The sequence below is a fragment of the Meles meles genome, chromosome 3 (genome assembly GCF_922984935.1).
Source record: "Meles meles chromosome 3, mMelMel3.1 paternal haplotype, whole genome shotgun sequence".
NCBI lineage: Eukaryota > Metazoa > Chordata > Mammalia > Carnivora > Mustelidae > Meles > Meles meles.
In genome coordinates, this window is record NC_060068.1 from 58096840 (window position 1) to 58241018 (window position 144179).

At 35.9% G+C, this 144179-nt stretch overlaps 1 protein-coding gene and 1 non-coding gene across 2 annotated transcripts; one reads left to right on the forward strand and one right to left on the reverse strand.

Annotated features, from left to right (window-relative positions):
* The first annotated feature begins 21800 nt into the window (after nucleotides 1-21800).
* On the forward strand, nucleotides 21801-115028 carry SLCO6A1 (solute carrier organic anion transporter family member 6A1). The gene is made up of 13 exons (XM_046000931.1): nucleotides 21801-22119; nucleotides 37621-37881; nucleotides 40898-41086; nucleotides 43126-43222; nucleotides 51839-51960; nucleotides 52769-52878; nucleotides 65961-66105; nucleotides 72995-73190; nucleotides 90731-90884; nucleotides 97880-98067; nucleotides 110228-110292; nucleotides 113091-113228; nucleotides 114892-115028. The coding sequence occupies exons 1-13, from the start codon at nucleotides 21801-21803 to the stop codon at nucleotides 115026-115028; spliced, it is 2121 nt and encodes a 706-aa protein (XP_045856887.1).
* Nucleotides 115029-127132: 12104 nt separating this feature from the next.
* Nucleotides 127133-127205, reverse strand: TRNAK-UUU. The gene has a single exon. It is a non-coding gene; the product is annotated as a tRNA-Lys (tRNA).
* Nucleotides 127206-144179: the final 16974 nt, after the last annotated feature.

The window sequence follows — 144179 nt, forward strand, 5'->3', positions numbered from 1 at the left end:
GATCAAGGCTTAATTGCAGTGGACTAATATCTGTTTATTTACTGAACTTGGTGAGTAGCTCCTTTCCTGTCATTGATTTTACTATTGAGAATTGGGCAAGGCCTTGCCAAGTCATTTTTCCATGTCAGAGTTCACTATGGAAGGACCAATGTAATTACCTCCACCGACTTCTGGCTCTTAATTGAATTAGTGGTTCCTATAGTCTGCCTTAAATTAAGTTCTTAGGAAGCAATTTAGTTGTCAAACGACTTAGATTAAGTATGCACATTTGGATGTTAATTTTTTGAATACCTCAGTAACTAAAAAACGTACACAAAACAGGTAATAATTGAAAGAGTCAGAAACAGAGTTACAGAAACTTCATTAATCCAAAATTCACCTTTTAGCAGAAATGTTAGTGAACACATTAATTTGATGAAGCTTATTCTTTCTATTCATGTATTTAATAAAAATGTATTGCAGTTCTATACCACAACTTAAAAATAGCATCATCTTTTTTGTAAACATTATATGTTTATTATATGCCCAGCCCTGCTCTAAGACTCTTACAAATACTAACCTATTTAATCTTTATAATAGCCTTATGAGAAAGGAATGATTATTTTTTTGTTTTTTTAGAGAGAGAAAGAGAAGGGGGAGGGGCAGAGGGAGAGGGACTCTCAGGCAGACTCCCCATTGAGCATGGACCCACAGGGCTTGATCTCACAGCCCTGAGATCATGACCTGAGCTGAAATTGAGTTGGCGGCTTAACTGACTGAGCCACCCAGGTGCCTTGAGATAGGAAGGATTATACCCATTTTATGAAAGGAAACTGAAGCACAAAGACGTTAGGTGACTTGGTGAAGGTCACATAGCTAGGAAGTGGCAAAACTAGAGTTCTTACTGAGTTTACTAAGCACAGGTGATTCCAGTTAGGGATGGGGCTTTTTGTTTGTTGATTCTCCCAAGACCCTTTTAAGTACACATGTATAGTAGAACTTGTTATTGAAATGTTTAACAAGATACATGAGGTGGACTACTACAAATAAAATGCTGAGATGCCTGAGTTTCTTCTAGTTTGTCTGTTCGGTTGTCCTGATCGAAATTTTCATATTCTAGATCATCTATGTCATCTTTGGGTTGCTAAGGTCAGAAGTTCCATTAAGTTGGCTTAACAAGAAAATGAAATTTATTGGCAACTTTAACTGATAATTCTGATGGTTAGTGCTGGTTTAGGACTTGATTCTATATAGGACATCATTTTCTTTTTCTTTCTCCATCTCTTGGCTCTGTTCTTGTTTATTTTTCCCTTCAGTCAGGCTTTCTTTTTCTTTCTTTCTTTTTTTTAAAAAAAGATTTTATTTGTTTATTTGAGAGAGAGACAGAAGGAGTGAGAGAGAGACTGTACATGAGTAGGTAAGGTGTAGAGGGAGAAGCAGACTCCCTGCTGACCAGGAAGGCTGATGCAGGGCTGGATCCTGGGACTCTAGGATCATGACCTGAGTTGAAGGCAAATGCTTAACTGACTGAGCCACCCATGCACCCGAGGCAGGCTTTTTATTCATTTTTATTTTTTATAATTTTTTATTTTTTAAGATTTTATTTATTTATTTGACAGAGATCACAAGTAGGCAGAGAGGCAGGTTGGGGGTGGGGGGTGGTGGGAAGCAGGCTCCCTGCCAACAAGAGAGCCCGATGTAGGGCTTCATCCCGGGGACCCTGAGATAATGACCTGAGCTGAAGGCAGAGGCTTTAACCCGCTGAGCCACCCAGGTGCCCCCAGGCAGGCTTTTCATATGTGGTGTCAATGTTGATTCTGGAGACACCAAAGGTATATAATCAGAACGAGAGCTCCTACCATCCAGAGTTCATATTAATTTCCAGAAAAGCACTGATTGGCTCTGCTTGGGTTGAGTGTCTTCTGCAATAATCATTACTTCCAGAGGCATGTAGCATTTACTTGACCAGTCTGGGTTGGTTGGGCTTGACACATTGTTAGAATCATATCAAATACATGACATGCAATTCCCCAAAGAAACAGGATTTAGTTGCCAGAGGAGGAAAACTATCTGTGTAGATCATAAGTCACAGTTGTTTGAGATTCCAAAATCTTCAGGTCCTTTCAAGATATTTAGTGACAAGGACGACTGTAATGGACATTGTGGGACCCTGTTTTCTTATTTTCCCAGAAAGCAAAGATAGTGAAGAGGAACAATAATACCCTTCCCGTTATTTATCATCTTCATTAAATGGACAAAATAAAAACCTTTTTAAAAAATTATTTATGATGGGTCTTAATTTGCTTCAGGTGATCAATGAAAGTAAGCGACTTCAAGTTAAAATAGTATAAAGCTCTGTCTTTGTGTACTGGCATATGTTTATGTGCTGCTCTCTCATTACAATGCCAGTCCTTATCTGCCAAACATATTCTTTTTTTTTTTTTTAAGATTTTATTTTATTTATTTGACAGACAGAGATTACAAGTAGGCAGAGAGGCAGGCAGAGAGAGAGAAGGAAGCAGGTTCCCTGCTGAGCAGAGAGCCCAATATGGGGCTCGATCCCAGGACCCTGAGATCATGACTCAAGCTGAAGGCAGAGGCCCAAACCACTGAGCCACCCAGGCACCCCGTGCCAAACATACTCTTGATTCTCAGGTGATCTACCCAGGCCACAGCCCCTGCAGCCTTGCACTGACCTAAGTCCTATTCTTAGCCCCTCCCCAACTGCCCCAGCAATAGCTTTTTAGACTAGGGAGAATGCATGTCTCTAATACAGCAACCTCTCTGTGAGTCAGTAGTGTTGTTATCCTTAATTTACATTTGAGGAAACCAAGGCCCGAAACATTGCAGAGGTGGTTAATGATAGCGTCAAAATTCAAATTCAGGGAGATTAGTGTCCAAACCCGTATTTTTAATCACTATATTGCCTCTCATTCAGAATGCTTATTGAGTAAATGGATTAACGGTTATTGAAAACCAGCCCTAATACAATGCCATGACTGACTGGAAAAATTAAGAGTCACAATTTTTTTAAAAAGGAAGAAAAACAAAACTGCTATTAGGTTCACTTAAAAAGGAAACAGAGAAGCCAATCCTCCTATATTTTGTGAATGCAGTGTTGATTGGTCAAAGCTTTTAGATTAATGTAAGGTATTTTTATAGAGTTTCTGGGAGAAAGTTTTGATCTATAAGAACCAAAGCATTTGATTTAAAACACACACACACACACACACACACACACACACACACACACACACACACACACCGCCCTTCTAGTATGACCTATAAATTCAATATATACATTTAATGTTTCATTTTTCCCTTGAGGGAAGAGTCAAGCTTATGGTAATATACATATGTTTACTTTTTCTTTCACAAGATGTCAGTTAATGTCCTTTGACATTCCAGGAGCAAAGGCAGTTCTCTGACAGTGCTGCTGAATCAGGGACTGCTTTGGTTGGAAATTCTGTGTTCAGTGGGATGTGATACCTACCTAAATGCTGAAAACTGGCAGCATGTGGTTACTTTTGGCTGGAGAGCAAAAGACAAATGCTTTTAATGTATTGGAAAATAGTAAGATAGGGAATGGAAGTAAAGAAGGGTTGATAGATTCGTGCAAAACCAAACTAAACCTATAAAACCAAACAACTCTTAAAAGCAATCATATAGTCTCTGCAGGAGCAGAATACCTTTACAAAAAAATTAATGAGTTTCAATCCCAAGTAGCAGAATAGTCTTACCATATTCCATATCCAGGAGAACCTTTTTGGATACCCATTTAACAAGGATCTTTATAGAATACCAAATTTAATCCCCTCATTTAAAAGATCATTATTCATCCTAATTTATCGGTCTTTCCCTAGATAATACTAAATGTTCCTATTTTTATCTGAACTCTGCCAATTACCTGATGAATCTTTGATTGTCACTTTAATTCTGTTATTTGCTGCCAAGAATTTCATTGCCTTTTCTTCATTCTTTAAGTAAATCACTGTTTTTGACTTTTCATAATATATATTTGGGGATCAATTGCAAATAAGTAGCCATAGAAAAATAATTTGACTTTATTTTAAAATTAGGTACTTTTTAAACCATCTACGTAAAATAGTTAGCATCAGGTCTCTAGAATCATGTTTCTAAATCCTTAACATGTTAAAACTCCTTAACCTTTAAACTCTTCAATTTGTTCACTTCACAGAAAATATAGAGTAATGAGAAAGACCCACGGAGGATTGTCTCCCAACCCTTGGGTCTCTTTTCTCCAGGGAATCCCCTATTATTTTGACTAGTTCACCACACTGAAAAAATAAACCAGTACAGGCTGTCTGCAGTATACTCACACACATATTCCTACTTTAGTGGACTTTCACTCCTTCTCTGTAACGGCATGGGTTTGTCTAGGAGACTATAGTAATAAGTGATAATTACAGGGATCCCGTTAAGGGTTGAATTTTATGTCCTCAAAATTTATATGTTGAAGTCCTAATGCTTGGTGCCGTAGAATGTAACCTTAGAGAGAATAGAGTCATCGTGGCTGTAATTAGTTCTGATGAGGTCATATTGCCATAGTGTGGTCCCTAATTGAATATGATTGCAGCCATTATGAAAATGGGACATTTAGACACAGACATGCTCACAAGGACAATGCTGTGTTAAAATGAAGGCAGAGGTTGGGTGGAGGCTTCCATACAAGGTGGAAAAAGCCAGAGATTGTCAGCAAACCACCAGAAGCTAAGGGAGAGTGGTAGGATCAATTCTTTTCTATAACCTTCAGAAGGAACTAAGTCCGCTGACAGACTTTTAGTTCTTGGATTTCTAGTCTCCAGCACTGTGAGACAATCATCTCTGTTGCTTAATCCATCCAGTTTGTGCTACTTTGTTACAACAGCCTTAGAAAACTAACACAGACTCACAAAGACTTGGAAGACCTGATCCTGATGAGCACTGACATTTGATCAGAATCTTCTAGTCCTTCTCCAACCTGAGCTCATATCAACCCCTCTGAGTGACAGTATTACCATTTGGTAAATTCTCCAAACTCAGCAGAGCCTGTACTAGAAGCCAGTAGCCAGAAGAAATATCACTAATTTCAAATGGTATTTTTTAAAAAGATTTTATTTATTTATTTGACCGACAGAAATCACAAGTAGGCAGAGAGGCAGGCAGAGAGATAGAGGGAAGCAGGCTCCCTGCTGAGCAGAGAGCCCCATGTGGGGCTCGATCCAAGGACCCTGGGATCATGACCTGAGCCGAAGGCAGGGGCTTAACCCGCTGAGCCACCCAGGCGCCGCTCAGATGGTATTTTTAATTCTAGGATTTTAGAGCCAAAGAAACCCTTTAGATCTGAAGTGTTGATACTACTGATATGCCTCTCCTGAACTCCCAACCAAGTTTCCTTTGTTTCCTTTGCTTTCAGGTCTTGTAAAACTCAGTCTGTTACAATTCTTCCCTCTACCTACTATTCCTGGATTTGATTTACTGAAGTACTCCTAAACGTTGCCTTAATCATGCCATCATTCCGATCTTTATAGTCAGGGAGGTCGCCCTGGTTCTGAGGATCTGTGCATGCACAAGAATGCATGTAGTGGAGAATTGGCAAGGTGGGAGAGTAGAACTACCTTTTTTCCCTTCACAAAAGAACAACGCTTACCTGCACATGGGCTTGTGTGTGATATAGCTTATGAATAACTTGAACAAGGAGTACTCTGCCCCTGGGATAATAACACATTATGAATTTCAACTTTGTGTGTTATGGACTCAATGAGGTTCTTTGCCTATAAATTCCAAGTTGACCTTAACAATGACCATCATTTTCATCATTTACCAAGTGTGTTTGCACCTACAGTGTGTTTGCACTGCAGTAGGATTTAATACATTTAATTTTAATTTATACCTAGGACAGAATTAAGGATTATTCTCCACGTTGTACAAATAAAGGAAGGGAGGTTCAGAGATGTTAAATATTTACGTTAGGAGGGCAGGAATTTTGACTGACAAGATTAATACTGTAACAATCTAGGACAAAGTTATAAACATAAAAAGACCAAAAAAAAAGAAATGTAATAAAGAAAAGTTTCTCTTTACATTGTCTGCAGTCAGAGAGACTTATTGCTCTTTTGGACATGTTAGTGAGCAAACATACCTCAAATCTGAAAGTAACACAATAACGAGCCGAATTCTTTCTACATGTAACTCACTCAATTTTAACAACATTTCCCCACTTCCAGCTCAAAATGTTCCACTCTTTCCCACCTTCCCTCCTTCCCTCCCTTTGTCCAAGCATGGATATGGCCTGAAATGTCCTGAGAACAGGCAGAATGTACAGCAGTACCTCCTAGTCTGTGGCTCATGCCATTAGTATACATTTTTTCCCCATCATTTCAGACAAGTGGGTCTTTATTGGAACTCTAAGTGAGAACTGATTTCTAACAAATTTTTGCAATCGCCTGTTGAATCACTATTGAAATGCAATAGACTGTGGCTAAATCAACTGTCCTCGAGACTGTTGAAAATTCAGTTTTCTGAAGCTCAAGGTTAATATTACTTGCAGTAAGAAGATTTCCCCAGAGGTGTTTTTTTTTTTTCTTTCTTTCTTTTCTTTTCTTTTTTTTTTTTTTTTTGCTGTGGAATACTGTAGATTTATGGCATGGTTTCAGGCAAGGTTCTGGTTTCTTTCGATCAACATCCTCTTAAAAATTCATGAATCAAAACACAGATTCAGAAATTAATGGAAGCATGAAACTGAAGATCACAATTCCAAAAGCCAGCTTGTCTTTTATTGTCATGCAGGAAAAAAAAAATACGCTCCCTGGGAACTTAGTTTAATTAACTACTCAAATATTCTATTCTAAGGATTATTGACAACTTAAATGGATTCTTTCTGAAGTAGCTAACAAAAACTTTTGTTGGGAGATTGTTAAGAAAAAGCAATAAATTAGAGCTGGTGAAATGTAAGTAAAATGGTTTTTCTTTATTTGAGAGAGACAAATGGCAAGGAGCCGATCTATTCCTTTTCTTGTGAGCAGAAGAGGGGAAAAAAAAAAATCTTCCAAGATCTGCAGTAACATTGATTCAGGGATTCATATCTCCCAAAGACACTAACTGCACATTTTCTTTATTTCTGCTCTCGAGACAGTAGGACAAATGAGATTTTAGAACAAGAACTAGAATAGAGAGATGCTGATTTGTGTTTATGTTTTCCTTCCTGACTGCTTCTTCCTGGTGCCATGAAGATTTTATAAGTGGATGAACTGTAGGATCTAAAAATGATTACCAAATGGTAACACTAGATGAAAAGAGAAAATGAAACCTAATGATGTAATTCTTCTATTGGTTATAAATTTCTAGCGAATTAAATAAATATTAAATACATAGTATTAAACATTTAGAACAAGTAATTTTTTAAATTAACATATAATGTATTATTAGCCCCAGGGGTACAGGTCTGTGAACAGTCAGGTTTACACACTTCACAGCACTCACTATAGCACATACCCTCCCCAATGTCCATAACCCTACCACCCTCTCTCTACCCTCCTCCCCCCGGCAACCTTCAGTTAGAACAAGTCATCTTTGAAGGTCATAAGTAATTTCCTTTATTCTCATTTAACATTTATTTTTACCTCCCTACTGTTTTTTTTCTAATATGGGACTTCAAAGCAAGATGGTGTATATATGTTTATATTTGAATTTACAGTATGTATAAGAGGTATACAGGATAGTGCCTAAGAACGTGGGCCTTAGAGATAACTTGAACATGAATTCTGATTGTGCTGGTTGGTAAGTCAACCTTGGACAAGTGATACTACATCTCTTTGTCCAAATATTCTCCTCTATAAACGGGTTAATAGTAGCTACTTCATGGTGGTGTTCTAAGAATAAAATGAGTTAATATGGTGGCCTAAGCCTGGTACATGAACATTTTAAAGGGTAGGGACAGTTTTAAGGGAATTCCTTTCTTGATCCTGAAGCCCACATGCATTATGCCTAAGAACTTGTGGCTGGGAAAGGATCATGTTGGAGACGTCATGCCTCTTTTCTTCTCTCTTTTCACAACTATGTTTTCCCACGCTTTAAAATAAGGTGCATCTCTTACCCATCCAGAGTCTTACTCTGCTGCTTTCACGGAATGTAGAAATTCTTCAGTACCAAGTAAAGGGACTATCTGAAACAGAGTTGTCAGTGTTGAAATGGTGAGTGACAGTAATGAGTTGAATTATGTTTTTCTGCAAGTCTGGTGATTTTTAATTCTTTACTTTCAACAAAATTGAAGAAGGACTTAATTGAGTTTTCAGCTGATAGATCATTAGAAATAATTAAGGATGATAAGAAGAAAGGAATCTGTCATTGCTATCTACCTCTGTATGTGAACACGTTTTTTTTAGCTTGTTATGTATCCCTGGTCACAATGTATTTTTTTAATTTTTAAAGATTTTCTTATTTATTTGACAGAGAAAGACATAGCAAGAGAGGGAACACAAGCAAGGGGAGTGGGAGAGGGAGTAGCAGGCTTCCGGCATAGCAGGGAGCCCGATGAGGAGCTCCATCCCAGGACCCTGGGATCATGACCTGAGCTGAAGACAGATGCTTGATGACTTGAGCCTCCCAGGGTGCCCCCTCCCTGGTCACAATTTAAAAATTGTTCTGTATACATATACATACATATATATATGCATACACATATACATATGCATATATGTACATATATACTGTTTGCTTTTTTTTGTTTTGGGGATGATAGGTATCAAATTATGACCTATACAAATTATGACATAATTTGTATAATACCAAGCATTATTCTGGATGTATTTCAAAGCCCACTCATGTTCAAGGGAAAGACACAAAGATCCCACCTCTTGGTGGAGAGCTGCCAATGACATATTGTGAAAGAGTTTGTTGGGTGGGATGTGTTATTGCAGCCATCTTTGAAAAACATAAAATACTATGTATTATAAGAAGGGAAAACACTACAATTTCAAATTTGCAAGCATTTTTTTGTTTCTATAAATGAAGAATCTTGAATTTGCCTTTGAGATCAACTGTTTCTTTTGTTTTGGGGAAGAAATCTAAACAGTTTAGTAGGGCTTTTCTTGTGGTAAGTCAATATTACATTATGAAATGAAGGGATATAGTATAGTGATGGGTGATGTTAGTATAGGATGAAATTACTTTGGATTATAAACAAAATTTTTTCCTACTAAGAAATGGAGCCACATCTCTGAAATTTGTTCCCTTTCAAAATGAAATACTCTCCACTTTCTCTTCTAATGGAGTCCTTGAGGGAGTTCTGGTCCTGAATTCTGAGCAGGACAGTCCTGCTGAAGGACACTCATTTGTCTAGGAGCTAAATGTAACATGGCAGGATACTGGGAACTAAGGGTAGACATGTTCACAAGCAGGTATAATAGAATGGTTTGGCCAGGGGATTCTTGGAATGGTTATGTATAACGTCCAGTTTTGAGAGGTTTTCGTTTTTGTTTTTGTTTTGGTAATTCTGTCTTCTAATATGCTGGAGAGTTCAGTAGAATTTTGGTTTACATTACATTATACTGTCATTTTTTTTTCTTTGTCAATTAAGGAATGGGATTTTGTTAGGATAACCAACTTGTCCTGGTTTGCCCAGAATTTTCTGGTTCTACTACTAAAGGTCCTATATTCCAGGAAATCTCTCCGGACCCAGGAGAACCTAGATGGTTGGTCACTACAGCTGAAATCAACACTGGAGGTGACATTTTTGGGAGAAGGGGATGACAGCTTTGGGAAAGCTGGGTTCAGGTCAGTTAGTGGCAACCTTCAGAAGAGATGGGCCATCCTTAAATCAGGAATCAGTTCAGGTTTCAAAAAAATGTTAAGAAAAGGTATCCTAATCATAGAAATAGGCACAAGAGATTACTGGGCATCATTTTAGGGTCATGCTGGGTACTGAAGTTCACAGAAATGTTATCTAATTCTCTAGAGGTGAGTACCTTTGCTTGACTTACTGTTTTTATAATGATTATGTATCTTATATCTCTGTAAATGTTGTTATTAACTTGTAGAAGCTGATGTGCATAATTATTTTTGATAGCAGTGCAAATGAATTTTGTTCAAGAGATGAAATGATTTCTGTCCCATAAAAAGAAATGAACCCCTAGGGCGCCTGGGTGGCTCAGTGGATTAAGCCTCTGCCTTTGGCTCAGGTCATGATCCCAGGGTCCTGGGATCGAGCCCCACATCAGGCTCTCTCCTCAGTGGGGAGCCTGCTTCCCCCTCTCTCTCTGCCTGCCTCTTTGCCTACTTGTGATCTCTGTCTGTCAAATAAATAAATAAAATCTTAAAAAAAAAAAAAGAAATGAACCCCAGAGGTTATAGTTTTAGTGCCCTGCAGAATATTAAAGGTTTTATCTTTTAATTAGTGTTCTTATTCTACTACCCTTTCTTTAAGCCACTATAAATACATTGATTTTTGGAACATCTTACTAGTTTCCCTCATTATTGAGGTAAATTTGATATTGCTAACTTTATTTGGGTGAGTGATATTTTCATCTTGTTGAAAATCATATTTTGACATTAGAGATTTGTGGAATGTACTAATATTCCTCAGAAACAGCCCAGGAATTCTTGGAGGGAGAGAACCTCCAAGTAAAAGTCAAATTCTGGGTTTCCTACATCCTCTCTCTCTGACAGGGCTGGAGAGATGATGAACGTGAGATTATAAATAAGAGTTTAGGTCTTCCTAGAATGAGGAAGTGTTCTTGTTTCTCCTTCATTCTCAGTGCCAGTGCCCCGAGGATTTCATCTTTTTCCCCAGCCACAATTCCCTCCTCTTAGAGGATTCTGTCAGTGATGCTGTGGTGAAGTCTGGGGTGCGGCACGTTCTTCTGGGCACTCAAACCAAAGCAACTGTAAGTCAAAACTTTCTCTTATCAATATGGACCTCTTCGTAAACTTAATTGTACCATATGACATAATGATCCTAAAAGAGTTGGTGTTGCTTTCCTCAGTCTTGCCAAAGATGCTTTCCTTGGAACATATGGGAGATGGAATCAGAATAAAACTGTATGTACACATGTAAACATACGTGTGTGTTGTGTATCTTGTCAGGGTCCTAAGAGGAAAACAGAAACCAGAGACCACTCTACGTATTTTTAAAAATGAAGTTAATACCAGAAATTGGTTAAACAGGTATTGGAAAGAAAAAACAATTAGGAAAGGGGAGGCACTCCAGAAATTAGCAAGAGCAGGAAACCGCTCCACCTCTCCTGCTGGTTGGACAGAGAAAGAGAAGGTAGTGTTCCTTAAGCTCAGTGGCTGATGTCAAATGACAGGAATTGGATCCATGGGGAAGATGGAGCTATTGTTAGAGAAGCTGCCATGGCAGGGAAAGGAGACAGAAGCACCCTGATTTCTTCCTTCTTTCTACCTTTTCTGAAAGGTCCCACTGGACAGTCCAATAGGGAGCAGTTGATTACAAAGGTAGCCCCTTTGAGAGGAGAAAAGAATAGTAGAAGGGGAAAGAAGGAGAGTGAGAGGTATGCCAAGCACACATGCATTATTTAGTGGGACACAGAGTAGATCAATAAATGTTAAATTCCCATTTCTTCCAGTTTCTAATTTCATTGGCCTTTTAGATTCTTTATCCGATTACTATGGAGTAAAAAAACTTTTTTTTTCCCAAAGATTTATTTATTTATTTGAGAAAGGGAGTGCATGCTTGCCTGCACGCTGGATTGCAGGATTGCTTGTGTGCAGGGAGAGGCAGAGGGAGAGAATCTTTAGCAAACCACCTGCTGAGCCCAAATCAACCAGGGCTTGACCTCACAACCCATGAGATCATGACCTGAGCTGAAACCAAGACTAGGGTACTTAACTGACTGAGCCACCCAAACACCCCAAAAGTGCTTTTATAGTATGCTCCAGGACCTTGAATTAGGTCAAAACTTCCTGAGAAGATGAATTCCTGCTTTGAATTTCTTGAAACTTACCCTGCTTTGAAGATAATCAACTTGGCCAGGCTAAATAAGCAGTCACTCAGTTCCTGTACTCACTTCAGTACTTTCTCAGGATCTCTCTCTTTTGCCTGGCCTCCCAGAGATCTTCTTTCCCTGTTTATGATGCATCCCTAAATCCCACAAAAAACTCCCAGATCTTTCACTGTTTATTTCTAATTCAATTGCTGTCCCATTTCACACATGCACATGCAAAATACTGGGATTCGTGGTGATACTAATTATACCCCCTTTTTGCTTTGAGCTCTTGAAAACATTTAAAAAGTAGATACAGAAGTGAGGTGAAGAGTAAAATGGTAGCTGTACTGCTAGAAAAGCTAGATTGAAGAGCACAGCTGGCACTTGAAGGTGAAATACACATTTCCTCCCACTGAATCAAATTTACCACTTTGTCAGAGGTCAAGAGAACAGATAACTTGCAGGCCCCGGTCCTGCATGCTCAATCCTGACCTAATTTCACCAATTTGATAAATTAATCCTTCTTCCTGGGGTCTTTTCAAATAATGAGGCAGACAGGGTGACGGGAAATAATCCCCATTGGATAATATAGGGGAAGGCCTTTTTCCTTGAGGAATGAGAGAAGTAGATGTCTCCCTCAGTCAAACTACTACATACATAAAATGTCATTCAATCTGCTGAAACCTACCTATGGGCCAGTTTAACCCCTTTGGTTACCAGTTTGTGTATAATTAATCCTGGCCTCAAAAATTTGCAAATTAGACATTCCTGATTCCTAACTAAGAAAATTTTCAAATCTGATTAAATGTTTAAAATTTGAAAAGTTCTGGGGCACCTGGGTGGCTCAGTGGGTTAAGCCTTTGCCTTCAGCCCAGGTCATGATCTCCGGGTCCTGGGATCAAGCCCTGCATCGGGCTCTCTGCTTAGCAGGGAGCCTGCTTCCCCCCAACTGCCAGCCTCTCTGCCTACTTGTGATCTCTGTCTCTGTGAAATAAATAAAATATTTTTAAAAAATTGAAAAGTTCTGTGTTGGAACTTGTTTTATAAATATATTATGCGCTGTTATAAAAGTTAGCACAGCATTAAAAAAATACACTATTGGACACCTAAAATAGTCGGTAATTCCAACTCTTACAGATTACTGGAAGCGTGAATAATTCTGTAGATAATAATAACTGAAAATATTTTCCTGCAAGAAAATGTAAGTAACAAATGTAACAGCATATGAATTCTATCTTAAAGAGTTTAAATCCGTTTCTTTTAGATTTAATATAAAAATGAAAGTATATGCCCACTAGATGGCGGCAAACTAAATCTTTTAAAACTACCTCTGATGAAGCAGAGGCTGGTCATTAAGTTGGTAGACAGGAATTTAGACAGACTAAACTAGGAATTTAGACAGAAACCATGACTTGCAAAATACACTGGCAAATCGTAAAAACTATCAACCAGATTGTGGTTACAGACTATCTACATTGGCTTTCTTTTTTTTTTTTTAAAAAGATTTTATTTATTTATTTGACAGAGAGAGAGATCACAAGTAGGCAGAGAGGCAGGCAGAGAGAGAGGAGGAAACAGGCTCCCCGCAGAGCAGAGAGCCCGATGCGGGGCTCGATCCCAGGACCCTGAGATCATGCCCTGAGCTGAAGGCAGCGGCTTAATCCACTGAGCCACCCAGGCACCCCTACATTGGCTTTCTAACGTCAACTCTTTCAACACCAATTCCTTTGGACCTGTATGTTCTAAGATCATACCACAGATAAACTGATTCAACAGTAACTCCTCACAGTCTGATGAGTTCTGAAAATATAATAATTGACTGTGACAGAGACTGACCTAATTTACAAATTCTGACCAGTCTTTGCCAAGCCCACCGTGTGACTCAGTCTAGAACCAAACCCTTTCAGTACCCATCCTTCCCTGACTCCCTCCTGTGGTGTTCATTCTGTCTTGCTAGAGGTGGTAGACTCATAGAGGTATTGGCCTTGTAAAAGCATTCCTAGTTGCGTTGATTGGGAGCTTTAATACACCAATGAAAAATGCTGTTTTCAAACTTATTAAGGGATTATCTTCAACATTTCCTACAATAATTAAAATGGATTTATTTTAGGGGTGCCTGAGTGGCTCTGTCAATTAAGTTTCCAACCCTTGATCTCAGCTCAAGTCTTGATCTCAAGGTTCTGAGTTGGGCTATGTTAGGCTCCACACCTAGCATGGAGCCTACTTAGAAAAAAAAATAGATTTATTTTAGGTAGTGTAAGTTGAGTGTTATCAACAGTACAGAAGCAAAGCATCAAATATCCTGACAAAGACTTTCTCCTTGACCAAAATTTGGACAGACCCCCACCACCCTCTTTTCAACTAGTCTAAAACAGTCTTGGCAAAGAATCCTGCTAAGACACCATCCCCCTACCCTCGATAATCGGATCACCTTTACTATCTGGTCAAATTCCTCGAACCCATCTTTGATCTGTAAGTCCTTGTCTTGCTTTTAGCAAGAGTCCTGTTAGCAAGAATCCCTTCATGCTTGATGTCTCCTCTTAGTAATTTTCTATCTACTGACCCCCTCAGTCTGCTCTTTAGCTGTAAATCCCCACTTGCTTTGCTGTATTTGGAGTTGAGCGCAATTTCTCACTGTTATTGCAAAGTTTTTGTTTGTTCGTTTGTTTGTTTAAATTTTTAAGATTTACTTACTTCCTGGAGAGATACAGAGAGCATGAGTGGGAGGGGCAGAAGGAGAGGGCCAGAGAATCCCAAGCAGACTCTGGCAAGCATGGAGCCTGGTGCTGGACTCTTTGTAATGACCTGAGCCAAAATCAAGAGATGGATGTCCAACCAGCTGTGCCATCCAAGTACCCACAAAGTCTTGAACAAAGTCTTCCTTTTCATTTTAATAATTTCTGTTTATTTTTGTAATGTTTTACTTGTTTTCAAAATATCAACATGTAATCTAGCAATCATTCTGAATGGCTTTAAATTTGGAGTTATTGGTTAAAGTGCATTATTTCTAACAGGAATTCATTGTTAAAGGTCTTCTTCACTATCTATCTTTATATTCAGCAGCTTATAAGTTTATTGATTGACCTAAATAATCTTCTACTGTCTCCAACCTCAATCTACTCAACCATTTTGCACACTTAATTCCTAGACTTCACTAGCTAATGAGTAAAATTACTTTATGTTCATTTCAAAATCATACATTTTTTTAAAAGATAGTGGGGTTATGGCCCATTATTGTTTTCTTCTTCTTTTTTTAAAAAAGATTTTATTTATTTATTTGTCAGAGAGAGAGAGAGAAAGAGAGGGCACAAGCACGGCCAAAGGGAGAGGAAGAAGTCGGCTCCCCAATGAGCAGGGAACCCGATGTGTGACTTGATCCCAGAACCCTGGGATCATGACCTGAGCTGAAAGCAGACACTTAATGAACTGAGCCACCCAGGCATCCTCAACATCATACATTTTTCGCTGTAGAATTCAGCTCTCCCAAATATTTCCATGTGGCCCCTATTTCCACAAAGATGTCAGTTCAACGTCCTTCCTGAGCATCTACATACATTTTTTTTTCTTCAGCTCATTCCCTTCCAGAGTCATTTGTTGTTGTAAAGCTGCTTCAGGTAGCCTTAAAACTCTTTATTACGGTTTTAAACTTTATTTCTAAGTGTCTTCAGCTTTATCTCTAATGTACCTCATAGTAAACATTGATTTTGGCTGTTATGTTTCTTATAAACTATTACTTACCCAAGTTCATTAAGGATGCTTTCACGTGTTGTCCTCTCACTTGGCCTTCTGTGAGAGCATATGCTGATCTATTTCCTCCTCAGTTAAGTCAACTTCTACCCCTTGATGAACGGTCTAACTTAGAGAAGGCTATGCATAGTAGGTACTTTTTTTTTTTTTTAAAGATTTTATTTATTTATTTGACAGACAGAGATCTCAAGTAGGCAGAGAGGCAGGCAGAGAGAGAGAGGAGGAAGCCGGCTCCCTGCTGAGCCGAGAGACCAAAGCGGGGCTCGATCCCAGGACCCTGGGATCATGACGCGAGCCGAAGGCAGAGGCCTTAACCCACTGAGCCACCCAGGCACCCCAGTAGGTACTTTTTAATATATAGGTTTATGATTATAATAATTTGATAAAAATTATCTTTGTTGAAGTACTATATATCGGGAACTGTGCTAGACACTTTTAGCATATTACTTCTAACCCACAGAATAAACTTTCAAATGAGTTACCATTATTTTAATTGTACAGATGAAGAACTAAGGGTGGGAGCGTTTAAAAGAATTTTCCAAAATCATGTAATAACTAAGCAGAAGAGCTGGATCCAAAGTCTAGGTTGAATTCTCCACACACAATGCTTCCTTCATGCCCCAATGTTTGTTTTTCTCTGAGTTTAAACATTAATTTGCATTTCAATTATCCAGCAGTTAGACCTTTAACCTCAATAAACTTGGGAGGTGAGGTATGAAAAACTCTCACTACATTCGATGAGAGAGGAATCAAGCATCATTTACCAGAGCAGCTAAGCAAACCAGGGCCATTTGCTAAAGGCACAGATAGTTGTCTATCTCTCAATAAGGAGGTCATTCCTGTTTTAAACTACATTATGGTAATTTTTGCCATCATGTTGTTTTTCAGTTTTGTTGATGCATTTGCCAAAAAGAGTTATATGAAATAGACTCAGTAGGTTAATTTAGTGACTTGTTCTTCCTACATACATGTTTAGAGGTTTTAGCTAAAATAATTATTATATGAAGGATGTTTAACAGCACCTCATAAACATTCATTGTTTAATTCAAGCTTGTTTCTTAAAATGTCTTAAGCGCTTGAATTGCCTAATTTCTCAGGGACTGCTTTAGTTGGTAGCTATATTCACTGCCCACACTGAAATTTTACTTGTTTAAATTACGACAGTTACTTGTTAACTTCTGGAAACCATGCAAAATTATTTTAATATCCATGTTTACAGGTTCAAAGACAGTTTTTTCTGCATTTAGTATTTCCAAAATTGGGTTCTGTTTTATAACTTTGTTTACATTTTCTATGAAAAGTTGTTTTATATCAGTGACTCATCTTTCAGAAGAATACTCTACATATGAAGATGTCCATTTCAGTATTGTCAAAACCAAAATTGGAAACAAGCCATACCATCAACACGGGATTGACTAAATTACAGCGAATTCATACAATGGGATTTTATGCAAAGCTTGAGCCACCAAATAAGAATAGCAAACATGGGCTGTTCAGTGTGATGTTTACTAAGGTTAAACATGCAAGGCAAACAAAGGTCTGTTATTTCTTCTTAAATACTTAGTCTACATTCCTTGTAGTTGGATGGCAGTACCCTCTATTATATAATAAAAACCTCATGGTTAGACATTTCTCCACTCAAATAAATGCTATTATTAAAAAAAAAGATACAATGAAATAATTTAGCTAGCTTTAAAATATTTATTATAAAAATGGGAAAATATCAATTTAATATGAAATAGAGTAAAAGAATTGCTATTAATTCTGTGATTTAAACACATTTTAGCCCCCAAATAACTTAAAAACTTTTTCGAAGTGAAAAGGAGCCTCTGTAATCACACTCTGCATTATGGTAGCCACTGGACCCATATGGCTATCAAGCATTTGAAATGTAGCTAATCTGAACTGAGACGTCCTGTAAGTACTAAATACTAAAGACTTACTGGAAACAAATACAAAATAGTCCATTAATAATTGGTGATTTCAAAAATATTAATTACATGTTGAAATGCTAATGTTTAGGACATATTACTCAAATTAATTTACCTGTTTCTTTTTAATTTTTTTGTGGTGGGGACTAGAAAATTTAAAATTATGTATTTGCTGACATTTTATTTCTATTGTACAGTACTGCTATATAACTTTGATTTCTTATAGACTCAGAAAATTCAAAGGTCTCGTTTTTGGCTAAAACTGAAAATAAATTAGTGAGGCACCACTTATTATTTCATTTTCACACTCCTTTGGACTTTAAAATATTTTTTCTGATCAAGACAACAACCATAAAAAAAGCCAAATTACATGGGCAGATCTTCCTCTAAGACCTCATCTTTCCATCAGCAGGCAATTATGTTAGTAAACAACACTAGAGGTGTGGTTGCCCTGACCTTCTAGCTCATACTCTCTGTTACAGTGGAAAGACCATATCTTTTTATGACTGTCACCTGCTGCTTCCAGTAGTGATTTCCAGACTTAACTTTCTTAAAGGGCTAAATCATCTTTTTCTCCATGGGTATTTTAAACATTGGCTACTGAAAATATGACTATACTTTCACACAGTTGTTTCTTGCATAAAGGATTACTCAGGTAACCCTGGAAGCAAGTCAAAGGTCAATAGGTACGATACCATTTATCAGTTTGGGGCACTTCCCTTGTATTCTTTTTTTTTTTTAAACTCTTGTTTGTAATTAATTGTTTTTTTTTTGTTGTTGTTGTTGTTTTATTTTTTTATTTTTAAAAAATTATTTATTTAATTTTTTTCCCCTTGTATTCTTAATTTCTTGTGTGTTTTTATCATGAAAAGGTGATGAGTATTTTCAAATGCTTTTTTATGCATCTACTAAAATGATCAGGTAAATTTTGTCTTTTGTTAATCTGGTGTATTTAATTAAATGATCTTCAATGTTAAACCAAATTTGTATTCTTGGAAAAAATTCCACTTGATCATGGACTATAGTTCTTTTCATATGTTGTTGGGTTTCACTTGCTAATATTTTGAGGTGTTTTTGTTTGTTTGTTTTACAGTCCTTGATATCTTTTTGAAAGATATTTTGATGGATAAAGAATTTTTGGTTGGAGACTTTTCTTTTATATTTTAAAGATACAGTTTTCCTATATTCTGGACTGCATAGTTTCTGATGGTATAATTTATTATTATTTATTTAATTTTTAACAGTTTCATTATTTATATATTTATTCTAGCATAATTTACTTTTAAAATTTGTTTCTCTATAAACTATACTTCTCTTTTCTGTGACTTCCTTCAAACTGCTCTAATTAGGCTTGATTTTTAGCAACTTGACTATAATATGTGTAAGTATATTTTTCTTTGTATTTATCTTGCTTGGGATTTTCTGAGATTATTGCTTATGTGGTTCTACATCTTTCACTAGTGTTATAAAATTTGTGACCATTATATCCTCAAATAATTTTTCTACCTCATTGTCTGTCTGTCTCTCTCTCTCATTCTCTCACTCTCCGGTACCTCAATTATACATGTGTTAGACCACTTACAACTAATTTTCAGACACTGTATAAGAATGTGTATTTCAGACTAGTGTATTTATACCTGGAAGTGATGATTCTTCTATCTGACTGTCAGTGTAGGTTTGTCAGTGTTGACACGGGTGGAGATGGATTGGGCTTTTGTTTTTGCCCTATTTATCTTTAGCGTATCACAGGCTTAAAATTCTTCCAATGGGGATTGAAACTTCCTTACTTGGTCTGGAACCTGGAATGCTTGAGAGTGTTTTGTTAGTGTTACTAACATTAACCTACTCTCAGCCTTCAGTAGGTCTAATATGCCTGCACCACAGAGGGGGCCTCCCTCTGCTCCCTTACCCACCCATATTGGTATAGTGCCACTGATTTGTGTTCATGCAAATCTCATAATGGAAGCAGGGGATAGGTTCCCCGGGACCAGCCACAGTCTTAGTCCTGAGTGTCTGAGTCTTAAGGGTTGGACTTTGCTTGTTTTGGTGCCATGTCTTGGGAAAGTATAATGTTCTTGCTCCTCCCTCTTTGTCAGATGATTTGTATTTCTACCCTTCCTTCTTGTGGTAGTCAACCTTTGGGTGAAACAGGATGTTTTCCTGCCTCTCTTTCAATGACAAATGGTTTTTCTTCTGTTCCTCTTGCTTTGCAAGTGACTAGAGGACAGGAGAGTTTCCTGCCTCAATCCCAGAGACAGAACTGCTTTGGCTTTGCTTGATAAAAGGCTCAGGAACATGAAACTTCAGAGCAGGAAGGTAAGCAATAGTCCCTGGTTCTCCCTCAGTATCAGCCTACCCCCCACCAAATGCATTCCTCACTAAGGAGGGCTCCCTTGCTCTGCCAGATGGCAGAGATCCGATAAATGGGTGTGGATTCCCCTTGCTTTTGAGGTTCCTGGGGTTTCTAAACCATTATGCTACCCCTCACTTGTTCTTTAATAATTAAGATTTCAAATGTTTCTTTTTATCATCTTTTATGGTTGCTTACCTCCTCCTTCTGTGTTCTACCAAAGGTGAGTTTGTGTATCTCATCCTTCTTCCTAGGTGTTTGCTTCCCTCTGGAAGCAATCCCTTGGTTGCTTTGCAAATGTAGCTCTCCAAAGGGCTTAAAAGTGATAATTTTTTATGTTATCCAGGTTTTTTTTTTTTTTTTCCTTTTGGTTATTATTGTTGTTAGAGTCAGGTAACAGTCTGTTTGGCTCTGTATTCTGAATAGAAGCAAAAAGTCTTAGAATAATTTCTTTTGAACAGAGCCATCTTTTCCCCTCTGCCCTCATGCAGTGCCCAGTTGGGTACCAAAGCACAAGGATGAGTCCCCCTGCTTTCCTCCTTTCTAGGCATCCTATTTCCCTTATGCTTATTAATGTCATGAAACAATGTGAGGGGATACCCTAGTTGAGAATGATGAATATGGAAAAACCAGGGCATTTTTTCTACTTATGTAGTGATTGTTTCTTTGACAAACTAGGTCTTGTACTAAAGGCAAAATAACATTTCCACCCACTGATTGACATATAGTAAGGCAAGCTGAGGATTCAGGTTGGAAGTAGGGTCTGTGGTACCCTCTTCCACAGCTCTACTCAGTGGTTTTTTTCTCCTGGTCAACCCTAGCACTTGCCAGCTGCACAATATTTTTTTGAAGACCTGGATTGTTTTAGTAACACAATGTCTAATCCATGGGAAGGAAGATCCTTTCATTTCTCCTGTAAAGTCAACCAGCCTATATATAAGGCCTGAATAACTTACATATCTGTCTGAGAAAAGAAAGCTGATAAGAAGGTGAATTTTTACCATAAAAATAACAAGTTTCATATTCTACCACTGTTCTCCTATATTCTTTTTTTTTTTTTTTCAGTGAACTTTTTATACCTGAGAAAGTAAAACACACCCTGGGTCCCATCCCCCTCTTTAGGGAGGAAAATAATAAAGCTTTCTACCCTTGGTTAAGGATAGTTTCTAGGGCAAAAATGTCTATGTGTAAAACACTTAAGAGCATTCCTTGGGGGTATTTTATGATCTTTGCTGGTTTCTCTAAATGTGGTAGAAGTGTCTTTTTCATGTCTCTCATTTCTCCTGGTCCTTTAACAATTTTCAGGTTATTTATAGTGAGATCATCCAGTTCAAAAAACATTACAATAATGTTATAGCAATAGATAAGTCTGGAGAAATCGGGGGGGGGGGGGGAGTTCCACTATTACCTCACTACACATTTCTCTTTCCTTGCTTCCTAAGAAAAAGTCTTAACTCTAGCATCTTTTGACTTCCATGAGAATTACTCTGGCACCCCCTGTTTGTGTTAGCAATGATCAGAATCTAGTAGTACTAGCTTCCTTCCCTCCCCACCCCCACTCCTCTTCCCCACGTGGAAGTACAGAAGGAAACAGCCTTGGAAGTTCTCTCTGGGCAACTGTCGGCCTTTCGGGGACGTTTGCTTTCTGCCCAAGGAGAAACGTTCTCCTCTGGAGGCTTGGGCTGCAGGCAGCTCGGGTGGCCACCAGTTCCCAGACGTCCAGGCCGGCTGGCCTTTCAGTAGAGCTGGTAGAGCAGGAAACCCCTGGAAGCAACAGCGCACACTGCGCTGGCCCAGTGCCGCCCTCTGTGAAGCCAGGCCGCAGCCTCCGCAGGATATCAAGCCGCCATGCCAGACGCCCTAGCGGAAGTGGAGCCGAAGGCTGCCCAGCTTCAGGTTGCTGAAAATCCTTTGGAGAAGAAACAGGCAAAGCGCAAGAAAAAACCCAAGCTTATGAAGATGGTTCCCACTAGCCTGATCAAGTTCCACACTTTCCCTCCAAAAGAAAACGGTCAGGCTGGGACCACATCCCCCATTACGAAGAAGCCGAAAGAAAATTTGTTGGAGGGACCCTGCGGCTTGGGCTGTATACTTATTTCCAGATGTCAGCGTTTCAACACGCTCCATTGCTTCCTGGTTTTCTACGGCCTCCTGATCATGTCTCAAGGTGAGCTTGAGTGGGGGTGGCGGGCATTCTGGGGAGGGCAGCCCGGGGGCGCCTTGGGACAGGCGTGAATGGGGGACCCTCTGTGGTGACCCAGCTTGAAGCAGCGGTAGTCTCTCAGGTTCTCAAGGTCTGTCTGGAATCACAGCAGGTTAATCGGGCCATTACCTTGGGTGTGTGCCCTGTCATAGCTTTACCTCGGAGGGTACGTGAGTGACAGTCCCCTGCGTACAGTGTAGGTGATAGGGGCCTGGCTTCCAAATACGATGGGGCTGTAGACCAAACGTTGTTTGGTCAGGGATCCTGGGAAGTACAGGGTTGAATTAACCGGGGAGATTAAATAAAATTGAATATGGTGTTTGTGAGCACCAGTTTGTTTTCTGCTTCTGCTGACCATTTTGAGACTGGATGGCCAAACTGCTGGCTGCCTGCATTTGGTATCCTCACATGTGAACTGAGGAGGTGAAGGGGGACCTCAAACAACCTATACCAGAGAACTCAGACTGGAAAGTGTTTTATCTTTGCCCACACAGTTAAACAAAGCATGTGAATTTGAATGCCCTTAGAGGAGGTGTCTGTTCTTTATTTGGCCTCAGCCCTCACCACTCCCTTTATGCTCAAGATTCTTTACTATCCTGTTAACACTGATGGCACTGAAGTTTGCTGGACGTGATCTCTCTTTTTGCTCTAAAATGTTATTTCTAAATAAGTACAATAAAAAGGCTGTGTGTGATAAGAACCACGTGAAAGGGACACATGAATAGCGATCATTTTATCTTGATTTTATTAAAGAAGTTTCTTGGGAAAGAGGTGTTTGAATTATGCCCTGATAAATAGGGTACAGTTGTGATAATGGAATGTAGTTAAGGAGTATTTATTGTATAAGGAAATGAATGTATGAATGAGTGAATGTTTGGATAAATAAACACTCAGATACAGGAAAGCCTTGTTCCAGAATGGTGAGTGATGTGTTTGGCTTGGATGAAGGCAATTATATTTGTTTTATTCATTGTGTCTCCTCAAGACCTAATTATAGTGACTAAGACAGAAAAGACACTCATTAAGTATGTATTGAATGCATAAGCGAATAAAAAAAAAGAAAAAGACTATTTTATGAAGGTCTTTAAGTGACAGACTAGAGATTTTGAGAGGACACTGAAAGTTGTTCACTTCCTGTGCTGGGTGATGAGTAAGGTGCTTTACAGGTATTCTCTCACTGATACAATCTCCTTACTAGGTTGATAATGGGGAACCATTGAAAGTTTTTGAAAAAGTAGTTTGCAGTGAAGTTTTTTAGCTCCACTACTTTTTAATTGACTTCATATAGATCATTAGCTCAGTTTGGGTATAACATTGGGTCTTCGATTTATAAAAAGGATTTATCCATGTGTATTTATCAGTAGATCTATTTATTATTTGTTGTTACCTTTTAAACAATTTTGAAATAATTTCAAACATACAAAAAGGGTGTAGAGTTGATAAAAAGAATTCCTCCGTCCCGTCACACACGTTCTCTAGTTGTTTACATTTCACCACATTTGTTCCTTCACCTCTTCTTGAACATAGACTTTTTCAGACATGGTGCCCTATTATAGCTAAAGACTCCAGTGTGCATTCTCCCAAAATGAGGACACTCTTCTTCCTAACCACTATATACCTTTCTCAGTCAGGAATATCAGTGCAACACTACCATCAAATTTGGAATTGGTGGCCCCACTTAGATATTGCCAACTGCCTAAATACTGTCTCCTTTTCCTTTCTGGTCCCAAATTCTGTCCAGGATCACACAATGGATTTACTTGTCATATTTTAGACTTCTTTAATCTGCAGCAGTTCCCCCACTTTGTCCCTGTTTCTTGTGTCCCTGCAAGTCTTAAGATCTTTCAGTCTGTATGTTAAATTTCAACCTGGGTATATTTGATCTATCTTTATGACCAGATTCAGGTCATGCCTGCCTGATTGGATCCAGGCTACTATGAAACTGATATCAGGCATAGTCCCAGAAGATATATCCCTAAAGGTGGGATTTTAGTGGGAGATGGGTAATCATTTTTGGCATGTAGTGGCATCATAATGAGTCAAGCTATCGCTTATATTTGATTGGGATGAAATATAGGTCTGAAAAGCCCAAGTGGCTCTACGATTTACCTGATAGTAGCGATAATGACTATAAGGATTCTGGTGCTGGATGGAATCTTCTGAGTGCCCTTAAGCACTTACAAAGAGAAAATGTCCAATTCCGTTCTCTTAACTCTCAGCTCTCAAGCCCTGTCTGAGAATTCTGGTACTTCCATCACAGTCCTAAAAGAAGTTCTGATTTCTTTTAGCAATAGATTTTATATTTTGGGGAATCAAACACAAAATTTAAGTGTATGGGCTGATGAGTTGTAATGGCAGTTGAATGCACAGTCAGGTTTGTCCTCTTCTGTTACATATCCAATAAGAGTTGTTGATTTCTTAGTGTGTTAAGTTTGTTACTTGTTAGGACAGAATGGTGATTACCAAGCTTCTTACATGTAGAACTGGAATGATATGTAAGTTTGTGTGAGGGCACATATTTTCATTTTTCTGGATTTTATACCCAGTATTAGAATTGCTCGGTCCTATGGTAACTTTACGATTCACTTTTAAAATATTCTGTAGGCTTATCATATATGTGTTTTATTGATTTGAGGAAGTTGTCTTCTATTCCTAGTTCATTTAGTATTTTTACTAAAAGTGTGTTGGGTTTTGTTAAATGCTTTCTCTCTCTCTCTCTCTCTCTCTCTGTGTGTGTGTGTGTGTGTTTTGCCCATTATTATATTAATGTAATGAGTTACATTGATTCACTTTAATATTTTGGTAGAAGTCCCATGGCTTTCACATTTAAATTTGGTGAAGCATTCAAAATAATCATAAATAGAAACAACTTATTTGAAGAGTTTTGTCTTATAAGGTATTTGTCAAAAATTCTCTGAATGGAGTATTTTGGCTGAAATATTTCAATAGAAAACAAAGAACTTCATACATTATTTAGTAGTGTTTTCCTTGAGCTTGCTAGACATTTATGCACCTGTAGAGAGTGTTTTCTATTAAAATATGATCTGCAGTGGAGAGTCATTTGAAGTCATTTATTAACTATTATGTTGGAGGTACCTAAGACCTCATTCAGGCTCAGTGATTCAATAGAAGAATGTGGGACTCAGAGAAAGATGTTATATTCATGGTTATGATATATTATAATAAAAGGATACAGATTAAAATCAGTAAAGAGAAAAGGTGCACAGGACAAAATCCAGAAGAAATGAGGTCCAAGCTTTCATGTATCTTTTCCCAGAGGAATTGCATGGACATGCTTAATTTTTCCCCCAACAATGTGTTGTACTACATGCAAATAGTTGCCAGACCAGCTTACGTGAGCCTTGGAGTTTTTTGGGGGGGGGCATAAATTATCTGATCAAACAGATGTTTACCTTAGATCACCTTGTTTAATATAAGCTGTTGAATCAGACTGGTTCTGTGTGGTCCAAGGCCTCAGGCAGAATATTCCAAAGGCTCAGTGTCATTTTCCAGGAACCAATGAATGGCCAGTCTTGAAGACGGGCATTTTTTGAGCAACCAAGACCTGCTGAGTTATCGCTTTACTGCAAAACTATACAAAGCAACTTGGATGAATTGCAGCTAATATCAGGGGACCGATCAGGAAAAAGGGTCATATTAAAATGTATTCTTCAGAGAAAAATATGAATAATGTTTTATTAGAGGTAAATATGGCTAAGAAATTAAAGTATGTGGAATGCATATCAAGAATCATATTCTTTTATTTTTTTCAAAGTTAAGATATCTAAAGGTGTTTGAAAAGTTTTTTTTTTAATTTTTAATTTTTTATTAACATATAATGTATTATTAGCCCCAGGGGTACAGGTCTGTGAATCGCCAGATTTACACACTTTACAGCACTCATCATATCACATACCCTCCCCAATGTCCATAACCCAACCACTGTCTCCCTCTCCACCTCCCCCCAGCAACACTCAGTTTGTTTAGTGAGGTTAAGAGTCTCTTATTGTTTCTCTCCCTCCCAATCCCATCTTGTTTCATTTTTTCTTCCCTATCCCCTAAACCCCCCACTTTGCCTCTCAACTTCCTTATATCAGGGACATCATATGATAATTGTCTTTCTCTGATTGGCTTATCTCACTCAGCATAATATCCTCTAGTTCCATCCACATCATTGCAAATGGCAAGGTACCATTACTTTTGATGGCTGCATAGTATTCTATTGTATTTATATACCACTTCTTCTTTATCCATTCATCTGTTGACGGACATCTAGGTTCTTTCCATAGTGTGGCTATTGTGGACATTGCTGCTATAAACATTTGGGTGCATGTGCCCCTTCAGATCACTACATTTGTATCTTTAGGGTAAATACCCAGTAGTGCGATTGCTGGGTCGTAGGGTAACTCTATTTTCAACTTTTTGAGGAACCTCCATGCTGTTTTCCAGAGTGACTGCACCAGCTTGCATTCCCACCAACAGTGTAGGAGGGTTCCCCTTTCTCCACATCCTCGCTAGCATCTGTCGTTTCCTGACTTGTTAATTTAGCCATTCTGACTGGTGTGAGGTGGTGTATCATTGTGGTTTTTTTTTCTAATTTATTTATTTATCTATTTATTTTACAGCGAGAGAGAGAGAGATCACAAGTAGGCAGAGAGGCAGAGAGAGAGAGAGAGAGGGAAGCAGGCTCCCCGCCCAGCAGAGAGCCTTATGCGGGACCCGATCCCAGGACCCCGAGATCTCATTGTGGTTTTGATTTGTATTTCCCTGATACCGAGTGATAAGGAGAGCTTTTTCAGTGTCTTTTGACCATCTGGATGTCTTCTTTGCAGAAATGTCCGTTCATGTCCTCTGCCCATTTCTTGATTGGATTATTTGTTCTTTGGGTGTTGTTTGGTAAGTTCTTTATAGATTTTAGATGCTAGCCCTTTATCTGATATGTCATTTGCAAATATCTTCTCTCATTATGTTGTCTTTGGTTTTGTTAACTGTTTCCTTTGCTGTGCAAAAGCTTTTGATCTTGATGAAATCCCATTAGTTCATTTTTGCCCTTCCTTCCCTTGCCTTTGGCGCTGTTTCTAGGAAGCAGTTGCTGTGGCTGAAGTCAAAGAGGTTGCTGCCTGTGTTTTCTCAAGAATTTTGATGGATTCCTTTCTCACATTGAGGTCCTTCATCCATTTTGAGTCTATTTTCATGTGTGGTATAAGGAAATGGTCCAGTTTCATTCTTCTGCATGTGGCTGTCCAATTTTCCCAACACCATTTGTTGAAAAGACTTTTTTCCATTGGACATTCTTTCCTGCTTTGTCAAAGATTAGTTGACCATAGAGTTGAGGGTCTATTTCTGGGCTCTCTATTCTGTTTCCACTAATCTATGTGTCTTTTTGTGCCAGTACACATACTGTCTTGATGATGACAGCTTTGTAATAGAGCTTGAAGACTGGAATTGTGATGCCACCAACTTTGGCTTTCTTTTCAACATTCCTCTGACTATTCAGGGTCTTTTTTGGTTCCATATAAATTTTAGGATTATTTGTCCCATTTCTTTGAAAAAAAATGGGTGGTAGTTGGATAGGGATTGGATTAAACATGTAGATTGCTTTAGGTAGCATAGATATTATCACAATATTTGTTCTTCCAATCCGTGAGCATGGAACACTTTTCCATTTCTTTGTGTCCTCCTCAATTTCTTTCATTAGTATTTTATAATTTTCTGAGTACAGATTCTTTGTCTCTTTGGTTAGGTTTTACTCCTAGGTATATTATGGTTCTGGGTGAAATTGTAAATGGGATTGAATCCTTAGATTCTCTTTCTTCTGTCTTGTGGGTGTAGAGAAATGCAGCTGATTTCTGTGCATTGATTTTATATCCTGACACTTAACTGAATTCCTGTACAAGTTCTAGCAGTTTTGGAGTGGAGTCTTTTGGGTTTTCCACATATAGTATCATATCATCTGCAAAGAGTGAGAGTTTGACTTCTTCTTTGCTGATTTGGATCCTTTAATTTCTTTTTGTTGTCTGATTGCTGAGTCTAGGACTTCTAGTAGTATGTTGAATAGCAGTGGTGATAATGGGCACCCCTACCATGTTCCTGACCTTAGCGGAAAAGCTCTCAGTTTTTCCTCCATTGAGGATGATATTTGCTGTGGGTTTTCAATAGATGGCTTTGATGATATTGAGGTATGTACCCTCTATCACTGCACTTTGAAGAGTTTTGATCAAGAAAGGATGCTATACTTTGTCAAATTCTTTTTCAGCATCTGTTGAGAGTATCCTATGGTTCTTGTTCTTTCTTTTATTAATATATTGTATCACATTGATTGATTTGCAGATGTTGAACCAACCTTGCAGTCCTGGAAGGAATCCCACTTGGTCATAGTGACTAATCCTTTTTTTTTTTTTTTTTTAATTAACATGTAATATATTATTAGCCACAGGGGGTGAATAATGCTTTTAATGTACTGTTGGTTCCTATTGGCTAGTATTTTGGTGAGAATTTTCACATCTGTGTTCATCAAGGATATTGGTCTGTAATTCTCTTTTTTGATGGAGTCTTTGTTGTGTTTTGGGATCAAGGTAATGCTGGTCTCATAAAATGAGTTTGGAAGTTTTCCTTCAATTTCTATTTTTTGGAACAGTTTCAGGAGAATAGGAATTAGTTCTTCTTTAAATGTTTGTTAGAATTCTCCTGGGAAGCCGTCTGGCCCTGGGCTTTTGCTTGTTTGGAGATTTTTGATGACTGTTTCAATCTCCTTACTGGTTATGGATCTGTTCAGGTTTTCTATTTCTTCCTGGTTCAGCTGTGGTAGTTTATATGTCTCTAGGAATGCATCCATTTCTTCCAGATTGTCAAATTTGTTGGCGTAGAGTTGCTCATCGTATGTTCTTATAATTGTTTGTATTTCTTTGGTGTTGGTTGTGATCTCTCCTCTTTCATTCATGATTTTATTTATTTGGGTCCTTTCTCTTTTCTTTTTGATAAGTCTGGCCAGGGGTTTATCAATCTTATTAATTCTTTCAAAGGACCATCTCCTAGTCTCATTGATTTGTTCTATTGTTGTTTTGGTTTCTATTTCATTGATTTCTGCTCTGATCTTTATAATTACTCTTCTCCTTCTGGGTTTAGGCTTTCTTTGTTATTCTTTCTCCAGCTCCTTTAGGTGTAGGGTTAGGTTGTGTATTTGAGACCTTTTTTGTTTCTTGAGAAAGGCTTGTATTGCTATATATTTTCTTCTCAGGACTGCCTTTGCTGTGTCCCACAGATTTTGAACCGTTGTGTTTTCATTATCATTTGTTTCCATGAATTTTTTCAATTCTCCTTTAATATCCTGTTGACTCATTCATTCTTTAGTAGGATGCTCTTTAGCCTGCATGTATTTGGGTTCTTTCCACATTTCCTCTTGTGATTGAGTTCTAGCTTCAGAGCATTGTGGTCTGAAAATATTCAGGGAATGATTGCAGTCTTTTTGTACCGGTTGAGACCTGATTTGTGACCCAGGATGTGATATATTCTGGAGAATGTTCCATGTGCACCAGAGAAGAATGTGTATTCTGTTACTTTGGGATGGAATGTTCTGAATATATCTATGATGTCCATCTGATCCAGTGTGTCATTTAAGGCCTTTATTTCCTTGTTAATCTTTTACTTGGATGATCTGTCCATTTCAGTGAGGGGGGGTGTTAAAGTCCCCTACTATTATTGTATTACTGTCAATGTGGTTTTTTTGATTTTTTTTAATTAATTGGTTTATGTAGTTGGCTGCTCCCATGTTTGGGGCATAGATATTTAAAATTGTTAGATCTTCTTGTTGGACAGACCTTTTGAGTATGATATAGTGTCCTTCCTCATCTCTTATTATTGTCTTTGGCTTAAAATCTAATTGATCTGATAGAAGGATTGCCACCCCAGCTTTCTTTTGAAGTCCATTAGCAAGGTAAATTGTTTTCCACCCCCTCACTTTAAATCTGGAGGTGTCTTTGGGTCTAAATGGAGTTTCTTGTAGACAGCATATTGATGGGTTTTGTTTTTTTATCCATTCTGATACTTTTGTCCTTTAATTGGGGGCATTTAGCCCATTTACATTCAGGGTAACTATTGAGAGATATGAATTTAGTGTCATTGTATTGCCTGTAAGATGACTGTTACTGTATATTGTCTCTGTTCCTTTCTGGTCTACTACTTTTAGGCTCTCTCTTTGCCTAGAGGACCCCTTTCAATTTTTTTTTTAGAGCTGGTTTGGTATTTACTAATTCTTTTAGTTTTTGTTCTGGAAGCTTTTTATCTCTCCTTCTATTTTAAATGACAGCCTTGCTGGGTATAGTATTTTCAGCTGCATGCTTTTCTCATTTAGTGCTCTGAGTATGTCTTGCCAGTTCTTTCAGGCCTGCCAGGTCTCTGTGGATAAGTCTGCTGCTAATCTAATATTTTTCCCATTGTATGTTACAGACTTCTTGTCCAGGGCTGCATTCAGGATTTTCTTTGTCACTAAGACTTTTATGTTTTACTATTAGATGATGGGGTGTGGACCTATTCTTATTGATTTTGAGGGGGGTTCTCTGCACCTCCTGGATTTTGATGCTTGTTCCCTTTGCCATATTAGGGAAATTCTACTATAATTCGCTCCAATATACCTTCTGTCCCCCCCTCTTCTCTTCTGGAATCCCAATTATTCTAATATTGTTTCATCTTATGGTATCACTTATCTCTTAAATTCCCCCCTCATGGTCCAGTAGTTGTTTGTCTCTCTTTTGCTCAGCTTCTTTATTCTCTGTCATTTGGTCTTTTATATCACTAATTCTCTCTTCTGCCTAATTTATCCTAGCAGTAAGAACCTCCATTTTTGATTGCACCTCATTAATAGCTTTTTTGATTTCAGCTTGTTTAGATTTTAGTTCTTTTATTTCTCCAGAAAGGGCTTTTATATCTCCAGAGAGGGTTTCTCAAATATCTTCCATGCCTTTTTTGAGCCCGGCTAGCACCTTGAGAATTGTCATTCTGAACTCTAGATCTGACATATTATCAACGTCCATATTGATTAGGTCCCTAGCCTTCAGTACAGCCTCTTGTTTTTTTCTTTTGTGTGTGTGGTGTTTTCCCACCTTGTCATTTTATCCTGATAAGAATATATGAATGAGAGAATAAAATACTAAAAGGATGGCAAAGATCCCAGAAAAATGTGCATTAACCAAATCATAAGAGACCCCAAATCGTGGGGAGAAGAAAGGGGGTAAAAAGAAGTTAAAAAAAAAAAGAAAAGAAAGAAGAAAAAATATATATTAGACTGGTGAATAGAACAGAACCACCCACTTGATTTTGGGGGTATTCTGGTCTTTTTGAAGAAAATAACCTCCCCAAATTTTAAAGAAACACACACACACACACACACAAATAAGGGTAAACATGATGAAGGGATGGAATATGACTATGAAGATGAAAAATTTTTAAAAATTCTAAAAAAGGAGTTGATAAGGTAAGTTGGTTGGGAAAGAAAGAAAAAGAAAGTGGAGAGAATTTGCTCAGGTTGGAGACTAGAACAAACCGTGTGCTAGATTTAGGGTATATTTTGATCTATTAGAAGTTGTATCCCAAAAATTTTTAGAGGAAAAAACCTTATGTGTATACAAAATATAAAGTTAGATAAAATGAAGGATAAAATATGAGTATAATAATGAAGGTTTGAAAAGATTTTTTTTAAAGAAAGGTATTGTTAAGATAAACCAGTTCAAAAAAACATTAAAAGAGGAAAAACTAAAAGTTAAAAAAATTAGAATGAGAAAAAAAATAAAATTTAAAACATTTGATTAACTTTGCAAGACTAAAGAATCATGGGGAGAAAGCCATGAAATTCCATACTTTGCTTTCTCCTCCTCTGGAATTCCACTGTTCTCCTTGATCAGTGAGCTTGGTCTTGGCTGGATTTCTTGCTGATCTTCTGGGGGAGGCGCCTGTTGTAGTGATTCTCAAGTGTCTTTGCCCAGGTGGAATTGCTCCGCCCTTGCCAGGAGGCAGGCTAAGTAATCTCCTGGGTTCGCTCTTGGGAGCTTTTTTTCCCTGAACACTTTCCATAGAGCTCTGGAGGATGGGAATGAAAATAGCGGCCTCCCAATCTCTGGCCTGGAGTAGCTAAGAGCTCAGGGCCCCACTCCTCAGTGCGCCCTCAGAGAAAAGCGCTCAATCATTCCTGTCTCCTTGGTCTCTGGCAGCAATCCGAGCTCACTGGCCTGTGACCGAGCGTCTCTGTCACACAACGTTGTCTGGAGTCTCTAAACCCAGCAGATCCCTCCCACTCTTCCACGGGGTCTCCCTGGATCTGCCACTTGTGGGGTCCTGCTCAAAGAGCAGTCATCTGACCATGCCATGGATCACAGTTTAAGTTAACCCCGAGCTGAGAGCTCACTCCTTGTCTCTGTCTCTGTGACTGTCTTCCCCGCTCTAATACCTGTGAGCTCCATGACACTCAGACACCCCTGATCCTTCTGTGACCCCGCAGAGCAATGTCTGGAGTGATGTCCCTCAGTGGAGTAGACTTATAAAAGTTCTGATTTTGTGCTCTCTTGCTCTGCCATTTGCTGGGAGCCGGCCCCTCCCTCTGTGGTCTATCTTCCCATTGCTTTGCATTCACTTCTCCGAAGGTCCTACCTTTCAGAAAGTGGTCGATTTTCTGTTTCTAGAATTGCTGCTCTTCTTCTCTTCGATCTCCTGTTGGATTTGTAGGTGTTTGGAATGGTTTGATAACTGTCTAGCTGATCTCTTGCTACCTGATGTCATCTCAGCCTGCCACTTTTCCGCCTTCTTGACTCCTCCCCCTGAAGTTTTTGAATAAACTTTCAGTTTCATCAATGTAATAAAACTAATTTGCCTATAAATGACAAAAATATTAGGATTTTTTTAAATTACTAATCCATTACCAGGCATTGAACCAGGAAAAAAACAAACTGTCAAAGATGGAATCTGAAGCTGGTTATCTGACCTGATTGGGCTTAAGAGCAATGAAAACAGCAATATTGTGCCAATATTTGTGGAAAATGATGTAGTGGGCATTTATGTCATGTAGTGTTCTTATTTAAAATGTTGCCCAAAATCAAGTTCTCAATGAAGGCAAGACTTGGGGAGATGAATGGCTTCTCTGGCTGACTCCTATGGTAGAACTTTTGACTAGAGAGATTCTGGGGTTGATCAACGGCTTCTGACTGCTCTGGAAAGTTTACAGAAAGGAAATAAGAATTAAATTATTCTAATTTAAGTAGAATTTAATTTAATTTAATTTAATTAATTCTAAATCACAATTAAGGAAATGTGTGAGCTTCTCAGATGGTTCTATGAGAATCTCATCATTTTTAGTCACACACTGCATATTTTGAACAGTTCTAACTCGGAATTACAATGTTTTAAGTTCAATGAACAGATTCACCAGATCACTTTTGTTATAGTTGAGATATTGATTGGAGAAGAGTGGACCCTTAAGAATTGGGATGAAGTCATTTGGCTAGAATTCAGTGAATCTGAGGACCATAATTCCCAAAATCCTAAACCTCCTTTCCTAGTAGGAGCAACTATACCTTTTATGTCTGAAGAAAAATCAGTCCCTTTTTTTATAGACACTGAACTTGCCTCATCCAAGTTAAGGGAGTGCTGATTGCCCCTATGATCTATCCCACTACCCCTTCTTGCTGCCAGACTCATAACTACAGTTAGATCCCAGCCTTCCCAGAATGACTGACATGAAGTCTATCCTGGGAGATACTACACACCACAAATTTGCCTGCCAGTTCAGTGATGTCTCTAGGGAACAATTGGCTTAGAGTGTGAGGGCTACCTCTTCTAAAATGAAGGTGAAGTTTCATCACTTGTTCCACTCCCTATTAAGAAACATCATCTTTAGTGAACCTGTGTGTATGTGTGTGTGTGTGTTTTAAAGGTAGAAGTATGTTATGTAGCACTATAACTCCCCTCAGGGGAGGCCCTAAAAAAATAGAGGAAAAAGGAAATCTTTCCAGTGGGCAGACCATTGAGCAATACATCTGATGATCCATACTGCCTAGATACCATGCTGCCATTGCTTAATGGTTTGACCATTTGGTGACTTGGAGAGTTGGGTAAGTGGCATGTCTCTTTGAATGAGCACAGTTATCCATTGTGGATGTTCACCAAAAGAAATCCATTGCAGAGGAAGCTTTCAATAATGGGACAGGTAGGCCATCCTTTGAAAATTCCCCAGTCATTGTAAGTCTTGTCCTATGGGTTCATATTTATAGTGACAGTTACATCAAGAATAGAGGTTATGCAAGAGCTGAATGCATGGATTTATCTTTACCAGTGCTGATGTGGTTATTGCCCTTATCGAATGCCTTACACACCACTGTGATCATCTTATTTCATATCACAATGTTTTAAATGGAGGAACTCATTTTATAGGAGAAGAAGTAGAGCAGGAAGTTCTTGTTCATGGAATTTACTAATCTTACTACGTATTACAATAACCAGAAACTCTTGGCCATATAGATAATTATAATGTCCTATGAAGACTCAGGCAAGGTCCAGCTAGGAGACAGCAATTAAAAAATTAGGGATGCCGTCCTGTAAGGTGAGAGATAAGCTTTGAGGTAGCAACCTACATATGTTATGGTGATCAAGAAGTAGAACAGAGAGTGAATAATGGAGGAGGGAAGTTATCAGCTGTGTTTGCATAGCCATTTAGAGAAATAGAAACTGCAGCAACTATGCATTTTTTCTCTTTTGTTTTATGTGTACATACACACACACAAACATATACACATTTGTGTGTGTGTGTGTGTGTGTGTGTGTGTGTATTCCATTTTTTTCTCTTTTTCCCTTATTTGATAAGAGAGTATTATGGGAGGTAATGTTACAAATTCATCTCTAGGTTACAAAGTATCTCTGAGAAGGGGAATTAATACTCCAACCCCAGAGATGGATATAGTAACTGACAGGACATTTCATTTCTTGCCTTGACCATTATCCTCCTTGGCCACATCTAAAATGAGAGTTGAGGGGCGCCTGGGTGGCTCAGTGGGTTAAGCCGCTGCCTTCGGCTCGGGTCATGATCTCAGGGTCCTGGGATCGAGTCCCGCATCGGGCTCTCTGCTCAGCGGCGAGCCTGCTTCCCTCTCTCTCTCTCTCTGCCTGCCTCTCTGTCTACTTGTGATCTCTCTCTGTCAAATAAATAAATAAAATCTTTAAAAAAAAATAAATAAAATGAGAGTTGAAGAAATACTCTTCTCTTTGATGCAACCAAGTTTTTAGTTCTTGCCTTCTGCTGGTCTTGGTCTGTTAAACTGTTGTTGCTCCAATCTGACTTAACAGTTTCTTTTTCAGTACAGTTCCCTCACAAATTTAGTTAGGTCTATGATGTGTTTGAGTAGTTATTTATTTATACCTTTCATATCTTTTTATACCATTGATACCTTTGCAATTTACTTTTTGTATTAAGAAAGTCCATTTTGGTTTATGATTGAACTAGAAGATGGAGTAATATTACCTTGTGGTAGATATGATGACTGGTTGATCTCATGACTGCTTTGTTCTTTTCTTTTCTTTCTTTCTTTTTTTTTTTTTTGAAAGAGTAAGAACATCTTTGTAAGAATGATAAATGCACAGTGTTAGGCAGAAGCATGATGACATTGCTATTAATTTGGCATGCTAGTTTAAATAGAAGAAGAAGGGTGAAAATGAATCCCGAGTGTCTAAAAGGTGAACTCTGTGAGCTACTTGTCTGTTGGCCATAGACTTCATTATTCATGGTCTGGACTCACTGCTTTTTCCAAGGGGCATAGGAGACTGTAAACTACATTTCCCAGCCTTTCTTTCTTGCTGGCTTCCACTTAGGTGTTGCCAATGAGAGGCTGTGACAGTAGATTTGGAAAAGGGGCAAAGGAAAGCCTCTTTTTTGTTTTCTCCTCCTTGTGGTGCTGTCTTTGACAATAGCAGCAATACTGGGTGAATAGGAACTCCTGGATTTATGCTCAGGCATCGCTACATCTCCATCAGCAGCACCAGTTGGAGCTTCAACAGCCAGTGCTTATGGCTCTGGCTCTGCAAATGCAAGAGCAGCAGAAGTAGTGGAAAGCTTTGAGTTGGCTCTCAGAGCATGAGCAGTAGTTTAGGTTCTGGCCTTCTGGAAAAGAGGTAGCTATTGCAGTTCCAACAGCAGCAGCAGCCCATATTCCAGCAACTTCTGCTTCATAGGTATTCATGAGTTTTGATTGGTAACTCTTTTCTGTTTTCACTCCAATAAATGTATTACTTTTGTATCCAACCTCTGTATGAATTTCTTGAAGTTTCAAATATTTAGGACAATATATTTCAAATATTTAGGACAATTGTTTTTTTCCTAGTTAGATACTAGGGGATAGAAATGCACCTCTATGATAAAATTTACTTAATGTTTCCGAACATGACAAACAATTCCCATATTGCTCAAGGATATACACATTCTGACTTTTAAAAGAGTAAGAAATTATGACCTTCAAATATAGGTTATGGGTTATGGAGAGAGAGAAGAATGCATTTGGGAGGGTGCATGCTTCGTTCCAAATACTTTGTTGTTTTATTTCCTGTTCTGGGTGATAGATAAGTATTCATTAGATTGTCATTTATTTATTTTTTTAAAATAATTTATTTATATTTATATATAAATATATAAATATAAAATTTATATAATTTTATATAATTTTATTTATATAATTTATATAATTTTATTTATATTATTTATAAAATAAAAAAATTTATTTTTTAAAAAGATTTTATTTATGCATTTGAGAGTGAGAGAGAGCAAGAGCGAGAGAGTGTGAGCAGGGGGGAGATACAGAGGAAGAGGGAGAAGCCGACTCTTCGCTGAGCAAGGAGCCTGACACAGGGCTCGATACCAGGACCCTGGGACCTGAGCCAAAGGCAGATGCTTAACTGACTGAGCCACCCAGGTGCCCCGTTATTTATTCATTTTTATAACTAAATCAGAATACATTAAAATAAAGATCAGTACTAAGTAAGATGACTGAAAAAGATAAGTATTCTCCAGTAAATCAGTACAGAATAGGTAAAATTCAATTAGCAAATATTTCACAAAGGTTAAGGCCTTTTAGTATTTTTTTAAAGATTTTATTTATTTATTTGACAGAGAGAGATCACAAGTAGGCAGAGAGGCAGGCAGAGAGAGAGGAGGAAGCAGGCTCCCTGCCGGGCAGAGAGCCCAATGTGGGGCTCGATCCCTCAACCCTGGGATCATGACCTGAGCTGAAGGCAGAGGCTTTAACCCACTCTGCCACCCAGGTGCCCCAGTATTTTAGAAAACAAATCATGTATTTATGGATCTTAAACAGTCAGAATAATGTAAAGTAAACTTAAATCAATGTAAATTGTTTTTGTTTGTAATGATTATCATGGTGTTCTATTTTGTCTCTTAAAATGCATATTACTGCTTTCTTTTTTTTTCTTGTTACAATTTAGGTATTGTGTTTGGTCTCAAAGAACTGAGCATGGACACTTTTGAGAAGGGCAATCAGCTGAACGATATGGAGAATTTATTGTTGCCTTTGACTTATGATATTTCATCTTTCCTGGTAGCAGTGTTTATAGCATACTACGGAGGGAATGGAAACATACCAAGATGGGTTACATTTGCCTCCTTTTTAGTAGGATTTGGATCACTTTTATTTGCTTACCCATACTTTACTAAGGGAGATTTTAAAGCAAATGTAGATATTGAAGGTAAGATTATAAAAGATGTCAAATTATTATTTAAATATTGGCTTTAGGAACATAAAATAGATTATAATACTTGTTTGTACATCCATCCATCTGTATCTATGTATATTACCAAGTTTATTAAGCTAATTAATTGTAGCTCCCAACTAATATATGTATGCCATTCTCTTTTCTTCTCATGATCATATATCCTTTCATGTAAGAGATAGGCATAGGAAAAAGAAGGAATTTTTGGGATAATTATTTTATGGAATTGTTTTTCTTTTGTCAGTTTTCATGTGTATTATAAATCTCTTGAGAACTTTGCTAATTCCTTATGTCTTCCACATACGCTTTCCTTAATCCTGTATTTTGACCTCAACACACATACACAAGAGCACAGATAGATACATAAATAAACACACAGAAAAAGAAAGATCAGACTCCTACCATTTCAAAATGGGAGCTGCCCTTTGGCCTAGGACTTGGAATCTAAAAATATTAGTGCCTTCTTCACTTTGTTCGTTTTTAAAAAGATTTATTCTGGGTGCCTGGGTGGCTCAGCCAGTTAAGCGCCTGCCTTCAGCTCAGGTCATGATTTCAGAGTTCTGGGATCTCATTGAGCTCCTTGCTGGGCAGGGAGCCTGCTTCGCCCTCTCCCCCTGCCTGCCGCTACCCCTGCTTGTGCTCGCTCTCCCTCTGTGTCAAATAAATAAATAAATAAATAAAATCTTAAAAAAAAGATGTATTCCACAATCTTTTTGCTATTGCCAGTAGATAAAGGCTATTTTGAAGTTTCATAGCCCTATTCCTGCCACTATTGTATTGAGCACTTTCTTGCTGTGTATAGGTCAGCAATGTTAAAATGGATTTACCCATTTTGGCAACTTTAAACTGGACTTTAGTGAGACATGGTGGAAAAAGCCAGAAGGATGTCTACATGTGGTATGTATGTGTATATACATGCTTATGATATTTAAAATTATGCTTATGATGTGTGCTCACAATTTAAATAAATAGTTCATATTAAGTGCAACTTATATAACATTTATATACTATATAATTCACATATTAATATGTTGGTATACATTCTCAACATATGAACTATATAATATTCATATATATTTATAATATTTTATTCTCTTTGTAGAAAGCATTTATTTTCAGATATTGGACAGTAGGAACCTCAGGACCATGATCCCTAGGAGAAGGGAAACAAACAAATTGAATTTTATAGGAGAAGGAAAGTGTAATAGACTATGGACATATTTGATTATCAGGAGGCTGAATGACCTCCTTGTGTTTAATAATTATGAATTCAAAGTGAGATTTACATGGTTGTGTGTTTTCCCCCAGATTCAGCTTTACAAGTATAAAAGCAGAGTAGGGAGAAGAATTTAATTTGATAAGGGTTGCAATTTTACCAAGAGGTTGCTTGATAAGAGAGCATGGGATTTAAAAGTGCTAAAATGACAATGGGAGAAGTTAAAGGACATAAGAGGATATTGGGATGGTGAAAAGGAGCTGTATCAAAATCCTAATAGGTTTTAAGGATTATTGGAATTGGGTTACTAGAAGTGAGCTGGAAAGATAGGGATATTTTGAATGTGAAATGCTTGAAATTGCAACTAAGAAAGGTTTGGGGTTATTCTTTTTGAAAGTTTAAAATTAATTAAGTGGGTGGAGAAAAATTCAAGGGACTAAGAGATAGGGGTATTTAAAATATCACATTGATACCAATGTGTCACCACAAGTTAATATATCTTTATAAAATTGAATTATCAGTATTTTGAATCACAATTCTAAAGACCTCCTCCCACTTGACATGAAGTCAACTAGCATTTGGTATGGATACTGAACCAGATAAAAATTTCCATTAGTGTACTATATTGCAATCTGCATTCTAGTCAGTTTTCTACAAAAATATTTTAAGAGCATTTGTTAAATACCAATCAAAATGGACACAATCAGAATGATCTAATGACATTGCCTGGATCTACAAATCTAATAACAAATGAAATTCCAAGAAATCTTACTTACTATTGTTTTACAACCATATGAATAAAAAAAAGTGTGAGAAATATCTAAAGGAATTTAAAATCTAGTGGTTTACCATATAATGACTAACTTTAATGGAAATAATTTTTTGTTGTATGATGCTTTCTCTTTATGAGAAGAAGTTAGTGGGTCTAAAAAGGGAAATTATTTGTTTGCTTGCTTATTTATTTATTTTTAAAGATTTTATTTATTTGAGAGCGAGTGAGAGAGAGAGAGCATGAGTAGGGGAGAAGGAGAAGTGGACTCCCCATTGAGCAGGGAGCCCGATGTGGGACTTGGTCTCAGGAACCTGGCTGGGATCATGACATGAGCCAAAGGCAGACACTTAACTGACTGAACCACCCGGGTGCCCTAAAAAGGGAAATTATTTAAACAGAGTGACACAAAGTTAATGTGAAGATTGCTGAAGAAGTGGATATAGAACTAAACTCAGAAGATAATCTGATGATACAAATAATCTAGAACATTAGAAACACCTTTTCCTAGGTGTTAAAAGTCAGGGATACCAGTTGCTAAATTTAAGAGGAATGTATGTATGTTGTGTATGTGTGTATATGTATATACACCTACGCACACATAATTGTGTGTATACATGTTATCATGCATATACATTTATATTTGGTTTATAATTATTTTTGCTCTTTTTAAAATTAATATATAGTATATTATTTGTTTCAGGGGTACAGGTCTGTGATTCATTAGCCTTACACAATTCACAGCACTCACCTAGCACATGCCATCCCCAAAGTATCCATCTTTTCCAGTATTCCCACAAAATTCCTTTTATCATTGTGTTTTTTATGAGAATATAATGACTGATTTTAGAACTGCTACATTCAGTGTAAATGAAATGTTAACTTAAGAAAAAAAGGTGTACTGGTGGAAATAACTTTGTAAAAGGTGAAATATTTCATGAGAGATACTGCATATTTGTTGTATGTTTAATTTTTGACTCATTTAACAAAAATAATTGTCTTTTCAGAAGATATTTGCCAAGAAATGAAGACTGTCCAGGCTTGCAGGAAAACTGTACCATCATTCCATGTGAAATATTTAGTTTCCTTCATCCTGGGGCAGACTGTGCAGGGAGTGGCAGCAATGATTCTTTATATCCTTGGAATAGTCTTTATTGACAACAGTGTTGCCATACACTCAGCTGGTATTTATATAGGCAAGTTTTTTTTTTCCTCTCTAATATGGTTGACCCATTTTGAATTTTTTATTGAACCTTTACCTCTTGGTGTACATATCTAAACTGATATGTCAAGTGCTAATTATTGGCCCTTATAATAACATTATAACAAGTGGTAAGTTGTGTGTTTGACTTTAAAATCACATTGAGTTGGGGCACCTGGGTGGCTCAGTGGGTTAAAGCCTCTGCCTTCGGCTCAGATCATGATCCCAGGGTCCTGGGATCGAGCCCCACATCGGGCTCTCCGCTCAGTGGGGAGCCTGCTTCCTCTCCTCTCTGCCTGCCTCTCTGCCTACTTGTGATCTCTGTCTTTCAAATAAATAAATAAAATGTTTAAAAAAAAATCACATTGAGTTGCCTAATTCTGAGGAATTGCTTGAGATTTTGAATTGTAGACAAGTCATCTGAAAGTCATCAAAAAGATAAAGAGAAATAGGAAAAGGACATACTTTCTTAAGTAATAAACACTATACTCTTTCTATGTATTATGTCTAATATATAATACATAGAACATTGACATATATATATGTCATATCAAACTATATAGATTACATTTCATTTTTCTGGAAAAAGTCTCAAGTTATTAGATTGAATTGTCTGAATAATTGTATGTTTAAACTTTGGGGACATAGGTGAGAAGTTGCTGCCATCATGTTCATAAGGGGATAGAAATACTGTTTCACATTTCCTCAGTACATGATTCAGTGTGGTGTTGAAATCATCATCATTATTTTACTAAGCTCTTTAACACTTTAATTCAGTTCACCTTTTGGGAGGTTCAGATATTTTGAAGTTAATGAAAACGTAATCTTGTTCATTCTATCAAGGAGGGAAGCGATATGCTATTTAATTGACTACAATGTAGTACCTTCTATTTCTAGTCTTTTGTGTTATGGTGTCCTACAATAAGTAACCCAGGGGTATATCTCACAATAATCTGTATTTCTTTATGTTGCAAAAGCTCTGGTCTTGGTAGATCATCTATCTGTACAGAGTTATCATATTTTTAAAAAAATTAAAAAAAATTTAAAGTATTGGGAAGTTAACTTTAGAGAACATAGCATTTTGCACCAAAATAATTATTTTTTCCGTAAGAAGTAAGGAAGGTTATGTCAATAAATTTAAATAGATGATATTCATATTTATGTTTGCTTTTAGAAAAAAATGCAGTGATTTATTAGTGTTGGCTGAGGATGGCAACAAATCTGTTAGTTTTACTTTTGGTTCTACTGATTAGTAATTAAAATGCACATCTACACACTGCAAACTGTTGCCACCTCTTGCCACCGTGGCAGCTAAGGTGAAGTATACAAAGTTGCCACACAGTGTAATCAGCTATATTGGATTTATATTTATATTAAATATAAATATATTTATATTATATTAAATATGTAGATTTTAAATAAGATACAGTGAATTATATAATTATCTAAGTTTCTTTAATATAGATATAGAATATATGAATATATATATATATAATTAATTTTATATGTCAGTTTTGCTAGATTTGTTCGGTCAGACATCATTCTAGATGTTTTTGCTATATTTTTTAGATGTGAGTAACACAGTCAGTAGACTGAATAAAACAGATTACTCTCCATTATGTGGGTGAATCTTATCTGTTGAAGGCTTTCAGAGCAAAAATGTAGGTTTCCCAAAAAAGAAGCAATTCTTTCTCTAGACTGCTAGATAAAAACTCTGCCTGAGTTTTTCCAGCTTTCTGACCTGCCTTGTGGGTTTTAAGCTTAAGTATGGACTTAATACTGTAATATTAACTCTTACCTGGATTACCAGCCTGCTGGCCTGCCCTTCAAATTTGGACTTGGCAGGCCTTGTAATTGTATAAGGCAATGCCTTAAAAATCTCTCTCAATATCCTATGAGTTTTGTTTCTCAGGAGGACCCTGACTGATAAAGTAGGACATGAGGATTTCAGAAGTAATCTATTTCAGTGATATAATTTTTATCATGACAAAGCTGGCTTATGTAGTTGTTTGATGTTCAGTATTCATTTTATAGGTATAATGGAAGCTTCCTTTGTTTTTGGATATTCTCTGAGTTATGGGATAGCAGCACCCCTTTTGAAGGGCACTAAGAACAGAACTTCTGCAATTAGGTAAGCCATTTTATTTCCTTGTTTGTTGTTTACCTTATTTACAATATTTTGGGTAGATACTGTAACCTCTAAACATATACACTTAGTTTATAATAACCATATTTTTAGGAAAAAATATGTAAATGTGACTGATATGGATATATATGTACATATAAATCTAGAATATACACTTTTATCTTTACTGTTTGATATGTAATTTTAAAAACACTATTTATAATGACAACCTTATTACTATTCTACATAGTTTTTTGAAAAATTGTGGAGAAACCACATAACATAAAATTTACCGTCTTAGCCATTTGTAAGTATATGATACAGTTGTGTTAACCATGTGTACTTTGTTGTGTAACAGACCACTAGAACTTTTTACCTTGAAAAGCTAAAACTCTATATCTATCACAAATAACTTCTATTTACCCACTTCTCCCCAGACCCTGAAAACCACCATTCTACTTTCTACAGTTTTGACTACTTTTTATAACTCATATAAGTGGGATCATGCAGTATTTATCTTTTTTGTGATTGGCTTATTTCACTTAGCATAATGTCTTCAAGGTTAATCCATGCTATAGCATATGCCAGTATTTTCTTCCTTTTTAAGGCTAAATAATATTCCATTGCATATATATGCTATAGTTCTTTATTTTTTAAGCTTTTATTTTTAATTTATTTTTATTTATTTTATTTTTTTCCCCGCCCTATCCCTTCCCCTCACTCCCCCAGCAACCCTCAGTTTTGTTTCTTGAGAGTAAGAGTCTCTTATGGTTAGTCTCCCTCCTCGGTCCCATTTTGTTTCATTTTTTTCCTTCCCTTCCCTCTACAACTCCCTGCTCTGCTTCTCAAATTCCTCATATCAGAGAGATCATATGATAATTGTCTTTCTCTGATTGACTTATTTCGCTTAGCATAATACCCTCTAGTTCCATTCATGTTGTAGCAAATGGCAAGATTTCTTTTTTGATGACTGCATAGTAGTCCGTTGTATGTATATATACCACATCTTCTTTATTCATTCATCTGTTGATGGACATCTAGGCTCTTTCCATAGTTTGGCTATTGTGGACATTGCTGCTATAAACATTTGGGTGCATGTGCCTCTTCAGATCACTGCATTTGTATCTCTAGAGTAAATACCTTAGCAGTGCAATTGCTGGATCATAAGATAGCTCTATTTTCAACTTTTTGAGGAACCTCCATACTGTTTTCCAGAGTGGCTGCTCCAGCTTGCCTTCCCACCAACAGTGTAGGAGGATTCCCCTTTCTCCACATCCTCACCAACATCTATCATTACCTGACTTGTTAATTTTATATGCCATACTTCTTTATCCATGTATCTGTCTATGGACATTTAGCTTATTATGTCCACCCCTTGATTACTATGAATAATGCTTCAGTTAACATGGATAACATGGATAAGCAAATATCTCTTTGAAATTCTATTTTCAGTTCTTTTGGATATATACTCAGAAGTGGGATTGGTAAATCCCACGGTAATTCTATTTTTAATATTTTTGAGGAACTTCCATCTTATTTTCCATAGAGGCTCTACCAATTACATTCCCACTAGTAGTATATAAGGGCTCCAATTTCTCAGTGTCCTAGCTAGCACTTGCTATTTTCTTTTTTCTTCTGCCTCCTCCTCCACCTTTTCTTTCTTCTTTCTTCTTCTCTTTATCCTTCTTCTAATAGTCATCCTGACAGTTATGAGGTGATAGCTCATTGCAGTTTTGATTTTCTTTTCCCTAATGACTAGTGATATTGAGCACCTTTTCATTTACTTGTTGCCCATTTGTCTATTTTCTTTGGAGAAATGTCTAAACATTTAGTCTGTAACATGTACATATGGTGCTTCTTCTAACAATACCATTCAAAGACTCATAGATGCCACCATATTCATCACTGTGGTTTCTCACATCATACTACCTCTGACAAGGGACCATCTGAGAAGACAAGAAAAGTGTGACAGTAGGACAACTACAGATTTCACTGGTCTTAATCTGTAATCCATTGTCCAGAAATACCTGACTTGATAGAATGGTGTCATGGCTTGGTACTTTCAACAGTTTTTTTGTGGAATCTTTAAGTTTTCTATATTTAGGATCATGGCCATCTTCAGAGACAGTTTTATTCATTTCCTTTCTGATTTGAATACCTTTATTTGTTTTTTCTTGACTAGTTGATTGGGTTAGTATGTCCAGAGCTGTGTTGACTGAAAGTGGGCATCCTTTTCTTGCTCCTGATCTTACTTTGTCATATATGGTCTTTATTATGTTGATGTATGTTTCCTTAAACTCAATTTGTTGGGAGTTTTTATTATTAATGAATGATGAATTTTGTCAATGATTTTCTATATCAATTAACATGATCCTATGATTTTTGTCTTTCATTTTGTTCATGTGGTGTACCACATTGATTGATATGCAGTTATTGAACCATCCTTGCATGCCTGGAATAAATCCCACTTGATCATGGTGTATGATTCTTTTAATGTATTGTTAAATCTGGTTTCCTAAGATTTTCTTGAGCATTTTTGAATCTGTGTGCATCAAGGATATTGGCTTGTAATTTTCTTTTCTTGTAGTTTCCTTGTCTGGTTTTAGTTATACATATGAATGTAACGTCCAATTTCAATTTATATTTTTTATTTAATATGACAAATGGGTAAAGTTTCTCTTTCTCCCCTCAAAGGGATAGATATCTCATTGTACTGATGACATTTATGGATCATTCCATTTTTTTTTTAATTTTAATTTTTATTTATTTATTTATTTTTTATATGAAACAGACTTCAATATTTATGACATAAAGGGGTACTAACTTAATACATTAAGAATCTTCTACAGGGGCGCCTGGGTGGCTCAGTGGGTTAAGCCGCTGCCTTCAGCTCAGGTCATGATCTCAGGGTCCTGGGATCGAGTTCCACATCAGGCTCTCCGCTCAGCGGGGAGCCTGCTTCTCCCTCTCTCTCTGCCTACCTCTCTTGTGATTTCTCTCTGTCAAATAAATAAATAAAATCTTTAAAAAAAAAACATCTTCTACAGATCAATAAGGGAAAAAAAACCTCCTGCAAACACTTGTAAAGATTAGCAGGAGGTTCACAAAGGAAGGAATACATATTCCCAATAAACATAAAAATATATAGAAATGGGTTCCATTTCACTACTAATTTGCAAAAAAAAATAAGTGACATATATAATATACATATTATTATATTAGATATTATATTATATTACATTATATTATATGTAGTTAGTAAAGATTCTGAATATTTAGTGCTGGCTAATTTGTGGTAAAAAGACACAAAGAATATTTGAAGAATATAATTAGCATAAACTTTTTCCTTTTTAATTTAAATTCAATTAACATATAGTGTATTATTAGTTTCTGAAGTAAAGTTCAGGAATTCATCAGTCTTATATAATACCCAGTGCTCATTACATCATGTGCCCTTCTTTACCCAGTAACCCCATCCCCTAACCTCCCCCAGCAACCTTCAGTTTGTTTCCTATGATTATGAGTCTCTTATGTTTTGTCTCCCTCTCTGATTTCATCTTATTTTATTTTTCCCTCCCTTCCCCCATTTATTTTGTTTCTCAAGTCCCACATATGAGTGAGATCATATAATAATTATGTTTCTCTGATTGACTCATTTCACTTAGCCAGATACCCTCTAGTCATAGCCAAATACCATCCATATCATTGCAAATGGCAAGATGTCATTTTTTGATGACTAAGTAGTATTCCATTGTGTGTGTCTGTATATATGTACGTGTGTATGTACGTATATATATATATACACAGACACATATGTATATATACATGTGTGTGTGTGTGTGTGTGTGTGTGTGTATAAACAATATTTGTTCTGGCAGTCCATAAACTTGGAATGTTTTCCCATTTCTTTGTGTTCTTCAGTTTTTTCATGAGTGTTCTATAGTTTTCTGAGTACAGATCATTTGCCTCTTTGGTTAGGCTTATTCCTAGGTATCTTAGGGATTTTGGTGCAATTGTATGTGGGATCGACTCCTTAACTTCTCTTCTGTCTCATTGTTAGTGTATGAAAATGCAACTGATTTCTGTGTATTGATTTTATATCCTGCTCCTTTGCTGAATTCCTGTATGTGTTCTAGAAATTTTTTGGTGGAGTCTCTTGGTTTTTCCACATAGAGTATCATGTCAGCTGTGAAGACTGAGAGTTTGACGTCTTTGCTGATTTGGATGGATGTGTTTTATTTCTTTTTGTTGTCTGACTGCCGAGGCTAGGACTTCTAGTACTACGTTGAACAACAGTGGTGAGAGTGAACATCCCTGCCATGTTCCTGGCCTTAGGGGAAAAGCTCTCAGTTTTTTCCCATTGAGAATGATATTCTCTGTAGGCTTTTTATATTTGGTTTTTATGATACTGAGGTATGTACCCTCTATGCCTACACATTAAAGAGTTTTAACCAAGAAAGGATGCTATACACTGTCAAATGTCTTTTCTGCATCTATTGAGAGGATCATAGGGTTCTTATCCTTTCTTTTATTAATGTATTGTATTACACTGGTTGATTTACAGATGTTGAACCACCTTTGCAGCCCAGGAGTAAATCTCACTTGGTTGTGGTGAATAAGCCTTTTAATGTACTGTTGGATCCTGTTGACTTGTATCCTGGTGAGAATTTTTGTATCCATGTTCCTCAGGGATATTGGTCTGTAATTCTTTTTGGTGGGGTCTGTGTCTGGTTTTATGATCAAGGTAATGCTGGCCTCATAGAAAGAGTTTGGAAGTTTTCCTTCCATTTCTATTTTTTTGAAACAGCTTCAGAAGAATAGGTATTAATTCTTTAAATGTTTGGTAGAATTCTCCTGGGAGGCCATCCATCCCTGGACTCTGTCTTTGGGAGGGTTTTTTTTTTTTTTAAAGATTTTTATTTATTTGCCAAAGAGAGAGAGATCGAAAGCACAAACTGGGGGAGCTGCAGGCAGAGGGAGAACCAGGCTCCCTGCTGAGCAAGGAGCCCAATTCAGGACTCAATCCCAGGACCCTGAGATCATGACCTGAGCCAAAGGTAGATGCTTAAATAACTGAGCCAGCCAGGCATCCCTGTTGGGAGATTTTTGATTTCTGCTTCATTTTCCTTGCTGGTTATTTGTCTGTTCATTTTTTCTATTTATGCCTGTTTCAGTTTTGGTAGTTTATATGTTTCTAGGAATGTCTCCATTTCTTCCAGATTGCCTACTTTGTAGCCATATAGTTGCTCCACAATATGTTCTTATAATTGTTTGTATTTCTTCAGTGTTGGTTCTGATCTCTTTCATTCATTATTTTATTTATTTGTGTCCTTTCTCTTTTCTTTTTAATAAGTCTGGCCAGAGACTTATCAATCATATCAATTCTTTCAAAGAACCAATTCCTAATTTCATTGATCTGTTCTACTATTTTTTGTTTGTTTGTTTCTATTTCACTGATACTGTTCTAATCTTTATTAATTCTCTTCTCCTGCTGGATTTAGTCTTTATTTGCTATTCTTTCTCCAGCTCCTTTAGGTATAAAGTTAGGTTTTGTATTTGAGCCCTTTTTTGTTTTTTTGAGAAAAGCTTGTATTGTTATACACTCTTAGGACCACCTTTGCTACATTCCAAAAGATTTGAATAGTTGAGTTTTCATTTTCACTTGTTTCTATGAATTCTTTTAAATTCTTCTTTAATTTCCTGCTTGACCCTGTCATTCTTTAGTCAGATGCTCTTTAACCTCCTTATATTTGAATTCTTTCCAAATTACCTGTTGTGATTGAGCTGAAAGTTCAAAGCACTGTGGTCTGAAAATATGCAGGGAATGATCACAGACTTTTGGTACTGGTTGAGATCTGATTTGTGACCTAGTATGTGGTCTATTCTGGAGAATATTCCATGTGCACTCCAGAAGAATGTATATTCTGTTGCTTTAGGATGGAATGCTCTGAAAATATCTGTGAAGTCCATCTGATCCAGTGTGTCATTCAAAGCCCTTTTTCCTTGTTGATCTTCTACTTAGATGATTTGTCCATTGCAATGGATGGAGTGTTATAGTACCTTATTATTATTGTATTATCATCAATATGTATCTTTAATTTTGTTGATAATTCATTTTTATAATTGGCTGCTCCCATGTTAGGGGCATAAATATTTACAATTGTTAGATCTACTTGGTAGATAGACCCTCTACTTTTGATCTAGTGTCCTTCCTCATCTCTTATTACAGTCTTGGGTTTAAAATCTAATTTGTCTGATATAAGGATTACCATCCCAGCTTTCTTTTTTTTTTTTTAATTTATTTGACACAGAGAGAGAGAGAGAGAGATCACAAGTAGGCAGAGAGGCAGACAGAGAGAGAGGGGGAAGAAGGCTCCCTGCCGAGCAGAGAGCCTGATACGGGGCTAGATCCCAGAACCTGAGATCATGACCTGAGCCGAAGGCAGAGGCTTTAACCCACTGAGCCACCCAGGTGCCCCCCACCCCAGCTTTCTTTTGATGTCTGTTAGCATGATAAATGGTTTTGCACCCCCTCACTTTCAATCTGGAGGTGTCTTTGGGTCTAAAATGAATCTCTTGCAAGCAGCATATCTATGGGTCTTGCTTTTTTATCTAATCTGATACCCTGTGTCTTTTAATTGGGGCTTTTCCCCCATTTACATTCAGAGTAATGTATATCAGAGTATCTATTGAAAGATATAAATTTAGTGCCATTGTATTACTTGTACAGTCACTGTTTCTGTATATTGTCTCTGTTCCTTTCTGGTCTATGTTACTTTTGGGCTCTCTCTCTTTGGTTAAAAGATCCCCCTTAATATTTCTTGCAGGGCTGGTTCAGTGATCACAAATTCTTTTAGTTTGTGTTTGTCTTGAAGCTTTTTGCCTTCCTTCTATTTTGATTGGCAGTCTGGCTGAATAAAGTATTCTTGGCTGCATATTTTTCTCATTTAGCACCCTGTGTATATCATGCCAGTCCTTTCTATCCTGCCAGATCTCTCTGGATAGGTGTTCTGCCAATCTAATATTTCTGCTTGTATATGTTAAGGACCTCTTGCCCTTAGCTGCTTTCAGAACTTTTTCTTTGTCTCCGAGATTTGCAAGTTGAGATATTTGCAGATATATGTTGAGATATTTACCTATATTTATTGGTTTTGAGGGGGTTCTCTGTGCCTCCTGAATTTAAATATTTGTTTCCTTCCTCAGATTAGGTATGTTCTCAGCTGTAACTTTCTCAAAGATACCTTCTGCCTGTACCCTTTACTCTTCTTCTAGGATCCTAATTCTAATATTGTTTATTTTTATAGTATCATTTATCTCTCAGATTCCCCCCTCATGACCCAGTAGTTGTGTATCTCTTTTTCTCAGCTTCTTTATTCTCCATCATTTTGTCTTCTATATCACTAATTCTCTCTTCTGCTTCATTTATCCTAATAATTAGTACCTCCATTTTTTATTGCATTTCATTAATATCCCTTTTTATTTCAACTTGATTAGATTTTAGTTCTTTTATTTCTCTAGAAAGGGATTCTCTTTATTGAAAATATTCCACTAAGCTTATTCCTAGTAATTTAAAGTGTTTTGTTAGTATTGTGCATGGAATCTTTATAGTATTATGTTTCTTAATTATTTCTAAAAGGAGGAAAATCTATTGATATAGGGGCACTGTATTCAATTCTTTGCTTATACTTTGTTTTTTCCTTTCCTCTTTGCTTACACTTTTAATTAATTTCCTCAGTCTTCTTGGTTATCAATTGTTTACACATATGTCATAACCATATGCAGCATAATGCACATACTTATAAAACATAGCTGGATTCAAAAACAAAAAGAGAAAATTTCTAAGTATTATAATCAGTGAGGAAACACATAGCCCTAGTGACAATCTTCTCCCTAAGTGATACAAAATAATTTCACAACTATGGAAATTTTTCCAAGACTGTGGCCTTAGCGTAACTGAAGACAAAGAATGTTGAAATTGCAAAATGAATAATCAGTAAAAAGAGAAAATCAACAAATCCAGCACAGGATCCTTCACATTCCCATCCCACTCTGCTCACTGCAAAGTCTGCAAAGGCAGACCAAGAAAAACTGCAAAAGATACAGCCTATAAAAGGGTCCTTTGGGCGATTAGGTATGATCACTAGAAGGGTAATTAACATTCAGTCTGAGTTGAGTCAGAGAAGGAACTATATGAAAGAGATCTCTAAGTACTGGTGATTTAAAGGGCCAGATATCAGATAAAGTGTCAGTTATGTACCTTAAAGGGCCAGGGTTGTCCTAAAGGGTGTGCATGATTTAAAGGAGCAGGAGTGATTTTAAAGGATAGGTGATATTTAAAGGGATAGTCTTCCACACATGGTTTCCGCTGAAGAAAAAAAGTTTAAAAGAACAAAGAATTATTTTTGCCACCTGGGTGGACATGGGGAAAGAAAGAAAAGGGAAAAATTTAGACTCCTTCAGGATAAAAGAAAACTATGTAGTTGGAGGACTCACAATCAGCAAAACAAAACAATAGGGACAAATTAACAGAAAATGTTCCTTCTCTCTCTCTCTCTGTTTGATTAAGACATTATTGTAATGAAATATACGATGTTAACATTTTTTATTTTTTCTTTGTTAAAGTGTTGAAGACAGTTATGACATTCAAAGCTGGCTGCAGCATTGGTGGATTTATTTTGGTCTGGTTTCACTTATTGCATGGTCTACATTAATACCATTGTCATGCTTTCCACACAGTGTACGAGGTGACTATAAAACTATAATTCATTTAATTAAAAGATAATAGATTCCTTGTCCCCACCCCTGTCTCCAATGTCAGAATATGGCTGCACTACATTTCTTTTTGTTATGGAGATATGGTGACATATGCTAGTGTTATTTGAGCAAATGAAGCTGGATTTGGCCAAATATTATTTTATTTATGTGCCAGACTTTAATTAGTATGTATTTTTGCTTCTTGACATTTTTTAAATACTAGAGTTCATAATTTTTCTTCAAAAAGAAACATGTTTTAATCTATTTATCTAGTATCATTTAATACATGAAAGAATTATTGTAAGGTAAAATAAGTATTTACTTTTTTTGAAAACACTGAAAAATATGTAACATTAGAGAAATAATATACTTTCCTAACAGTAGTACAAAATATTTTTAGCAATGTCAAAGATTACTCTTACATTTTAGGGCTGTGCTGTCAAATGCTAAAGTTACTTGCCACATGTGGCTACTTAAATTTCAAATTAAAATTAGAAACCCATGTACTCAGTCATAGGAGCTACATTTCTAGTATTAATAATAGCTTCATATACCACTTGGCTACAGTATTGGACAGTACAGATATGGAAAATTTTCATTATCATAGAATATTCTTCATGACAACACTGTTTTAGGAGAATGTGCTTTTTACTTAATTAGACTGATTTTAGCTTGTTCACACATAGCTCACTTGTCATTTCAAAAAAAAACTGGGTTTATTAAGATGTGTGCATACATTTGTATACTTTTTTAATTATTCAAACATGTCATAAGATTCCTTTACTTGTTATCATATAGGTACAGCAAAGATAAAAGCCGAGAAGCGTAAGCAGCCTCATCCATTTGGTGGACAGATTAAAGATAAGGAATTTGAAACTAGTATCAAGGATTTATTTGCTACGATTTGGGTAAAGTAAAATATTTTATGCACATAAGGCAAATAAGTTGACCTGTAGAAGATTTAAGAAAATAACCACAAAGTGTTCAACTTAAATCTGAGTAGGACTTTCAAAGTCTTTTTTTTTTTTTTTAAAGATTTTATTTATCTATTCGACAGACAGAGATCACAAGCAGACAGAGAGAGAGAGAGGAGGAAGCAGGCTCCCTGCAGAGCAGAGAGCCCGATGCGGGGCTCGATCCCAGGACCCTGAGATCATGACCTGAGCCGAAGGCAGAGGCTTAACCCACTGAGCCACCCAGGCGCCCCAGGACTTTCAAAGTCTTAATTAACTTTTTCATTTTATAGATAATGGAAAATAGGACCCACCTTACATTAAGTGGTATTTTCAGGAACATGGCTAGTATCAGAGGATGGTACTAGTATTTTCCTTCTATTTCTTTTAATTTCACTTTTGTGTTAATTTGTTTTGTTCTTTCCCTGAAGAAATAAATAAGACATTTAATGAGATGACTTACAGGTATTAACATCTTTTTAGTATGTTTAAATGACTTAGCAGAGAACTCTAGAAGTTAGCAAATATTCTTGCAAACATCATATTTTATGGAAACTATCTCTATATCCAATGGAGAAGAAATCTTTGCTTCTCTAGGTGAGAAACCAGACCTACAACATAGACATCAAGGGATTTAAAAACCCAACTTATTTTCAAATTTCTTTAGATTTCATTTATTTGAGAGAGAAAGAGAGAGAGAGTTGTGAGTGCAAGCAGAGGAGGAGCAGAAGGGGGTGGAGAGGGAAAGAATCTCAAGCCGACTCCATGCTCAGTGTGGAGTGGGCTATGGAGCTCGATATCATGACCCTGATCTAAGCTGAAACTGAGAGTCCAATGCTCAACTGACTGAGGCGCCCGGCGCCCTGAAAAAAACCCAGCTTCTAAATAGTGATTCTATATTCAATTTGCTTCCTCTTCTTCTTTTCATAACTTTATCCTTTATGTTGTGGGCAGAACTGCACTGAAGACAAAATTCTAACACCCATGGCTCTGTGGAGCCATGTTCTTGTGTGGGTCTTAGATCTTAAAAAAAATACAGATTAAAAGCAAGTGATTAACAATTATGTAGAGGAAATTCCATGTAAAATGGAATTGGGTCAAAGTAGGCTTCACCAAACAGGAGCTTTTAAATGGAAAACCCTAAAGCAAGAGAAGGAATTAAGAATGGTCATTAAGAAAATTCCAGGCATAAGAAACACATGTGAAAACAGCAGAGTTTTGGCTACATTCAGTTTACAGAATACTTGTATGTTTAAAGCATGGTTGCTTGGTGGGCAGAGTAAAAGAATATACAAGGTTGGAGAGACAAGCGGAGGCTAGCTCTTGAAGGTCCTTGTGGGACATGATGAGAACTTCAGATTTTGTTTTTTTTGTTTTGTTTTGTTTTTCTTTTAAAGATTTTATTTATTTATTTGTCAGAGAGAGAGAGAGTGTGTGAACACAGGCAGACAGAGTGGCAGGCAGAGGCAGAGGGAGAACAGGCTCCCTGCCCAGCAAGGAACCCGATGTGGGACTTGATCCCAGGACACCGGGATCATGACCTGAGCTGAAGGCAGCCGCTTAACCAACTGAGCCACCCAGGCATCCCAGATTTTGTTTTTAATGCAATAGGAAGTCACTAATATAAATGAGGGAATAATGTTTTAAGAACTTTAAAACATGGTTTTATGTAAAAATCGGGTTAGAGTGGGATAAGAATTGTAAAGGCAGTATGATTTGGGTGTTGTTAACAGGAAGTTTTCTCTTGGTATTATAAATGGTAATTTTTTATTCAACTGTAGTACATGAGACCCGATTGTAAGAACCCAACTAAAGAATTACTTGGAATTTGTAAATTCAGGGCTATTGACAATGGTTTGTAGAAGAAAAAAGGTAAACCTTTCACATAGGAATATGATTTGAGCTTCTTGAGCCTTAAAAAAGAAAGAAAATAAATTAAAACCTAAAATATGAGGAAGCAAATGTTCTAAAATTTACATATAGACATGTAGTATTAAGATCCAACAGAAAGCTTATGTATCTAGGCTCTTGCCTTTAGGTAAGAAAACAGAGGGAAAATGGGCCATACTTTAGGGAGCCTACTAGATTAGAAAAGTTCCCACTGTTTGCCTTGTTTCATGGTTTAGCACCTGCCAAAGCTATTTCTCAGCAAAATGTATCTATTAAGCTATGTTGGTGAAATTATTCTATTTTATTTTATTTTACATTTTGGTGAAATTTGAGTAGGGCATTTCTTCTCTGATCCTAAGTGAGTCAGCCATTGATTTCTATTAGGTTGGTGGTTACTTGTGAGTTAGTTAAGCAATGCAGGTAATTAAAGAATTCACATAAGGAATGTAAGAATTCATGTAAGGAGTTGAGCAGTGGGTAAAAATCTGATTTTTTAGGCGTAGGTTTTTTTTTCCTAAAAAAAGAGTTTTCTTGTCATAAATATTTATTAATTTAAAGGAGCCAGAGAACTATCTATTACTATTACCATATTTCTTGTTGGTCCTTACTTATATATTTTAGAAAATTCATCAATTAAGGAATGAAAAGAATTTTATTCAAATGCCAGTAAAGATAATTTTAATTTTAAAATAGATAAAATAGACATAAATAAAAGCTAAAAAGCCAGAACAGAGACAAAATATTTAATATATTTATAAAGTTATAATATCCATTGAAAATCCTCAATAATTTATTAGCAAATCAAATCCAACATGAAAAGAATTATTCACCATGATTGAGTGGGATTTATTCCTGGGGTGTAGGGTGGTTCAATATTTGCAAAACAATCAACATGATATATTACATTAATAAAAAGAGATAAGAATGATATGGTCCTCTCAATAGGTGCAGAAAAAGCGTTTAACAAGATACAGCATCCATTTTTGATAAAAAACACTCAACAAAATGGGTGTATATGGAACATGCCTCAACATTATAAAGGCCATGTATGAAAGACCCACAACTAATATTATTGGGGAAAAACTGAGAGCTCTTCTTCTAAGTTTAGGAACAAGACAGAGATGTCTATTCTCACCATTTCTATTTAACATAGTATTAGAAGTCTTTAGCCTTTGGCAACCAGACAACAAAAAGAAATAGAAAGAATCTAAGTTGACAAGAAGTAAACTTTCATTAATTGCAGAGGACAGGACACTTTATGTAGAAAATCCAAAAGATTCCACCAAAAAATTGCTAGAACTAATACATGAATTCAGCAGAGTTGCAGGATACAAAATCAATGTACAGAAATTTGTTGCATTTCTATACACCAATAATGAAGCAGAAGAAAGAGAAATCAAGTAATTGATCCCATTTACAATTGCACCAAAAACCATAAAATAGGAATAAACCTAACCAAAGAGGAGGTAAAAGATCTGTACTCTGAAAACTGTAGAACACTTATAAAAGAAATTGAAGATGACACAAAGAAATAGAAAGGTCTTCCATGCTCATGAATTGGAAGAACAAATATTATTAAAATATCTATACTACCCAAAGCAATCTACATATTTAACACAACCCCTATCAAAATACCACCAACATTTTTCGCAGCACTAGAACAAACAATCCTAAAATGTGTATGGAACCACAAAGCCACAGAATAAACAAAGCAATCTTGAAAAACAAAAGCAAAGCTGGAGGCATCATGATTCTGGACTTCAAACTATATTACAAAGCTGTAGTTATCAAGACAGTATGGTACTGGCACAAAAACAGACACACAGACCAATAGAACAGAACAGAAAACCCCAAAATGGATCCACAACTAAAAGGTCAGCTCATCTTCAACAAAGCTAGAAAGAATATCCAATGGAAAAAAGACAGTCTCTTCAACAAATGGTATTGGAAAAACTGACAGCAATATGCAGAAGAATGAAATCCGATCACTTTGTACATTACACACAAAAGTAAATTCAGAAATGGATGAATGATCTAAATGTGAGACAAGAATTCATCAGAATCCTAGAGGAGAACACAAGCAGCAACCTCTTTGACATCAATGGTCGTAGCTTCTTACTGGACACATCACTGAAGGCAAGGGAAACAAAAACAGAAATAAACTATTGGTAGTTTGTCAAGATAAAAGGCTTCTGCACAGCAAAAGAAAGAATCAACAAAACTAAAATGTAGCCTGTGGAATGGGAGAAGATATTTGCAAATGACATATCTGATAAACGGTTAGTATCCAAAACCTATGAAGAACTTATCAAACTCAATACCCAAAACCCAAATAATCCAGTTAAGAAATGGGCAGAAGACATGAATAGATATTTTTTCTAAAGAAGACATACAGATGGCTAAGACTTATGAAAATATGCTCAACATCATTCATCACTGGGAAATGCAAATCAAAACCATGATGAGATACCACCTCACACCTGTCAGAATGGCTGAAACTAATGACACGGGAACTAAAAGATGTTGGTGAGCTGTAGAGAAAGGGGACCCCTCTTGCACTCTTGGTGGGAAAGCAAACTGGTGCAGTTGCTCTGGAACAGTATGGAGGTTCCTCAAAAAGTTAAAAATAGGGGTGCCTGGGTGGCTCAGTCAGTTAAGTGTCCGACTCTTGATTTCAGCTCAGGTCATGATTTCAGAGTCCTGGGATTGAGCTCCGCATTGGGCTCTCTGCTTAGTGGGAAGTCTGTTGTCTCTCTCTCCTTCTACTTGATCTCTCTCTCTCAAATAAATAAATAAATCTTTTTTAAAAAAGTTAAGAATAGGACTATCCTATAACCCAGCAATTGCATTATAGGTATTACCCAAAGGATTAAAAAAAAATACAGATTCTAAGTGGCATATGTACTTTGATGTTTATACCAGCATTACCATTAATATCCAAAATATTGAAAGAGACCAAATGTCCATCAGCTGATGAATGGTAAAGAAAATGTTGTGTACGTGCACACACACACACACACACACACACACACACACACACACAGGAATATTACTCAGCCATCAAAAGAATGATACATTGCCATTTGCAATCACGTGGATCAAGCTACAGTGTATTATGCTATGTGAAATAAGTCAGTGAGAGAAAGACAATGCCATATGTGGAATTTAAGAAACAAAATAGATGAACATGTGGGAAGGGTAAAAAGGAGAGAGAGAGAGGGAAACAAATCGTTAGAGACTCTTAATGATAGAGAACAAACAAGACTGATGGAGGGAAGTGGGAAGGGGATGAGTTAATGGGTGATGGGTGTTAAGGAGGGCAATTGTTATGATGAGCACTGGGTGTTGTATGTAAGTGATGAATCACTGAATTCTACTCCTGAACCAATGTTGTACTTTATGTTAATTAACTAGAATTTAAATAAAAATTTGAAGAAAAAAATAAACAAGAAAAAAAGTTATAATATTCATGAGGTGAAAAGTTATATATAAAAAGTCAGTGGGTTTAAGCTTAAGAATAGAAGGTGAACGCTCTTATGCTGTTGGTGGGAATGCAAGTTGGTGCAGCCACTTTGGGAAACAGTGTGGAGGTTCCTCAAAAATTTAAAAATAGAGCTACCCTATGACCCTGCAATTGCACTACTGGATATTTACCCCAAAAGATACAGATGTAGTGAAAAGAAGGGTCATATGCACCCCAATGTTCATAGCAGCAATGGCTACAATAGCCAAACTGTGGAAAGAGCCAAGATGCCCTTCAAGAGATGAATGGATAAAGAAGATATGGTCCATATATACAATGGAATATTACTCAGCCGTCAGAAAAGATGAGTACCCAGCTTTTGCATCAGCATGGGTGGGACTGGAGGAGATTATGCTAAGTGAAATAAGTCAAGCAGAGAAAGCCAATTATCATATGGTTTCACTTCCTTCTGGAACATAAGGAATAGCATGGAGGACATTAGAAAAAGGAAGGGAAAAATGAAGGGGTGAAATCAGAGGGGGAGAGGAACCACGAGAGACTGTGTACCCCAAGAAAGAAACTGAGGGTTTTAGAGGGGAACAGGGTGGGGGGATGGGTGAGCCTGGTGATAGGTATTAAGGAGAACACATATTGCATAGAGCACTGGGTATTATATGCAAACTATGAATTATGGAACACTACATCAAAAATACTACATCAAAAACCCCTGTACACATATAGGAGTACTACTGTATGGTGACTAACATAACATAATAAAAAATAAATAGATGAAGCATGTGAATTAGTGAAATGTTAATGTGGAATTTTGAAAATGTTTCAAAAATATTTTGTTGTAGAATGCCAAAAAAAGAGCAGTAACTATCCATAACTCTCAGAATATAATGGATTAAAATATATTTCAAAAGAATAAAAATAGAAAGCTTAGTAATTAGGGAAATAAATCAGGGAAAATAAAAAAATGAAATTAAGCCTGGCTAGAAGCAGGTAAAGAATAAGATTTTATAGGAGAAAACTTTTTAAATGTATAGAGCAGAGAAATCAACAGTTTTACCTTCTTTTTCTTTATCTCATGCCTTAAGTCTCATACCTTATTAGCAGAGAAGACATTTATATACCAGAACTCCAGTGACTGAAGACTTGTTAATGAATATTATGATATGAAAGAACTTCTTGAACTATAAAGGATGAATTGACTTTAAAGTGTTATTCATTAGTTTTGTGACTAGAAATGGTTGACAGAATACATCAAAGGCAACTAGTGTCCAATTATTTAGATATTATGCTATTGGTAGTCAAAAATATTGAATTTCCTTGGAAAACAGGTGAACTGCTATCATAGAAGCTAGAATCAATATATATTTGACACAAGTAAGATTTTGAAAAATATAGTTATTACTTGTATTTATATCAGGATATCATGTACTCTTTTCAGTCTCTGATTCATCTACCAGGTCTGATGAAATAAATTGTTGTTTGTAGAAGCAGAGGAAGTGAGATTTCAGGATAGAGGCTGAAACATTTTTAAACTTGAAAAAACAGCCTCTTCTAGGTGAGTTATTTTATTGGCAGATTTAATAAAGATAACCATCACTGATTTTCTGTGGCTAATTGTAGATGTTCTTCATGAGGAACCAAGATGAGAGAAAGGGAGAAGTTATTGATCAAGTAAAACACTTTGAGTAATTCAAAGAAGTTTATTGGTATCCTCTTCAACTTAGGTTTTCCTTCTATTTGTTGACACGAACAAATTTACTGGAAGATCATTGTCTCCTGTCATGCTACTTTGGTTAGGGTAGGAAATAGATTAATGCTTCTATCACCTGAAAGAAGAAGTTCCATAATTAATTGGGACACCGTATGCCACATCTTCAGTGAACCTTGGTTGGGTCTTTAGGAGCTCTTTCCTTCCTGCAGCATTCCTCTGCTTCAGTTTTCTTGTTAACATTTGTTTCCCACTGCTCCTTGAACCCTGTCCTGTATCTCAGTCTTCCTGTCTGTGTCTACTATACTATTTACCTTATATTTTGCTGATCCTGTCCTTGTTTCCTACTCTTGCTAAGTAAGTACATGCAGGAGTACCATTTTGGTTGGTTACCATTTGAAAGCATGCATCCCAGACCAGCATGAACCTCCTCTGGTGTGGTAAAGACCATGGTTTTAGATAAAGCCGTGATGGAGTAGGGCTGAGAGCCACAGTGCTATAAGAAATGGCTGTTGCATGAATTATCTGCTACTGTGCAGATTTGATTTCTTCTTTTCTTTTTCAGTACATTAAGCCTGATTTTATTACATAAAATCCCTTGAATACTGATTTTATGTCTGGCCTTTTTCTTTGCCTCCCATATTTATATGTAAGAAAAAAAATAGATTTTTTAAAAAGATTTTATTTATTTATTTGAAAGATAGAGATCATAAGTAGGCAGAGAGGCGGATGGGGGCGGGGGGGCTGGGAAGCAGGCTCCCTGCTGAGTCGAGAGCCTGATGTGGGGCTTGATCCCAGGACCCTGAGATCATGACCTGAGCCAAAGATAAAGTCTTAACCCACTAAGCCACCCGGGTGCCCCACCCAGCCACCCAAAATAGACTTTTTTAAGAAGGGGAAAGCCTAGATGCTTTTTTGGAAGGGTCTGTTGTAGTCTGCGTGTTTGCTATGCTCACAGTGTCTTTCTAAGTAAAGTGCCCATAGCCCTTTCTGAACAAAGTGCCCAGAAGTGTTTCGTTATGCAGAGTTGCCATGCTCTGTATGATGTAGTTCAAATGTCCTAGTTTAAAACTAGGTCTGGGATCAGAACTTAAATCTAAGATAACAATCCTTAGATTTCTAGAAAACCTATTAAATAGTTTGAGAAAAATATACAATAGGGAGACCTGCTATAAACCGACTAGTTAAATTTCTATTTCTTGGGAGAGTATATGTAGGAGAAAGGCCAAGAAACTTCACGACACAGCTCTAATAAACTGACATAGAGAAAATGAATGTGCAAAGACCATTGAGATAGAGAAGCAAATGGAGAGACAATACAGTTAGCAGCTGTAATAGAAGTAGATATAAGCACAATCAGCTGACGGAAAGAAGCTGAATATCTGGGTCTTTGTAGCAATTAAGACAAAACAATGGAATGCCCACCAGAGAGCAGACCAGATAAACTGCCATTTGCTTCTGAATAATCTTCTGTTTCTTTTAGAGTGCTGAATTATCCAGCTACTCAGTGTTTTTGGCTTTCTCACTTTACTGTGTAACATTATAGTAAGTCTCAACAACTGGATTAACCTAGGAGTCTGTTCATTTTAATTCTAAAAAGTTCAAACACAAAAATTATCCAGTGCAGTGGTTCTTAGTGCGGCTCCTAGGCCACCATCATCATCATCATTGCCTGGGAATCTGCTAAAACTGCAAATTCTTGGGCTGTGTTCCAAACCTACTGAATCAGAAACTCTGAAAGTAGGACCTGGTAATCCGTGTTTTGCACCATCCCTATGATTCAAAGCACACTACAGTCTGTAAACAACAAATCTCATAATCTAGTGTGACCCTCTTATTTTATAAATTATGAAAATGATGTGTATTCTTTCCTGGGTAACTTCTAGCTGCCAGAAATTAAATTATTACATATATTCCATTCTCATGATCACCTGGAGATATATATATTATCGTTTCTAGTTTATAGATCTTGAAGCAATAATTTTTTTTTCCATTTTATTTATTTTTTCAGCATAACAGTATTCATTCTTTTTGCACAACACCCAGTGCTCCATGCAAAACGTGCCCTCCCCATTACCCACCACCTGTTCCCCCAACCTCCCACCCCTGACCCTTCAAAACCCTCAGGTTGTTTTTCAGAGTCCATAGTCTCTTATGGTTCGCCTCCCCTCCCCAAGAGGATGAGTAATTTTTCCAAAGGCATATATATCTTTGGATACACACACACATACAAACACACACATACACACACACATACAAACACACACACACACACACACACACATACAGGTAGCTGAACCGAGGTTAAGAATATAAAAATATCTCATGTACCTGGCTCTAATACCATTCCTGCATCTACTATTATATAATACTCCCTAAAAATGGGATATAGAGAGATGTGATTTGCGAATTGTTGTTCCAAAAATCAGTTGCAGAGCCAATATAAAAGCGAGGTTTTGTGTTCCTTATTCTACCTGTTATATCTAATACAGATTGCCGTTTCCTATAAAATCATGGTATAGACCAGTGAAACAGAAGACAGAACTTCAGCAACAGATTAATGTATATAAAAACTTGCTATCTGATAGGGGAGGCACTACAACGATATAGTTCAGTAAATGTGATGATAAATTTGATTCTCTGTATGGTGAAATGAAGTTGGACCTCTACTTCAGATGATACGCAAAGGTGATTTACAGGTTATTAAAATGTGACTAGAAAAAAAAAAAAAGAACAGCACAGTTAATGCTAAACCATGAAAGAAGTATCTTGTGACATAGAGGTAGGAAAGGTTAAGCAAGGTTGCAATAGTGTAAAATACAAAGTAAAAATTAGTGGATTAAAGTATAACAAAGATTTCTGTTCTATGATGGAAACTGCAGACTGTTGGGAGGCGATTCCACATTAAAACCTGTTAAACCCCTAGGGCTTGCCTGGACCTCCTTAGCCATAGTGACTCCATGTTGCCTAGGTAGACATTTTGTTGTTTAATAAATGCCTCAGCAGTTATTGATATCAGTTCCAGGTAAATGTTGCTAAAACACACACCTAAAACAAGGCCATTTTGTTTATATCAGTTCCAGGTTAACTATTACTAAAACACACATCTAAAACAAGGCCAGACAGGTGGAAACATCCAATCAGCCAAAGCCACATATGTAAAGGTCTGCAGTTGTGCCCTATAAAACTAGTCTGTAAGACCAAGGGGGGGGGGGGGTCGCTGTCTTCAGAGGCAGCCCTGGCCGGTCAGCCTGACTTCTAATGCTTGGCAGAGAATAAAGCTTTACATAACTTTCACTTTGTCTCAGCCTCGTTCCTTTGATAACGGAGCCAACACAGACAACGTTAAAAGATGGGTAACAGGGGCGATTGGGTGACTCACTGGGTTCAGCCTCTGCCTTCGCTCAGGTCATGATCTCAGGGTCCTGGGATCGAGCCTCAGGGCTCTCTGCTTAGCAGGGAGTCTGCTTCCCCCTCTCTCTCTCTGCCTGCCTCTCTGCCTACTTGTGATCTCTGTCTGTCAAATAAATAAGTAAAATCTTAAAAAAAAAAAAAGATGGGGCGCCTGGGTGGCTCAGTGGATTAGGCCGCTGCCTTCGGCTCGGGTCATGATCTCAGGGTCCTCGGATCGAGCCCCGCATCGGGCTCTCTGCTCTGCAGGGAGCCTGCTTCCTCCTCTCTCTCTGCCTGCCTCTCTGCATACTTGTGATCTCTCTCTCTGTCAAATAAATAAATAAAATCTTAAAAAAAAAAAAAAAAAAAAAAGATGAGTAACAACTCTCAGTCTAACAAGAGATTAGTATTTAGAATAAATAAGGAATTCCTGGAAAATCTATACAAAAGTTTCAGGAAGCCTAATAAAAATATGAATAAGCAGTTCACACACAAGTCTAAATAGCTATGAATTACATGAAGAAGTGCTCAGTTGGATTTGAATTTAGGAAAGTACCATATAAAGCATTGTGGTATGACTTTATATCGGCGTGGCAAAATTTTAAAAGGCTTCTGATAATACCAAGTGTTTGTGATTACGTGGTGTGTACTAGTTATCTATTGCTATGTGACAAACCACCCCAAAACTTAGTGGCTTAAATAATAGAACATGATTTTGCTTATTAATCTGCAGTTTTGTCAGGGCTTACTCTGCTCAGCTCAGCTTGTTAATTAAAGTGAAGTCTGGGGGATAAAATCCTCTGATCACTTGTGTACTTAACTCTGAGCTATCGATACTGGCTGTTTGCTGAACTCCCACACATGGCCTCTCCATCTGGCCTTGACTTTCTCACAGCATGGTGAAAGAGTCCCAAAGCCAGAGTCCTCAGAGAGTGAGCATATACAGCAGAAGTCCTATTGTCATTTTATGATCCAACCTCAGAAGTCATGCAGCATCTCTTTGTTGAGACAGTCGTTAAGGACTTTCCCAGTTCAATGCCTCCTGATGGGAGAATGGCAAAGTTCTGGAAGGGTATGTGGAACTGAAAATATTGCTGTGGTGAATTTTATAAGTTGCTATATGAAGAAAATAGAAAACTCTTCTACATTATGGTGGGATTATAAAGTGATACATTTTGGGGAAAAAATTTAAAGAAATAATGGAATGAAGTGTATGGTACATCTTAATGCCCAAGCAATCCTGTTGTGGGATATATCCTTCCAAAGACATTCTACCCTAGTCCTTAAGTGTGCATGCACAGGGACATTTAATATAGTCTTGTTTGTGACAGTGGGAGTTGAAGTGAGCCTAACTTGTGGGAGTAGATGAATATGGTAGGATCACAGTATGTAAATTTAGATAGCATTTAGAAGACGAATTAGATTAATACAGAGAATGTGTTTAGATTTTTTAAAATGGTGTTTATGACTAGAAAAAAATTAATTTAATTTAACAATATATAAACAAAACACCACTGAAATTTTTCAAAGATAAGTATATATACAAAAAATACAGAAATCAGTTTGAAAGTTTATATTTTAATGTTAATTATTATCATGTTAATTACTATGTATAGTATAATAGTACTATACATCCTCCTGAGGCTTCTGAGTAAGTTCAAAAAATGCAGAATTTGGGCGCCAGGGTGGCTCAGTGGGTTAAAGGCTCTGCCTTCAGCTCGGGTCATGATCTCAGGGTCCTGGGATCAAGCCTGCATTGGGCTCTCTGCTCAGCAGGGAGCCTGCTTCCTCTTCTCTCTCTGCCTGCTTCTCTGCCTACTTGTGATCTGCCAAATAAATAAATAAAATCTTTAAAAACAAATGCAGAATTTACGTGACTTCACTGTATGTGGAATACCCAGGAGTAAAATGTTATAGAATCTTAATAATAATACTAGTGATTTTCCTTTTGTGTTGCTTAAATTATCTTCATTTTGTTTTTTAGTTAGGTGAAAAGATTTCTTAAGGAAAGAAATAGATTAACTAAGGTAAAGGAACATTCTAGACACCTTGTTAATGATATCGATTTTTCCTTAATTTTTTAGAAATTTCCTTATTTTGGGGTGCCTGGGTGGCTCAGGGGGTTAAGCCACTGCCTGCAGCTCAGGTCATGATCTCGGGATCCTGGGATCGAAACCCTGCTGAGCAGAGAGCCTGCTTCCCTCTCTCTCTCTGTGCTTGCCTCTCTATCTACTAGTGATCTCTCTGTGTTAAATAAATAAATAAAATCTAAAAAAAAAAAAAAGAAAGAAATTTCCTTATTTTTGTAGAAAACTGCCAGAATCTCAAATAAAAATTATAGGTGATATGGAGGTCAAATGAATAAAAATGGTTCAAATACTACATGTCTTTAATAGTATATTATTATATATTATATATTGGTGAACTGCAGATTTTGATTTATATATGTTCAGTTTAGATTGGGAAAGGTAAAATTTTTGCTGATTGGTCATTAACATGTGAGTGAATAAATCTATTTTTCTTTACCTAACAAAATGAAATAATTTGTGTATAACATTTTTATTTTAGGTTCTGTCGAAGAATCCAATATTAACATGCCTAGCTCTGACTAAAGCTGCAGGATCTTTTGTTTTTATTGGAGCTTCTGAATATTTGCCTTTGTATATAGAAAATCAGTTTTCATTAACACGTTCTACAGCAACTAAAATTGCAGGTAGACCTTTTCTGCTCATTATACTTATTTTGAAGTTTTTATATAAAGTTTTCTTATATGTTTTTATGAAATATTTGAAATAAGCATAAAGTAGGAGTAATATCATTTGCTGAAGTTTCATTTATCTTATTTCATTTTATTATATTTCAGTGCTATATATGACTATATATTACTCAGTGCTCATCAATGCTCATCGCAATGAGTGTTCTCTTAATCTTCTTTATTTTACCTACTTCCCCACCCACCTTCCCTGTGACAACCACCAGCTTGTCATCTGTGTTTAGAGTCTGGCTTTTTGTTTGTCCCCCTCTTTTTTTTTTTTTTTTCATTTGTTTTGTTTCTTAAATTCCACATATAAGTGGAATCATTCAGTATTTTTTTCTCTGAATGACTTATTTTGCCCAGGATTATAACCTCTAGGACCATCCGTACTGTTGTGAATGGCAAGACTGCATTCTTTTATTCCATTATATATGTATTCCACATTGTCTTTATCCATCGTCCATCTATGAGTGGACACTTTGACTGCTTCTATAATTTGGCTTTGTATATAATGCTGCAGTAAACATAGGGAGGCATATATCCCTCCAAACTAGTGCTTTTGTATTCTTTGGAATTATTCCTGGTAGAGAAATTACTTGATCATAAAATAATTCTATTTTTAATTTTTTGAGGACTTCCGAACTGTTTTCCATGGTGGTTGTATCAGTTTGCATTCCCACCAACAGTGTACAAGGGTTCCTTTTCCTCCACATCTTTGTCAGCACTTGTTTTGATTCTAGCCATTCTGACAGGTATGAGGTGCTATCTGGTTGTGGTTTTAATTTACATTTCCTTAATGGTGAGTGATGGTGAACATCTTTAAACGTGTCTGAAATGTGTCTCTTGTAGGCAACATATAAATGCTATTTTATTTTATTTTATTTTATTTTGAGAGAGAGAGGTGGGAGGGGGAAAAGGGAGAGAGAGAGAGAATTTTAATCTTTTCTGTGTTTTCTATCTCTTTTTTAAGGGTCTCATTGATATTCTCCACTCTTTTCTCAAGTCCAGTGAGTATCTTTATGGTCACTACTTTGACTTCTCTATCAGGCATACTACTCATACCTTTTCACTTAGATCTCTTGCTGTGGTTTTGTTTTCTCCTGTTATTTCATTTGGGGCATATTCCTCTGTCTCTTCATTTTGTCTAACCCTCTGTGTCTATTTCTCTTTGTTAGGGAGGTCAGCTATGTCTTCTTATGAAGAAGAGGTCCTGTAGTGCTCTGCAGTGCAGAGTCCTCTGTTCACCAGAAGCTGGCACTTCAGGGGTGTCTCCTATGTGTGTTGCTTGTGCCCAGCTCTTGTGTCCTGGCTGCTTTTTCCTTAAGTCCATCCACTTAAGAGGCTCTCTTTACCTGTTGTGGACAGTGTTAAGTCCCCAGCTGGGGTGGGGCACACAGTTTTAATGAGGTATACCTTGGACTTCCACAGGGTCCACTCCTGCTGCTGCTGGGACTGAGGCCCTTAAAACATGTGAGTTGGGAGATATGGTGTTGGCAAGGTTTGCACCTGTGTTCTGGGGGAAGACTTCTGCAGACACTGGGACTGAGGCAGATGTGGCGGGGAAGGGTGGATCCATCGAAATCTGGGAGTCCAGGGCACAGTGTAAACAAGTTAGTTAGTGGATGTGGGGACAACTCTGGAGGAACATAAATCTTATAATAGACAGTAATCATGCTTATCTTTTGATCCAGAAGAAGACATTATCTTTATTGTACTTGACAGGAAATGTATCTTCTCTTAGTTCCATGAGGAACATAATCTCTGTTTTCTAGAACTATAAGCAAACTTGCCTTCTGTTATTGAGAACACTATCTCTATTATCCAAGGCTGTTTGTTCACAGTGCAAATATCTTTGAAGAGATAGGACAAAGATCAGTCAGTGATTCTGCTTGCTAGATATGCAGAAACATGAGCTACATGGAGAATTGCTACCCAATATATAGGACAGTAATTATGTAACATATAAATAATGATTGTCAGATTAAGCAGACAATCTAGTATGTTACTTGCAAGAGGCACTCCTTAAATATGATGGATGAAAAGGTTGAAAGTCAAAGGGCAGGAAAAGTTGTACTATGTGAATGCTAGCCAGAAGAAAAAGTGGTATAACTATAGTAATTTTAAATTAGTATTCTCAAAGCAAGAGGCATTAGTTGTTGTGAAGAGATCATTTATAGTGACAGCAGTGAGGTAGATGAAACAATTATACATGGGCATGCGCTCAACAATGTAGCTTTAATTTTTTTTAAAATTTTTATTTGTAAGAGAGAGAAAAAGAGCACAAACAGGCAGATAATTCAATAAAAATGGGCAAGAGACTTGAAAAAATATTCGATAGAAGATGCTATCCCTTGGCCAATATTCATATGAAAGTGCGTTCACCTCTACTGGTTTTTAGGGAAATGCATATGAAAACCACAATGCAATACTATTATTCATTAACCACAATGGCTAAAATGAAAAAAGGGAAATGCATGTTGGCATGGATGCGGAGTGGTAGCATTTCATTCACTACTAGTGAAAGTAAATTGGTTTAACCATTTTATATCCGTTTGCTAGTATCATGAAAAGCTGAACTTATACATATTCCCTCCTTCAGGAATTCTACTCCATGTTACACACCAAACATAAGTTTCTCTCTTAAGAATATACCTAGAGGAAGTGCAAATATTTACAAAAAGACATGTACACGAATTTTTAAAGTTGCACCATTATTCACAGTATCACAGTGAGTAAGTTTTGGTGTATGAGTATTTTAGTATGAATATTTTAGAATGCTGTTCAGCAATGAGAAGGCATCATCTGTTGTCATGTATAAAAACATGAGTGAATTTTTCAAACATCATACAAACAAGCCTTAATGTATACATACTTTATGATCCATATTTTATAAAATCCTGTAAGTGGGGGCGCCTGGGTGGCTCAGTGGATTAAGCCGCTGCCTTCGGCTCAGGTCATGATCTCAGGGTCCTGGGATCGAGCCCCGCATCGGGCTCTCTGCTCCGCGGGGAGCCTGCTTCCTCCTCTCTCTCTGCCTGCCTCTCTGCCTACTTGTGATCTCTCTCTCTCTGTCAAATAAATAAATAAAATCTTTAAAAAAAATAAAAAAAAAAATAAAATCCTGTAAGTGCATAAAAGAGCCTTTGATCTGGCAGTGTTAGATTTTTGATCTGGGTGGTAGTTTCATAGGAACAGTCACTTTGAAAAGTCATCGGCATGTACAGTTGTGATTTGTGTACTTTCTGTACATCAATAAAATCTTTACAGAGTTGAAGTTGTGCGCATTGGTTGAATTTCCAATTGTTTTGTTTCCTTTTGGGGTAGACTTTAAAGAGTTAGCCATTTAATTGTTGAACTCCCTGTGCCCAATATTTTCTTATCACCTAGGGCAATAGCCTGACAGGCAATATTTTCCTAGCTGAGTGGACTTCTCAGTTTTTTGCTCACAAATGTTTGTGGCTTTCCCAAATCTGTAGTTGTTGTGTTCAAGCTGAATAAACCAAGGGCCTTTTCCTGGGGTAGTTATATGGTTTGGGGATGGGGATAGGACTTGGAGCTCAAACATTTTATATAGACTGCCATCCATTTCCTTGTTTTTCCTTTATCTCTTTCCTGCTTGTGGTGGTACCTATTGCTCTTCATTTCTGAGATTCTGGGGTAAAATGCGGCTTGCCTCTTTTTGACTTCCTTACTTTCAGGCTTACTTCTCAGCCTTTGAAGTCTCCTGATTCAGTTCCATTTCTCACAATTTTCTTGATAAATATTGCCCTTCTTCTTTTTATTTGTAGGTTTTTTTTTTTTTTGCTTTCTAATGAATTTATTTTTGAATGTCTACCTTTTTTCCAACATTCATATGTTTACTTTGTGCCTGAACACTTTTTTAAGTAATTAAATATGGGCTCATGTAATTCTCCTAACAACCTTATCATGGTGATATAATTATTTATAGATTTTCCTTAATAGTATCTCATACATTTAGGTATAATTTTCATTATTCTTCTATTCTAAGTATTTTTAAATTATGATTCTCATCATTTTTTATTTAAGTCATGTCTTACTTTTTTTTTTTAATTTTTTTATTTATTTGACAGAGAGAGAGCGAGAGAGATCACAAGTAGGCAGAGAGGCAGGCAGAGAGAGAGGGGGAAGCAGGCTCCCTGCAGAGCAGAGAGCCTGATGTGGGGCTCAATTCCAGGACCCTGAGATCATGACCTGAGCTGAAGGCAGAGGCTTAACCCACTGAGCCACTCAGGCATCCATGGATACTGATATTTTTAAGTAATTTTTAACTTCTTACTTATATTTCTTTGTTTATTACCTTTCTTTTTTTTTTTTTTAAAGATTTTATTTATTTATCTGACAGACAGAGATCACAAGTAGACAGAGAGGCAGGCAGAGAGAGAGAGGGAAGCAGGCTCGCTGCTGAGCAGAGAGCCCGATGCGGGACTCGATCCAGGACCCTGAGATCATGACCTGAGCCGAAGGCAGCAGCTTAACCCACTGAGCCACCCAGGCGCCCCTGTTTATTACCTTTCAATTTACTTCTTTTCCCCCTTACTATTCTGTTCTCTCTCAATAGACTCATTTCTATTTTTCACTTTATCCCCTTTGTTTTATTCAGGAGATTTTAACAATCCACTGGTAGTTCACTAGCTCCACTCTTCAAGAGTGAGTGCATGTGCTCATATCCTGTCTAGATAATTTTATCATTTATGAATTAGCTATAATTATTCTTTTGCAAGTAACATACTGTTTGGCAGATTTTACAATTTCTCTTTATTCTTGATGCTATGAAGTTTTCTTATCTTCTGTATATGTTAGGATAGATTCAATTATTTACTCTTTAAAAAAATCTTTTTTTAAGATTTTATTTATTTATTTGAGAGAGAATGAGTGAGAGAGAGCATGAGAGAGGAGAAGGTCAGAGGGAGAAGCAGACTCCCCATGGAGCTGGGAGCCCGATCTGGGACTTGATTCCGAAAGTCCAGGATCATGATCTGAGCCGAAGGCAGCCGCTCAACCAACTGAGCCACCCAGGCGCCCAATTATTTACTCTTAATCGTTCTCAGTGGTTAAAGTGTTCTTTTTATTCCCAGAACTAATATTTTTTTTTAATGGTGGAGATTTCTAATTCTCACTTTCAATTTTTTGTGTATTATTTCTGGGGAAATAATTCCCCAGAATTTATTCCATTATACTTCTCACAAGTGCAGTAAAGCATTTTGCAGTGCCTCTTACTCTGTTGTCCTTTTTCTTTTTTTTAAAGTTACTTTCTGATTAAACTTACAAAAAAATTTGGAGGTAGTACAGACAGCTCTCACACACTGCACACCTCATTTCCCCTTTTATTAACATCTTACATTAGTATGGTAGTTTTGTTATAATTAATGAGCCAATGTCAATACTAACTGAAGTCAGTATCTCATTTTTATTTCCTTTGCTTTTACACAATGTCCTTTTTTCTATCCCAAGATTTCATTCAGGATACATTATATTTAGTCATCGTATCTCATAGGTGTCTATTGGGTTTGACAGTTTCTAAGTCTTCCACTGTTTTTTATGATCTTGACAGTTTTGAGGAGTGCCGGTCAGGTATTTTTTAGAATGTTCCTTAATTGGGAATTGTCTGATTTTTTTCCACCAGTGATTAGACAGGAGTTATGTGTTTTACAGGGAGGATCACAGAAGTAAAGTGGCATTTTCGTCAAATCACATCAAGGGTGCATACTGTCACCATGGTTTACTGCTTTTGAATTTGACCTTGTCCAACTGGGTAATGTTTATCATATTTCTCTACTGTGCTCATTGTCCTTTAACTACTTATCTTGGTTATTCTCCTTTCACTCTTTTTTTTTTAAATATTACATACTGCATGAATTATACAATGTTCTCTTCCAATTTATTAATTTTTCAAATGTCTCTGGTCTGGGACTTTAGTTTTTATTTTAGGAATTAGAGTTTTAAATATCCAGGTTTATTATTTTTTATTCATCTGCTCTTATTTCATTCCTTTATCTTTTTATTTTATTTCTTCTTTTTATGGAAGTTAAACTTTCATTTATCTTTTTGAACATTCTAAAATTACTTACAAGTCTCCCACAGACTTTCATTGATAATAAATTTAATCTGATGTTGGTGTAACTTTTTTTTCCTTATATTTCTCTTGCTATATTCTTATCTAAATCTACCACTTCTTTATGTTTGGAGCAAAGGAAATCACAGCAACGTTTGCATTCACTGTGCTACTTTCATATGACTACCTTCTAATTATATGTCTTCTTCCTCTTTCCCTCCTCCTGTTCGCCTCTATCTAATCCTTTATGCTTGATTGAAAAGAAAACTATTTCTCATAGTGACTATTCTGAAATCTGTTTGTTGTGAGATTGTTAATATTGCACAGCCATTCATAGAATCAGTGGGTGGCTTAGTTAAATTTTTGGTAGTGAGTTTCTGTTGCTGAACTCTTTTCATGGGTGTATCTCTTGCTGTAAAGTATAAATCCAGACAACTATCCAATAATAGCTCTGAATAAGACAGTTCTCATCTTCTGTTTTGCGTGGATTAAGTTCTGGGTTTATCTTAGATGCCATTACCACATAGGAGCAAAATTTCTCCATCATTCCACTAGGCCTATAGGTTTAACCCTACTCCCAAATTTGTACTTCTCTTAAGGTTCAGGTTTGTTGAGATGTTTATCATGCCTTTAAGTTTTCATTGTCTTTTTATTTAAAAATATATTTGATGTATGTTTAGAGCAGGGGGGTTGCATCAACATATGAATGTTCTGTACTATCTTCAGCTGACTATTTTTTTAAAACTGTTTTCTTCTCCTTCTCCTTTCTTTTAGGATTTGTTTTACTTCCAGCAGGTGGACTTGGCGAGCTTCTGGGAGGTATCATTGTTTCCACGTTACACATGTCTTGTAAAGCCCTTATGAGATTTATGATGGTTACATCTGCTATATCACTTGTGTTCTTTGGGTTTGTAATTTTTATAAACTGTGCTCCAGTACCGCTTGCTGGGATCAGTGAAGATTATTCCGGGTAAATATTATTTTGCAGATTGGATATTTACTTCAAATCAACAATGTATTTCTCAGTTAATTAATAATTATCTAGGAACCCTGTAAGTTTATGCCATTCTTGGAATTATTCAACATGTAAAATAAATATAAAGTATACTTTTACCTTTCATATTAAGGGCAGAAATATCATGATGGTAGCTTGTGACATGGCTGTTTATGCATAAAGTACTAAAGAAAAAAAAGGCATTGAAATGATTCAGAACCAAGACATAATATTCTGTATTTAAGTGGCTAACAACTAAGAGACAACACTGTCTATACAAAGCCTTACCTTGTGTTCCTGAATTGGTATATCTGCCTTTTTATAGATATCAAAGAATAGAACTGGAGTACAGCTGAAAGTATGTGTAAGTAATATCTCCTTTAAGCAAAAATTCAAAGAACTTGGCAGAGATTGATATTAAACACAGCAGAACAGAATTTGAATAGAAAACCTAAGGACAGAGCAAGTAAAATAAGTAAAAAAAAAAAAAGAAGAGTTTCATTGCTACCCACAATGGAGTAATTTGTGGCAGACCAATGTTCCCACTGAGAACAACTATACAAAACTGAATCAAGTTTAAAAGATTTGTCTCAAGGTATCAGAGGATTGTTTAGGCAAATAGAAATTCAAAGGCCAAAATTTTGGAATAAGGCGGACCCTTAAGAAGAGAAGCAACTTCTTGCATTTGGATACTTTAGAGGTATTTGCTAACTCTCAACATTGAGAAGAAGCTGAGAATTAGGGCAAAGGTCTGGGCAAAAACATCTAGTTAGATGTCAAGAAATCAGCACACATTTGACAGATGCATCAACCTAGAGACACAAATATAGGGTTGCGCAGGATATCAGAGAGGAGAGAGAGACAAATGACACAACACTCTGTTGGGTTTTCACTCAGTACATTTGCTGAATTATGAATGTAAGAGGCTGAAATCAAGCAGGAATCTTAGGAAAAGTAGAGGAAAAGTCTAGCAGTACTGTGATACTCTAGATGAGAGTGAGTTTAGCATACACTGGGAAGAGGAACTGTGATGAATACTACTTGTTCTCTGATATCTCTGTAAGGCTAAGACCTGAGAGTAAGGGCCTTCCAGAAGTACTATAGCCTATCCAGGAGTTAATTTGGTCTCTAATTGGATTAATTTGGTCATCTAGCACTCTTTAACTAGCTGCAGAAAAAAACCAACACTCTAAAAAAAAAAAAAGATAATACCAAAAATTATCAGACAAAACAGACAATAGGACAGACCACAGGGGATCCAGAGATCATCATTATCAAATAAGAGTGTTAAAACAATATTGAGAAACAAACTGAGGGCTTTGGAGGGGAGGTTGGGTTAGGTGAGCTTGGTGGTGGGTATTACGGAGGGCATGTATTGCATGGAGCACTGGGTGTGGTGCATAAATAATGAATCTTGGAACACGGAAAAAATAAAATTTAAAAAATAGAGAAATGGATTAAAAAAAACAATATTGATATGAGCAATAATACAAATGACTATGATTGTCTCTTCAGAAACCATGCGTTCAGGAGAGAGTAAAACAGAAGCTTTAGAATGCTGAAAGACAACCCCTCCCCAAAATAAACGTTGACTTATAAATCATTATTCAGTGAAAATAGCCTTCAAGAATGAAAATGAAGTAAAGATGTTCTCAGGTGAAGGATAACTCATAAAATTTGTTATTAGCTCTAAAAGAAATTATTAGGTATTTTTTCAGTCTGAAGCAAAATAATCCTAGAGGAGAACCTGGAGGATAGAGGAAGAATAAAACAAGTGATAAATATACTAGTAAGTAGACTAATTTTTCATCTTACGTTTAAAATATGTATAACTACTGAAAGAGAAGTATAATATTGTCTGGTGTAGTTTTTCAAAGGTTGTAGATGTTATACATCTGACAACTATACAGGGAGAGAAGAAAAGGACCTCTTATAACACTTAAACATTTTAAGTATCGTGGTAAAATGTCAGCTTGAAGCAGAAAAGTAAGTATATATACATATAGTTTAGGTATCTATATCTATATTTCCTGTCTTTGTATGGTCTGCACACTAAGATTATTTTTTTTAAGATTTTATTTATTTATTTGAAAGACAGAAATTACAAGTAGGCAGAGAGGCAGGCAGAGAAAGAGGAGGAAGCAGGCTCCCTGCTGAGCAGAGGGCCCGATGCAGGGCTCGATCCCAGGACCCTGGGATCATGACCTGAGCCGAAGGCAGAGGCTTTAACCCACTGAGCCACCCAGGCGCCCCCAAGATTATTTTTATATTAGTAAGTGTTGTGAAAAACAATAAAGAACAATAGGACTTATAGTTTCTACTCCAGTATGTAAAGAGCTTGTAAAGTCATCGCTCCCATCCTCACAATAAGGAAGAGGTTGAACAAACAAACAAAAAATCAACAGTAGAGGACTGGCTGGGCAAACTGCTGTGGCCCAAAATGGAGAGATAGGCAAATAGGGAGAATTATAGTTTGCTAGGAGCAGAAGCCATTGGAACTGAGTATTAAACAACACTTGATCCTTTGCTGGAGGTAGAACATGGAGTAACTTGAGAGTTAAAATCTACTGGGGACTCAGCGGTGGGAGGACCCCACACACTCTCATGACTCTAAACATCCAGGTGCTCTACCAGGTTCTCAGAGTGGAAACTGAAAGAAAATCCTCTTGTGTTTGGGCAGGAGAAGAGGGAAAATAACCATTTGAAATATGCCCAAGAGAAGTCTACTGTCTGTAACAGAAGCCTTACCCTGTAGGAAACTACTTTACCAGAGTTTCCCCTGCCAAACTTTAAAAAGGAGGGTAATCGGACAAGTCAATCCTTCTCTAACCTTCCTGTCTAACATAAGGGAAGGGAGAAAAAGGGCTAAGAAGAACTGAAGGTCACAGCTTAGAGACTCAGGTGCACTGGGGTGGAAAGAGACACAAAATCCAAGATTTTTTAAAAAATATTTTATTTATTTATTTGACAGAGAGATCACAAGAAGCAGAGAGGCAGGTAGAGAGAGAGGGGGATGCAGGCTCCCCGCTGAACAGAGAGCCTGATGCGGGGCTTTATCCCAGGACCCTGAAACCATGACCTGAGCTGAAGGCGGAGGCTTAACCTACTGAGCCACCCAGGTGCCCCCGAAATCCAAGATTTAATTGTAAGATTATAGAGCACTTTCCCTCAGCAATATCTTACCACCACACCAATAGATCCCCAGTATTCTAACAGAGAAGCACAATTGAGATAGCTGGAAGGCACACTCTATTTAATAAAAAGATTCTAGGGAAATGCAAAGACAATTAGGAAGACAGAATGAGGATACCATGGGAAACTGAGGCCTTTGTCACCTTGCTACAGAAAACTTTAAACAAAGCCTAACTCCTAGACAGAGAAACATAAAAACCTCTTATTAAAAGACCTGTTTATGTCTGTTTTTTGTTAACATGATGCATAATGTCTGACTTTTAACAAACACATTACAAGGTATTCTGAGGGCAAGAAAACATGCAAACTGAAAAAGCACAACATGCATCAGACCCAGACTCAGCTATGGCACAGGTTTGGGAATGATCAGACTGGGAATATAAAATAACTATGATTAATATGCCAAGGGTTCTAATGGGAAAAAGTGGGCAACATGAAAGCAAAAATAGATAATAAGAGAAATAGAAATTCAAGAAAAAAATCAGAGGTAAATTTCAGAAAGCAAAAACCATAAGAGAAATGAAGAAACCCTTTCATGGGCCCATCAGTAGACTGGAGAAAACTGAGGAAAGTATCAGTGACTGTGAAGATATGTCAACAGAAACTTCTTAAACCGAAAAATACAGAGAAAAAGATGAAACAAAACAAAACAACAAGGAACAGAATGTCCAAGAACTGCAGCAATTACAAAGGTAAAACCAAATGCAAAACAAACACCAGAACGAGAAGGATAGAGGAACAGAAGAAGGGAGTAATAATGGCTGAGAATTGTCCAGAATTAATAAACACCAAACTACTGACCGAGGAAGCTCAGAGAACACCATGAAGGGAAAAAAAAAATACGACTAGGCATTTTATATTCAACCTGTAGAATCAGGAAACAATGACAAAATCCTGAAAGAAGCCAGAAGAAACAAAACCTCACTGATAGAGGACTGAGGATTATTTATCTCAGACTAATCTTACAAACGATACAAAAAAGAAGACAGTGAAACGAAATATTTAAAGGACTGAAAAAAATCATTAACCTAGAATGCTATGTGCAATGAAATTGTCCTTCAAAAATAAAGGTGAAATAAATATATTCTCAGATAAACAAAACCAAAAAAAACCACATGAATTGTAAACATGCTTTGCCAGAAATGTTTAAGGAAGTTCTTCAGAAAAAAGAAAGATGGTATGAGTCAGAAATTTGAGTCCACCTAAAGGAACAAAGAAACATGCTTTGCAAGTAACTTACTTTGCAAGAAATGTTTAAAGGAGTTCTTCAGAAAAAATAAAAATGATATGAGTCAGAAATTTGAGTTTGTATAAAGAAACAATACCAGAGAATGAATAAATGAAGGGATGATATTTCATTTTTTATTTTTAATTGGTATAATTGAAGACTTGTGTTCAAAATAATAATGGTGATAAGATGTTAAGTGTTTAAAGTCTATGGATAGTGAAATAGATGAGAGAAATCTTATAAAAGAGGAAGGAGGAATTGAGAATATTTTCTTACAAGGTACCTTCACTACCCATGAAGTGGTACTGTGTTATTTGAAAGTAGACTTAACCTGTTTATATACTGGGAATCCTATGGAAACTCCTAAAACATTTTTAAGAAATATAATTGTTGTGGCCCCTGGCAGCTCAGTTGGCTGAGCATCTGACTTGATTTTGGCTCAGGTCATGATCTTGGTGGGACTGAGCCTCCTGTCAGGCTCTCTGTTTGCAGAGCAGTCAGCTTGAGGGCCCTCTCTTTCCCTCTGCCACTCCTCCTGCTCATGCACACACACACACACCCTCTCTCAAATAAATCTTTAAAAATAAAAATAAAAAGTATAATTCCATTCTAATAGATAGAAAAAATAGAATCTCATAAAATAATAAAACCAGAGTAGGCAAAAAAAAAAAAAAAAAAAAGAAAGGAAAAAGGAAGAAAGAAAGAAAAAAATGAACAAGAAAGAAGAAAAAAGAAGGAAGGATGAAAGCAAGAAAGAATAATTTGTTGGCATGTAATTGTTCATAGTCATCACTTACGATCTTTTGTATTTGTGTTGTGTCGTCTGTGATATCTCCTTTTTCATTCATAATTTCATTTGTTTGAGTCCTCTTTTTTTTCTTGGTAAGTCTAGCTGAAAGTTTGTCTATTTCGTTTACCTTTTCAAAAAATCATAGATCTTTTCTATTACTTTTTTAGTCTTTATTTCATTTTTTTTTCTTTATTTCTGTACTGATCTTTGTTGTTTCCTTTCTTCTACTAACTTTGGGCTTGATTTGCTGTTTTCGTAGTTTCTTGAGGTATAAATTTAGGCTGTTTTGAGATCTTTCTTTTTTCATAATGTAGGCATTTATTGGTGTAAACTTCACTCAGAATTTCTTTGCTGCATCCCATAGATTTTGGTATGTTACACTTCTACTTTTATTTATCTCAAGGTATTTTGTAAATTTTCTTTTGATTTCTCCTTTGAACCATTGCTTGTTCAGTAGCACGTTTTTAAACCTCCACATATTTGTGAATTTTCCAGTTTTCTTCTTGAAATCGATTTCTCGTTCCATACTATTGTTGAAAAAGATGCTTGATATGATTTCACTCTTCTTAAATGTAATAAGGCTTGCTTTGTGGCCTACTAGATGATCTATTCTGGACACTGTTCCACATGTACTTGAGAAGAATATGTACTCTTCTGCTGGGGATACAGTGTTGTGTAAATGTTTGTAGGTCCATCAGATCCACTGTGTAGTTTAAGTCCAATGTTTCTGTACCGATTTTCTGTCTGGATGATCTATCCTCGTTGAAAGTAGGGTGTTTAAGTCCCCTACTATAATTGTATTGCTATCTGTTTTTCCTTTAGGTCTGCTAAAATTGGCTTTACATATTTAGATATTCCTCTGTTAGATAAATAAATATTTGCAAATGTTATATTCTCTCACTGGATTGATTTTTTTTTCATTATGAAATGATATTTGCCTCTCATTACAGTTTTTGTCTACCTCAGCTTTCTTTTGGCTTCTATTTGCATGGAATCCTTTTCATCTCTTTGCTTTCAGTCTGTGTGTGTCCTTACATAAGAAGTGAGTCCCTTGTAGGCAGTATATAGATCGGTCTTGTTTTGTTTTGTTCTTATCCATTCAGTCATTCTATGTCTTTAGATTGGAGAGTTTCTTCCATTACATTTAAAGTAATTATTGATAGGTATGTACTTGTTGCCATTTCGTTAACTGTTTTCTGGCTGTTTGTAGTTCCTGTTTCCTTTTGTCTTCTCTTGCTTTCCTCCTTGTGACTTGATGATTTTCTGCAGTGGTACGCTCAGATTCCTTTCTCTATATCTTTTGTGTGTCTACTATAGGTTTTGTGATTCTGGTTACCATGAGGTCTACATAAAATATATTTTGAACGGTCATTGTTGAGCTCAGCTTAACCTTGAACACATACTAAAGCTCTAATTTTTAAAAAAAGATTTTATTTATTTATTTGACAGAGAGATCACAAGTAGGCAGAGAGGCAGGCAGAGGGAGTGGGGGGGGGGAGCAGGCTCCCCGCTGAGCAGAGAGCCCCATGCGGGGCTCCATCCCAGGACCCCGAGATCATGACCTGAGCTGAAGGCAGAGGCTTTAACCCACTGAGCCACCTAGGCGCCCCCAAAGCTCTAATTTTTTACTCCTTCCCTACACTTTATGTTTTTGATGTCACAATTTATATCTTTATACCTGTGTGTGTCCATTAACAAATTCTTGTAGTTATATTTATTTTTAATAACTGTATTAACCAGATAAACCTTATCTATAACCAGATAAACCTTATCTATAATCTCACCTGTGATTATAATTACATGAAACTTTTCATTCAGCCAAGCCTGGGCTCTTGGTTGTCTCTCAAACTTTTGTGGTTGTCCAAATTACCTTCTTTGTTCTTTGTGGGTCCTATTAATTGAGAATGTGATAGACCTCTCAGTGTCCCATAGGGGAGAATAACAGTCAGTACCTAGATTAGGCTAATTAGAAGCTGGACCCTCAGCAGTGTTAAGAAAGAGTTGGTTTGGACTCTTCCAGGGAGAAACTGGGAGTTGTGCTTTTTTTTTGGCCTGTTCCCTCTTTGCTGGGTTTGAGTGTATAGCTGCAGGAGGGTAGTTCTGTGCACATTAATGATGGCTTCTTTGTCTGCTATGGTCCTGTGGGACTCCTCAGTGCAACACCTTTTGGCTATGAGAGCCATACAATCCTGGGACACAACCTTTGGGTGGCAGCCACAAAAACAGGGATGCCAGTATAGGTAGAAGCTGCTTCTAGGGAGACATTGGCAATTTGTAGTGAGCTGAAATGAGAAGGCTAACGTTATGTCTAATAGTTGCCCTGATCTCTGGGAAGAATTGCAGTCAACCCCAACAGGCCTTCTAAATTAGAAACCTGACCCTCAGACAGCTGCTGTTAAAATACTCAAATAGGTCTCTTTCAGGGAAACTGTGAAAGATGGGTATTTTCTCTGCTCCCTCTACACTAAGCCCTGTGAAAATAACTGGTTAAGAACTGTTTCTTTGGAAGGGCCTGGGTGTCTCTGTCCTTAGTCATGTGCCTTCGGCTCTGGTCATGATCCCGGGTGCTGGGATCGAGCCATATCTCTCTCTGCATGTCAAATAAACAAATAAAATCTAAAAAATAAAATAAAATAAGAATAAAAAAGAAAAAGAACTGTTTCTTTGTTTGCTACAGTACTATGGAACTCTGCAAGGAGCATTGTGATCAGCCCCTGAATACATGTTAAATTAGAAGCCTGACCCTCAAGTAGTGACTTTTAAATTATGCAGATAGACCTCTTTCAGGCAAAGATAGAGATGAGCATTTTTTACGTTCTCTTTCTGTGCTGAGCCCTGGGGGCGATAGCCGTGGTGCGTCTGCAGAGACCATTAAATGTTTCTTCTTTGCCACAATCTCATGGATCTGTGGATGCAACCCCCATTGGCTTTTGGAGCTAAGTGTTTTGGGTGCCTACCACTTGGTGTGAGTCTTAAAAGTTGACACAATAGATGTGGGGTCCATACTCTTCACTCCTTAGGGAGAGGTTGCTAGTTGGGCGGTCCTTCCTGAATATCAGGCACTGTGCCTGGGGAAGGGATTATGGTAAAAATGCGTCTCAGGTTTTCCTCCCTGTTTCAGTGTGGGTGATGGAATTTTCTCACTTGCCCAAGGGTAGGAGGGATTCAGCTAGTTTTGGATTTCTTTCAGTGGGATTTCTCTGTGTGGCTATAGATTTGGTGTCCTTGGGAGGAGGTCAGTTCTGGAGGTCCCTATGTCATCATCTTGGACTGCAACCAAGATAATCTTTCCAACAAATGATGCTAGAAAAACTGAACATGTACATGCAAAAAATAAATAAATAAATAAAAGAAGAAAAAGAAAAAAATCTAGAGACAGACAGACTTACATGCTTCACAAAAATTAAATCAAAACTAACTAAAAATGGGGGCACCTGGGTGGCTCAGTGGGTTAAAACCTCTGCCTTCGGCTCAGGTCACGATCTCAAGGTCCTGGGATCGAGCCCCACATCGGGCTCTCTGCTCAGCAGGGAGCCTGCTTCCCCCTTCTCTCTGCCTACCTCTCTGCCTACTTGTGACCTCTGTCTGTCAAATAAATAAATAAAATCTCAAAAAAAAAAAAAAAAAGCAACTCATCAATTTACAGAGAAACAACTCAATTGCAAATGGCCAAAAGGTCTGAACATTCAGCTCACTGAGGAAGATGTACAGGTGCTGATAAGCACATGAACATATGTTCAGTATTATACGCCATCAAGGACCTGCAACTTAAAACAACAATGAGATGCCACTACACATCTATTGAAATGGCTGAAATCCAAAAAACTGACAAAACCAAATGCTAGCAAAGGATGTGAAGTAAAAAAGACTCACATTTGCTGCTACTGGTAATATAAAATGGTAAGTCACTTTACCAGTTTGGCAGTTTCTCACATCGCTACACGTAGCTTTTCCAACAATTCAGCATTTGTGTTTTCCAGTATTTACTCAAAGGAATTGGAAACTTACATTCACACAAAAACCCGTCAGTGAATGTTAATAGCATCTTCATTCATAATCACTAAAATTGGAAACAATCAACATACCTTTCGGTCGTTGAATAGATAAACTATAGTACACCATACCCAGAATATTATTCAGTGATAAAATGAGCTGTCAAGCCACAAAAAGACATGGAAGAACCTTAGATGTGTATATTGCTAAGTGAGAGAGACAGTATGGAGGTTACATATTATATGATTCCAACTGTAAGACATTCTGGAAAAGGCAAAATTATTGGCAAAATTGCATATTTGATTTGGGCTTTTAAAAATATCTTCTGGGGGCGCCTGGATGGCTCAGTCAGTTAAGCATCTGTCTTTAGTTCAGGTCATGATCCCAGGGTTCTGGGATCGAGTCCCACATTGGGCTCCCTGCTCTGCGGGAAATCTGCTTCTTCCTTTTCCTCTGCCCCTCCCCCTGCTTCTGTTCTCTCTGTCAGATAAATAAATAAAACCTTAAAAATTTCTATTTACTCTTTTGAACATATGGAATACTGATGTAATAACTGATATAAGATCAATTGTGAAAAAATGTACCACACTGAGGCAACTTACTACTAATAGCTGAAACTGTGTGTTGAAGGAGAAAGAGGTATATGGTAACTCTGTATGTTCAATTATTCTGTAGACCTAAAATTGTTCAGATATATAGTTTATAAATCAGAATACAATAATCTAAAATTATTTTGAACTATAGGTACTTTTTCAAATGATTTATAATATAAAGTAAGACCCTTTGGCTTCATTCTAAACTTGTATTTGGAAATTGTTCTGGGCTTTCACTTCCAGCCAAGATGGGATAACAGATTTCCTCTCCTACCAAAACAACCAAAAATTTGACAAAAATTGAAACAGTGGTTTTCAAGATATTGGAATCAGTCCCTGAAGGACAGTGGTACATGAGATGAGAAGCATTCAAGATGAGCCCTGCAATTCCTCCAGCTTACTGCCTTAGTATAGTTTTAAGGTCGTAGCACACACAGGGAATGCGAATGAGACAGATTCTGGCTGATTGCCTGAATTGAGGACATTGAACTGAGAGTTCAGAGACACCAATACAGCTAGGGTTCACAGGATTGTATACTAGAGGACATATCTGTAGAAGACTCTCTTATGTATTCAGTAAAGTAGTAACTAGTAACTAGGCTATGTTTGAAGAAAGTTACTGAGTCTAAGTCCACCAAGAGAATTAGAATTACAGTGTACACCACTCATACAGAATTGTCAGTAATATCTGTTCTCATCAGTCAAATTGAAAGCTCAAAAATCACAGTATGTAAAGTATACAGAAGGATCTTGTCTCAGCAGTGGGTGATAATTAATTCTAAACCGAGTACTACTCTCGCTCTTCCTGTCAAATCTGCCTACCGGCTAAGAAAGATAAAAGTGTTTCTGAGTAAATTAGCTGCGTTTCAGAATAAAGCTTAAAATATTCACAAAAATACAAAAATAGTCAACATTCAACATTGAAATTTACAAGGTCCAATATACAGTAAAATGTTGTAAGGAATTCAAAGCAGCAGGAAAATAAACCCATAAGAAGAAGTTATATCAGTTGATCAAAACTGACCCATAACTGACAGATATTATTATCAGAGTTAACACAGATATTAGTATTCCATATGTTCAAAAAATTAAGTAAAAGATATTTTTAAAAACCTAAATTGAGTATATAGAAACGAAAAACCAGGAACTCTTAGGAAAATACTATGTATGAGATTAATGACAGATTAGACATTGAAGAAGATTTAATAAATTTGAAATTAATAACAATAAACATTCAATGGAAAACCAGAGAAAATACAATTAACGAAATTGAAGCATCAGTGAGTTGGACAACTTCAGTGGCCAACCATATGTATAGCCGGAGTCTCCAAAGGAGGGGCCTTGGGGGAAAAAAAAAATTGAAGAAATTATGTTCAAGTTTTAAAAATTTCATGTAAGCTGTAAACCTACAGAACAGACCCAGGAAACTGAGCAAACCCTCAGAACAAGAAACATGAAGAAAATTATATCATGCTACATAATAATCTAATTGCTCAAAATGAGTGTAAAGAAAAAAATCTTAAAAGCAGTTAGGAGTGGGAAAAATACGTTATATACAAACGACCAAAGATAAGAGTAACAGAGGGTTGTGGAAAGGGACATGGGTGGGGGGATGACATAATTGGGTGATGAGCATTAAAGAAGGCACATGATATGATGAGCACTGGGTGATATACTCAACTATTGAATCATTGAACATTATACATCAAAAACTAATGGTTGCTATACCTTGGCTAATTGAATTTAAGTTGAAAAAAAGAAACAATGCAGATAAGAAGGCAGTAGGATAATATTGTAGAAGTACTGAAAAAAAAAAGTCAACTAATCATTTTATACCAAGTCAGAATATCTATAAACAATGAAGGAAAAATAATTTACACATAAATAATGTAAGTAGTGGAGCACCTGGGTGGCTCAGTGGGTTAAAGCCTCTGCCTTCGGCTCAGGTCATGATCCCAGCGTCCTGGGATCAAGCTCCACATTGGGCTCTCTGCTCAGCAGGGAGCCTGCTTCCCTCTCTCTCTCGGCCTGCCTCTCTGCCTACTTGTGATCTGTCTCTCTGTTAAATAAATAAATAAAATCTTAAAAAAAAATAATGTAAGCAGTATTTGAACAACAGAAATATCTAAAAATGTCTTTCTGGATGAAATAAAATACCAGATAAGAATATGAACTACACAACGCACAGAAGAGGAAAAGAAGTGGTAATTTATAGGCATTTTTTCTTTCCTTTTTTTTTTTTTAAAGATTTTATCTATTTATTTGACAGACAGAGATCACAAGTAGGCAGAGAGGCACGCAGAGAGAGAGAGGAGGAGGAAGCAGGCTCCCTGCTGAGCAGAGAGTCCGATGTGGAGCTTGATCCCAGGACCCTGGGATCATGACCTGAGCCAAAGGCAGAGGCTTTAACCCACTGAGTCACCCAGGTGCCCCATAGGTATTTTTTCTTATTTAAATCTCTTTTAAAATAATTATTTAAAATAGATAAACATAATATGGGTTTACTCAAAGTGCCATATATCACGTGTTGGTAGACATGTTAAGTTGAAGATGTATAATATACATGCTGAAGCATCATAAAATAACAGAATCACAGCTAGTAAGCCAAGCTGACACATAAATTAAAATAGAATTTTATAAAAACATTTGTTTAGTCTCAAATTAGGCAAAAAAGGAAAAAGAGAACAAAGAAAAGATAAGAAAGAAAACAAATAGAAAGGATAGATTCAAATCTAAAAGTAGTGCTAATTGCATATAATGTCAGTAAAAAGGCCGAAAATTTCCAAGTTGATAAAAAAAGAGCAAGACCCAGCTATATATGTTGTATGAAAGAAATGTGCTTCAAATCTACACAAGTAGATTATGAGTAAAAGGATGGGAAAGGATGTATCATATTAACAGTAATCTAAAGAAAGCTGGAGTATAATAGTAGACAAAGCAGATTTGGGAGCAAATAATATTAGCAGGAATAAAGAAGGTGATTATGTAATGATAGAGTGATCAATTCATCGAGAATTGAAACAATTTTTTTTAAGTTGAAGGTTTTGTTTATTTTTTAAATATTTTATTTATTTGATATAGAGGGATCACAAGTAGATAGAGAGGCAAGTAGAGAGAGAGGGGGCAGCAGGCTCCCTGCTGAGCAGAGAGCCCGATGTGGAGCTTGATTCCAGGACCCTGGGATCATGACCTGAGCCGAAGGCAGAGGTTTAACCCACTGAGCCACCCAGGCACCCCAAGAATTGAAACAATTCTTAATGTTATGAACCAAATGAAAGAGCTTTAAAATATGTGAAGCAAAAACTTAGACACTGCAAGTAGAAATATAGAAATCCACAAACACAGTCAGATATTTTGATACTCTTCTAAATAATAGAAATAGGCAAAAGTAAGGATACAAAAGATTTGAATAACATTAACAAGCAACTTCACATGATTGATGTTTGTAGACTACTTCGCCTATCAAAGAATACACATTCTTTTTAATAGCACGGGAAACCCAAAGTAAAGCATATTCTGTAAAACAAGTCTCAGTAAATTTAAAGGATTAAATCATATAATGGAATTAAATTTCTGACCATGATGAAATTAAATTAGAGGCACATTAATAAAAAAAGATTACTGAAAAAGCCCTGAACATTTGGAAACTGAATAACAAACTTCTAAATAACTTGTGTTCAAATAATTTCTTGAGAAGAAAAATTGTAAAGTATTTTGAAGTGAATGAAAATGAAAACACAAGGAACAAAACTTATAGAATGTTGCTAAGACAGTACTTAGAGGAAAATTTAAGTCTCAGACCAATGACACTGCCTCTGCCTTAATAAACTAGAACCATCAAAGCATATTGATCCCAAAGTCAGTACAAGAATGGAAACAATTGCAGTTAGAACAGAAATCAATGAAGTAGAAATGAGAAAAACAACAGAGGAAATATAATCAGGTCAAATTTTGAGGAGATTGATAAAATTGCTAAACCTCTAGCCAGAGAAAACTACCACTATCAAGAATTAGAGTTCTGATGTGCTGTTTTTATAGATTCCACCAGTATTAAAAGGATAGTAAGGTGATGTTATAAACAACTTATGCACATAAATCTGACGGCTTCCATGAAATGGGTAAATCCCATTTACACAATTCATATGAAAGAAAAATCCCATTTACACAAACTCATATAAAAGAAAAAAAATGTGTCTAGTAAGTAAATCAGATTTGTACTTAAATACTTTCTGACAAAGAAAATTCCAGGCCCAAATGGTTTTACTGAGAACTAAACCAAGTATTTAAACAATATCTGACTTTACACAGATTTTTTTCAGAAAATTGAAAAGGAGTGTATACTTTCCACATATTCTATAAAACTCGCATTGCCTTTATTTCAAAACTGGGCAAAAGACATTGTAAGAAAAGAAAACTATAGACCTATTTCTCTCATGAACATAGATTCAAATACAATAGATTCAAAAACTATTTAAAAAATCTGGCAAATTGAACCCAATAGTATAGTAAAAGGAAAATAAATTATGATCAAGCAAGATTTATCAAAGGAATGTAAGGTTGCTTTAATATTTGAAAACCAATTGATATAATCCACATAGTAATAAACTAAAAATGAAAAACCCATAATCACAATAGATGCCAAAAAGCTCCACAGTGAAGTGCAACATCTATTCCTTATAAACTAGGAAACTAGGAATGGAAGGGAAGTGTAAAAACATACAGTTAACACTATACTTAGTGATGATTGTGGAATGAATGTGTTTACCCTCCCACTAAATTCATATGTTGAAGCCTTAATCTCCAATGTAATAATGTTAGGAGGTAGAGCCTTAAGAAGATCATTAGGTTTAGATAAGTTCCTGAGGGTAGACCACCCACCCCCTGATGATGGAGGTTAGTGTCCTTATAAGAAGGGGAATAAACCAAAGACTTCCCTCAATTTTCCATGTGAGGATACACTGAGAAGGTGATGGTCTGTAATCTGGGAAGGGAGCCCACACCAGATACTGTGGGGAATAAATGTTTGTTGTTTAAACTACCCAATCTATAATATTTGTTACAGGAGTCTGAGCAGACTAAGACAATGATGAAACATTGAATAACCAGGAGTATAATAAGAGTATCTACTTTCAGTACTTCTATATTAACATTATTGTGGATGTTCTAACCATTGCAATACTGTACGAAAAAGAAAGAAAAGGCATCCTGATCAGAAAAAATAGAAGTAAAATTGTGTTTATTTGAAGGTGACAAAATTGCTTCTGTATAAGAAGATCCAGAACCTACTATAATTTTAAAAATGAGTTTAGGGGCACCTGGATGGCTCAGTGGGTTAAGCGTCTGCCTTAGGCTTGGGTCATGATCCCAGGGTTCTGGGATCCAGCCCAGCAACTGGCTCCCTGCTCAACAGGGAGCCTGCTTCTCCTTCTTGCTCTGCTGTTCCCCCTGCTTGTGCTCTCTCTGACTTGCTCTCTTTCTGTCAAATAAATTACAAATCTTAAAAAAAGTGACTTTGGCAAGTTTTCAGGACACAAGATCGGCATGTAAGAACTTACAGTATTTCTACAAACAACCTACAAGGAAGCAGAAATTAGTGTAAAATATAACACTCTTAACAGTATTAAGAAAAAAGAAATACTATAGAAGAAAAGATCATTATACAAGAAACTATGGTGTTTTTATATATTACCTACAAACACCTAGAAATTGGTAACACACAAAAATGCCATTAGCATTAGTATCAAGAAGAAGAAATACTTAAGGGCAAATATAAGATGTGAAAGCCCTATTTGTGATTACTATAAAATATTCCTGTACTAAATTCAAGACCTAATTTAAATAGATATCCCATGTTTATGGGTTGGAAGACTCAACATATTAAGAAGTTAATCCTCCCCAAGCTGATGTGTATATTCAGTGTGATCACAATCAAAATCCCAACAGGCTTTCTTTTTCAGATACTATACAATAACTTAAATTCATACAACATACAAAGGACCTAGAAAAATCAAAAACGATTCTGATGAAACGTGGAGGACAAACACTATTTGATTTCAAGGGTTATTAGCTACTGTAATAAAGAAAACAATATTGGTGTGAATATAGACAGATATATCAGTGTAAAGAATAGAGAATCCAGAAATAGGCCCACACATAAATGGATAATTTATTTTTGATAGGATGCATGGGAAATTTTTTTTTTTTTAATTTGACAAACAGAGATCATAAGTAGGCAGAGAGGCAGGCGGGGGGTGGGGTGGGGGGAAGCAGACTCCTGCCAGTAGAGAGCCCGATGCGGGGCTCGATCCCAGGACCCTGAGATCATGACCTGAGCCGAAGGCAGAGGCTTTAACCCACTGAGACACCCAGGCGCCCTGGATACATGTGCAATTTAGTGGAGAACATATAGTCATTTTAACAAATGATGATGGAACAAATAGATATCTATATGTAGACAAATGAACTTTGGTCCCTATCGTGCAGCACATAAAATAGTTAAAATGGATTGTAGATGTGACTATAAAATACAAAATAACCAAGAATATAGGAGAATATCTTGTAAACTGGGCTTCAGCCAAGTTTTCTTAGATGATGGCACCAAATATATGATCCATAAAGAAATACATTGATTAATAGGTCTACATCAAAATAAAATATTTCTGCTCTTTGAAAGACCCTGTTAAGGAAATGAAAAAACAAGCCAGAGATTGTGAGAAGATATTTGAAAATCGTATATCTGATGAAGGACTTGTTTCCAAAATATATAAAGAAATTTCAATGCTTAATAATAAGAAAATAAAACACAAATGGGCAAAAGGTTTAAACAGACATTTAACCAAATATATACAGATGAGAAATAAGTATATGGAAAGGGACATTAAAAGCCACAATATGAATCTACTATATTTTTGTTAGAATGTCTAAAATTAAAAAGACTGGGGGCACCTGGGTGGCTCAGTTGGTTAGGCATCTGCCTTCAGCTCAGGTCTTGATCCTGGGGTCCTGGGATCGAGCCCCACATTGGGCTACCTGCTCAGAAGTTTCCTTCTGTCCCTCACCCGACTTGTTCTCTCAATCTCTCTCTCTTTCATATGAATACATTAAAAAAAAAATCTTAAAAAAAAAGACTGATTATACTAAGTGTTGGTGAGGAATGTAGAAAACAGCTAAAACTCTTATACACTGCAGATGAAAATATAAAATAGCACAAACAAATTGGAAAACTGATGGTTTCTCAGAAAGTTACATGGACACCTGCTGTATGATCCTACTCCTTAGTATTTACCCAGGACACATGGAGACATATCATTATACAAAAGACCATATAAAGAATAACTGCATGAAAGAAGGCAGACAAAGACAATATACGTACTTTATGATTTCCTTTCATAAAATGCTATAAAATTCAAATTAATGAATAATGGCAGAAAATACATCAGTAGATGCCAGGGGACAGAGGTATTACAAAGGGGCACAATGAAATTTTGGAGGTGATGACTGTTAACATGATTGTGGTGATGGTGGTGATGATTTCACAAGTGTATACATATATTAAAAAAATTCAGGTTGTAAACTTTATTGTATATATTGAGTATGCTTCAATAAACTTGATAAAAAGAAATTAAATAATCATATTTTTATGGATTTCATTGATATCCTGATATCTACATTAATAAGTATAATACTGTGGTATAATTACATTAAATCTCTTTTTTTACAGAACAGGACAGTTGGGGAACCTGACAGCTCCTTGTAATTCTCACTGTAGATGCTCATCTTCATTTTATTCTGCTGTCTGTGGAAGAGATAATATTGGATATTTTTCTCCTTGCTTTGCAGGCTGTACACTATTTAAAACATTAAATGATGGCAAGGTAATTATTTTTTATTATGCTTCTCCCTCTGGCTGGTCTTTGTGAGGGGGAGAGAGCAAGAGAGATCTTTATTTCTCATGACCAATGGGCATTATGCTACCCCCATGGCAAGCAATAATGTCTTTTTTTTAAAAAAATAATGTCTTTTGTTATTTATACACCTACATAATATGTTTTTTCCTGTTATGTACAGGTCACTTTTTAAAAATAGCATATTAGCATACCTGACCAACTCCAGTTCCTCATAGTTAGGTTTTCACCAGTGTATAACTTAATACTATCTCTTCAGTTGTTTTTAATGAATATCAATATAAAAAAGGTTACATACACTTTAAAAATATCTCTTCTTAAATGTTACTGTATACATTTTATTTTATTTATTTATTTCACATACAGAGATCACAAGTAGGCAGACAGAGAGAGAGGAGGGAAGCGGGCTCTCTGCTCAGCAGAGAGATGCGGGGCTCGATCCCAGGACCCTGGGATCATGACCTGAGCCAAAGGCAGAGGCTTTAACCCACTGAGCCACCCAGGCGTCCCTTACTGTATATATTTTAAATGATACTTTAAGTCTTTAAAATATATTACTATGGAAAACGTTAAGTGTAATAGAAAATAGGAAAGCATAATGAACTCCTACAGGTCCATTACCTCTCTTCAGCAACTTACTAACTTAGGGAGAATCTTACTCTATATTCCTTCCAACTTCCTCTCCTCCATTTCAGTTCAAAATAAATAAATGACCTTTTTATTTTTATTTTTTTAAGATTTTATTTACTTATTAGAGAGGTAGAGACCACAAGTAGGCAGAGTAGCAGGCAGAAGAAGAGGGAGAAGCAGGCTCTCCGTTGAGCAGGGAACCTGATGTGGGGCTTGATCCCAGGACTCTGGGATCATGACCTGAGCCAAAGGCAGCCGCTTAACCCACTGAGCCACCCAGGGGCCCCTAAATAATCTTTTTAAATGCTCATGTTTTCACTACAGTATAAAGCATAATTGTTTGACCTCTGTGTTTTGATCCCATGTGATATTCAAGAGTTAAAACAGCCATCCACCACAGAACTCCTTCTTTCCTTTCTTGGGGGATTCTCTTTTAGGGAATCTTTAGGGATTTTTTTCTTTTTCATAAAAGTCTTTTTAGTTTTCTTACATTTGTCTAAGGAGTAATTAACTCAATGAGAAGCAGTGATAGAAGTAATCCACAAAATTGTCACTCAATCTGTGTGGTAACATTTGATACAGAATAAAATTGAAAGAAGAACAAAATATTTTTGACAAATATTAAAGCTATTAGAAATTATCCAGAATGAGCCTTGATAGAATTAATGGCTCTGAAGGGAAGTGGAAAATAGCCGAAGCTATATAGAATTTTATTAATACAATCTGATATGGATAGGATTAATAGATGATTAGTGATTAATACAATTTGATATGGATGGAACTGATGAATAGATAAAATATGCTTTAATTTCAAATGGGAAATAATTGATACCAATATAAGTATTATAAATTATAAATTTTATTAAACGAGTATTTAATAATTTCATTAAATTTAATTTTATTAAATGTTATTAAATGACAAATAAAAGAAATAGTATATATAAAAACTAATTTTGTATATAAATGATGTTAATGGAATTCCCGCCATTGAAAATATTTTTTCAGTCAAAGTATGTCAATTTTGAAATAATTCTGATTAATAGGCACCTGAGTGACTCAGTCGGTTAACTGTGTAGGTCTTAATCTCAAGCTCAGGTCTTCCCCTTAGGGTTCAAACCTTACGTTGCGCCTCTAGTGAGTTCAAGCCTTATGTTGCGCTCCTAGTTAAAAAAAATTTTTCTGCTCTGAAATAATTCTGCTTAAATGTTTATATTTAAAACATCAGAGTAAAAGTGATTTAGAATTGGATGTTCTTCAAATACACTTATGAAAAAAATATTGAGTGGTAGAAAATTCTTTATTTCTGAAGATTTCTAATTTTCTTTAGAAAATTAGAGCCTGGGGTACCTGGGTGGCTCAGTGGTTAAAGCCTCTGCCTTCGGCTCAGGTCATGATCCCAGGGTCCTGGGATCAAGCCCCGCATCGGGCTCTCTGCTCAGCACAGAGCCTGCTTCCCCTCTCTCTCTGCCTGCCTCTCTGCCAACTTGTGATCTCTGTCAAATAAATAAATAAAATCTTAAAAAAAAAAAAAAGAAAATTAGAGCCTTACTAAAACTGAAAATAGGTATCTGTTCTTCATACTGCTAATATTCCTGGCAGTTTTGTATCATTGACATCCATATGCATTTTTCCCTATCTGTGCTACCAAAGATCTTCAAATTTCCTTAATATAGATACTAAAGAAATCTTGGACTTTACTTCATGATCTTGTCACTCAGACTAGGTTTCTTTTTTTTTTTTTTTTTAATATTTTATTTATTTGACAGAGAGAAATCACAAGCAGGCAGAGAGGCAGGCAGAGAGAGAGGAGGAAGCAGGCTCCCTGCAGAGCAGAGAGCCCGATGCAGGGCTTGATCCCAGGACCCTGAGATCATGACCTGAGCCAAAGGCAGAGGCTTTAACCCACTGAGCCACCCAGGCGCCCCATCAGACTAGGTTTCTTTTCAGCCAATATAGCTTTCATTTTAAATATCAGGATCATGGTGCTTTTCCCAAAGATTGCTCTATTATAACAGGAGCCTCATTCTAATTATCTATGAAGGGGGATATTAATCTCGCCCAAAACTTTAAGAATTATAAGAAGCCAGTCTTTAAAATCTCCTTCCATTAGCACATCCTTAGAATATTTTAACTTCATTTACTCACTTTCAACCTTAGTTTTATTTTTATCATCTACTGTATTTCTTCATGTATTTTAAATGATATGAACTATTATTATTGTTTTGTAAAGTCAGTATACACTTATATTTACCCATTTCCTTGCATTTCCATGTTTTCATATGAGATTACTTTCTTTCTTCCTGAAGAACCAAATTTCACCTTCATTTCTGAAAAACAAAACAAAACAAAACAAAAACCAAGAACTGTTTCCCTGGGTCTGGAATTCTATATTGGCAGTGATCTACCCACCCCAATCCTGCCACCCTGGAATTTAAAAGATGCCATTTGATTGTCGTGTATCTCTTACTGCTTGGTGGCTATTAAGATTTTCTTTTTGTTTTTGGTTCTCAGCAGTTTTACTTTGATAGTCCTGTCAGATTTTCATTACACTTATTTTGCTTGGTTTTCACAGAGCATCTTTGGTCAGTAGATTTATGTGGTTCTGTTTGAAAATTCTCAGCTGTTGTTTCTCCCTTACTCTCTTCTCTTTTTTGCGGGCAGTGGGGAACCATGAGTTAATTTACTATTGCTACCTGACAAATTACCACAGGCTTAGTGTCTTTAAATAATTCTGTTTATTTCACAGTTCTAAGGTCATATGTCCAGACGCCATGACCGGGTGCTTTGTTGAGTGTCACAGGCTGAAATCTGGGTGTTGTCTGGGCTGTGCTCCTTTCTGAAGGCTCTGGGGAAGATTCTGCTTCCAAGTTCATTCAGGTTATTGGCCATTCTGTTGTTTTGGGATGTAAAGAATGAGATCTTTGTTTCCTTGCTAGCTGTCAACTGAAGACCGATTTTAGCACTTATAGGCTACCTCCATTCTTTAAGGCATGCTTCCCTTTGTCTTCAAGGCTGAAACAGATAGTCACTCTTATGTCACATGCTTTGAGTCTCTAATTTCAGAAAAATCCCAGTACTTTTCAAGGCTTACCTACACCACATAACATAATTTTCTAAGGGGAGACAATTTCAGCAATTCATAATCCTCAGAATCATGCAGGCTTATGCAGTGGGGGTGAGAATCTTAGGTGGCATCTTAGAATTCTACCTCACACCCATTACAAATAGGCTTTTCGCTGTGTTTACTCACCATGTTTTTCAGTTCTAACATTTATGTTTTTGTAGGACGTAAAACCCTGGTGAAATTCCACATCATTTAAAATATTTGATCCAGGGGCGCCTGGGTGGCTCAGTGGGTTAAAGGCTCTGCCTTCGGCTCAGGTCATGATCCCAGGGTTCTGGGATCGAGCCCCGCATCGGGCTCTCTGCTCAGCAGGAAGCCTGCTTCCCTTCCTCTCTCTCTGCCTGCCTCTCTGCCCACTTGTGATCTGTCAAATAAATAAAATAAAATAAAATATTTGATCCATTTCCCCTCTCTCTTTCCTGGAAATTATTAATCATTGCTATTTTAACTTTCTTACTGTTAGGTGCATTATGTGGATCATCCATGAGTCTTACTTGCATTTGTTCTTCTCTTAATGATAAGTCAATTATTTTATCTCCCAATAAAATTTTACAATTGTCTATTTCTCTGTTTCAGCTTCATGTGTTTTTAGACTGTTATGTGTATACGCATTGATAATTGTTACATCTTGTTACTGAGTTATTTTCGTCTTTATTAAGTGTCTTTTTCCATCCCTGGTAATTGTCTTTGTCTTAACATCTGTAATTTATTTTTAAAATTTTTAAAATTTTTTTTAAAAATTATTTATTTATTTATGAGGGACAGAGAAACAGGGGCAGCAGGAGAAGCAGGTTTCTCATGGAGCAGGGAGCCCAATGCGGGGCTCAATCCCAGGACCCTGGGATTATGACCTGAGCCAAAGGCAGATAACTAACAAGTTCAGCCACCCAGGTGTCCATTAACATCTATATTTTAAATAGTCACTTAAGCTTTTCTCTTGCTGACTGTTTCTATGTATATCTTATTTCATCATTTTATGTTTGTGTCTACATTTAAAGTGTTTCTTATAGTCAGCATGTAATATGGTTTTGCTTTTTTTTCAATGCTGCTAATCTATTTTTTTTTTAAGATTTACTTATTTATTTGAGATAGAGAAAAAGAGTGTGTGCAAGTGGGGAGAGGGGCAGAGAGGGAGGGAGAGAATCTCAGACTCCCCACTAAGTGCGGAGCCTGACATAAGTCTGATCTCACCCCCCTGAGATCATGCATGACCTGAACTGAAATCAGAATTGGACGCTTAACCAACTGAGCCATGCAGGAACCCATCTTCTAAATCTCTTTTAATTGAAGTTTTCTTCTTCTGGAATTTATTGTAATTATTGATATAGTGGATTTGGATCTACCTTCTTCTTTTTTTATTATCTGAATTGAATATATTTTACTATTTTATTCTAATGTAACTTTTGGCATTTTGATTATATTGCTTTGAATATGACTCTACGGTCCTTCAACCATTCCAGGGCCAAATATCTTGTGGTTCTACCGTTTGCTCACTAAACCTTTTTCGTATTTTCATTTTCCCCTTTGTCAGCCTAGGTTCTATTGTCTGCAACCATTTATTATGCATTTATCTTTTGTCTAAATTTCAGGTCCACTTTTCATTGTTCTCTATATTCCTCATTGTTCAAGGAGAACGAACTATAGGATGAGAGTGTCCTTGGCTTCTGACTGGGTTAAGATAATAAAAAGTTCTAGTAGAAAATCAGCTCAAGTCATGATCTCAGGGTTGTGAGATCAGACCCATGTCAAGCTTCTCACTCAATGGGGAGTCTGAGATTCTTTCCCTCCTTTTCTACCCTCCCCCCGCCACTTGCAAACACTCTTTTTCTCTCTCAAATAAATAAGTAAAAAAAAAAAATTTTTTTAACCCAGAATATGCTTTTTTCAGATAACCACAAGGCTCACTTCCTTATCTTCTTCAGATCCCTGCTCAAATATCACTGCATCACTGAGACATTCCCTAATCATGCTAAATTCACTTCTATAATCTCTATATTTTTTCCTCCAAAGTATTTGTCACCATGTGCTTCATTATAAAGTGGTTTTTTAAAATTACCTGTCTTATCCAAGTTATCTACGTGATGGCAGGGATTTCTTTTGTATTGTTTACTGTGTTTTCCCAGCACCTAAAATGGTATTTGGCACATGGGCACTAAAAAGAATATGGTGGAATAAATTAATTACAATTTGAATATTTGGATATTTCCAGTTGTTATCTAACAGATCTAGCAATCACATAACAACTGCCCCAAAGAATCTGACATGATTTTGAATCACAGTTTTATGAATCACTCAAATTGAAGTCATCTTTGTTTCCTCTTATTCTTTAACTGGTAATCTAGTTCCATATTTCTGGTGAATTTATTATTATTATTTTTAAAGTTAGAATATTTTCAGTAGACTAGTAAGTTGCTAACTAGTCTCTGTATCACCAAGCTCTGTTTAGTTCTTTTTAGAAAATATTACCTATCCATTTTCTTTGACTTATCAACCCTAGAACAACCACCCCAAATTTTCATTTGAGACTACATCATGACTTTAATCGACTCTAGAGTCTTTTGCCTTTGTAAGTCCCTTCCCTCACTTAAAAAAAAAAATAGTGTAAAATTTCATGGTATGGGGACAAGTGTGATCCCAGCTGGATTCATTTATTTTTTCATTATTATTATTATATTCATTTTTCCTTTAATTTTAGGAGACACTAAAACTCAAACGTCTGATTGGGCCCTTAAAGTATTGTGGACCTTAGCCATTGTGCCTACTTTGCTAATAGATAACAGCCCTCATCATTACATACAAAAGTCTTATCTTTTTCTCACGGTTCCAAAACCTTTACAGTTGGGTAACTGTCCATTTTTCAAGTCCCAGCTAGAAAGCCACTTTATTCATTATCTTAATTGTCCTCATTTTATACAACTCTCCAAGAATTTTGTGCAATTGAATGTAAATAACTTTGGTGAAATTTTTTAGATTAATAGAATTTATCCAAAAAAACTCTAGTTACACACACATGCACACACATTTTGTTACATAAAATACCTAGGGCTTATCATTAATATTTCATTTCTAATAATGAATGGCAGAGTTAATGTAAGAATATTGACTCATAAAACTAGCTAGTGTCCCTGCAGTTGTTTTTATTTTGCAATAACAGGAGTATTGCTTTATGACTATATTTCAAAAAGATCCTTTCTTATTTTCATTTTCCTAGGCATACTACAATTGTTCTTGCATTCAAGAAGGATTAACAACCTTAGATGAGCAAGGTGATTTTATTGATGCTAGACCTGGGGCATGCAATACAAAGTGCTATAAATTGCCTTTGTTCATTGCTTTTATCTTCTCTACGATTTTATTTTCTGTTTTATCTAATACACCATGCACCCTGACCATCCTTCGGTATGTATATATTATTCAAAATCCTTGTTCACGAGAAAGCCAATTTTAGGAAGATTTTAGAATATTGCTATAAATGATTAACTCTTCTGTTTTGAGATAGCAACTGTAAGAAAAGAAATTGCTATATTATCAAAATTCATACATTTGCTTATTTCTCTGTTTTAACTAATTTTATTTGCTTAAGGTTTATAACTATCACATTTAGGTTCAATTAAATTTAACTTACAATGTGGTAACTTCTTATATAAGAAAACTGTCACATTGTCAAAATTCATGTATATGTTTAATTTTTTATTTTATCTAATTTGTTTACATAAAGCATATAGATAACACATTTAGCTTATCTTTAAAACTACCTGATTAACTTGATTCAATAAACCAGGAAAGTTCATAAATAGAAAATTCTTAATTATAACACAAATGTGATTTTAATGTTGATTCATTAGTTACAGGTATTTATTAAATATTTGTTTCTATATTAACCAATTTGACTATGAAAAAACATCAATGTCATTAGCAAAGGAACATGACAACTTAAAAATTTTAGAAAATCAGTACACAAGTTTTTCTAAATTAAAGCAACATTTGCTATTATTTGTACTTTTTTTTTAAGATTTTAAAAATTTATTTATTTGGCAGAGAGATCACAAGTAGGCAGAGAGGCAGGTGCATAGAGAAGAGGAAGCAGACTCCCTGCCTAGCAGAGAGTCCTATGGGGGGCTTGATCCCAGGACCCTGAGATCATGACCCGAGCCGAAGGCAGAGGCTTAACCCACTGAGCCACCCAGGCACCGCTATTTGTACTTTCTGAATATGTGAAATACATTTAGTATTTCTTTTCATCATATTAGCAAAATATTCATTTATTATTTTCAATTATTTTTTCAAGAGACTAGCATAAAACTTTAAGTCACGAGGATCAGTTTGTTCCCTGGGAAAACAGACTAGAAAACATAAATAAATGTATGCAAAAACGATTCTGAGAACTTGGGGACATGTGGTTTCTGCTTTCAATTAACTTGCAATTTAGATGGGAGACAAAAGTTGGACATACCGCTACAGTGAAGCAGCTTTTTTATCCATTCATCTGTGTTGGACTAAATTACAGAGATCAGTAAGATATATGCCTTGCCTTCAAGTTGTGTAGAGTATAGGAGGAGAAAAAACACGTAAGTATAGTGGCTACTTAACGGTGCCTAGATTGAAGCTTGGAGAGATTGATGCCGGAAAATGTGGAAGAAATGGTAATTCTTATCTAGGATGATTGGGAAGTGCTTATAGAAGGTATGGTGCTTGAACTGAGTTATGAAGATAAGTGCTTTGTTATAATGCAAGTAGATTAAGGGAAATTTCTTAACAGGAAAACTGAACAGTAAGAGTAGAGGCAAAAATGTGTGAAATATCTTGGCAAGGAATTTGTTATGACTGGAGTAGCATGATGGTAAATGAGACAGGGAGATTTGTATTCGATAAGGGTCTGATCATGCAGGGGTTTCCTTGCCATATTAACATGAATTTATGCACTAGGAGGCCATTGAAAACAATAAACTTCAGAATTAAAAGTGACCAACTATGCAATTTAGATAGTATACTTTGAAGATAGTTTAAAAAGATGAAGCTGAGGGAAAAACTAGAGAAAAAGGAAAGTATTTAAGATACCATTTTTTAATTTAATAATGGTATTTAGACATACAGGTGATGGAATATATTTGAAAAACATTTAGTTTAGCTATAAGGGCAAGATTATTTCTTTGATGTTGCTCATACAAAATATAAAAAGAATTAGGATTATGTGCAGATTTCCAATCCAGGGAGCTAAATGAATTACAGTCCATTAACTGAGATAGGAAATTCAAAAAGAGAATGCTTAGATCAAAAATAATCAGTATAATGTTAAACAAACCTTATGTAAAGTTCACGTGAAACATCCAAGCAAATATTTCCAGGAATGAGGTGAGACAGACATTAGTAATATTCCAGAAATTTAATTCTGAGTCTTCTCACTTCTCCTTGTAACTATACAAAACAATAAGGAAAATGAATAAAATAAATAAGGAAAATAAAACACACATGCCTATGTGCATATGCATGCATACACTCATGTGCTATAGTTTCTGTGTAATTATAAAATAGATAAAAATCACAATGTTTAAATTGCATGTAAGTATTGCCAAAATTGAAGCAGAATTGGAAGCCAGCTCGTAGATTCACAAAGATGTTACAAAGCCTGGCATGAAATATGGAGAAGATCTCAGGATTGACAGATCTCCTATATCTCTCCAGCATATATTTCTGCTCAGAAGGAGAAGACCCCTCCTTATTATGGAAGGTTTGGGAGCACAACCTAAGTAGCTAAATCAAGGTAGACTCTCTCTGGAAAGAATGAGAGAAAAGGCCTGGAAAATGCCCAGGAGTTCCAGACATAGCAGATCTCAAAAAGTGCCTGCAAAATGTGCCTTCTATAATTGAATGCATAACATTAGAAAACAAGAAATATGAAGAGATCTCAGAAGCCCATGGCTTGCAGTAGAAGTTCTTTTGAGGTAGACCAGAATTGGAGAGGCACAGGAGGTAGAGCCATACATAGGAATCATAGTTAAGTCCTCCCCATGTCAACAGGGGAGATAACTTTAGTTTTGAAGCTTGGAAGTCCTGCTTTATGCTCCATTATCATAACCTGTCTCTAATTTAAGAAAATTCATCTTATCATATTGTATAGCCTGGTTTCCACTTATTCAAGTGGAAAAGGAAAGGTTTCCACCTTCATACAAAATAACCATAGTAAAAGAAATGAAAGTTGTTAAACATTACTACACACAATGAAAACTCAATAGAATACTGTTACTGTGAATCAGATAAAATATAAATGTAGCTATATGTAAGTTTAAGTTAAAAATAATTTTTAAAAATATGGCCACAAAATGAGAAAATAGCTAGATAAAAGAGGTTATGGAATGCAAACTAATAAAACTCAGGAAAGAAATTGAAAGGAAACAATTCAGAAATGTGAACAAAATTACAAAGCACACAGGGAAGAAAAGACAACATAGAAACCAACTGTGGTTGAGAAAGAGGGAGAGAGAGCGGGAGGGAGAAATGGAGAATATAGAATAAAAATAAGAAACAAGTATTAGAAAAAAAGGCACAAAAATACAAGATAGGAAAAGAAGATCCAACATACACATAATTGAAGTTCCCGATGAAGAAAACCAAAACAATCCAACAATAAATCTCGGGTTAAACTTTACTGAAATGATATTTAATAAATACTGAAAGAGTAAGCAATAATAATAAATAAAGAATGTATACTGAAATATAAAATATTTACATATTAAAATGGCACATCAAGTTTCTAAGGAAACTGACTCAAAACAGTCAATTCTGAGATATATAATAGTAAAAATGTTGTATTTAGAGATGAAGAAATAGTTCTTTTGCCATCTAAAAAAGAGGAAAGCAAAAAGTTTGGCACTTGATTTCTCAACAACAACATTCACCTCTACAAAACTAGAGAGACACTTAAAAGATTGCTGAGGAAAGAAAATATGAGTTAATTATTGTGTCATCAACAAACTTCCTTACAATTATAAATAGTTTTGATGTGGCAGAACTCAGGAAATGTTGTTATGAGATACTTCTTAAGAATTGACTGCAAGACAAGTTATAACTAGCCAAGACATGATTGGGAAAACTTTGATAAAAGGTCCATTGGTGAGCATTAGCTATATTAAACAAAACGGGTTTAACTGCTTATATTTAACTAATACATCTTCTAAATATAATTAATTTATGCTAGAACTAAGACAAATACTAAGCTGAGCATAAGAGTTACAAAATAGAATGCAATGTAATTTGATTTGATAAAGTAGAAATTATATAACAAATATGGGTGAAGAAAACAGATCAAAAGAAGGACAAGCTTGTTGGATGCCTAATAGATAATAAATGAGGAGTCAAGGGAAATCTACTTTATAGACATTTTACTGAAACATAGTATATATTCAGAAGAGTGCCTATATCACTTGTATACAGTCTGGTGCATTTTTACAAAGTGAAGACAGCAATGTAACCACAATCCAGTTCAGGAAATCAATAATTATAAGTATTCCAAAAATCCTTCCAGGAATAACTTCTTTCTTGTCACCAAGTCTTTCATTCCTTAAGGTTACCATTATCCTGACTTCTATGCTGAATAGGTTAATTTGTTCTGTTTGTATTTTATGTATATAGGAGATTATTGCACATAGTCATTTGTGTCTACATTGTGTTACTCAACAGTATGTTTCTAAGAATCAATATTGTTGCATGTAAAAGAAATTATCTTCATTGCCCTATAGTATTGCTGTCCAACTGTATATTCTAAAATAATGAAATGTTTTCTATATCTGCAGTCCAAAATAGTGGTCTCTATCCACATGTGTATGTTGACATTTGAAACACAATTAAGTTGAATGAGACACTGGACTTTAATTTTTTAGTTTTAGCTGACTTAAATTCAAGTATGCATAAAGTTAATGATTACCATATTGTATAGCCTGGTTTATAGTAGTCCATTGTGTGAATATACTAAAATTTGTCCATTGTTCTATGTTTAATGTTTTCAGTTTAGGGCTGTTAGCATTGCTGTTTCCATGAACATTTTTGTACTTGTTTTTTGGGAAAGATATGAATAAATTTCTATTGAATATATATTAAAAGAACAGAATTGCTGGGTTATAGGGTTTATGTACATTAAGCCTTTTAATTTTAAAAGTATTTGCACAAATTCATTCTTCTAGCAGTCTGTTATTGGTTTTTTAACTTGAGAAATTTTGATGGGTATGTGTTAATATTTCAATGCAATTTTAAATTTCTTATTTAAAGGACTGATATGATTGAACACATCTTCTTGTACTTCTTAACCATATGAAAGTGCAATTTTTTCAAATATCTGTTTGGTTCCTTTTTCTTTTTTTACATTGGGTTGTCTGTTTATTATTGATTTGTAGGATTTCTTTCTATATTTTTTATATACCCCAAGTCGGAAATTACTTGTCATATATTCATAACAAATATTTTTTTCCAATATAATGGCTTGACTTTTTGGCTGTAATAATGTCATTTTTTGAGGGAAATAAAGTTTTGATTTTAATGTACTATTTAAGAAATATTTCCCTAAGCAGAATCATGAGAACATTTACTACATTATTTTAATAAAAGTTATGAAATAATTTAGCTGGACATTTTAAAAATATAATATAGGAATCTAGTTTCATTTTTTAATTTTATGCATACTAAAAGACTCTTCACCATTTATTTAAAGGCTATACTTACCCTGTAGCAGTGTACAAGAGATGCTATATATGTGGCTCTCTTTCTGTATCTATTCTGTTCCATTGGTTTATTTATGCTTCGTTGCACCAGTATTCCACTGTCTTAATTGTTGTATAGTTATTGTGAATATCTGTATCAGTTGTTGTTGTAAGTCCATCTTTGAGACTTTCTTGGCCATTCTTGTATTTTGAAGTGATTGAAATCCAACTAGTCAATAATAACATGATAAGATTTAAAAAATAACATTTTATTTGATAGAGAGAGAGAGTGTGCAAGAGGGAGGGGCAGAGAGAGAAAGAGAATCTTCAAGCAGACTCCCTGCAGAGCAGGGAACCTGATGTGGTGATCGATCTTATGACCCATGAGATCATAACCTGAGCCAAAGCCAAGAGTTGGATGCTTAACCAACTGAGCCACCCAGGCACACCAACATGATGAGACTTTAAACAGAAAACCTTTAAAACTATTTGAGAGAAAAAGTTATGTTAAGACCTACTGGCATCACTGTTTGGGTTTGGTTATCTCCAGAAATGATTGAAGTTTTACATGTTTAAAAAAAAAAAAAAACTATTTGAGAGAATTGCTATACTTAACACACTGAGTTTTATGAGGCATAATTCCTTCTCTTATTTAAATCCTCATTTATTTCTTCTAATAATTTTTCAGGATTCATTCCTAGGTAATTAATGTTATCATACCTAGTATAGTATAGTATAGTATAGTATAGTTGTTTGTTGTTGGTATGAAGAATGCAATTCACTCTTGTACTTTGATCTTGTATTGACTATGCTTATATTAATTTCTATTGGTTGGTTGGTAATTTAACTTGAGATTTTCTGTGTATATAATGCTGATCTGCAAATAGTGATTTTTATTCTTTTCAACCCTTATACCTTTCTTCTTTCCAGATTAAGCTATCCTATACAGTGTTGAATAGATGCAGTGATAGTTACTGTCTTTGTTTTTTATGTGCATCATGATGATGACTTTTGATATTTCAGTCATGACGATTTTTGAGATATGAAATTAGCTATAAATTTTATCATTAAGTGTAGTATTGATAACTGTCTTTCAGAATAAGCCAATTTTCTTTCATTTCTCATTCACTAAGACTTTTTTCTCTAAGTCTTTTTTTTTTTTAAAGATTTTATTTATTTATTTGACAGAGAGAGATCATAAGTAGGCAGAGAGGCAGGCAGAGAGAGTGAGAGGGAAGCAGGCTCCCTGCTGAGCAGAGAGCCCGATGTGGGACTTGATCCCAGGACCCTGAGATCATGACCTGAGCCGAAGGCAGCGGCTTAAACCACTGAGCCACCCAGGCGCCCTCTAAGTCTTTTTTAATGAATAAATTTTGAAATACATTTGATGCATATATTGAGATGATCACAATATCATATTTCTACTTTATTCTAGGAATAAATTGGACTTGGTCAGTTGCTTGATTCATTTTGCTAATATTTTGTTTAGTATTTTTGCATCTTTCTTCATGACTAAGGTTACCTTATAATTTTTCCTTCTTATTAATACGTTTGTCAGGTTTTGACCTTAATGTTCTGGTCTCATGAAATGAGTTGGGAAATATTTCCTTTTTTTTGGTATCTGGGCTATTTTATGAAGGTGTGTTTAAATTTGTTGTTGTTGTCGTTGTTAAATCTTTGGAAGAAATCACTTGTGTTGTCACCTGGGCAGGGAAATTTCTCTGTGGGGTTTCAGATTAAAAATGGAATGCCTCTGTGTGTGTGTGTGTGTGTGTGTGTGTGAGAGAGAGAGAAGGAGAAAGAAGCTAATCAATCTTTTTGATTTTAATTTTTACTTTTCATCATTTCACTTTTATGCTTGTTATATTTTTATTTTATTCACATATACCTTCTGTATATTGATATATATTCTTTTTCTATCCAAATGTGAATATAGCTGTATCCCAAAAGTCTTAATATGTATTTTTTGCATTCTTTCAATTTAAGTATGACTTTCAATGTAATTTTTTTATTTAAGCCATATCTTGTTTAGAAGTGTATAGTTTAATTTCTAAACATTTGAATTTTTTTTATATATCTTATATTTGTATATAATATAAACATAATTAATATTCCATTTATTTTTAGATTGAGCCCACTGTGTTCAGGGAACATAATTTTATGTTTTCTTCCTTGAAAATTTCTTTGGACTCACACATTATTTAAGACCTTTTTTATTATGGTGCATTTGTCCATTATTGCATCATTTTTGCTGTATATATTTTGAGGCTATATTAGTTGAAAAAAATTTGAATTGCTACAACTTGTTTTATTGATCCTTTAGAAATATTCTAATATTCTTTTTATCTCTAATAACTTCTTGTTTCAGAATTACTTTTTCTCACTTTAATATTGTTTTATCTACAATATTTCCATTAGCATAATATACATTTTTCCATTCTATTACTTTCAATAATTCTCTGATTATACATATTTAAGGTATCTACTAAGCAGTCTGTAGTTGCCTTTTAAAAAAATTCCAGTCTAATATCTTGGTTTTTAAACTAGACTATGTAGACTATTAAATTAAGAATAATTGGTGATATGTTTAGATATTTGTCTCATTTTAGTATTTACTTTACTATATTTTCCACTCATTCTTTTAGTTCTTTACTTCTTTTGCATTATTTTTAGCTTTCATTATTTTCCTTTTATTATTTTGCTAATTATGTATTATTTTATTCTTCTTATAGTGGTCAAGACATAAGAGTATATATGGTTTCTTAGAGTCAAATTAAATTAGTAGTTTTGCCACTTTCTGGATAATTCAAGGACCTAAGAATACTTTAACTCCATTAACTTTCTTCCAAATCTCTGTTATTGTTGTCGTATATTCTGGTGCTACACAAATTTTACAATCTAATGGATGTAATTTTATGTATATATTTAATATCATATTATCAGAACCTCTTTGTATTTTCCTGCATTTTTTCTTTCTTCAGAGATCATTTCTTTCCTCAAAAGAATTCTTTTACTGTGGGTCTGATGGAAATGAATTTTGTTCTTTTTGTTTGCTTGTTTAAAAATGTCTTTAATTCACCTTTATTAAAAAAATGAATAGGGAGGAGCTCTATTTTTATGCAGGAAAAGATCTTGAGAATATATTGTTACACGAAAAAATCAAGTACAGAAGAGTGAATATAGTATGCTACCTTCTGTGAAGAAAGAAATACAGAGATATGCATATACAATTATTTGTATTTGCATAAAGAACACTAGATATAAGCAAGAAAGAAGTTAAAATGGTAGCCTAAAGGTAGCCCAAAGGAATGGGGTAGAAATAGAGGTAGATGAAGGCAGGGATAGAGCAAGCAAGTTTCTCCAGCATATTCTCTGTTTTGCTTTCCAAATCATGTAATTACACCACAGATGCAACAAAAAAAGTTTAATTTTAAAAATACAGTAAGATTCAGAACCAAAGACATAAATTGTGAATTCTCTGACAAACAAATGATAAGGAAAGTCAAGGAAGAGAGGTAGCATGGAGTACTTTGTAGCAGGCCAATCATCCTATAGAGCGCAATTAGAAAAACTGGGTTAAAGGATAAAAAATCATGTATTCAATGGCAGGAAAAATGACAGAGGACTAGAGGGATTAAAATTCTAGAGAGAGCAGAAGTTTTTAGAAGTAAACTGGAGATCTAAAGCTATCCCTGAGGTTCTTGCCAATTGTTGATGAAGGCCAGCAGCTGACAGTCTGGACTAGGTCCAGGCAGGGAGTCACTGCTGGGGACAAGCAAACTGGTAGAGTTTTTGGGGATCACGTGGGACTAAGAATGACAGAATTATTTTTTCCTCTGGAGAAATTAGTTAAAATCTGAGATGTGTGAGGCTGAAGTCTAAACAGAAAACTACCATGACTTATCTGTATCTCTCCATGAAGATGTTCATTAATAAAAATAATATAAAATAAAATGGTAAAATACATCAGAAATTTTAAAATGTAAGTGGATTAAAATCAGATTTACAAGTTTAACCAAGTAAATAAATAAATAATAGTTGAAATAAAGGAAAACAGGAAAATAACTTAAAAGAAAAGAAAAATTAGTTCTTCAGTTCTTTCCCTTCCGTCCCACATTTAAAAAGTAATGTTTATGTCTTCTCAGCTATGATAGTTGCCAGAGATTCAAGCAAGAAGGTAGATGAGAACTTTAAAGAAAAATGTAAAATAAAAGAGAGATAAAAGTATCCAGTTCCCTGCTGCACTGGTAGCCGTTGGAGGGTGGCAAGAAAAGCAGCAAAAAAATAAAATAAAATAAATTTTAAAAGTGTGTTTTTACTAGTAAGCAGTTATAATATTAAAACACATTGCAAAGAAAATGCAGGGAAATGAAATGAGAAAATTATACGACAACCTAACTCAGTCCAAGGATTCAGACAGGGTGTTCTGGAAGAACTGACCTTTAAGCTGAGACCTAAACGTTAGGGGCTGAGTATTTCACACAGTGGCAACATAGGTAAAGAGTCTAAGTGGGGGAAGCAGCTTCATAAGATTGTTGTGTCATCGAATGTCATGAACAGGAAGGATGATAAGGGCAAAAATGTGGTGTAAGGTGGTGTGTAATGAGACTGATGTGATCAGGCTGACCTTTGTAAAGTTTTCTGCAATTCTAGATGTTACCATAAGAACAAGGAGAAGGTCTTGAAAGATCCTACTGGGGCAGTGAAATGATTGGAATTTCAAAGTAAAAAAAAAAAAAAATCACTTTAGCTGTTCCGTGTAAAGTAGACTGAAAGGATAAGGATGGTTGTTGGGGGATATATTAAGAAGTCATTTCTTTTTTTTAAGGGGTAAGATACAGCCTTGGAATAGGCCAGTAATCTTAGAGATACTTTTTTTTTTAATCAAAGAATGATATGAAAAAGCTGTATTTAAAAAAAATCACAGTATTTGGTTATTGAATCTGGTCAGTGAGGAAAATGGGTATCAAGGATGCCTCTTCACATTTTGGGCTTGGACATTGCATGATGGTGGATGACAGTTCCACTTCTTGTGATAGGGAACACTAGGGGAAGAACAGCTTTTGTGCAAAACAGTAACTTAAGTCTAGAACTGATGTCTTTTAAGAAAGATATGGAGTGAAAATATAAATTTAGAAGTCATAAGAGATAGTAGAAGTTGCTTTTTTACATTTTGGAAGAGTACTAATGAATGTTTTGTTTATTCCATGAAATTCTGAAATCATTTTATCATAGCCTTACTTTATTAGATGATGTACAAAAAAATTCTCTTCATTGGTAAAAGAGACTCATTTTCCATTAAATATTTTTAATACATTTCTATTATTCATTTTGTGCTGTCCGTTCAAGTGATTATGGAAAATCCTAGGAATCATTGCTCTTTTCATCTTGTTTTATATATATCAGAAAGATGGTTATAATCAAAATGAAGATACATAAATACATCTTAATGATTATACTTGAGTTATGGTCAACTCTATCTATGCTTCTGAAAGCAACGATAAGCCATGTAAGAAAACTACCTATGCTAAATGAAGAAGAACACACAATTAAAGTTAGGGTTATTATTCATTTTTCCACATTATACCAAGACCTATACCAAAGTGTGGTTCTAAAATGTGACACTTTCTTTTTCCTCCTTAAGAATCTGCCCATTATAGAAATGTAAGTTATTTTTTTATTTAAAAATGTCATTCTCTTTTGAGGATTGGTTTATTTGTTTTCATTTTCCTAGTAGTAAACATCTAAGGAAAGAATGTATATTTTCACCAGGTTGATATGGGTAGAATTACCTCACTTTTAGTAAAATAGCCACAAAATATTGTAGGTTTGCTACATTTTAGTAAATTGAGTCAGTTTGGATGAAAATACTGGTCCTACTAGTTTCTTGTTCAAGTTCGAGAGCAAGGAAACAAAGGGTAAGCATAGAGTTTGTTTAAAATAAAATGTAGCTCTTATTTTTTTTTTTACTTCCTAGTATGTTCAGAGATTGATTTTTTAATTGTATTTTCATTTTCCAAACTAGCATGTGGCATTATGCATGTTTTAAAACAAAAGGTTCATTTTCTTATATTTGGGAAAGTTATCTTTTGTTTATTTTAGCTTTTGAATAGGGAGGGTATCAGTCAGAGGTCCAGTAGGAAGACGAAATCACCTTCCAATTAGGACAATTTCAGCAAGGTTGTAGAAAGTGACTATTTAAAATGTGGGTGGAGTATAAGAAATCACATGGTATAGTATAGTACCTCTGGTCTGTTACCACTGGCTAGAGGAAAACAGGGATAGGAAGAAGAGAGACCTGTAGAGGGACTGCTTTGCCTAGGGACCAAGTCAACCTATTATAACTCTGCAGAGAGCCTTGACCTCACTTTCCTTCCTTACTCTGGAGCATCCAATTCGCAAACGCTAACTAGAGGACAGAAAGCAAGAGAGCCTACTTATTTAGTACATTTAGGTCCGCCTTCCAAGACAGAGAGAAAGGAGTAATGTAGGGAGTGGATCTCACAGGGGCAAAAAGAAGAAATCTTAAACAGTGGGTATGCCCCTCAAAATGGAAAAGATAAGTGTGAGAGTTAGTGCTAAGTCTTCTTCAGCAAACGAGAAAGAGGCTGGGGCAGAAGGTTTGGTCCACAAATGCTTCCTCCTTGTGGAGAGCAAGAAGCTTTGGAATCAGTGGGCAAGGGGCAGGATATGAAGAAATTGAAGGAGTGGTGCTTCTTTGATTCACCTGAATGAACTCTGTGAACTGGCTAAAGATTCTTAGTTTAACTGACACACAGGAAAAAAAAAAAAGTATCTTGAACCTAGCAAACATTCTCTATAGATAATAATAATGATGTTTTAGTAATATCATTACTACTTGCTTGCAGGATTGTATCAGACAATCAACGTTCTTTGGCCTTGGGTTTGACCTATGTGATTTTGAGAATATTTGGTATGGACTTTTGGCAATCTTTTATTACACCGAATTGTTAATTTTTTTTATGTGTGTCTGCATGTATATTTGGAATTTCAAATAAATAATAATGGTTAACTGACACAAAACAAGTGATTGGGGGAGCTTCTTTGCAGAATTTAGGAGATGATATTTATGTTAAAAAGACAATACCTAATGCAAAGCCCATCCTGTCATATAAAATATGTATTAATATTATATTTGATTAAACAATCTATTTGATTAGAGGTATACTCATCAAGCTCCTAAAAGTGGTTTGGTAGGCTGAAACCAAACATATAACCACAGGATTGCTTGCATGTTTGGAAAGTCACTAACCTAAACTAGTGCTTTTAAACATTTTCATGACCAAAGACTCTGACTCTGATGTTTTCAAGGATTTATAGCTAAAGAAAAAACTGGTTTTGCTGAGGGTAAAGCACTTTGTACTTCAGGCTTTCTTAATAGCAAAAACTAGCTTTCCAAATCTACATTATGACTATATCAGCACCCCCAGTTCAAAATATTGATTAAAAATATTAATAGAAAAAAATATTAATAGGACAAAGAAACAAGATTGAACTGGATTGAAGACTGAAAGATATATGATAAATGAAGTCAGGAATATAGAAAAATTGGGGTGCCTGGGTGGCTCATTGTGTAAAGCCTCTGCCTGCGGCTCAGGTCATGATCTCAGGGTCCTGGGGTGGAGCCTGGCATTGGGCTCTCTGCTCAGCAGGGAGCCTTCTTCCCTTCCTCTCTCTCTGCCTGCCTCTCTACCTACTTGTGATTTCTGTCTGTCAAATAAATAAATAAAATCTTTAAAAAAAAAGAATGTAGAAAAAATTAAGTATGGTTTTGATGGAGATCCCAAGAAATAATTTTATAACTAGATCAGTATGAGAGGTTAAAATTGCTTTTTTAATCAGGAAAAATTAGAGCATATTCTTGTGTGAATAATGACCCATTAGATAAGGACAGATTTTTTTTTAAGATTTTATGTATTTATTTGAGAGAGAGAGAGCATGAGACAGGGAGAGGGAGAAAGGGAGAGGGAAAAGCAGGCTCTGCAATGAGCAGGGAGCCCAGTGCGGGATCCTGTCCTGAGCCGAAGGCAGACTAAGGCAGACACTTATCCTTAACTGACTGAGTTACACAGGTGCCCAAGGTCAACTTTTTTTTTTTTAATTAACATATAATGTATAATTTGTTTCAGGGGTACAGGTCTGTGAATCATGTCTTACACATTTCACACAATTCATAGCACTCACCATAGCACATACCCTCCCCCATGTCCATAACCCAGCCACCCATCCCCCACCTGCCCCCACTCCCGCCCCCACCCCCCAGCAACCCTCAGTTTGTTTCCTGAGATTACTAGTCTCTTATGGTTTGTCTTCTTCTCTGATTTCTTCTTGTTTCATTTTTCCTTCCCTCCCCCCCAGGACCCCGCCACCCCAAGGACAACCCCAAGGGCGAAGGAACATGAGAAGCACCAAGTATATAAATAGTTTCTGCATCAGAAAGGAAGCCAGGGAGACTAATACATTTTTGATGGAAGAGGGTGGAATATGATATTTTAGATACAGACTGACTCTATATCTAACAGATTTTGCCAACAGAGAGTTTGAAGCAGAGGACAGAGATTATCTGATTTACATTTAAAAGATAACTACTTCTGAGGGGGAAATACTTACAGAAGATAAATGTGGAGGAAAAAAAGGCTTCTGCTGAAGTCCAAGTCAGAATTATATTAAATTGGATTCTGGGGGTTGTAAAAGAGACATAGAAATCAAGATATGTCTAGAGTTAGTGTCACAGAGATTTATTATCATGGGTTGGAAAAATAATGATGAAAAGTAGAAAAAAATGAACAGGAGGCCTGAGTTTTTCATCTTGAGCAACTGTAAACAGAGTGTTAACACTCAATGAGATTGGGAAAATTGGTGATGGATAGTGATCTTTGGTAGGAATCAAGTCATGAAGCATGAGGGCCCTGATTGAAGGAAGATGGTTAAGACATGTTAGTTCTGAGATCCTTTTTCTAGTATCTTTGGGGTGGCTTTTTTCCCCCTAAGATTTTATTTTGAAGTCCTCTCTACATCAGACTGGGGCTCGAACTCATAACCCCAAGGTCAAGAGTCTTATGCTTCACCAGCTGAGCCAGCCTGACTCCCCACTGACTTTTTTTAAAAGTGACTTTTAATTCAATTTTAACTGAAATTGTTGCTGAGCAGATTTGTCTCTGAGTATACAGAGATTTACCTCAGGCAGCACACAATTGTTCCTCTGGATTAGAGGTTCTCTGAATTTAGGGGGTGCTACAAACATACCGAAGCATTTACATTTTCAGTTATTTCTGTCAATATCTTGATAACAGATGTATATTGGATTATGAAGCTAAGTTATCATTGAAAATTTCACAATTTGAAATATTTGGAGGTACACTGAGTTCACAAAAATAGTATTTAATATCTCTTTTAAACACTTTCTCCTAAATTTTTAATTGAAAAATTAAAAGTTTTGAGATGTCAACTGCATAACAATATGTCCACCATTATAAAAATATGAAAGATACTAATTTTTTATACCTGCAGAGATAAGGATTTTTTAAAAAAAATACAATCATTGTTTCCAGTTATTAGTAATTCTATTTGTAAGTAAACTCTTAGCTAGTTTTAAATGCTATATTTAAATGTGATGATGACTAAATATATGTCTAATTTTAGAATAAAAGCATTCTTATCCCTACCTGTGGTATTTTCATGGAAAATTTACAATTATTGCATTTTTCATAGCGACCATACCTGGACCAATAGTTTTTAAACTGGCAGGAGACTCTTCTTGTCTATTTCGGGAGACTGAACACTGTAAAAGGAAAGGAGATTGTTGGAGCTATGATAAGAAAAAAATGTCCTACCTTATGGTAGGAATATGTAAGTAATACCTATTGAAGAAATATAGGAAAGTATAATTGTTTTAAAATGTATAGTTGTTTATAGTAATGTACAGTAATAAATTGAACAAATGGATACTTTGATGTAAATATATAATAAGAAGACATATATAAGAAGCCTTATTATATAGAAAAAGTTTTATAGTATCTGTGTGAATATTTGAGTCACTCCACTGTACACGATAGTTTTATGTTACTCCTGAATAAAGGGTGTTAATTAGCAAAATTTCAATTTAGGAAGCAATTTTGTCCATATACATATACAACCAAGTTGTCTGACCTTGTGACCATTTCCATTTCCATAGTAAAGGATTGATAATTAAAAATTATTTTTCACACTCTTAAAGAACATCAAGATATTTTATACTAATTACATGTAAGTTTCACTGTTTCTTTTGCTCAGTGTTACAATAACCCACATAGCAAGCATTCATTATTTGTTGAATAAATCAGAGATATGGAGAATTGGGATGCTATGGTAGTATGGGCTATGGCCAGTGTTGAGAAAGTCCAAATATGCTTGTATTACTTTGGAAAGTTAACTAGCTCTTCCTGGATCTCAATTTATTAATCTGTAAAATGAAGATGTTGGACTACATAGTTTCTGAAATCTTGGTCACTGCTAACATTCAGTGATTTTGTTGCATAATGTCGTTGGTGTGATAAATACTTAGAAGTGTTTATATGTTTTGTGATTTTAATGAGTGGGTTCATTAATTCAAAGAAACACATAGTAACAGACTCTACTATTTAACAGTAACAGATACCTCTGTGATAAAGTATACAGTGTGCCTTGTAATTCAAAAGTCAGTTATCTAGCAAGCTTAGTCTACATTAAGCACTAAGTAAAATTTTAAAAAACAATTAAAAATTAAAAAATGGGGTACCTGGGTGGCTCAGTGTGTTAAAGCCTCTGCCTTCAGCACAGGTCATGATCCCAGGGTCCTGGGATGGAGCCCGCATTGGGCTCTCTGCTCAGCAGGGAGCCTGTTTCCTCCCCCTCCCGCCTCCCCCGCCTTCTCTGTCTACTTGTGATCTCTGTCAAATAAATAAAAAATCTTAAAAAAAAAAAAAATGACATTTAAGTAGTTAAAATTTATCAGAGATAATTGAACAAAACTAGGCATTGTTCATAATTAAGTCCTCTTAAGACACTGCTGAGCCTTTTAATTTTTATTTTAGATATAACTGTAGCACACTTATCTATTTTCAAACAGCACATAATTGAGAAAGCTGGTGAACTGCTAGAGAACCGGCCAAGGAGCTATTAACAGGAGATGACAATAATAAAGAAATAGGGAATTAAGTCACAAAGGACAAACACAGGAAACTACAATAGGAATATGCTTTTGTGGCAATTTAGTGTCAACTAGTCCATTTTGAGGAAGTGAAATAATTAAAAGAAATAATTAAAAGATAGGGCTGTTTCTTTAAGAAATCTAAAAGTTTTTATAAACATTAAAAAAGTCTCCTTTAAATTACTTGACATACATTTATGACAATTACATTTTACAATTGCAAAATTGATATTTTATAGAGATGAAATATACTTACTTTTTCTTTGGTATTTGGCATTTTTTCCACAAATATTTTCACTCTAATTAGATTGATACATCTGATGCTTGTATTTTTTTTTAATTTAGGTTCTGTTTGCAAAGTATTCGCTATCTTCTTCACTGCTATTGCATATTGCCTATATAAATATATATCAAAGAAAGACGGTGACAGCCTGCATATACCTGTAAAGAGTCTAAAAGTTAAAAAAAAGGGAAAGAAGTGATTTATAATTGGATCATCAATGTTGAAGAATTATACACTGTCAGTCCATCAATGTAATGTTATATTAATAAAATTTGAAATAATTGCAATATAGCTACATGTTTAATAAATGAATGTGATTCATGTGACCCCATAAGTTTTATTATAATTTGAGTACAAATATAATAACATAGTCTCTGTTTTAGATTTTTAAAAGATACTGTAAAATACACATTTAATGCTTTCAATAGAGAATACTTTGAAAGAAGAAGATGAAGCAGAAGTGGGAAAACACATGTAAGTTAATTCTGACTACAGTGATATCCTTATATATTAGTTATTAGACTTTGTTGATGTAGGACTCCTTAGGTTTCATATAGTTTATTCTTATTACTTTTCATTTGGGCTGTGGATATTTGTTTTTCTATAATTTTTTCAAAATAACATTAGATTTATCAATCCAGTTAATATCATAAAAATTTAAATTAATGTCATGCTTTTTTACCAAAAGAAGCTAGTATAAAACATTATAAAAAATGTCATTTTATTTATCTTTTATTTCACCACAGAGAGTTTTCTTCAAAAACTTTCTGTGGTCAGTTGGCTAATTTGCAATATACATTTTTATGTTCCCTTAATTTTATTAGACACAAAATTCAGTATGATCATATATTTTTACTTTGGTCTTAGTTTTATTGATAATCACTGTCTGATACCTGAACTTGTTTTCATTTTTGTGCTTTTATATTTCATTGTATGATCATTATAATTGTTCCATGTGAGATTATATTCAAATTTCAATGTAGGAAATGTGTCAACATTTCTGGAATTTTTCTTAACCTTAAATGTGTTCCTCTAAAGAGTTTTTCTTAGAATTACTTCACATATCATTGTACATCCATCCAAATTATATAGCAATCTTCTAAATATTGGAGTAAAAATCAAATTTTTATAAAACAAAAACTTCTTTACATTATTTCCATTGTTTTGTAGGAAGAAGAAACAACTGACAAAATTTCTCCTTTATTATACATATTAGCCAATGACCCTGTTTTAAGGGTAGACATTGTCCTATTCTTCACTTTGTTTCCCTTTCTCCAGATTTTAATTTAAATTCCAGGTAGTCAACATACAGTGTAATATTGGTTTCAGGTGTAGAATTTAGCGATTTCTGACTTACATACAACACCCAGTGCTCATCACAAGTGCCCTCCTTAATCCCCATCACCTATTTAACCCATCCCACATGCACTCCCCCCCCCCTCCCCGCCCACAGCAAGCAACCCTCGGTTTGTTGTCCATAGTTAAGATTGTTTCTTGGTTTGCCTCTTCCCCCCGCCCCATGCTCATTTGTTTTGTATCTTGAATTCCACATATGAGTGAAATCATTTGGTATTTGTCTTTCTCTAAGTTATTTAGCTTAGCATAATCCTTTCGAGCTCCTTCAACATCTGCAAATGGCCACGGTATTGGCTGGCAGAAGAAAATGTGAAGTGTAAGTATTCATATTTTATTATATATCATTATTCCTTAACTTCAGCATGCATTTATGAAAACCTATATACTAGTCTTTATGTGAAATTCTGCTTGAGTGCTTGACTCACTCTTCTCTTTGGACCAGTAGGATTGGAGAATATCTGTGGATCAGAGTTTGAAACAGGAGTTTCTCCTTTAAAGATTCTACAAGGTCTGTTGCTGTGCCCTATATTCAGAAAAGAAAAATCACACATGATGTTTACCTAAGTCGTAGAAATGTATCTATAGTGATCTGTATTTCCATAATAGAATACCTTCTTATGAAACATGTCTCATGTTTTTAAAGTGCATGGGAATTGAGAGGCAGGGTGGGGGGTTTTAGGGGGTAGGGAAGGAACAAATGAAACAAGATGGGATCGGGAGAGAGACAAACCATAAGAGACTCTTAATCTCACAAACAAACTGTGGGCTGTTTGGGGGGGGTGGGAGGGTGGGGATAGGGTGGTTGGGTTATGAACATTGGGGAGGGTATGTGCTGTGGTGAGTGCTGTGAAATTTGTAAGCCTGATGATTCATAGACCTGTACCCCTGGGACAAATAATACATTATATGTTAATAAAAATAATAAAAAAAAACAAAGTGCCTGGGATTTTAGACATCAGTATAGTTTTAGGTTATTCATTTCCTTAATATTTTTCTGTCTAAAGATATTATCTGAAAATTTATACAACCAGGAAATAAAGGTAAAGTAATAACACTTAGATCCATTCTGAAGGTGCTTGATGCCTGTGTGTGGATGTGTATATATTATATATAGATCTGTCCTGTTTTCAAAAAAAAAAAAAAAGGTAAAACAAAATTACAGTAATTTGGGGAGTAGTGTTAAGACTTTAAATTTGATGATAGCTTTGATACAAAAGACCATTTGTTTCTGTCACAAAGTAGTGTGTAATAGATGGCTAAAGAGGAAAATGATGGAAGTATAACCCGGAAGTTTCATTGGTTAATGCAAAGTTAGCAGCTTTTGAAACAATCAGGGGAATCTTTCTTACTGTTACACAAAACCTCAACAATAAATGAAATCTTAAGAAAAAAACGGCTAAAAATCCTACAGTAGTACCTTCCTCTGGAATCAGTTTTGAATAGTTTGATGCTATGGAGAATCGTTATGCTTTTTACAATGTTACTGTATCCAGTGAGGCTGCAAGTGCAGGTAAAGAAGATATTTCTAAATATTTTTATTTCTCGTAAGACTGACTTCTGTTGGGAATAGGTGTCCTCAAGGAGCTGTATCTCAGTGGAAGTTGGTGAGCCCCAGGGTTTAAACATATGAAAGATAACTCTGGTACTGGGTGAAAACCTTGCTGGTACTGTACTGGTTGAAAACCGAACCTGGATTTAGCTGTACTAAAATGTACTAAGATTGTGGTTGTTTTTGTTGGAACTCGGTTACAAAGTTGCAGTGGTTTACTTCTACATTGTTTTCTCCAGAAGCCTAGTTATTTCTGGTGTTTGATTTTGCCCAAGGGGATGTTTTAAAGGAATGCACACGTTATTATAGCAGAAATGTTTCTATTTTTAGCATCGAGAGTTCTGAATTGCATGTTCTCCAAAATCTTAGGATAATTATCATGAAAATCCTAGTTCCTCAGTCTTTTTGAAAATTAATTCTTATTAATATTGGATTAAAGATTTCCTGTTTTAACATGTGGCATTAAATTTTCCATACGTAGTCTAGAAAAATGTCAAGTTTTGATGTATTAGTGTCATATTTCCCTTCTCAGCATTGAGTTTATTTTCATTTTCCTCAAGCTTTGCTAATATATAATTGTATATATATAGTATATAATTCATTACAACACTATAAAAATTTAAGGTATACAGCATGGGGCACCTGGGTTGCTCATCGGGTTAAGCCTTTGCCTTCTGCCTCTGCTCATGTCATGATCTCAAGGTCCTGGGATGAGCCCCTGCATTGGGCTCCCTGCTCAGCAGAGAGCCTGCTTCCCCCACTCTTTGCTTGCCTCTCTGCCTACTTGTGATCTCACTCTCTGTCAAATAAATAATAAATAAAATCTTTTTTAAAAAGGTATACAGCATAATAACTTGATTTACATATGTTGTGAAATGATTATCAAAGTAAGTTAGGTAACATCCATCATCTCATATAAATACAAAAAAGAAAGAAAGGAAACCAGTGTTTTTTGGCTCATGATGAGAACTCTTAGTATCTCCCTCTTAACTTTCAAATATTCTGTAAGCAGTGTTAACTGCTGTCATCAGGTTGCACATTATATCTCCAGTACTTATTTATCTTACAACTGGAAGTTTGCATATTTGACCCACCTTTGTCAGATTCTGTCCCCTCAGCCAAACTTCTGCTTCAGGTAAGCACAAATCTAATCTCTCCTTCTATATTTTGTTTGTTTGTATGTTTGATTGTTTTATAGCCCACATATAAGTAAGATCATAAAGAATTTGTCTTTCTCAGGGGCGCCTGGGTAGCTCAGTCCGTTGAGTGGCTGACTCTTAGTTTCGGCTCAGATCATGATCTCATGGTTGTGGGATCAAGTCCCATATCAGGCTCTGTGCTCAGTGTGGAATCAGCCTGAGATTCTTTCTCCCTCGCTCTCCCTCTCCTTCTGCTCCTGCTGTCTCTCTCTAATATGAATAAATAAAATCTTTTTTAAAAAGCATTTGTCAAAAAATGGGCAGAAGACATGACCAGGCACTTCTCCAATGAAGACATACAAATGGCTAACAGACAGATGAAAAAATGTTCATCATCATTAGCCATCAGGGAGATTCAAATCAAAACCACATTGAGATACAACCTTATACCAGTTAGAATAGCCAAAATTAACAAGACAGTAAATAATGTGTGTTGGAGAGGATGTGGAGAAAGGGGAACCCTCTTACACTATTGGTGGGAATGCAAGTTGGTGCAGCCACTTTGGAAAACAGTGTGGAGATTCCTTAAGAAGTTAAAAATAGAGTTTCCTTATGACCCTGCAATTGCACTACTGGGTATTTACCCCAAAGATACAGATGTAGTAAAAAGAAGGGCCATATGTACCCCAATGTTCATAGCAGCAATGGCCACAGTCACCCAACTGTGGAAAGAACCAAGATGCCTTGCCTTTCAACAGACGGATGGATAAGGAAGATGTGGTCCATATGCATTATGGAGTATTATGCCTCCATCAGAAAGGATGAATACTCAACTTTTGTATCAACACGGACGGGACTGGAAGAGATTATGCTGAGTGAAATAAGTCAAGTGTAGAGAGTCAATTACCATATGGTTTCACTTATTTGTGGAGCATAAGAAATAACATGGAGGACATGGGGAGATGGAGAGGAGAAGGGAGTTGGGGGAAATTGAAGGGGGAGATGAACCATGAGAGACTGTGGACTCTGAGAAACAATCTGAGGGTTTTGGAGGGGATGGGAGTAGGAGGTTGGGTGAGCCTGGTGGTGGGTATTATGGAGGGCACATATTGCATGGAGCACTGGGTGTGGTGCACAAACAATGAATTTTGGTACACTGGAAAGAAATTAAAAAAATAAGAAGCATTTGTCTTTCTCTGTCTTATTTCACTTAACATAATGCTCTGTAGGTCTATCCATGTTATCACTAATGAAAGGATTTCTTTTTTATAGCTGAATAATATTCTGCTGTATATACCACAACTTCTTTATCATTGATGGGTGCTTGGGTTGTTTCATGTCTTGACTATTATAAGTAGTAATGCTATGAACGTGGGAATGCAGATATCTCTTGGACAGTATATTTATTTATTTGGATACATGTTTCTAGGAGTGGAATTGTGGACCATATAGTAGTTCTATTTTAAGTTTTGAACAACCTTCATACTATTTTCCATAGTAGGTGTACCAATTTATAAATGTACCAACAGTGAACAAGGGTTTCTCTTCCCTACATCCTCATCAGCATTTGTTACCCTCTTCTCGTTTGGTGATAGCCATTCTAACAAGCGGTGATATACCCCAGTGTGGTTTTGGTTTGCACTTCCCTGATGATTAATGATATTGAGCATGTTTTCATGTACCTGTTTGCCATCGGTATATCTTCTTTGGGAAAATGTCTATTCAGATACTCTGCCTATTTTTTAATTGGATTGTTTGTTTGGCTATTGAGTTGTATGAGTTCTTTTTATATTTTGAATATTAACGCCTTGTCAGTTATACAATTTGCAAATATCTTTCCAAATGGTAAATTGTCTTTTCATTCCATTGATCATTTCTTTTGCTGTGCAAAAGGCTTTTAATTTGATGTCATCCCACTTACTTATTTTTGATTTTGTTGCTTATGCTCTAGGTTACATATTCAATAAAATCATTGCCAAGACCCATCCAAATTACTTCTTTTTAATGTTTTCATCTATGTGTTTTATGGTTTCTGGATTTACATTCAAGTCTTTAACTCATTCTAAGTTAATTTTTGTAAGTGGTATAAAGTAGGGATCAAGTTTCATTCTTTTACATATGAATATCTAATTTTCTCAGCACCATTTATTGAAGACTCTCATTTCTCCATTGAGTATTCTTTGTCAAATATTAATTGATCATATATGTATAGGTTTATTTCTGAGCACTTTATTATGTTCCATTAGTCTATGTGTTTGTATTTATAGCAGCACCAAAATGTATGAATTGTTCTCTTGACCTCAGTGTGCATCTTTATGACCATTATTTTGAACTTTTCATGAGCTAAATAACTCATCTTCATTTCATTAAGATCCATTTCTAGTATTTTTAGCTTTTTTTTAAGGTTTTATTTATTTACTTGACAGAGATCACAAGTAGGCAGAGAGAGAAGGGGAAGCAGGCTCCACTGTTGGTACATCTCCTATAGTAGAGATCACAAGTAGGCAGAGAGAGAAGGGGAAGCAGGCAGAGAGCCTGATGTGGTGCTTGATCCCAGGACCCTGGGATCATGACCTGAGCCAAACGCAGAGGCTTTAACCCACTGAGCCAGGTGCCCAATTTCCAGTATCTTTAAGTTTTATTTATTTTTTCAGGATCCATTGCAATGTTAGGTTAGTTCCAAGCATACAACAGTGATTCAACAGTTCCAGTTATTACTCAGTGCTCATCAAGGTAAGTGTACTTTTAATTCTCTTCACTTATTTCACCCATCCCCCAACCCAATTCTCCTCTGGTAACCATCTGTTTCTTTTCTATAGTTAAAAGTCTGTTTTTTGGTTTCTCTTCCTTTTCTCTTCCTTTGTTCATTTCTTTCTTTTTTTTTTTTTAAGATTTTATTTATTTTGAGAGAGAGAGAGAGAGATCACACAAGCAGGGCGTGAGAGTGAGAGGGGTAGAAGGAGAGGGAAAATCAGACTCTCCACTGAGTAGGGAGCCCAGTGTGGGGCTGGATCCCAGGACACCGGGATCACAACCTGAGCTGAAGGCAGACGCTTTACCAACTGAACCACCCAGGTACCCCTCCTTTATTTTGTTTCTTAAATACACATATGATGAAATAATATAGTATTTGTCTTTCTCTGACTTATTTTGTTTAACATTATACCCTCTAGGTCCTCCATTCTGTTGTGAATGACAAGATTTAATTCTTTTTTTGGCTGAGTAATATTCTATTGTATAGCTATATACCACGTCCTCTTTATCCATTCATGAATTTTTTTTAAAGATTTTATTTATTTACCTGACAGACTGAGATCACAAGCAGGCAGAGAGGCAGGCAGAGACAGAGGGGGAAGCAGGCTCCCCACTGAGCAGAGAGCCTGATGCAGGGCTCAATCCCAGGACCCTGAGATCATGACCTGAACCAAAGGCAGAGGCTCAACCCATGGAGCCACCCAGGCACCCCTCCATTCACCTATTGATGGACACTAGGGCTGCTCCATAATTTGGCTATTGTAAATAATTCTGCAGTAAACATGGGGATGCCTATATCTCGTCAAGTTACTGTTCTTGTATTTTTTTGTTAAATACCCAGTAGTCTGGATCATAGGGTATTTCTATGTTCAATTTTTTGTGGAGGCTCCATACTGTTTTCCACAGTGGTTGTACCAGTTCACATTCCCACCAACTATGCAAAAGAGTTCCGTTTTCTCTACATCCTCAGTAGCACCTGTTGATTTTTGAGTTTTTGATTTCAGCAATTCTGATGGGTGTGAGATGATATCTCATTGTGGTTTTGATCTGCATCTCCCTGTTGATGGGTTATGTTAAGCATCTTTTCATGTGTCTGTTGGCCATTTGTATGTCTTCTTGAGAGAAATGTCTGTTCATGTCTTCTGCCTATTTCTAAATTGGACTATTATTATTATTATTATTTGGTGTTGAGTTGTGTAAATTCCTTATATATTTTGGATGCTAACCCTTTAGAGATGTCATTTGCAAATATCTTCTCTTATTCAGTAGGTTGTCTTTTAGTTTTGTTGACTGTTTCCTTTGCTGAGCAGAAGCTTTTTCTTTTGATAAAGTTCCAATAATTTAATTTTGCTTTTGCTTTCCTTGCCTCAGGAGACATACCTAGAACAATGTTACTATGTCTGATGTCAGAGAAATTACTGCCTGTGCTCTCTTCTTGGATTTTTATGGTTTCAAGTCTCACATTTAGGTCCTTAATCCATTTTGAGTTTTTTTGTGTGTGTGTGCAAAGTGGTCCATTTTCTTTCTTTTGCATGTAGCTGTCCAGTTCCCCAACACCGTTTATTGGAGAGACTATCTTTTTACCACTGCACATACTTGCCTTCCACACTGAAGAGTAATTGACCATATAATTATGGGTTTATTTCTACATTTTATATTTTGTTCTATTGAGCTATACGTCAGTACTACACATTTTGATTACTACAGTTTTATAATGAAACTTGAAGTCTGGAATTGTGATACTTGAAGCTTTGTTTCTCATTTCCAAGATTCCTTTGGTTATTTGGGGTCTTTTGTGGTTCATAAAAATTTTAAGATTGTTTGTTCTACCTCTATGAAAAATGCCATTAGAATTTAGATAGGGATTACCTTGGATGCATAGATTGCTTTAGATAGTATGGACATTTTAACTGTATTAATTTTTCCAATATTGAGAATAGTGTATTTTCCATTTATTTCTATTGTCTTGCCTAGTCTAGGGCAATAGTGAATATATTAATGCAAGTAAATACTGAAACTTCTAAAATTCATTAAGCAAAATACAAACCTCTAAAAAAAAAAAAAAAGAAAAAGAAGAGCATTTCATAGAGGAGGAAAAACAACTGCCCAATAGTCATATTAAAAATATGGCCAAGGGGCGCCTGGGTGGCTCAGTGGGTTAAGCCGCTGCCTTCGGCTCAGGTCATGATCTTCAGGGTCCTGGGATCGAGTCCCGCATCGGGCTCTCTGTTCAACGGAGAGCCTGCTTCCCTTCCTCTCTCTCTGCCTGCCTCTCTTGTGATTTCTCTCTGTCAAATAAATAAATAAAATCTTAAAAAAAAAAATACGGCCAAGGATTTGATAGTAATCATGAAAACACAAATTGAAATGCATCATAAAGATGCCATTTCACAGTCATTAGAACTGCAAAAATTTAAAAACCGTGACAAAAATCTCTTGTTGCAGCTTTGGATGAACTGAAGCTCTCTTAGACTGCTGGTGGAAGTGTAAAATGTTACAGGCATTGTGGATAGCCATTTAGTTTTTTTTCTTAAAAATGTATACCCTGTAACCCAGAAATTCCATCTCTGGGAATATATATTTTAGAAAATTCCTTTATATAGTCAAAAAGAGACATGTTCAAGGGTGCCTGGGTGGCTCAGTTAAGTACCTGCTTTTGGCTGAGGTCATGAACTCAGGGTCCTGGGATCTAGTCCCACATCAGGCTCCCTGCTCAGTGGGGAGTCCGTTTCTCCCTCTGCTGCTCCCCCTGCTTGTGCACACTCTCTTGCTGTGTCAAATAAATAAGATTTTTGTAAAAAAGAGAGACATGTCCAACAATATTTGTAGAAGCATTGGTTTATATTAGCAAAGATGGAAAAATACAAGTATTAATAAGATAATGCATAAACAAATTGTGATATTTTTGTACTGGAAACCATACTACCATGAAAGTGAATGTAATTGAGGTATTGCTATCAAAACAAATAAATATTAAACAATTTTGACAAAAATGCCAAATTGCAGACTATATATGTGTGTGTGTGTGTGTGTGTGTGTGTGTATGTTTATAATATGCAATATTATTTATGGGCATACACATTTGTAATAGAATTGTAAAAAAAAGTTAAGGGAGTGATAAAATATCAGTTGTGGCAGCAAAGTTACCATGCTGCATTGCTTATATCCACTGGGGGAGAAATGAACTCTCCCCAAATTTGAAAAGGAAAAAAAAACAACAACACTCCTTTGCTTCTGTCTGGTTGTACAAATTTCATTCCATGCCCACACCTGGAACAGTAACAGTTGCAAAGGTAATACTAACCAGATTGACTTAAATTTGAGCTCCTAAATTAATAATTTTTCAAGAGGAATATAATTGCCATAATTAGATGATTTATGTGGTCCTAGCCCTAGAATTGAACATGGAATCTGTTTCCCCTAGGTCCCATGAGCAGTTTGGGAGAGGTATATATAATCAACAAAATGGAATTTTTTTTTTAAAGATTTTATTTATTTATTTATTTGACAGCGAGAGAGAGAGAGATCACAAGTAGGCAGAGAGGCAGGCAGATTGAGAGAGAGAGGGAAGCAGGCTCCCCGCCAAGCAGAGAGCCTGATGTGGGACTCGATCCCAGGACCCTGAGATCACGACCTGAGCCGAAGGCAGCGGCTTAAACCACTGAGCCACCCACGCGCCCCAAAATGGAATTTTTTAAGGAAGAAATCTGTAGGATTTAGGAGTATAGTAGTAACAGTGGAATTATGGGTAGAATGTGAATGATGAGGGATGAGAGGTGAGGGAGTGAGAGGAGGAAGAAAGAGAGTTGGGATGGATGGAGATGGAGAGAAAGAAGGTAATTCAACTTGGTACCCTTGGAGTTGGTTTGTAGACTTTTATGTAGAGTGTTACCATTTATTAATATGTGAATCATAGGAGGAATAGAGGATTTAGAAGAGGAGATGAGTTCAGTTTTGAACATGCTGAGTTTGAGGTACTAATAAGCAGCCAAGTGCCATTTGGCAGCTGAAAATAAAGATCTAAAGCTGAGGAGAGAGATCTCAATTGGAGTCACAATTGGGGATCACCAGTATGACAATAACTATTTGACCCATGGAGAAAAGATAAATTTTCTCAAGAAAGGAAAAGAGTCTACTACAATCTGAGGAATTCTGAAGAGTGTAACATGTAAGAAATGCCTAGAGGAAGAAACTAAGAAAGAAAAGCAAGGAGAAAACCAGAGCTAAGATCAGTATAATAAAAGTAAGGTAAGAGGTTATATAAAGATGATGGGAGCAATCAAAATTGCCACATGTTGCTGAGAGTTCAAAGGAAGTAATGATAATGTTTACTGGATTTAGTACCAAAGAGTTTGTTGGAAACTAGAATGAGAGAAATTTCAGAGAATTTTAAGAACAGAAGCCAAATGGCAACAGATCAAGAAATGTGTTGGAGATGAGCATTGGACACATCATATGTAAACAAGATCTTCTGTAAGTATAGCTGTGGAAAAAAAAAATGTAGCTGTGAATAGAAGATGTGTCCTTAGTTGGCTGCAGTGCTGAGGTTTGTTGAGGAAGATGAAGTAATTGTTGCTATGTGTTGTGATGGCTGGTTTGAGCATGTTCAAAGCTGGTAAGAAGAAACAAGTAGGAAGAGATTGGGGTTTAAGAACAAGAATTCATAGAGCAAGATGACTAAGGAGGTGATAGAATGGGTTCCAAAGCACAGGGAGAAGGATTAGCTTTAATAAGGAGAGAGGACTTCATCCTTTGCAATAGATCACAAAGGAAGGGATGGGTGCAACTGCAGGTAATTCTGCAGGTTTGGTGGCTGGAATTTAAGCCCACATAACCTTCTGAATGTGTCTCCTCTCCTTGTAATCATTTCCTCATGATCTAACCTTTGCAACCTATGTTCTGTTACATAAACAGCATGATACCTCTATAATTGTACTCTTGGCTTTTTTCTTCTTCCAACCCGCTCCTTTCTCTGTTGTGAAAGGAATCTTTAAAAATGTCTGTCTGATCATGTTATGTAATGAGTTGTAATTGTTTACTTGCCTTGTTGTTTTCTAGATAAAGAGACTATGAAAGGAAGTATTGTGTTGCTCATTACTCTGTTCTCTTTTTTTATGTAATGTTCAAAAAATTTTAGTTGGATGAATAAATGACTGGTGACTTTATCTTTAATGTCATTGGCACCAAAGTATTTAATTTTTTATTGAGATTATCAGAAGATAGATTGCTGAATACAGGTATAGAATCTTCTGTGGGACTTTGAGAATTCACAAGTAAGATCTTAAGGACTTCTTTTCACAGCCACATCCCAGCTTGCTCAGACTCCCTCATTTGCTATTTAAAAGCCTATTTCAGTAAAGTTTGTTCAATTGTAGGTTAAACTATGTCCCCATAAAAGATATTTTGGGGTCCTAACTTTTAGTATCTGTAAATGTGAACTTCTCGGGAAACAGGATCTTTTAATTCTTTTTTTTTTTAAGCTTCATTTATTTTAAGTAATCTCTACACCCAACATGGGGCTCAAACTCACGACCCTGTGATCAAAAGTCACATGCTCTTCCAACTGAGCCAGCTAGGCACACTGGAACACAGGATCTTTGAAGATGGAATCAAGTTATGATGAAGTTGAAATGGATTAGGGTGGGCCCTACTCCAGTGACTGGAATCCATCTAAGAAGAGGGAGATTCGGACACAGAACACAGGGGAGAACACTACAAGAAGGCAGAGATCGGAGTGATACACCCAAAAGCCAAGGACCACCAAGAAGCATAGGTAGGAAGAAGATAGGAAAACTTCTTCCCTAGAACGTCCAGAGGTAGCATGACCTTGCGGATATCTTGATTTTGAACTTCTAGCCTCTAGAGCTGTGAGAAAATAAAATTATGTTGTTTTAGCTACCCAGTTTGTGATACTTTGTTATGACAGCTCTAGGAATCTAATCCACCTTATATATGTATATCTTTGTTCTTGAATTAGATTTATTTCAGGAGTCTTATGAAACTTCCAACTAGATAAGTCTTTTCACTTCTTGAATGAAAGTTTTTCGGTCTCATCCATCCAGGAAGCTATTCTTTCCCATTACAGCATAAAACTCAAACAACAACACTGCAGTAACTTTATTATCTTTAGAACAAAAGTGCACTAATCCCATGGGTTTTGTTTTTTTTTTAATTTCCTCTATGACTTTTTTTCCCTCAATGTTGTTGTTTGACGAGGAAGAAAGATTTTAAATGGCATTAATCTGTTTAAATGGCTATGCATGACACTTAGGACACCACGTAGGTGGTGGGAAAGATTTGACACAGGTCATGGATTTCACAAAGGAATTTTACAAAAGAAAAGTCTCCATGTTAAATGATTTCAGGAGAATCATAAAGATAATAAAAACTGTGACACTTCTGACTCTAAAACTATTACACTATTGACTCTAAAACTACTTCACTATTGACAAAAAAAAAAAGAAAAGAAAACTTACATGAGAGTTTGTTTCCAAAATACCAAGATATATCTGCCTTACTCTTATTTAACCTGGAGATTACAAAAGGGCAAGTTAGCATTTCTTTAAAACATATTTTATTGGGAGCGCCTGGGTGGCTCAGGGGGTTAAGCCTCTGCCTTCAGCTCAGGTCATGATCCCAGGGTCTTGGGATCCAGCCCCACATCAGGCTCTCTGCTCAGTGGGGAGCCTGCCTCCCCCCACCCTCTGCCTACTTTCTGCCTACTTGTGATCTCTGTCTGTCAATAAATAAAAATCTTTAAAAAAAACATTTTATCAACTTAAAATATGTAAAAATGTAATCTTTTTTCAGTAGTAAACATTTAGGACTATATTAGAACAAACATAATCTTTTAACTAGGTTATAATGGGTATATTTATCTCAATTTATGCAAAATGTTGCTAAAGAGAGTATATAAATTGGACTTTTGTGTCATGAGCTGACAAATGAAACTACTGTTTAATTTAGTCATGTAATATGAACCAAGGCAGTTAAGGATAATAAAAATAAGAGATTTTCTGGTTTTCACTTACTATGAAGTATTATAAGTTAATTCATCTTTTTACCAGAGATAGAAATATTGGTGATGAATTATAGAAAGTGATTATTGTCATATTTTTAATATGTAATTTTGCTTTTTGTCATCAAGTCTAGATCCAGGGATTGCCAGTATTATTTAGGAAAAATAGCTTTTTGTTTAGCTCAAGGACAAGGAAGGAGATTCAGAGGTGTGAATAAAGGATTAGCATTCTTTTTTCTTTATTGTGTTCAGTTAGCCAGCATATAGTACAACATTAGTTTTTGATGTAGTGTTCAGTGATTCACTAGTTGCATATAACACCCAATGCTCGTAACAGCACATGCCCTCCTTAATGCATTCTTTAAGCATATTTAAACATATTTTATCATCTTAAACATATTTTATCATCTAAAATTAGGTAAAGAATCTGTTCTCCACTTCTCTGCGTTTTCCTGTTTTAGATTCCAGATGTAAGTGAGATCGTTCAGTATTGTTCTTTCTCTGACTTTTTTCACTTAGCGTATTCCCATCAAGGTTCATCCATGTTTTCACAAATGATAGAATTTCCTTCATTTTTGTGGGTAAATTAAAGTTCCCTTAGACATAAAATTAATGAGTTAATATATACACATACAGGTATATAAAATAATATTACATACATATCACATTTTCTTTTTTTTTTCTATTTGTGAATACTTGGTTGTTTTCATACCTTGGCTTTTGTAAATAATGATATAATAAGCATAGAAATGCAGATATCTCTTGGATATACAGTTTCTGACTTACAGTGGTTTGACTTACAATTTTTCTACTTACAATGATGTGAAAGTAAACAAGCAATAAAAAACACACTTCAAAGATTTGGGATACTTTATCAGATATATTATTTGCAAATATTTTTATCAGATATGTCATTTGCAAATATTTTCTCCCATTCTGAAGGTCACTTTTTAGTTTTGCTGATTATTTCCTTCACTGTGCAGAATCACTAAATTCTACTCCTAATTTATATTTTATATATATATATATATATAATATATGTAGGATATATTATAATATATCCTAATATATTATACCATATATTAACTAACTGGAATTTAAATAAAAACTTGAAACTATTGAAAAAAAGAAATAATATACTTCAGATTTTGATCTTTTCTGGCTAGGGAATGTGGTATGATATCTCTCATGCTGCTGGACTGTGGCAGTGAGCTGCAGTTCCTGGAAAGCCATGCAATCATGAGGTTAAATAACATATTCACTGACAACCATTCTGTTTTTTACTTTAGTACAGTATTCAAAAAATTTAATGCGCTTTCAGCACATTATTATAAAATAAACTTTGTTTTAGATAATTTTGCCCAAATGTGGTTCTAATATAACCAATATAAGTGTTCTAAGCACATTTAAAGTAGACCAGACTAAGATATGATGTTTGGTAAGCTAGATGTAGTAAATGCACTTTTGACTTAGGATGTTTTCAGCTTATAATGGGTTTATTTGGAGGTAATCTCACCCTAAATTGAGGAAGATCTGTAGTGATTTCATTTCCTTTGGATATATACACAGAAGTGGGATTGCTAGATCATATAGTAGTTCTTTTTTAATTTTTTGAGGAACCTCTGTACTATTTTCGGTAGTAGCTGCACCAATTTACATTCCTACCAACAGTGTATGAGGTTCTCCACATCCTCTAATCTTTTGTCTCTTTTATAATAGATATTCTAACAAGTTTGAGATAACGCATTGTGGTTTTGATTTACATTTCCTGACAGTTAGTAATAGCATCTTTTCATGTACCTCTTGGTCATTTAAATATCTTCTGTGGAAAAATGCCTATTTAGGTATCTTGCCCATTTTAAAATCAGATTATTTGGGGGTTTTTGCTCTTAAATTGTATGAATTTCTTACATATTTTAAAAAAACGTTTATTTATTCGACAGAGAGACAATGAGAGAGGGAATACAAGCAGGGGGAGTGGGAGAGGGAGAAGCAGGTTTCTCACTGAGCAGGGAGCCCTAAGCAGGGCTAGATCCCAGCAGGGCTCAATCCCAGGACCCTGTGATCATGACCTGAGCTGATGGCAGATGCTTAATGATTGAAGTCACCCAGGCACCCCAAGTTTCTTACATATTTTGTGTATTCTCTTATCAGGTTATGGTTTGCAAATATTTTTGTTCGTTTGTAGGTAAGCTTTTCATTTTCTTGATTACTTCTTTAGCTGTGCAGAGCTTTTTAGTTTGATGTGGTGACATTTATTTATTTTACTCCTGTTGCTTATGCTTTTGATGTCATAGCCATAAAATCTTTGCTAAGATCAATGTCAAAGAGGTTTTTCCCTATGTTTTCTTCTAGGTTTTATATTTAAGACAATTAAAACTAATTTTATCCCAGGGATTTGAATCAAGAAAGATAGACGAGGAAAAAAAAAAAAGAAAGACGAGAGTTTGAAATGGCAAAGAATTTTGTTTTTTTATGGCTTCAGGTTTTATATTTAAGACAATGATTAATTTTATCCCAGGAATTTGAGTCAAGAAAGTTAGATGAGAGCTTGAACTGGCAAAGAATGGGTGAGAGAAAAAGGACTACAGTTTATTAAACAGTCTCTCAAACATTTTGTAATCTCTTAAAGGGTATGGGTGCCCTTGGGAGTATCAGTCTCAAACAAGAATTTGGGAACAGTGAATTTGGGAACGTGATTTAGGACAACTACTAAATATATGTAGGCTAGTCTATGAACTCATTGAAAACTTCAGGTTTAGCTGGAAGTAAATCCTGGAGCTCATTTTCTGAGTGGAGTTTCACTACAGAGATCACAGGATGTATATGATCATGAAATGAAAGAGTTAAATTACGAATGGTGACTATAACAACCATGGTGCCAACTAGGGATATATTTTTCTCACAAATTGGAAAGTCCCACCACTGCTTTTCAACATACTAGAAGTTATAGCTTATATAATAAGGCAAGAAAAGGAAATACAAAGGTATACAGATTGGGAGGGAAGAAATAAAATTGTTTTTATTCACAGATGATGTATCCATTTATGTAGACAATCCAGAAGAAAGGACAAACTCCTGAACTAATAAGCAATTATAGTGAGGTTACAGAATATGAGGTTAATATGCAAATGTGTTACTTTTCTATATACTAAAAATGAGCAAGTGGAATTGGAAATTGAAAACACAATACCATTTACATTACCAAGAGGAAAAAAAAAGAAAGAAATTCTATGGTATAAAGCTAACAAGAGATGTATAATGTGGAAAACTGCAAAACTATGATGAAAGAAATTAAAGAAGAACTAAATAAATTGAGAGCTATCACAAGTTCATGAATAGGGAGACTCAATATTATCAAGATGTCAGTTCTTCCCAAATTAATCCTTAGATTCAATATGATTCCAACAAATTATTTCATAGATAGAACAGACTGAATCTAAAGTTTATATGGAGAGCAAAAAGACTCAGAAGAGGCCACAAAATACTGAAGGAGAAAAACAATGTTGGAGGACCAAATTATCTGATTTCAAGACAATATAAAGTTATAGTAATCAAGATAGTGTAGTACTGGTAAGAGAATAGACAAGTAGATCAATGGAACGTGATTCCATCTTAGAAATAGATCTGCATAAGTATATTCAATTTATCTTTGACAAAGGAGCAAATATAACGGAGCAAAAATAATCTCTTCAATTAATGGTGCTGGAACAACTGGGCATCCTGTCAAAGAAATGAATCTAGACACAAATTTTATATCCTTCACAAAAATTAACTTTAAATGAATCACAGACCTAAGTGTAAAATGCAAAACTACAAACTACATAGAGGATAACATAGGAAAAAACTACATATTGATGACTTTTTAGATTAAATATCAAAGGTACAATCCATGAAAGAAATGATTGATAAGCTGGATTTAATTAAAATTTAAAACTTCCGCTCTTTAAAGGACAACGAGAAGATGAACCACAGACTGAAAGAAAATATTTGCAAAAAGACTGATATCTAAAACATAAAAGAACTCTTAAATAGGGAACAAACAAGCTGGTTTAAAAAATGAGCCAAAGACCTTAACAGATATCTCATGGAAGAGGATATACAGATGGCAAATAAGCATATGAAAAGAGTCTCCACATTATTTGTCATCAGGAAAATGCAAATTAAAATGAAATACCATGATACATCTATTAGAATGGCCAACATTTGGAGTACTCACAACACCAAATCCTTGTGAGAATGTGGAGCAAAAGGAATTCTCATTCATGACTGCTGGAAATTCCAAATTGGACAGCCACGTTGCAAGATAGTTTGGCAGTTTCTTAGAAGAGTAATCATACTCTTACCATGACACTCAGCAATCACACTTATTGGCATTTACTCAAAGGAGTTGAATCTTTATATCCACACAAAAACCTATACGTGGATTTTTACCTCAGGTTATTCATAATTACTAAAACTTGGAAGCAAACAAGCTGTCTTTCAGTAGCTAATGGATAAACTGGTACATCTAGACAATGCTATATGATTCAGTGCTAAAACAATGAGCTCAAAAAAAAAAACAACAAACAAACAAAAAATAAAACAATGAGCTCTCACGCCATGAAAAGATATGGAGGAAATTAAATGTATATTAAGTGAAAGAAGCCAATCTGAAAAGACTATAAATCGTATGATTCCAACTATATGACATTGCAGAAAAGGCAAAGCTGTGGAAACAGTAAAAAGGTGAACAGTTACCAGAGGTTAATGGGCAGGGAGGCGTGCATAGTCAGAGCACAGATAATCCTTAGGGCAATCAAACAACCCTGTATGATATTATAATGGTAGATACGTGTCATTAGGAAATTGTCCAAACCCATGAAATGCATATCAAGTATATATAAAGTAAATTATTTGAGTGATAATAATTTGTTGGTGTAGTTTCATCAATTATAACAAATTTACTACTCTGGTGAAGGATGTTGATAGTGGAAGAGGCTATCCATGGGTGGGACAGGGGCTAGGTTTGTATGGAAAAATCTCTGTGCCTCCTCTCATTTCTGCTATAAACCTATAACTCAGCCCTAAAAAAATAAAATCTGTTATAAAAAAAGTTACTCCTGACTTATCAGATGATTTTCCCCATATAATTACTCATTTTCCCCTTCTTTTCTTCCTGATATAACTTAGAGTATTTATCTGTAAGACACTACTCTGCTTATATCATACTAGGTATAGCTAGTTATGCCTTTTATGTGTATGATTTTGCCATCCTACATGTTATGCTCCTTAAGGGAAGGGATTCTGTTTTATTCCTCTAAATTTTCTTTCTTTCTTTTTTTCTTTTTTTTAAAGATATTACTTATTTATTTGGGAGAGAGAGAGAAAAGAGGGAGAGAACAAGAGAGAACATGAGCAGGAAGAGGAGCTGAACAGGGAGCCTGATTCGGGGCTGGATCCTAGGACCCTGAGATCATGACCTGGACTGAAGACAGATGCTTAATCTACTGCACCAACCAGGTGTTCCTAAATTTTCTTTCTTCCAAGTATATATTTGTCTTGCTCTCTGTATATTTGTAAATAAGACATAAGAAAATGTTTATTCTGCAGAATAATGCTTAATATTTATTTTCCTTTCAATTTGTAATCCATATTCTATAATTTTCAATTCAGCAAAGCTGACATGTTTCCTATTAATGTGATTTTTAATGTTTTTTGCTTCTAAAAGTGTTGGAGGCAGCAGGTAGTATTTTTTTAAGGAGAAATAAAGTTACAGGACTACCTAGGAAAACAGGATTAACTTGTTCTGGAAACTGATATGGGTATGGCAATGTATTACTGAATTTACTTTTCTTCTTCCCTGTCTCTAAGACCAAAAGGAAAACATATTGTATTAACTCCATTCCCATGAACTAATAAAAGGAGGCTTATTCTTAAAGTTTTTAAATGTGAATTTTATATAAAAATTACTGCATGACATAATAAGGATTCTCTTTATAGCAGGTATGTTAAAGCTGCACAAATGTTTTTCATGTTCTATTGTGGTAGGCAAAATGACAGCTTCTCAAAAACATCTATCTCCCGATCTCTGGAGGTTGGAGATGGAATTAAGTTTCTAATCAGGTAACCTTAAAATAGAGAGATTTTCCTGGATTTTCTAGGTCACATGTAATCACAGGGTTCTTGAAATGTGGAAGAGGGAAGCAGGAGAGTCAATGTCAGAGTGATGTGATGTGAGAAAGACTCAAAAGCCCATTTCGTTCGTGGAAGAGAGAAAGAAAGGGAACTATGAGACAAAAACACCTTGATTATAATCCAGCAAGGCCCCTTTTGGACTTCTGACTTTCATATTATAAAATGATAAATTTTTGTTGTTTTGAAGTCACTTGTTTGTGGTACTTTGATAAAGCAGCTATAGGAAACAACACCCATTATATTAGCCCTTGAAAGCTTACAAGAATGGCACTGTCATAGAGATGATATTCATCAAATATTCTATTTTCTACACTCACATTTTCCAGTCTCCTTGAAGGTGAATGTTACTCATTTTGGCCAATGAAATATGAGCAGAAGTGGAATGGATCTCTTTCAGATTCTTTTCTTCTTTTTGTGTGATTCAGACGGTACAGCTACAAGGTCCTCAGTCACCCTCGGCGACAGACTGTGTATGTATAGCAGAGTAGACACACTCAAATACTTGTTGAACATGTCATGAAACTAGACAAAAATGCTTTACTATGTTAAGCCACCACAATTTGAGTGGTTACTGTAATATGATGTAGTTAAACCTAAAAAAAATATATAGATACCAAGTTATAGCTTAGTAAAGATCAGAGACTAAGTTTCTCTGATTTCTAGAATTCTGGCTTAAAAATAGAGTTCAGAAAATTTAGAAGACCTCATGGTTAACATTCACTTAGACTGTTACATCCTGTCTATAGTTTTAGCACAAGATTTCCAATTCCAAATAATGCTCTCTGGCTAGTGATTAAAAGGAAGACTGTGTATCTTATGGAAAAAAGCCATACCTCTTTATGAACAATGATCAGTAGCAGAATAAGATGTAGTTATTAACATTAAAGATTATTTTTAAAATTTTTTCTTAGAGGTAATTCCACCTTTTCATGAAAGTGGCTGGGGCAGGGTCTATAGTAATGCCTAGCAAGACATTTCTCAAAGAGCTTTGAGCCTCTCATATGCCTGAACAAATATTTCTTTAGCAGTTGAGAATTCTCTAAGAACTAAAAGTGAAGATTTTATCTCTGCCTAGAAGTTTTTAAAGGCAAGTTGTTGACATTTTATGCGGTCATCATAGAAGAACTTTAGTGTGAATCTGTTACTAAATTAACCAAAGGCGGACCCTGACTTGTTTATTTTGTCACAGAGTTCTGGGGCTTATTAGCCCAAAGACCATGAGTGCCAAATTAAATTTTTACACACTGATGTTATATTTTTAGCATAGCCCAAATAAACAGATTTTTATCCATTCGGAGCTGGCTTGCTTTGCGTATCACGGAAAACAGTGCCCAGCATCTGCTAGCCGTGGATAAAATAAACCCGGTAGCTATAAAACTTCCTGAGCTGCTGCTGCCCTTCGGAGCTCTGTGACCCAGATCCCCTGCTTTCATCTGTTGAGTGGCATTGCCTACTCGTCATTATGGCTGTTGGTAGGATTCAGTATGTTGGACCAACGGCCTCAGCGATTCAATAGCTTTTGCCCAGAGGCAACTCTCAGTTCCTTGTCATGTGGGCCTGTCCCTGTGGGCTCACATCACAGACCTTGTGTCATCAGAGCAGCAAGCTAGAAGAGCCGGAGAGTAAGCACAAGCAAAATCGCCTCTGTAGACTAGTCTCAGAAGTGACATAGCTCAAAAAATTGTTTATAGCCTTGAGATCTTTTATTTTCTTACACTTAGTATACCATGAACTCATAGGAAACGGATTCCAGCAGCTCAGGCTCCTTTCCATTGGTTCTCGCCAAGTGTGCTCCTCTGGGTGCAGCAGGTTGGCCCTTCTGTTGAACCCAAAGAACTTTCTCTTTGGCTTCCTTCTTTTTCTGATCACTTTCCTTCACATGCTCCTGGGTTTTTGTTGAATGCCTCTAAATTTGGGTTTGCTCGATATTTTTTCACGATTACACTGAAGCTTTGCCTTATGGGAAAGATAATACAGAAGTGATTTGCCCTTCCCATTGCATCTGTTCATGGATACCTGAAGTCATGTATTGCCAGTATTGTTAACCTTGATAATTTGGTCAAGTTTGTATATACCAGGTTTCACTCCAGCAAAGTTGCTTTTTTTATCATTCTACCCCCACCACTTTTGGCATATCTTGTTTGTTGGTGACAAGTCATTAGTTCTAACCAGTACACACAAGAGAAGGGAATGACAGAATGGCGTAAATACCAGAAGATAGGGTTCATAGAGACTCATGGCAGAAATTGCACATCATACTATGAAAGGAAATGTAGGGATTCAGGGGAAGGTACGGTAAAGATGTGTATGCAGGTAAGGTAAGGATACAATAATGCTTATATAAATGACTTACTATGTTGCTGTCAAGATGAAAGGTCGCTACTATGATGATTATTATAATGATAACTATTTTGTGGCATTCTTTCAAATTGATTCATTCAACAAATATTTGTAGACCCCTTATTATTGCCAGAACTGGAAATAGGAAACTCCTCTGGTTTAGGAAAATAATAATAAAAAAGTTTAAAGGAAGTATTTGTGAATTGTGATATATAATATAAGGAAAGTAATCAGGACAAGGTGATACAGAATATGTATTTGTATGCAGGTATGATGATTATTTAAATCAAACAGAAAAGCCTTCCTGAGATGACATTTATGCTGAGATTGAATGATGTGAAAATATAAGCTTTATAGATAAAATAGCAAGTTCAAGGGCCACAAGGCAGAGAAGAATTTATTATGTGAAGGAAGTAGGAGAACCTTAGGACTAAAGGATATTTAGCAAGGGGTAAAGTGTTATGAACTAATGTTGGAGGTAGATAGGGGCTAAAATATATATGGCCTTGTAGGTCGTGGGAAGAACAGTATTTTTTTTTTTTGAAGAACAGTATTTTATTCTAAATATAATGGAAAGCACTGGAGAGTTTTATGAAAGGTAATAACAAGATCTTACTTTTACAAATTTTGGTCTCATTGCAAAATTATAAAGAAAACTACAAGAAGAGTGAAAGGAGGTTCTATACATTCTTCATGTGAGCTGAAAATTATATGTCAATGCCAGCTTTGTATTATTCTGATCAAATCTATTCTATTTAAAACATATAAATGGTATACTGGCCTTTACTTTACTAGGATTCAAAGAAAGATGTATCTGTACATACTAAGAACCAGAAATCATAATAATTAGGTTCCTTTCTCTTCACATATTTAGATAATAACTGCAAAAATGTTGGGAGGACTATTAAGATTATCTGTAGCATTTATGTTTAGGAGATCCACAGGTTGGTACCTATTGGTTGATGGGAAACTATTTTCCAGATCACCCTCTATTGTCTTGTGTCATTCCGGGTATCCCATGGCAATTTTATTTTGCTGGTTGAATTTTACCTTAGGATGTTTGCCTTTACCCTTTTTTGACAAGGAAAAAAAAGGATGTTTACCTTTTTCCTTTTTTGACAAGGAAATATTAGGTATAAGTTTCTCAACCATGGACATTATAAAAGAATGCATAAATGATTCCCAAGTTTTGACCATCTGTGATATTTGAATATTATGATACCTACATATAGTAGCCAATTATTGTTTATGCTTTCAGTATCATCATGATTATAGCATACCATACTTACTGACTTATAATTCAGTAAGTCTCAAGTGGCATTTGTTCAATATACCTTTTATATTCAAGTACATTATTTGAGAAATTATTTGTTAGTGTACAATTGTGTATGGCTTACTGTTTTATGACTCATTCCACTTCATGAATAACCTCAAAAGCAGGTAGTATCCTCATCTAGCTTCATTCTTGTTTTCTTACTTTCCACCCACATCCCAGGACTGAATCTTTCTTTGCTAATATGTACTTTGAATGCTTTAGATACATAAAGAAAACAAGAGTCTAGGTAAACAGTGTATCAGAAGGCTGAGAAAGCTTTTGTCTATTCAGTGAAAGAGCACTAGGAAAGGAAAGTAATTACAACCAACAAACATCTTAGGCAATGAACTCATGAAAGCTTCCAGTTAAAATACATCACAGTCCATTTACTCACTTAGCCAAAGTTTGGAGATAAACATAAGCTAAACTATGGGAATAAGATAAGGCAAAGGAATAAAAGTGGTCTAGTAAGAAGATAACAGAATTCTAAGTATGGTTCTGACAGTAAATAGATGTTTGATGAAACAAATTTTAACTAAATTTATGTTCATGTCAACATTGTATTAATAGGTGATTACAGATTTTTAGCATTTTTGTATTTCAGATTTAGAATGGGCTTCAAAGTCTTTATCTACTTTATCCCATTTTGTAAAGCTCTAATTCTACAGGTCTTATTTTGTCTCAGGACCCATTTATACTTTTAGCACTTACTAAAATTGCAAAGAGCTTTTGTTTATGTGGGATATACCTATTGATGTTTATCATATTGGAAATTAAAATGAACAATTTTAATGATTCATTTTAAATAGCTATAATAAACCCATTATATATTAACATAAATATTTTTAAGATTCAATAATTACAAGCCAGACACACAAAGACAACTATCTCACGACCTCACTTGTATGTGGAGTCCCAAAACAAAACAAACATTTGCATTCATGTAACAGAAAGCAGCCTGGATGTTACCAGGACCTGGGAGGTGTGGGTGGAGAGGGATATGTTAGTCAAAGACTATACACTTTCAGTTGCAAGATAAGCAAGTTCTGGAGATCTACTATATAGCACAGTGACTATAGTTAATTTTGACTAGAAATTTGCTAAGAGAATAGATCTCAAGTATTTTACACACACACAGATACCTATGTGAAAGGTGATAGATAGGTTAATTTCTTGACTGTGGTAATTATTTCACAATATATACATATCTCAAAATATCATGTTGTATACCATAAATATACACAATTTTTGTTTGTCAATCATACCTCAATAAAGTTGGAAAAATATATTTTCAAAAATTATGGTGAGAAGAATGGAATGGTTTTGCCTTTTTTCAAATCTATTTTATGTCTGGCTTAAGAGTTTCTTATGTCTTCTTTTTGTGATATGTCATGTCTAGTGGTCTCTGGAAAATATCACTGTAAGCTCATGAGAAAATGAGAATCTAAAAGGCAAATAACACCCCAGTATCATTTTGAATATAATTGTGAATTGGAAGAGCCCTTGAAAAGATTTCAGATTTCCCCTGGGTATCCTGGATGACATTTTGAGAATCACCGCTCTAATTATAAAGATTTTCTTCATTTGGAGCCTATATTTTTCTTCTACTTTCAAGGTCCTTGTGCTAATCTCAAGGCCCAGAAAGAGTAAGTCTGATCTGTTTCAAATGGTATCCCCACTCAAATATTTTATGACAACTCTGTTGTTAAACTTGTATCTTTCCTTCAGGATCAATGTTCATAGTTCTTTCAACTAAAGTTCATGTGACAAATCTCAATTTTTCTTTCTATCTTAGTTATATTATCCTTGGGCCTGTACTCATTAGTCATTTGTTCTTTTGGTGTAACAATTAGGGTTGAGTACAATATTTCAAGATAGTCTGAATGTTGGGAAGTGGAGGAAAAAAAATCTTAAGCTTAACAAGGTTCCATGTCTCTTAAATTCTATACAATTTGATCCAGATTTTAACTTGCTAATATTAAGTCTTTCCTATTTTATAGTTTTTAATTGATGTATAGAATTAAAAAAAAATCTATGTCATCTTGTTAGAAAATGGATCATCATTTTAGCTTGTGGATCTTGATAATATATGAAGTATATCATAATATTTATGGCAGATAGTACTCACCAAATTGTTTCATTTTCCTCCTGGACATGCAGCACGACCATACACTGAGCTCTCCTTGTATCCAGGTAGAGCATAGGACTGAGTTCTTGTCAGTGGGGTGTAGGCAGAAATGCCATATGATACAGTTCAGTGCTGGCCAGAAACATGCAGTATAAATATTTGTAGTTTCCCCACAATTGACTTGCTGCAAGTGAAGAAATCTGAGAGAACTAGAAAGTGGAAGGAACTTGGATCTGAGTTCACTACTTGAAGGAAAACTTTCCACAGAGGCTTCCTGCAGGGGAAATCCATCCTGATTCTTCTGTAGGCTAGAAAGTGTTATATGTTGCTTGAAGCTCATGGGAATTTTGATAGCCTGTGCCACTAAATATTCTCAGCTTTATTCAACAACTCTATGTTGACATTAATCTGTTATTCAGTCACTATTTTTCTATAGTCATTCAATCAAAAAAGACCATACTACTTCAACCGTACTAATTGTACTAACCCTGCCGTCATTTATCCCACACTTATCTTACCCACAAGAATACAAGATAACTTTTGATAGATGCTATGGTGAAATTTGGATTAATGACAAGTAATGCTGTCATCACAGAATGAGCTGGGGATGTGTTCTCTTTATTTATTTATTTTTTAAAAGACGTTATTTATTTATATAACAGACACACAGAGAAAGCACAAGCAGGGAAGCAGCAGGCAGAGGGGAGGGAGAAGCAGGCTCCCTACTGAGCAAGGATCCTGATGCAGGGCTGGATCCCAGGACTCTGGGATCATAACCTGAGGTGAAGGCAGGTGCTTGAACAGCTGAGACACCCAGACTTCCCTGTGTTCCCTTATCTTTAATTTTGTGAAAGAATTTGTGTAGAATTGGTATTAGTTCTCCCTTATATGCTCAGTAGAATTCACGACTGAAGTCATTGCTCGTGAGGTTGTGGGAACATTTTTTTTTTAAAGATTTTATTTATTTATTTGACAGAGAGAGAGAGAGAGATCAGAAGCAGGCAGGCAGAGAGAGAGAGAGAGGAAAGCAGGCTTCCTGCTGAGCAGAGAGCCCGATGCAGGGCTAGATCCCAGGACCCTGAGATCATGACCTGAGCCTAAGGCAGAGGCTTAACCCTCTGAGCCACCCAGCGCCCCATGTGAGAACATTTTTTTTTTTTTTTAAAGATCTATTTATTTGACAGATAGAGATTACAAGTAGACAAGTAGGCAGAGAGGCAGGCAGAGAGAGAGAGAGGAGGAAGCAGGCTCCCAGCCAAGCAGAGAGCCCGATGCGGGGCTCGATCCTAGGACCCTGGGATCATGACCTGAGCCGAAGGCAGAGGCTTTAACCCGCTGAGCCACCCAGGCGCCCCCATGTGAGAACATTCTTAACTACAAATTCAATTTCTTTAATAGACATAGGTTGTTTATTACCTATTACCTCTAGAAAAATCTTTTGTAATTTGTTTTAGAGGAATTTTTGTCATTTTATCCATATGGCCTTATCAGTGTAGCGTTAGGTATAACTTTATCCTTTAAATATCTGTAGAATTTGTAGTGTTATTACCTTTCACATTTCAGATATTGGAAATATGTGTTTCATCTCTTTTTCTTCTGGTCTCACTAGAGGTTTACCAAGTTTATCTCCTCAAAGAACTCCATTTTGCTTTCATTAATTTTCTCTATTGTTTTCCTGTACTCTTTTTTTGTTTGTTTGTTTTTTGTTTTCCTGTTTTCTATTTTGTTAATTTCCTCCCTGGTCTTTATTATCTCCTTTAGCCTATTTACTTTGGATTTAATGTGTTCTTTACTTTTTAATTTCTTATGGTAGAAATTGAAGTCACTGCTTTGAAACTTTTCTTCTTTTTAATATGGGCTGGTTTTAAGTTTTCCCCTAAGTGGTGCTTTTTAGTAGCATCTTACAAATTCTGATGGTTTGTTTTTATTTTCATTCGGTTTACAATACTTTCTAATTTTCCATTTGATTTTATCTTTGACCCATGGGTTATTTGAGACGTGTTTTTTTTTTTTTAATTTTTCTTTACATATTTGGAGATTTTTTAGTTATCTTTGTCCATGATTTTTAATTTTATTCCCTTGTGATCAGAGAATGTACTTTGTATGACTTGAATCCTTTTAAAATTGAGATTTTTTTCCATGGCTCAGGATCTGGTCTATCTTGATAAGTGTTCCATGTACACCCTGAAAGATGTGTAATCTTCTGTTGGTGGTGGAAATTTCTGTAAATGTCAGTTAGGTCAAATTTGTTGATAGTGTTGCTCGAGTATACCATACCATAGTGTTGTTCGAGTATACCATACCACTTTGATTTTCTATCTATTCTTTGAGTTATTGAGAGACAGATACTAAAATCTGAGTATAATTGTTGTTATGCCTAGTTTTCCTTGTAGTTATATCAGTTTCTGTTTCATGCATTTTACATTGTTTCTAAGTGCCTAATTTTTAAGACTCTTAAGTCCTCTTGGTGAATTCACCACTTCACCTCTATATCATTAAGAAATAACCTTCTTTATCTCAGGTAATATTCTTTGCTCTGAAGTCCACTTAGACTGTTATAAATGTAGTCTTTCCAGCTTTCTGAAGATTAATGTAAATATATCGTTTCAACTTTTTACTTTCAGCCTATTAGCATTTATATTTGAATTGTTATTGGCGGTATTTAATTGGTTCTTGCTTTTTTAATATCCCATCTGATCATCTTTTCCTTTTAATTAGAACATTTATGCTATCTCCATTTAATGTAACTATTAATATAGTTTGGTCTCAATCATTACCTTGTTACATGTTTTCTTTCTGTCTTCTCCATTTTTCTTCCCTCTTCTGCCTTCTTTTGGATTAATGGAATATTTTTTTAGGATTCCACTTTATCTCATTTATTGGCTCTTCTATTGTTGCTATTTTAGAGCTTACTCTAGGACTTAGAAGTCATTATAATATTCTACCTTTTTTAAAAGATTTTATTTATTTATTTGGACAGAGAGAGAGAGATCACAAGTAGGCAGAGCAGCTGGCAGAGAGAAAGGGAGAAGCAGGCTCCTTGCTGAGCAGAGAGCCTGATGTGGGGCTTGATTCCAGGACCCTGGGATCACGACCTGTGCCGAAGGCAGAGGCTTAACCCACTGAGCCACTCAGGTGCCCCATAATACTCTACCTTTCACATATCACTTCACATATAAGGCAAGTATATCGTTTCAGATATAAAATACTTACAATAATATACTTCCATTTACTTACTTCTTTCCGTTTCTCTTTACCTGGCCTTTGCACTATTGCCATACATTTTACCTTTACATAACATATGAATATCACAATACTTTTAAATTTTTGTTTAGTTTATATTTTGGAGAGACAGAAATTTTTAAAAATCACATATATTTCTTTATCAGTCTTAAACTACATCTCCTCATTTTTGTTGCTCTTTATTCCTTTGTATAAATAAAGCATTATTTCCACATGGTGTCATTTTCCATCTGCCTGAAGGACTTCTTTTAACATGTATGTAGGGTTCTGGGTATTAAATTTTTTCCGTTTTCTTTCCCTTTTTTTTTTTAATGCCTGAAAACTTTGTTAT

What these genes read in the sequence shown, in the direction of transcription:
- SLCO6A1 (XM_046000931.1), top strand. Translation starts at nt 21,801, where the DNA reads ATGCCAGACGCCCTAGCGGAAGTGGAGCCGAAGGCTGCCCAGCTTCAG. An exon ending in CTCAGCTGGTATTTATATAG is followed by an intron (nt 41,087 to 43,125) that starts GCAAGTTTTTTT and finishes TTCATTTTATAG; the next exon opens with GTATAATGGAAGCTTCCTTT. An exon ending in AAACATTAAATGATGGCAAG is followed by an intron (nt 90,885 to 97,879) that starts GTAATTATTTTT and finishes TCATTTTCCTAG; the next exon opens with GCATACTACAATTGTTCTTG.